The sequence below is a fragment of the Pseudorasbora parva genome, chromosome 5 (genome assembly GCF_024679245.1).
Source record: "Pseudorasbora parva isolate DD20220531a chromosome 5, ASM2467924v1, whole genome shotgun sequence".
NCBI lineage: Eukaryota > Metazoa > Chordata > Actinopteri > Cypriniformes > Gobionidae > Pseudorasbora > Pseudorasbora parva.
The window spans coordinates 12,877,803-13,021,981 of record NC_090176.1 but is presented as its reverse complement, the minus strand read 5'-3'; the positions used below and the strand labels follow the sequence as shown (position 1 = coordinate 13,021,981).

General features: G+C 40.5%; 1 protein-coding gene across 2 annotated transcripts; it reads right to left on the bottom strand.

Annotated features, from left to right (window-relative positions):
• Positions 1 to 28,972: 28,972 nt before the first annotated feature.
• galnt13 (polypeptide N-acetylgalactosaminyltransferase 13) lies at positions 28,973 to 139,114 on the bottom strand. 2 transcript variants are annotated; one of them, XM_067443273.1, is made up of 13 exons: positions 138,672 to 139,114; positions 133,636 to 133,880; positions 116,979 to 117,147; positions 94,822 to 94,988; positions 94,385 to 94,592; positions 89,067 to 89,237; positions 80,647 to 80,764; positions 80,284 to 80,464; positions 71,905 to 72,044; positions 71,577 to 71,675; positions 70,131 to 70,265; positions 63,320 to 63,531; positions 31,153 to 31,282 (listed from the first exon to the last, which is right to left on the bottom strand). In XM_067443273.1, exons 2-12 carry the CDS (start codon positions 133,775 to 133,777, stop codon positions 63,346 to 63,348), a joined length of 1,716 nt encoding a protein of 571 aa, XP_067299374.1. In that variant the 5' UTR covers positions 133,778 to 133,880; positions 138,672 to 139,114; the 3' UTR covers positions 31,153 to 31,282; positions 63,320 to 63,345. The 2 variants fall into 2 exon arrangements, with proteins under 2 accessions (XP_067299375.1, XP_067299374.1); XM_067443274.1 differs by lacking the exon at positions 63,320 to 63,531 and having other exon boundaries at positions 28,973 to 31,282.
• Positions 139,115 to 144,179: the final 5,065 nt, after the last annotated feature.

Genomic DNA, 144,179 nt, shown 5'->3' with positions numbered 1-144,179 from the left:
GGACGTGAGAGATGGCATCTTCAGTTGATCTATTGGGATGATAGGCAAACTGAAGAGGGTCCAAGGTGTCAGGGATGGAGGAGCAGATGTTGTTTTTGATGAGTCTCTCAAAGACCTTCATGACTAAAGACGTGAGAGCCACTGGGCGATAGTCATTTAGGCAAGAGGGTTTACTGTTCTTAGGGACAGGGATGATGGTGGATTTTTTGAATGAGGTTGGGACCACATATGTAGCAAGGGACTCATTGAAGATGGATGTGAGGAGTCAGGCGAGCTGATCAGCACAGGACCGCAGGACATGACCTGAAACGCCATCCGGACCAGCAGCTTTCCTAACATCCACACGCTTGAGTGTCCTACGAACCTCATCCTCCGAGACAGAGATCACGTGATTGTTGCAGCTCTGAGTGATTCTCTCTGACGCGTCACTCGGCGGTGTCGCTCTGCCGCGATTGCCATCAAAGCGAGCGTAGAAAGAGTTTAACTCGTTCACAAGCAACGGATCAGCTCTCACTTCTGCAGAGGATTTCGTTCCAAAAGCACAGATGGTCCATCAGGACCATCACACTTGGTCCTCAACCAAGTAACACTGTTGAACGTGAAGAGAAAGTGATTTATTTCAATGTATTCTGAATCACATTCCATGTTTTGAATCAAATTGAATGTTCAATTACATTTATTTTGAGATACTGAATCTAATATCTTGCTGAAGGGTACATTAACGTGAAATACTTTACTTGAAGTGAAAGAAAGACACATTGCTGTTTTTGATCATTTTCTTTATTTTTACATTTTGTGAAGAATGTGAAACATTGAATTGAATCTGTCAAGTTGTTAAATTCTTGTACCTATAACAAACAACACAAGAGTTGGTTAAGTGGTTAATTTTCAATTTTACAGATATGTATTGCTTATACTTGTGATTTATTTAATTGAAACCAACTAAGAAAGAGATACAATGTTCTATATTAATACAATTTACTGAACCAAAACTGAACTTTGCCGACCATTACTCACCTGCTGTGGGATTTCCTCTCTCCAGTAGTCGTTCCTTTCTTCTGACATGTATTGGCCCATACTGAATATCATTACTAGGTGTAGCGCATCAGTTACTTTGCACGCTACATGCTACAAGCTTGGCGAGCCAGCCAGGAGTGAGGACACAGCAGTAGTCGAGGTGAATAATCGCTAAGTTAAGCTGGGCATACACTGTGCGATTTCTATAGGATTTCAGCAAGGTTACCAACTCACACTGTACGAGTAGATCGCATGCGATGTAAAGCCAGAGCTCACGATTGATGTGCTCTCACTGTGCGGTCCGACCGTCGAGCGCGTCTTGACTGCTCACACTGTACGGGTGAAAAATGTGCAATAAAACACCCGTGGTGACGATACACCATGGTGTATTAAAGAGAGGTAGCCTATCAAATGCATCAGCTATTGATATCAAGAGTATTTAGAATTTATGTATAAAATTATTATTATTATTAGAGTAGGCCTACTTTTATTATTAAATCAATATTACATTAATTTGCCCCCCTCCCCCCAACAATAGTGCATAATCGACACACTGCATAATAAAATAATAGATTACTCCTCACTATTTAAAAACATTTAGCCCGATTAAACAATGAATTATAGGTCTAATTATATGATTATAATGTCAGAACACTGCAATAATAATGTCCGTCTCAATGAAAAGGCAGATTTATCTAAAAACAACTTGTTTAATACAAAATGGGCCTACTTCTCTTCTATTTTTTTTCTCACAATATGGACCAAAATAGAAATATTAAGAAAATAAATAAGAAAGAAAATAAGGCAATAGGCTATGCGTTATCAGTATGTTGAATTACATTTATCTCTCGTTGTCTGAGAATATGCTCCGAAAGCTTGTCAGATTTTACTTTCACTTTCTGTAGTGAATAATTGACTGCGTTTAAACTGCGCATTGCGTGATATCTACTGACTCGCGTTCATGAAGAAAAAGAACACATTGCAACATGACATTGTGTCAAGATGGAGAAGGTTAAATATTAATTAATATTAAAAAATAAAAATAAAATGTGAAAGTAAAACAAGTAGCCTAGCTAAATTTTCGCTGAGTTAGCAATACTTATCCGTACAGCTGAATAAAAGCAAACATCAAAGGAGGAGAGAATGAGAGCATCTTGGTGTAGAACTGCAGCCCACCAATCATATCTGGGATATGTTGAATTAACTTTAAAAAAAATCCTCATGAGTTCCTAGAGATTGAAGCTGAAGTTCCATCGTTGGCCCTGATTGTCCCAGATCTGACTTACACACCCCAAATCCTCATTGGCACCAATACTTTGGATGTCCTGTATGCTGATCATGCACAAGCAACCGTGCCCCGAGTTAAGCCACATTACAATGGGTATTGAGCTGTAATAAGAGTCCTAGAAGGAAGACACAGACAAGCTGGTGCGAGTGTGTTGGGCCAAGTAAAAGTGAAGGGTGGCATGCCTGAAGTTGTAACGGCTGGAAGCAATGTAGTTCTTGAAGGCTACGTCAACATCATTGGGCCGCTAACAGAGACCTGGGTGACAGTAGGACCGTCAACATCATCTTTCCTGCCTGGTGGACTGCTACTGGCCAATAGTCTGCACTTCTTACTTCCGAAATGCAATGTCCAGATACCAGTAGTACTGAAGAATGAGACGCAGACTGATTTAATAATACCTCCAAGAGCAGTAGTGGCTGCTCATACTGTTCATACTGTTCAGCATGTGATTGAAGGAAGACGCCCCATGAGTGCTCCAGAGTCTAAAGCTGTGAATCCTTCACAAGTTAAAGTTGTTCCTGATTTCGGTGACTCTCCCTTGTCATGTGAATGGAAGGAGAGGATAACGGACCTAGTTAGCTCCATGTCAGATTTTTTTGCACTTCATGAGTTAGATTACGGCCACACTGATTAAGTGAAACACCAATCTCAATGACAACACACCCTTCAAGCAGCGTGCTAGGCCTATCCATCCGCAGGACGTGGATGCAGTAAGAAGGCACCTCAAAGAGCTCCTCGATGCTGGTGTTATAAGACAATCAGAATCCCCATTTGCTTCTCCGATCGTAGTTGTGAGGAAGAAGAACAATGATGTACGATTGTGTGTTGACTTGAGAAAGTTGAATTCCCAAACCATAAATTATGCGTACACTCTGCCAATTTTGGAGGAAGCCTTCTCAGTTCTAACTGGCTCCAAGTGGTTCTCTGTACCCTGATTTAAGATCAGGTTTCTATCAAATTGAGATGGAAAATGCCCTTTTGGGCTTTTGGGAATTCAACAGAATGCCGCAAGGAATCACCAATACTCCGAGCACATTTCAAAGACTAATGGAGCAGTGAATGGGCGATCTTAACAGGAGAGAAGTGCTAGTCTTCATTGATGATCTTATTGTCTTCTCTAAGGCCTTAGAAGAACATGAAGCCAGACTTTTGCAAGTCCTGAAGCGGCTGAGAGACTACGGACTAAAAATTTCCCCTGAAAAGTGCAGGTTTTTTCAAACATCCGTCCGATATTTAGGCCATATAGTGTCCGAAAATGGTGTTGAAAGAGATCCATCCAAAATTGAAGCCCTCAAGACCTGGCCAAGACCCAGAAACTTTAAAGAGCTTAACCCTTTAGGCGCCAGAGGTTTTTTCCTAAAACGTTCAATTTTAACATTTTGAAACGAGATATCCAGCACACAAATTAGAGTTCCTTGCGCTCAAGTGGGCAGTTACAGCCAAATTCAGTGACTATTTGTATGGAGGAGATTTCACTGTAATAACGGACAGCATCCCGCTCACTTATATTCTGACATCTGCGAAGCTCGATGCAACCAGCAATAGGTGGCTGTCCAGCCTGTCGACATTTAATTTCAAAATCCAATATCGTACAGGCAAGCGGAACCTAGATGCAGATGCACTCTTGAGGCGTCCTCATGATAGGCCTGTGGATGACTTTGTCTCTCAAAAAGAGTGTGAAAGAATCAAACAATTCACCCTTCACCATTTAGCAGAATCAGACCAACCAACAATTCTGCCAGCCGCGGCGAAAGCTCTTTGTGAAAGACACCAAGTCTATCAGAACTGCGCTGATCCTAACATGTCACAATTTCAACCTACTGTGTTTGAGTCACTGTCCCTTGGCGTTGGTGCAATACCACTTGGGTTCCAGCGAGAGGATGCCCATGGTCTTCCAGTTCTTCCCCAAATGTCTGAGGATGAGCTGAAGAAATAACAAAGAGCTGATCCAGAACTCAAAGAAGTTATTAAATATCTTGGGTCTGGTAAGAAGCCAGTAGGGAAAGTAGAGTCTGTAGAATTAGCACTGTGGCTGAGAGAGTGGAGCAGATTTGATTTCAAGAATGGGATGTTGTTCAGAAGGAAGCAAGATCGAGAAAGTTTGCTGTATCACTTAGCTTCACCTGTGGACCTCCAGGAGATGGTGTTGACAAGCCTGCACAACGACATGGGCCATCTAGGAATTGAGAGGACCCTGGACCTTGCTAGGTCCCGGTTCTACTGGCCAAAGATGACGATAACCGTGGAGGAGAAAATAAAGACCTGCGAGCGCTGTGTAAGGCGAAAGACCCCTCCTGAGCAAGCTGCACCCCTGGTGAACATAGTGACAAGCAGACCCCTCGAGCTAGTCTGCATGGACTTTCTGACGCTTGAACCTGATAAGAGTAACACAAAAGATATTCTAGTAATCACTGACCATTTCACCAGGTATGCTGTAGTGATACCCACCAGAAACCAGAAAGCTGAAACGTGGCTAAATGTCTGTGGGATAACTTTCTAATCCATTATGGATTCCCGGAGAAACTCCATAGGGATCAGGGGCCTGACTTTGAGTCAAAACTGATTAAAGAGCTTTGCGCCATGGCAGGAATTCATTAAGTGAGAACGACACCTTGTCATCCTTGTGGCAACCCCGTGGAACGCTTTGAGCGAGTGGTTGCTTCATTCCTTGAAGTTGGCGACTGTGTTCTGGTGAGGAATGTCAGACTAAAAGGGAAGAATAAGTTAGCAGATAAATGGGAGAAAGAAGTTTACGTCGTGATCAAGAAAGCTGGAGACTTACCAGTCTACACTGTTCAACCTGAAGGTAAGGGCGGACCGCTTCGCACGTTGCACCATGACCTGCTACTACCCTGTGGGTTTCTGCAAAAGAAAAATAAACCTGAGGAACCAGTAGGCCCAAAGAAACCCTGCAAGGCTAGAACTCGAACAAATCCTGTATCAAGAGAGTCTGAAAGTGAAACCCAGAGTTCGGAGTCTGAAAATGACTTTACAAATTCAGAATTCTCTCCAAACACAGACTTGAGGAACGATCAAAGACTGGAGTGACGGCAGAAGCTTCTCCTGAAATGAGAACTGCAACCTCAGTGGAATCACAAGGGATCTTACCTGAGGATGGTGTCGTAGATCTGCTTGATGAACCTGAAAAAGAGAAAATACTGTTGAAAGATCCTGTAGAAACTGATGTTTCAAGTGATTTGCCTGTGCAGATTGGACTGCAAGACCAGAAGTTTGATAAGCCCCCATCTGGAACCCTCAATGGAGAAGATGAAAGGGATAATGGCCCAATACAGGGTGAATTTGTTAACTTGAGTTCTCAAGATGGCCCAACGGAGACTGGCCAGAGTTTAGAAGATGTCCCTCGATGTTCTCAGAGACATTGTGAGCCACCAAAGAGGCTGCAGTACCCTAAGTTGGGTAATCCCCTTTCAATGGTCGTACAGTCATTACTGCAATAGCTTAGTGCCGCTTTCACTGTGTCATTGGAGGAGCCCGATTCTGTTGGATACCCCTCTGGAAGCTTTGTCTAGTTCAACATTGAAAGCATGAAGGCTGTCTTTATAGATGTTATAATGGACTACAAGTTTTGTCTTCCGCGACTTTCGTTCAGATTTTCTGCATTGTCTTTTCATTATTTGAACTGCTGTTGAGTTTCTCCATGGTGCCTTTTGTTTGCCACTCTTTTTCCTGACTTTCAGAGGAGCAATATCATCAATTACACTCTTAATTTTGAGTTAAAGGAGTCAAGGAGAAAATCAACAGAGTCTGCAGATATGCTTGGTTTTAGAGATAAAGCCTTCATAAACAGCACATTAGTGTTCTCATTTAAGCATCTCTTTTTGACAGAGACAGATCTAGCTTCAATGGCAGGAGAGATTGATATGTCAAAGAAAATACAGAATTGATCAGACAGTGCCACATCCTTAATAACAATCGATGAAATGTTTAGACCCTTACTGATAAGTAAATCTAGAGTGTGCCCACGATTGTGTGTGGGTCCACTTACATGCCGTGTCAAATCAAAAGTGTTAAGAACAGTCATGAGCTCTTTTGTTGTACTGGATTCAATATTGTCTATGTGAATGTTAAAATCCCCAGCAATAGCAAAACAGTCAAACTCTGAGGAAATTACTGATAACAGTTCTGCAAATTCCTCAATAAAGGCTGGAGAGTATTTTGGAGGCCTGTAAACAATGATAAGCAGGATGCGTGGAGCACCTTTTAACACAATGCCCAGATATTCTAGAGACAAATATTCACCAAATGACACTTGCTTACATTGAAAGACATCTTTAAAAAGAGCAGCAACACCCCCACCTCTCCTAACTGCTCTGCAAACACTCATAAAAGTAAAGTTAGGAGGGGCTGCTTCATTTAGGACTGTTGCACTACAGTTTTCTTCTAACCACGTTTCATTTAGAAGCAAAAAATCAAGGTGGTTTGTGGTGGTTTTATAAAGTCGCTGACTAGAAATGATTTGTTCTTAAGTGAACAGATGTTTGTTAAATGGCCTGACAAGGCCTTAGACTTTCTTTCACGTAACAGAACAGAGATAGAGAAAGAAGCAGGCACACTGGGTTCCCACTTGTTTTGTAAACATTTGATAAAGTTACTGTTATCATAGCGGGGAGCCCAAAACACATCACTGAGAGCTGGAATCAATTGTTTTTGGTTCACCTACAACAGATGGAGGAGGGTGTGGGCCCTGGCTTTGTGACTGAAGAAATCTCACAGGAGGAGGGGGACCTGGCTTTGGTGGTTGTGAGGCTCGACGCTTTTTGGTTGATATCTGGGGGCTCGCAGCAATCGAGTGTGATAGTCTAGTTACAACAACAATCAGTTCCTCCATTTTCTCTGAGAAGCCCAGATGCGGGGATGCTGGAGAGGAATGACATGTCTGGTGAGAGGGGCTGTTGCTCTGGTGTTATCAGAAGCTGAAATATGTTGTCCTGGCTTTGCTGTCCATTTTCAAGAAAGTCATCTTTGGGTGCTGAATCTTGGAGCAGTTTGGGGGACGATGACCGATCCTGCCTGAAACGACCGATCTCCCCAAGTTTTGAGACGTGTTTTGGGGACACTAAGGACATTTTAGCCTGAAGAACGAAGAACCTAGTCGAGTGGGCTCGTACAACCAAAGGTGAAGACTGACTGACCACCTCATAAGCAAGTGAGATGGCCTCGACCACCCACTTGCTAATTCTCTGCTTGAATGCTGGCTTGAATCCCCCAACCCCCCATCCCCCCTCAAGGGTGGCACACAAACAACTGTTCAGTATCTCCACAGGGCAGTAGATTCTCCCACTGCCAAAAATTATATTAAGGGTAACAGCCTCTCGAGACTGGCCTTTGATGTAATCTGCACAGCAACCACAGTGCCTTGAAACAACCAGGGAACAACTGGCTCGACTGCACTGACAATGTCTGCCTTTGGAGGGGACTACCCTTAGATCTGTCTGAAGCGTGGAACATACTCTGCAAGAACAAATAAATTTGTTCATTTTCTCGAGGGGGCAGGAACAAGAACAAAGTTTGTTATTGCCAGTACATTCCATACTTCACGAGAAAAGCAGGTGCCGATCATCTGCATTTCTCCGAAATTAACCCTGCCCACTTTAAATGTCTGACCAATCACACAATAGTTCTCGGACACTCGCAAGAAAAAAGTTCTGCTCAGGCAATGTGTTGAGAACAAGCTGCGAGAACTCCCAAACAAGGGCTGCGAGAACAAAATGATGTAATTATGTTCTCGCAGCCCTGGGAGCGAGAACTTTTTTCTCTCTTCTTGCGGAGTGTGTTGAAGCCTTAACCCTTTGAAGGCGCAATAACTCTGATCTTTCAAGTATTCATACTCTTGTGTAATCGACGTGCCATCCTAAATGAACCTGTCTCTTGCGTGATACCCAGAAGTTTTGAATATTCTGATCTAATATGATTTCTGACCTGTAGGGTTGCCAGAATAATAACCATACACTGTTTCATAATAGGCCAGAGGAGAACTGGTACCCCGACTGAGTCTGGTTTCTCCCAAGATTTTTTTTTCTCCATCATGCCCTGATGGAGTTTTGGCTTGGCTTGCTCAATCACTAAAATTATGATCCAAGTTATTCAACTAAATATACAAATAAAATTAATTAATTAGGACTTATTTAATTCTATAAACTATAATACTGATCTGCCAACATTATCGCTATATGATCAATTAAAATAAGCTGATAACATCACTGTTTTCTACAGAACGACTGTACAGCCAAATCAAATTGTGTTGCAATATTGTCCTGTTTAACCCTGTGAAGCTGGATTAAAACAATTGTCATTGTAAAAGCGCTATATAAATAAAGTTGATTGATTGATTGATTGATTGAAGGCTGCTTCTGTGGGGGAGTACGGGTGGTGACACTATGCTTTTGTTGTGCTCGACGTGAAGAGCTTGCACTCAGCTTTTGCTGCTCCTGCCCAGCCGCTGCAGGAGCCTAGGGTTGCCTTGGAATGAACTGCTGGAGTGCCGCTGGTAGATTTTTAGCCTACTGGAACTTGTCGATGACAGTGTTGACTGCGTCATCGAATAGGCTGCAAAGAGACAGTGGGGCATCCAGCAAAAAGCTTTTGTCCTTCTCCTTTATATCAGTCAGATTTAACCATAAATGCCTATCTGTGGCCACCAGGGCTGCCATAGAACGGCCGATAGATCTGGCCGTCTCCTTGGTGACACGGAGAGCTACATCTGCTGACGATCGGAGTGCTCTAAATATATCAGCTTCGATCTCTTTATTTCCCCCCAGGTCCTTAAGCAGGTCAGCCTGGCATGCTTGCACAATAGACAATAGACCTGCAGCCAAATATGCTCTGCCGACCAGTGCTGAAGTGGCTCTTAATGGCTTAGTGGTACTAGATCTGGCAGGTGAGGGCAAAGTCTCTAACCCCACTGTCAGATTCGTTTGCGAACCCCACAACTGAAACTTCCGCTCTGCCTTGGCAGCAGCCGAGCCCGAGCCACAGGGAACACAGTCTGAGACGCCCTTCTTGAAGAGCACTCAGCAGGAGCGCTGCATTCTGATTGACAAATGCTTACAGTGCTCACAACCAGTTCCTTCGGGAGCTGCCTGAGCGGGCTGCACTCCCATACAAGCAACATAAATTGGATGTGTATCCCCACCCGTGATGTAGCGTGGACAAGGATGAACACACTTAATGAAATGTTGTTCGCTCACCACATAACTTAAATGTCACTTGTTTTTCTTTTTCTTTTTGTGGTGAAAAACTCCTACCTAGTTTCAACTAAAGATAGACAAAAACACCAAATCTGGCAGACAATGATACACAGAGCACTTGCTGAAGACACAGAAGCTGACTGTGTTTGGTGCAAGTGTGCTTTATAATTTCCTGGGTAACTGTGTCACTCGCCTATGACGTTCCATCACTCTATTGGACTGATTTCATACGTGCTTATGTTCCCGCAACGGTGACACAATGCAAGTTCCATTGAAAGGGAAAACCATATATTGCTGGACTCTGGACCAATGAGAAAATTTGGTGAGTCCAAGACTGGACTTGAGTACTACAGCATTAGTTCTGTAATTCCCTCATTTAGTCTTGTATATATTCTCCCTGTTTTGTTCAGTTCTTTGTCCTATCTCGTCTATTTAATAAATAGACATTACTCAGCCACACATGACGTGCCACCTCTGTGGTTCATATATGAATTTTTGCTTTAAGTGATTTAATTTGATTGGTAATAGCTCTATACAGTGTCTTGTTATTCTAATTGTATATTGATAAAATATTTATCAGGCACTAAATAATGTGGCTCTTTTGAACGAATGTAGCCTAAGGAGTGCTTTTCCTGTCTGCCCTTGCCTTGTTATTGGTCTCATCCCTGGTCTTGACTTAGTTTTAGTTTAGATGGTCTTGACTACAACACTTTCTGGCAATGTGTCACAGCATAACTAATATATATATATATAATAATAATAATAATAATAGATTTTATTTATAATGCACTTTTCATTCCGAAGAATCTCAAAGTGCAACAAAGGGGGGGGGGGGGGGAATAACAACAAAAAAATGAATAACAAGTAAAAATATAGAATACTACAAACAATCAACCAACACAGAAAACAGAACAGAAACAGAGCTGATGGTGAACAGAAACAGAGCTGATGGTGAACAGAAACAGAGCTGATGGTGAACAGAAACAGAGCTGATGGTGGACAGAAAACAGCTGATGGTGGAAGTCTCTGTTAGCTCCGCAGCACACTGTGGTCCACTCCATGTTTCAGATTTCTCCCAGCGGCAGTGTCCCGATGACATCGCCGAGGCACGACAGCTGAAGACCAGATGATGGGTCTTCTTCATGATGATTCAAACGATGGGGATCGCTGCAGCACCATGCAGGAGGCAGAACATTCTTCCGGGCACTTCTGTGGACACACCGGGGCCGGCGCAGATGTCGCTCCACGGTCGCAATGCAGGACGGAACAGCGGCGCAGCCGAGAAGCAGAACATCCCAACATCATGCCGGACGCCGACGACGAGAGCCTGGATGACGCTAGCCCGGTGCAAACTTCAGCCACCATGCAGCCCAAGCCCAAGGGAGACCACCAGTGAGCACCCGCGGCGAGAAACATAAAATGTCCTCCAAACCAGAAACCAACCGCAGCAATTCAAACGTAAACATTAGAGAAGCGGTTGAAAACGGCGAAACGACGAACAACGACTTCTCAGTGGCTGCCAGCAATCAGCAACAGTCCCAATTGTAGCTCTGACTGTTAGACTAGTCACAAACATAAGGAAATAAAATAAAATGTAAATCTAATAGTACATTAACATGATTTGTTGTGGGTGGAGAAGCGGCGAACAGACGACGCCAGCGTCCTCTCCCCCACGTTGCCTAGCAACTCAATTTTATAACTTATATATATATATATATATAAATATATATATACGTACACGCACATACATTCACTCAAGTAAATCAATAGCATCACTTTTCCTGGTAAGACTTCCCACATTATCTCGATCTTTGTAATGCTCAAAAGTCAGTTACAAATGTAATTTGACTGCTGTTATCTCTAAGACTCGCTCTTAAGTGGCGCATAAGGACAGTCTGAACTGGAGATGTCCCCTATGAGCTCAACAGCATATGGCAAGGAGCATCTTGCTATTTATTGCCAGCCTCCCGCAAGAGCTGTGACAGGGGACTCTTCCAGCACAGCTCCAGCAGAACAATTATTTTAATTGTGCAGATTATCTCCCATCAGCGAGGAGCAATTAATGCATTTTAAACTTTCACAGTTAACACATCAGCCAAAAAATCTTCCAGAGATGAGGGGTGCTGTGGGTGTATAATCTTTTTTGCAGTACAGAGAAGCTTTGTAAATGATACTGATTATGTGTGAAATATCTTATGAACTGTTTGTCAGAAAAGATAATGAGCATAAAAAAGACAGACTGATTTAGCTGGACAAGAACACATTTGAAGATGAAATTTGAAGATGAAGACTGAACAATGTTATGGTTTTCCAGTAGTTATCAGATTTTTGTTATGTGGCTTCTAAGGTTTTTTTTTTACGGTATATTTATACTGTAGAGGCAAACTTGAACATGAACATGAGTTGTGATCAACTTTAACATGAGCTAAATCTGCATTGGGAAATCTGCATTTCGCCGGCAACAAGCAACAGTAAATATGAATGCAACTTTAATGGTTTTAGCCCACCTAAAGTCTATGTGATATTCTCACCTCTGTATATGCTTGGATTTCACCTTAAATGCATGTCTAATGGAATTTATGATTTTTCATCCATTGCATCATCCACCAGGAAAAGCAAAAATTCTACCTGTCAAGCTGTAAGATTTAAATGATCATTTATGTCAGTAGCACAAACACCACTAATTAGGTCTCTGCCATTCTCGGGTAGAAAACTCTGATTGGCTACCCCAATTCTATCTATTTCTGACTTCGATTTGCTGCCCCATTTCCGATCTTTGACAAATCCTGTGAGAGCAATGACCCCTTCTACCTCCTCTCTAAAACTGATACACTACTCTCCAGAGACCAGAGAAAGTGATTTGTGTAACCCATTTTATAAAAATAGTCGGGTTAAGGCCTGGTGGGGGATCTTGTTTTTATCTTATTAATATAATCAGCCAGGAAAGGGGACACAAAATGACTGAGTTCAATTCTCTCGCAACACTTCCATGCAGGGTCACTCAGCCAATCACTCCAGACAATCATTCTCTCGTTTCCCACCGTGTGCCTTAATCACTCTCATCAGAGTTATTGCATGAGGTTGTTTGCCTCCATTGTGAGCTCAGAAAAGGTCTATTAGAGTCTTCTTTAGAACCTCTCAGAGACTGGTGGGGTAGTGTAGGATTAGCTATTTCACAGATATTGGAATCCGTTGTTCTGTTGTGAAGGTATTGATTACCAATAAAAGCTTTCTGGGTCACAGTTTCTCATCTTCACAAAGGAAATGATGCACAAAACCTATTTTCAATCTTCTCTGAACTTTTATTGGCTGTTTTGTTGATACTCTATCTATATGTTTTGTAATGTTGCTGTCGTCGATCTGGTTAAATGATCAGACGATTATCTGAGACACCTGCTGGTGAGTAAATGACACTGCGTCCATAGCAAATTAGAAACATTTCAGACCTGGAAACCTATAACCCAACTGCGCTGTTGATAAGTGTGCTGGTAGTAGACATGGGACGGTACATCAACCATCACTGGTTGAAGAGAAAACTCGGATGTCTGGCAAAAAAAAAAAAAATTATTTAACAACAGCTGGATGGAAGAATGTTTTGGGGGAAATTATGTTACTCACACTTAAATCACAATGGCACAATTGCGCCAGAGGAAGCACAGAAGGGCACACCAGCCATTCCGATCTTCATCACTGAGGGATGGAGGCAGAAACCATGTTAGAGGCAGAAATCAAAATGGCAATGTGAATTGTAAATTGATTGCAAATATCCTTTCTCATTTTGTGATGACTTCAACACTAGCGTGGCTGTCACACTTTGTCTGTTTATGTCGTCCTAGTTTAACTTTCATGGACTTTCAGTTAGTATTCATTAGTTCCTGTTTTCCTTTGTTCAGTTCCCTAGCCGCTATTCATTTGTCGTCATGTTATCATTCTGTTCAGCTGTGTTCACCTCATCATCGTCTGTATATAAGTTTCTGTGTTCTGTTCATTGTCCGGTCTCGTTAATGCATGTTTCGATGTAAACCTGTTTATTTCAGTACCCTGACTCCTTAATCATTGTCTTCATCATTCATATTGTCATAGCATATGCCCCTGAAGTAGTTTTATTTTAATAATTTAAATCAATATATAATATATATATATATATATATATTTATTATTAGGGCTGGGACAATGCGTTGATGTCATCGATGACGTCGACGCAAAAAATACGTTGACGCAAAATATGTGCGCCGATTCGTCAGCCCCAAAACAAAGATGGTGGCGCCGGAGAGTAGTAGCAACCATAGATTTACATAATATAGTATATTATGTAATTAATATATATATATATATATATATATATATATATATATATATATATATATATATATATATATATATATATATATATATATATATATATATATATATATATATATATATATATATATATATATATATATATGTATATTATTTATTATGTATATCTATGGTAGCAACACGAGTGGCTCCTCAGACTTTCAGAAGTGCAAGGCTTGCAAAGCAACTTTTTTTTTCAGTTATTTAATTTCAAGTAATTTTTTTGTTTTAATGATTTTAGTTTTATTTTAAAGATAATAAACCTGATAGGCATTCATACATATTTTAATGTATTTGTTCAACTTTATTTTGTTATTACAAAACCTCTATAACATATATAACATAATTATATTTTACTACTATTTAAATATTTTTAACTAACATTCAGTCTGGATTCACTGTAGTATGCAAAACTTTTCGCAAATCAGTTCCTAATTAATCAAATCAAATCCCACAAGGAATCAGATATCAAAATACCTTCTTATAAAAACATTGAATGACGAACTGGCTCGGTAGTCTTAATGAGATTCATAATGGGCTACACTTGGCCAGACAGCTTCACCATAGTCCCTATCCACATGGTCCCAGTTATACTGTTCTTAGAAGTATATGGTTATTACAGTGCTCAGAGAACCACTGAGCACTTTCTGGAATACTATGAACTAATACACACTGTGTGACAGTATTAAGTCAAATCTCAAGAAATGCTTGGGTTAATTTTTAAGAATGAGTCTAATTTCCATATAGGAAAAAGGGCATGTTTTTGCCACACTGAGGATTTAGAGAATGTGTCCAGCTTCACTGTAGCTCAGGATCGACACTTCCCATGAGACTCACACTTGTAACACCCACTAATTAAAACCAGTTTTGTTCTCTGGAGCAACCACACTAAGCGCCCCCACCCCAATTAAGAGCAGCAACATTTCTAAGATCAGCGGGAGAGAGAGAGAGATGAGACACTGACCTGCCTGTTTTTTTGTGGGGTTTTTTCTTCACATTTTTATAATAATCTCAAATTTATGAAACCACAGTACCCAAGGGACATGCACACACAAAACACACACAAACGCATCACAAAATGTCCAGACGCTGTATTTATAATCATGTCTCCTTCTGCCTTTTACTGTCTTTCTCTCTGGAGAAATAATCTTCAGCAGTTATTTAAAGAAACACAAAACAAGCCTAAACGTGAAGCAGAGGGTCTTATTAACCAGCCTGTTTTAGAGAGAATGTCTATCAGTTCATCTGCTGATCTCTTCTTCTTAATATGTTTTAAATGTCATGTCAGGTTACACATGACACCAGAAAGATTAAGATGACATCATGAAATTAAAAGTTAACAAATTAAAAGTGCATTATCATAGGGTGCCTTTTAATAGCTTCAAAAACATACCTATTATACCATATCTAGTCATATCAGGTTAATATACTTCATGGCTTTTATTCATTTTTGGTCTTAAGCTTGAAAAAATAAATAAAAATAATAATAATAATAATAATAATTATAATGCAGGATATCTAAGAAAAAACGGTGGAAACTATAGTCAACTATAGTAATGAAAAAGGTACAAAGTAAGCTTTTTTTTTTTGTTACAAATTGCAACAGTTTTAGCAGATGGGTAAAGGATGGAAGGCTGTGCTGGTAGTTGGGTGCCCAACCTGTGATAAAAATGTGTGTATATAGAGATGAAGAAGGTTAGCTAATTTCACTCAGACACTTACCCTTCAGAAAACCTTAAAATGATCTTGAGGTTGGACTCAAACCAAGGGTGAACAGGAAGATGTGGTGTGTCGAAAGTAGCAGACAGGTCTAGAAGGATGAGGGCAGATGATTTGGAATTAGCGCTGTTCACAGAGTTTCAGTGATGGGCAGCAGAGAAGTCTGAATTGTTCACTATTCCTAACACTTAAAGTTGGCAGAGAAAGGTAAGAAGGATATTAAGGCCATTTTACCATGTAGAAAGGATGTTAAAGGGTTAGTTCATCCACAAATGTAAATTCTGTCATTATTACTCACCCTCATGTTGTTCCAAACCCATAAGACCTTTGTTCATCTTCGGAAGACAAATTAAGATATTTTTGATGAAATCCAAGAGGTTTCTGAACCAGCCATAGGCTGGTTGGTAAAGACATTATTAAAATAGTCCATGTGACTTCAGTGGTTCAACCTTAATGTGATGAAGCGACAATAATACTTTCTCTGTGCAAAAAAAATAAAAAAAAAATACAATAAAAAAAAAAATTATATACAATTTCTTTTCTTCAACATCATTTTCCTACACTGTTCACGTAGTAAACACAGTTCAGCTCTCCTAAAGTGCTGTCTCCTCCCTCTCTAGGTCACCTGTCTCAGGTATTCTGCTTTACTTGACACTTGCCGTGTCTGGCAGGGATTGTGCCTTCCTACGACTGGCTCCACACTCTGGCCTAGGTGGAAGCCAGAAGGGGGGCAAACTTCCGTGATGAGCAGCAAGGGGGACTGCAGGACTGCTTTGCCTATAACAGTTATTGGCAGCAGAGAACTGCTGGGCAAAGTTCGAGAGTTAGGGGAGTCAAGAAAATGTTTTTTGTCTGTCTCCCTCATATCTGCCAGGTTGCGCCAGTTCCTACATCAACTCTGGGTCAGAACTACCCTCATGCAGCTCTTTGAGTGCCTTGGCCTGATAGACTTGCAGGAGGGCCATGGCGTGCATGAAGGCGGCCTGACCAACGTGGTTCTGTAAGCCTTAGATGTAGGCAAGGACAAGAATGTACAGGCCTTGGATGGGAGACATGGATTACCCCGCCTTCCAGTAGCACTTTGTGGACAAAATTGCATTGCAATCGTTCACTCCACCAGGAGGATCTCCGTGTACTCCTTGGCCACCACAGGCCACACTCAGGGCCATTGCTTCAGTTGAAAATCGCCTGTCCAATTCAGCCAGCATAGTGTCTAAAACAGGATGATTCAAATGAAATTTAAATGTCTGAGATTCTGATTCCCGTTGCGTCTCATTTTCATCACGCTGTCCAAGTGTGGTTGGTACTATGTACTGCGAAAGCCCGGGAGTTTGTCGCAAAGTTCTTTTCCATTTTCCTGCAGTTAGGGGGGCACTCTCTGCACAAAGACCAGCGACATCCTCAAAAAATGTTTTCACCTGCGTCCACATTGCCTCCCATGAACTCTCCTCTCTGCAGCGCTAGATATGTGTTCTCAGACTTTTGACTGCTGAGGCCGCATCGGCCATTGTTGTATTTGCACCTTGCAGTCTTTTGTGTGTTACATGTACAACACTGAAAACTTCCTCAAGAACTATTAAGCACGTAATGAAGCAGAGACTTGTCATGTGGTTATACAACCCACTTGCGTCCACAGACCACTTTTCTCCCTCTTCTTCCATCTCTTTCAAACAGCGAGTGATGGAAGCATATTGTTATTTGACAGCATAAACACACCTTTATTTGCAAGCCCATCGTGTTTCACTTTGCTGTACTACCTCCTTTGGTTTAAGAGCCAGTGTCTTTTGCATCATTAGAAATCTGCAATAGTTGCTTGGCTCGGCAAACAAGGAGTATAGTTTGTCAATGACATTTAGACACGTTTTAATGTCTCTGTTCACTGTACATGACTCAACAAGTAGGAGATCCATGCAATGCACATACACAGAAAAGGGAAATTCCTCTCTGATTCGTTGCTGAACTCCACTCAAATGTCCCGACATTACAGAGGCACCGTCATATGCCTGAGCAATTATGGGAATGTCCTTCAGCCACACAACTGCAATCCTTCTTAAATACCAGAAACAATCCCTGCCGCATCACGAGAATTGGAACAGTCAACAAAGCAAATAAATTACTCCTTGATCTGAAGTCCCTCTTTTCATCTAATGAAAACAGAAAGTTGTTCAGTCTTTGAGGACTTCGCTTCATCAACGATAACAGCAAGAAAATGTCTCGGTTAAGTCTGTAACCTTAGCTCCATGAATAGGGAATGAGGCGCTGCGTCACCGCTTTGGGAACGCCTCTGCATGATTGTGTCGTGAAGCACGTATGTCATCAGTCCAAAAGGAAGACAGAACGTCATAGGCGAGTGACGTCACGGACCCGGAAACTATAAAGCACACCGGCAAACACACGCCGTTAGCTTCTGAAAAGGATTAAACAAGGCGCTTGCGGGTAAACTAGGAGTGTGGCAAGGTGACACAGCATCTCATTCCGTATTCAGGGAACTAAGGTTACAGACGTAACTGAAACGTTCCCTATCATGGGAACTCTAGCTGCATCACCGCTTTGGGAACGAGAAAACCCACACCCCATAGGAGCCAGATGCCCATCTGTGAAGTGTCAGGAGGCGAGCACCTGAGCCCCAGGAGTAGAATTAATGTCAAGTTCGTAGAATCTTACGAAGATATACGGCAAAGACCAACCTGCCACATCACAGACATCCTGCAGGGAGGACCCTGACAAAAGTGCCTGCTAAGCAGCCATATTCCTAGTAGATTGGGATCTGATGGCCAAGGAGAAGGCTGTCCGGCCGCCACATAAGCAAGTGAGATAGCCTTGACCACCCACTTGCTCATCCTCTGCTTTGAAACTGCCCCCTCGAGGAAGGCCCATAACAGAAAAATAACTGTACTGTTCTCCTCCACAGGGCAGCTATGTGGACATAAGTGCCTAAGCATGAACAGTGCAAAAGCAGATAAACATGTCCTGGTCAGGCATCACATAAGGTGGAGGACAAAATGCTTGCAGCACAAAAGGTTTCATAGGGTTCGAGGAACCTTAGGTACATTGCCCGGCCTAGGGTACAAGAAGGCCTTGGCCACACTGGACGCAAATTCCAAACACAAGGGTGCCACAGAGAGAGCTTGAAAATCTCCTATTCTCTTAGGGTGAAAATAACGTGAAGAAAGATAGAATAAGTCTTTAGAATAAGAAACTTGGAAACTTCCTCGAGCGGCTCAAAGGGAGCCTCGGAAAGACCCTGAAGGAGCACAGAGATCCCAGGTTGGCACCCTGGTGCGTACTGCAGGTCTCAGCCTCAAAGCGCCTCGAAGGAAACGAGTAACCAGAGGGTGTCGCCCCAAAAAACACAACCTAAAGGAGTGTGTTTAGCACCTGAGGCCGCCACGTACACCTTTAATGTGGAGGGAGCTAGCCCAGCAGAGAATCTTCCCTGCAGGAACTCCAACACCCTGCTTGCAGGGCAGTTAACTGGATCACACAGGCGATCTCTGCACCATAAGGTGAAGAGCCTCCACTTCAGTGTATATAGTTTCCTCATGGAGGGAGCTCTAGAGTGTAGAATGGTCACAACAACCTCGGTTGAGAGACCAGAATTTATGTGCTGGGCCCCCTCAGAGGCCAAGCCCATGGTTTCCACAACTCCGGGCGAGGGTGTATGAAGACACCGCCCACCTGAGAGAGAAGGTCCCTCCTGATCGGAATCTCCAGTGGAGAGCTGTCGAGAGACACCATGTCCGAGAACCATACTCGGCCCAGCCAGAATGGCGTGACCTCAGACCCCCCGATGGTCGATATATGAGACCACCAATGTGCTGTCTGTGGGAACGAGCACATGATGGCCCCTGAGATATGGCAGGAAGTGTTTCAGCGCCTGAAACACTGCCAGCCTTCTAAACAAATTTATGTCACAAAGGATGGTGCTCCTGCCACAGGCCCTGGGCCGAGCGACTGCTCATGGTCACCCCCCAGCCCATAAGCGATGCACCCGTGCTAAGAGATACCCACTGGCACGGTGTCCCCAGTAACGGGCCTTGGGCTAGAAAGCAAGGGTCCTTCCACATGACCAAGGAGCAGAGACACCGCCGCATAACCTTGATCACATGGAAAGATTTCCACCCCTGTAGCGGTCTCATGTACAACAGGCCGCATGGAATGATATTGGATCCTGCTGACATGAGCCCTAACAGCCTCTGAAACGGTTTTACAGTGAGTGACTGGTCTAGTTTCACCCCTCTTAAGGCCGAGCCGATCGACCCTATGTGAAGCTCTGAAAAACGGGCCTGCATAGAGACCGAATCCCAACTCACGCCTAGATACGTTATTTTCTGCACTGGAGAAAGAACACTCTTTTTTTGGAGTTGAGCCTCAGTCCTAACTTCCTCATGTGCGCGAGAACAATATCTCGATGTTGAACCGCGAGACGAGCTGACTGTGCTAGAATCAGACAGTCGTCGATATAATGAGAATGCAAATCCCTTGCATATACAAGGGGGCTAACGCCGTGTCCACACTCTTAGTGAATGTGCGGAGTGAAAGTGTTTGACCAAAGGGAAGCACTTCTCTGATATTGGTAAGCTTCTCCTCTGAAAAGCGAACCTCGGGTATTTCCTGTGCTGTGGAAGGATGAGACATAAAAATATGCATCTTTGAGATCTATCGTGACAAACCAGTCCTCGGACTTGATCTGAGACATGATCTGTTTGAGTAAAAGCACCCTGAACTTAAGCCTTGTAACACACTGGTTCAGAATACAAAGCTCTAAGATCGGGCGCAACCCTCCATTCTTTTTTGGCACGATGAATTACTGGCTGTAAAAGCCTGACTCCCTGCCGGGCGGGAAAACTCTCTCTATAGGCCCTTTCTGCAGCAGAGTGTGTACTTCTTGAGACATAACCAGAGCCTGCTCGGAGCCTACCACAGTCGGCAAAACCCCGTTGAAACTGGGTGGACAACATCGAAACTGAATGGCGTACCCTTTCTAATAAACCGCAGGACCCACTGAGATATATTCGGCAGATATAGCCAGAAAATATACTAAGGGTACTAGCCTCTCGAGGCTGGTCTCTGATGTAATAATAATAATAATGCATTTTATTTATGAAGCACTTTACATTTTAAAGAAAATCTTCAAGTGCTACAGATAGAGGAAAATAAACAAATAAATAAAATAAAATAACAATAATTAATTAATTTAAACATTGAAAGACTTTCTGAACAGGTACGTTTTTAGTCCCGTTTTAAAAAATATCAGTTGTTTGTGGAGCCCTCAAATGTTCAGGGAGGGAATTCCACAGGCGTGGAGCAGCGGCACAGAAGGCTCTGTCCCCAATGGTGCGGGTCTTAATCCAAGGGGGATTGAGTTGATGTGTGTTTGTGGAGCGAAGAGAACATGCTGAGATCTGTGGAGTGATGAATTCTTTAAGGTAAGTGGGAGCATTGCCATGGATGCACTGATGCGTGAGGAGGGAAACTTTATACTAGATCCGAGTGGAAATTGGAAGCCAATGTAGAGACTGAAGAATTGGTGATGTGTTCATATTTACGCACTCTCATCAGGATCCTAGCGGCACTGTTTTGTATGTGCTGGAGTTTCTAGATTCTCTTGCTATGAATCCCAAAGAGAAGAGTGTTACAATAATCCAGTCTCGAGGAGACAAAGGCATGAACAAGTTTCTCAACATCATGAAGGGTGAGTAAAGGATGGAGTCTGGCTATATTGAGGGGACAAAAGGATGTTTTGCAAAGATATGAGTTAATGTGTTAATGTGAGCCTCAAAGTGTGGATCAAACCTAACCCCGTGATTGGTGACTATGGATGATAGAGGAATGTCCTGGCCAGAAAATGTAATACAGGTTATGGTGGATGATCTGATCTGATGAGGGGAACCAATAAGGATTGACTTCTGTCTTAGAGCTGTTCAGCTGGAGAAAGTTGTAGTTCATCCACATCCTTATCTCTTCCAGACAGGCAGAAAGTGTTGATAATGGTGACGAATAATGATGACGACGATGCCGATAATGATGATTAAATGTCAATTTCCAGATATAATTGTGTATCATCAGTGTAGCAATGAAATGAAATTCCCAACTGAATGATGACTTTATAGAGGAAGCAAATAAGAGAGGTCCTAGAACTGAGCCCTGAGGTAATCCGCAACCAACTGTATGTGAAAGGGACCCTGAGCTACCCATGGCCACAAATACAGATCTGTCTGTGAGGTATGACTCAAACCATTGCAAGACAGTGCTATCAAGTCCAATAGAATGAGACAGTTGTTTGAGAAGTATCCCATGGTCAACCGTGTCGAACGCTGCAGAAAGATCCAGGGGGACAAGGAGTGAAGGTGACCCGGCATCAACTGTCATTAGGAGGTCATTTGTAACCCTCACTAAGGCTGTTTCCGTGCTGTGGCCAGAATGGAAGCCAGATTGAAATTTTTAAAAAATGTTGTTGTCATTGAGATGGTCCTCGAGGTGCCTGTCAACTACCTTCTCCAAAACCTTCGAAATAAATGGCAAGTTGGATATGGGCCTATAATTAGCAAGAGTTTGAGGATCGAGGGAGGGTTTCTTGAGTAACGGTCTAATTATAGTCGTTTTTAGGACAGATGGTACCTGACCAGACTGAAGGGATTGGTTTATTATCATGGTGATGAGGGGACTGATGGCAGTAATATTTTCTTTCACCAGAGCTGTAGGGAAGGGGTCAAGAGCGCAGGTGGAGGAACTCATCCGACTGATGGTTGCCTCAACCTCAAGTTGAGTAACTTCTGGGAAGCAGCAGAATAGCCTTGAGATACCAAGCTGCGGATTGGCAGTTGGAACAGACGTTGAGGAGAAAACGGAGAGGGATGAACGAATTTGAATATTTTTTGTTCTGAAGAAGGTCATGAAATTGTTATATTGTTCTTGTTACATGTACTCTGCACTGCGAGTGCAGCGCCCTGAAACGGCTGACCAGCAGGGAACAACTGACTTGACAGCACCACCTCACTTCTCGGAGGGCGCAAGCCATCCTCGGATGACCCCCTCGGAGCCCCACCATCTGCCCCCGGATGGGATAACTCTCACAGACCTGAACGCCGTAGCGCCAGGACTTCTTCGAAGCAGCCTTCCTTGAAATAATAACTGTACTCAGATCAGTTTTACACATGGAAGGCGGTGCCTGAGAGCGCCGACCATCAAGCCAACCTTTCTGCAGGGATGTCAGATAATATTTAATCTTAATTCCTCAGAATTCAATCAGCCATAATCACCAGACGATACTGTTTTAATATTTATTCATACAGAATCGTCATCTACACGCTGCCTCAGCAAACGCGAGATACGATCCGTTTACAACATATTTGGCTTTCATCCATCGAGATAAAAGACCACAGGCTTGAGGCTAAACTACCCGATAAGCGCAAGCTTTTTTTTCTGTACGCATGGAGATATTTCTCAATGAACACCGCCAGCACCCTCAGGAGCTGACTGCATGCCATGCACCCAAAAGTATCACATGTACACCAATGCATGTGTTATTATAGACCGAAGTCTGATGCTGAGCAGAGCGCACGGGAAAAAGCACAGCTGCAGAATTGTGCCAGATATATATATCTGCTGATCTTGCAATATTTAAAGAAAAGTGGCAACAGCAAAAACAAAAAACAGAATCCAGTGAAACGGAGTACTCTATCCATGGGAACTTGGGATAGTAAAATGCAGAGAAGGCATGATTAAAATTTCCAATTAGATGCTTAGGGAAAGAAGAAAGTATGGGCTGTTTTAGGCCCAACAGCTTTCTCCCCGAGGTCGTTGACGTATCCAGATCCAGATGTGGCAGGTTGAGCAGGTAACGTTATCTCCGCTGTCACGGTGGCGGTGCTGCTGATTTCAGGGCCGGCATTGCTCTCTGAAATGGACTCGATTGCTGTGTCAGTACTAGCAGCAGTGGAATTGATAGTTGAAGTGTTGAGTTAGAAAACTCTACACTTTTAGAAGTGGGTTTATTAAAAAATGCCCACTCACATATACCACGATACTTTGAGATTCGCGAGTCGTTTTTTTTTTATACAGTAATTAAAAATTATTTAGCCATATCTTACTCATTCTAGACACAGAAATAATAAGATAAGACAAATAAAACGAGATAATATGCATTCTGTAATTTTTTATTTATTTATTCAAGCACAAGGCAGGCATTAATTGGCTCCGGCTAACGAGACCACCGTGGAGATGACTGAGATGTTTAGTGAGTTGTGGCATATCAATACTGCTGAGAAAGGACTTGTCTTTCTGATTTTAGTCTTTTTACTGATGAGTTAAATTGACTGTAATTTTGTTTTCTTCCACAACACCTGTATTAAATAACTACTATAATGTCCAATCACAGATTTAAGAAAACAATAAAATAATAAAACTGGTGATTCTTGTAGATGTGTATTTTATTAATTAGAAATAGACTTCCATTTTTCACACATTCAATTTTTCTTTGCTATTTTCTTTAAAAAAAAAAGAAAAAAAGTTGTCTCTTGTTCTGTAAAGGTTTTTTTAATGGCAGTGATCTTGATTTTCTGCTGATATTGTTTTCCTTGGATTTGCTTCTCAGTTCCAGATAATTTTAAGGTTTTTTTGGTTCATTCCATATTTTATAATTTCATGCTAATTCAGATTAGCACAGTTGGTTTTAAATGAACGACAAAGCTCTTTTTGTGAATGATCGATCACTCGCTGAAGCACCGTTTCACTCGCACTGGCAGTTCTCCTTCTCTCACGAGACTCAGGTTTACACACTCTTCGTAGACACAGTAAGTACTGCTCGGCTCCGAAGTAGAAAGCATTGTTCCCTTTCGTTCAGTCACTCCGACGTAACGTCAGTGACTGACGAATGGGGGTTTCGCTTAGAAGCCTGTCATCTCCGAGACTAGAAAGCGCCCAATGGCAGTGCCAATGCCATGGGCATGCGAGATTTGCATGCGTAACTCCGCCTACCCACGTGGGTATATAAGGAAGTAGCTGGCATCATCGCATTATGTTTTAATGCTTCGGAGCCAAGGGTTACATACCTTTCACTCCTTTCACAAGCCTTCTGAGTTAAGTCAGTTCTTCGAGACGATCAGGATCTTCCAGTCGGTGTTGGTGTTCGACGCGTTCCAGCGGTCACATACTTCCTGCCTGCTGGTCAGATGATTGGTTTCCAGTTGGTGTGTGGTCCCCTGGGCGCTTCGGCATCGACTGCGAGGTTAATCCTCTCACAAAAAGAGCTCACACGTGGCACGTCCTTTTCAGGATGTCTCGCCCGTGTGCTTCTGGGTGTGGCCGGTCTCTACACTCTTCTGATGGGCACTCGCACTGTCTGGCATGCTTGGGCTTCCAGCATGCTCAGGCGGCGCTTGTGGATGAGTCATGTTCTCACTGCGGGAACATGGCCATCTCCGTGTTGCGGTCGAGACTCAATGATCTCCGTGCGGCCGCCGGAGTGAGAGTCCCCTCCGTCACCCCCCGATCTGACGTGTCCGCGGCCTCGGTCTCATCCGGTCCGCGGGGCGTCTCTTCGGCTGGTGGCCAGGGTGACCTGAGGGTGATGGTGTGGAATACAGCTCCGACGCTTACGCCTCGGCCCACACCCCCCTCTGTTGCACCGGTACCCGCGAGCGTTGTGATGGAGCCCGCGGCCTCGGTCTCGGCCGGTCCGCGGGTTTCGTTCGGCGCTCCAGAGGAGGATGAGATGTCGGTGACCGCATCGCAAGGTGGGCTAGAGTCCTCCGAGGATGAGGATTCGGCTGTGCTGCCGCCTCCCAGTGACTCAGGCCTGCAGACAGACACTCACCCAGTGGTCGAACCTCAGTTTTCTACGGGCAGGAGTGCCCTTAGAACGAGTTTCCCGGCATGTTGTTGTGTCAACAGATGCGTCCACCACGGGTTGGGGTGCCATGTGCAATGGACATGCAGCCGCCGGCTCTTGGTCAGAGAGCCAGAGCCGCCTGCATATCAATTGCCTCGAGTTGCTGGCAGTACGGTTCGCCCTGCACCGCTTCCGAGCGTTGCTGAAGGGTCAACACGTACTAGTCAGATCGGACAACACGGCCGTAGTAGCGTACATCAACCACCAGGGCGGTCTACGCTCCCGCCGCATGTCTCAACTCGCCCGCCATCTCGTTTTATGGAGTCAGAAGCGCCTGAGGTCCCTTCGTGCTGTCCATATCCCGGGGATCCTGAACCGTGCAGCCGACGAGCTCTCACGGGTTCAGCCAATCCCTGGGGAGTGGAGACTCCATCCCCAGTCGGTCCAGCTGATTTGGGATCAGTTCGGGGACGCACAGGTAGATCTGTTTGCCTCCCACGACTCGTCCCACTGCAGCCTGTTCTATTCCCTGACCGAGGGCACGCTCGGCACGGATGCACTGGCGCACAGCTGGCCGCGGGGCCTACGCAAGTATGCGTTTCCCCCAGTGAGCCTTCTTGCACGTCTTCTGTGCAAGGTCAGGGAGGACAAGGAGCAGGTCATCTTGGTCGCCCCGTAATGGCACGGCCGGACCTGGTTCCCAGAACTAGTGCTCCTTGCGACAGCCCCTCCCTGGCCAATCCCTCTGAGACAGGACCTACTCTCTCAGAGACGGGGCACCCTGTGGCACCTGCGTCCCGATCTTTGGAACCTCCACGTGTGGCTCCTGGATGGGATGCGGCAGGTTTGAGTACCCTACCACCTCCGGTGGTGGCTACCATCACTTCCGCTCGGGCCGAGTCCACGAGACAGGCCTATGCGTTGAAGTGGAACCTCTTCGTCAATTGGTGCTCTTCTCGCCAAGAAGACCCCTGGAAATGCCCGATCGGGTCTGTGCTCTCTTTCCTCCAGGAAGGGTTGGATCGAAGGCTGTCTCCATCCACCCTGAAGGTTTATGTGGCCGCTATCGCCGCTTACCATGACCTCCTGGACGGGAAAACGGTAAGTAAGCACGACCTGGTCATCAGGTTCCTGAGGGGTGCGAGGAGACTACATCCTCCTCGTGCTCCTCTCGTACCCTCTTGGGACCTCTCAGTAGTTCTAAGTGCTCTGCAGAGGGCCCCATTTGAGCCTTTGCGGTCAGTAGATGTTAAGTTCTTGTCTATGAAGACAGCGCTCCTGACCGCACTGGCCTCCATCAAGAGGGTAGGGGACCTGCAGGCATTTTCGGTTGACGAAGCGTGCCTGGAATTCGGGCCGGCCGACTCTCACGTGATCCTGAGACCCCGGCCTGGATATGTGCCCAAGGTTCCCACCACTCCGTTTAGAGACCAGGTGGTAAACCTGCAAGCGCTGCCTTTGGAGGAGGCAGACCCAGCCTTGGCATTGCTCTGTCCAGTACGCGCTCTTCGCGCTTACGTAGACAGGACGCAGTATTTCAGGACCTCAGACCAGCTCTTTGTCTGTTATGGTGGGAAGCTGAAGGGAAGGCTCTCTCAAAGCAAAGGTTGTCTCACTGGATAGTGGACACCATTGTTTTGGCTTACCAGCAGCAGGGACGCCCATGTCCCCTTGGGGTCAGGGCCCATTCCACCCGGAGTGTGGCCTCCTCTTGGGCTTTAGCACATGGCGCTCCGCTGACAGACATCTGCAGAGCTGCAGGCTGGGCGACACCAAACACATTCGCCAGATTTTATAACCTCCGAGTGGAGCCTGTATCCGACTATGTACTCTCCTCTACAAGTGGCCGGTAATGGATTGGCTCAGGTGTCTTCGCTTGCTCGCCATTTCCACTCCACGGACTGGATACGTGCGATATTCTTCTCAGGTGAGTTCCCCGAGAGCCCTGAGCTCCTCCAGCACTGACGACGCCGACGCCAGTAAGTCTGCCCTTAGCCCAGACACTCGTGTCCGGCCAGGTGCCCCATGTGCATGGTTCCCCTCCGGCGACCCCCACATGTGTATTTCCACCGTAAGCCTCCCTGAGTGGGTGTATTCCCTTGGCAACCTTGCCACCTCCTGGGGTTAAAAATCCACCTTCGGCTGGTACCCCAGTGATCTTCCGTATGCAGCCCCCCGGGGTCATACGTGTATCCCTAAGTCCTCCCTACGGGTAGGCATCTTGGCGCATATCTCCTCCTGGAATATGCCTCCCAGTGTACCTTGGTATTCCTGCGTTAAGTAGAGGCCTCTGACCGTCTAACTTGCATCAGGGTTCTCACGCTTGCGCAGGGCACTGGAAGACAGCCGAGTGGCGTTATTGTATTGGGACCCCCATTCGTCAGTCACTGACGTTACGTCGGAGTGACTGAACGAAAGGGAACGTCTCGGTTACGTATGTAACCCTCGTTCCCTGAGGAGGGAACGGAGACGTAACGTCCCGTTGCCACATCCGCTGTACCGCTGGAACGGAGTTCAACTTGGCTCCTCAGCAGGTAAAACATAATGCGATGATGCCAGCTACTTCCTTATATACCCACGTGGGTAGGCGGAGTTACGCATGCAAATCTCGCATGCCCATGGCATTGGCACTGCCATTGGGCGCTTTCTAGTCTCGGAGATGACAGGCTTCTAAGCGAAACCCCCATTCGTCAGTCACTGGCGTTACGTCTCCGTTCCCTCCTCAGGGAACGAGGGTTACATACGTAACCGAGACGATCTGCCATTCCACTTCCTATTAATACCCGCACTGCAGGGCAGAGCGTGGAATGCACGGATCACATGCCAATCTCTGATTGGCTCGTTTTTACATACTCGAAGTACATAGGTCTCTGAGATCAGATCCCAATTCGTCGGTCAGTTCCGACGTATGTCGAACGTGACCGACTGAAAGGGAGCATGTGTGTAAACAATAAGTGAATTGTATCATATTATTAATTAAAATGTTAATACATAGTACTAGTACAAAGCAGGACCTGTCATGTAAATAGTGAATCCGCCATGGTGCAAACGCAACTGGCTTTTAAAGGGAATGGGAGATGAGACTCTGATGGGTTTATTGCACGTTACACCTAAAACACACCCATGACTCATTAAGAGAATAAGGACAACCCTTTTAGACCATGCTTCGGGCGCACCAACCATTTCCCCATTGTTAAACTATCAAAAAAGAACAAACTAGCAGTTGCATACCATGTGCATATATCATTAAAATATGGCCCTAAATGTTTCGGTCACAACCAAAAACATCATGATGAACCATGATTTGAACTTTAAATTTTTTTATATTTTAGGTAAAACCAATTCCTTATAGGCTAAACGCAAGTACTGGCCCTAATGCAGTTGTTTTGTCAGTAAGTTTAACTAAATTAGAACTACACAAAGTATAGTTTAGTTTTGGTTATGTATGTATTTCTCTTAATTTCAGATAACTTACAAAACCACAATGGATAACCTGGTCCAGATACTTCCAAAAACAATTAGACAATCTGTATTATTAAAAAAAGAAAGGAAACCCACAGGCATTAGTTTTGCTGTGCTAATCTTATTAAAAAGTTGATGATACATTTAACAACAATGGTTTATCACAGTTATCAGTTGTTATATTTATCTATTAAACATGAGGTCAGTTGAGACAAAAAAAATGAGACAAAGAAAGTACAAACAGTAAACATTAGTCCCACAAAGTAACACATTTCCAAGTTTTATGAAGTTTAAAAAAGACAGAAATGTACAGACTGTACCACACATGCGATAGCTCATATTAATAATTGAGATCTAGTTTTATAATACCCCTCTCAATTGTGAGCATGTTTAATAAATAAGTACACAAATTCTTAAACCCCCGATTCATGAATTAGTATTATTAAAGTTAAGTTTGTGTGTGTTTGTGTGCATTAAACAGACACTGACAATACATGGCGGATGCATTATACGTGTACATATAGTAGCAGTGGAATAAACTTGTACAGTATTTTTCAAACATATTTTATATACACCAAGAAGTATCGCAGCAGTATCAATTTTTCCACTGGAGTTTTTAGATTTCATCTTAAAAAAATATTTATTTTAATATGTACATCAATGCTCAAAAAGGTCTAGTTCATAATTTGTAGTTGTTTGTCATGGAATATCCATCAGTCACACCTGTGGTTATGGAGATGATGAAGATGGGGCTTCAGATTATTTTAGTTTTGCCTGTGAGATGCTGCTGCATTCAGTGCTCCCAGGATTTCTCTATACATAAATTATAGCACATTATCAAATGTGGACACACAATCACTACTTTTCTAGAAATGTTTGGAAAAAAATAGACACTTGATAGGTCTCTGAAAATAGAAATGTCCAGGTCATATTTTACCCTAGAATCACGAGAAAAAAAGGACCTATAATAGACCAGGGGAATCTCACGAAAATGCATATAAATAGTACGAGTGTGCAATGTCATGGAATGTATACGCCAAAACTCATTTTGGCATGTCTATGCCACGCTGTTTTTCACTTGCATATGATACGCACTTTATGGCGTATTATACATACGCCACCCCACCACCCTAAACCTACCCAAGGGCGTGTCATACACGCCATAAAGTGCGTATCATATGAACACGAAAAACAGCGTATCATATGCACGCCAAAATGAGTTTTGGAGTATACATTCAACGACATTGCACACTCGTACTATTTATACGCATTTACATGTGATCGGGTTGAATAGACACTTTCTACTGTATCCATTTGATTTAGTTTTAAAATATAAAGCCACTTTTTTTTCATGAGAACCTGATGAAATGTGATGAAATGTTTCTTTTCAATCAAAGTGTGTGAATTTCTCCCCCACAAATGTTTCAATTTACTATGAAAATGTACAATTTCTAAGATCTTATTATCCAACAAAATTCAGTTTAACTAGATATAACAGATAAATCATACACCTATAAATCACAAACTGAACTATGCATTAATATGAATTGCAACTTCAAAATGAGCTGCTTTAAAAGTTAAAAAAAAAAAAAAGTCTTCCCTTGAATATCTGGGTAACTGTTTTTTTATTTTTTTTATTTTTTTATTTTGGCTGTCTACATGCTTTTTTGATAAAGTTTCCTTAAGGCAGGTCAAGTATATATTGCAGCCTCGCTGAAAGAGATCAAGATAGTTTTGAGAAACAGCAGCATGTAATACAGTCACTGTATAATCCACTGACAAACACACAATCCCTTTAGGTGCTGTAAAGAAAGCAGAGCCGAGGATTCTGCCCAGTGTTAAATGCACTTCAGCAAAGTGGAGGCTGACACAATCACTCCATCTCTGAAGAAACATATGGGCTACTGTCAAAATATATGGCGTATAGGATATTAAGAGGCACCAGAACTCCCACACAGGATGAGCAGCATAGATAGCCAGTGACACAGATCAGAGACAGCATGCATTTAAACCTCGCCAAGCTGGTCAATGGCTGTGATCTGACCCAGTGAATCTGAGAGCTAAAGGATGCAGTCCAGACATGAACAGAGACACGAGCCGTGCCACAAATGGTCAGTAAATGTGCTGTGTGCTTCTTCTGATCAAAGCCTGGCTGGACTTGATTATGAACCAGAAAATGAGAGTTCACAGAGCTGTGAAGAAGGCCATAAACCTGACTTCGTGTTGTGTGGGGAGTGCTGAGATTCAGGTCTGAACTGGTTTTTGCTGGCTCTGTCAGACACTAAGCGTCATGTTCCTCAGGATCCACTGCTGTGAGCGCCTGCCGCTGCAGTCTCTGAGAGTGGGAACCATCTTATCTTCTTCAGAAGGCATGTCCAGACACTGGTTACTGTTCACATGGAGCAGAGTCAGCCGCTGTGGGGGAACACAGATTTAATAGAAAAATGAAAAACAAACTGGTGTAGACTAATCTCACAAAGTCTGTCAACAACATATCAGGCTCATATATAACTATAAATAATATTTTTTGACAATATTTTTCGATAAATATTTAAAGCAGTAGTGCGTAAATTTTGCCTCTTTGTCTGCATTTCTGTTTGAAACATGAAATTGCAGTTATTTGCGGCATAGTTTCTTTAAGTGGGTTGTGCATCGGCATGGCTCCTCAGCATGGATGAATTAATGATTTGATGTGTATATGTGTCAATGCACCAGTGTGGATATTCACTGCAAATTAGAATTACAGATACTACATCTTGGAAGTATATCCAAAATAAGAAGTTTGGCCATATAACAGTAAAAACATGGAAAGCCGAAGAATCCTGTCAATGGCGGGGAAGCGTTTTCTCACAAATGACGGAAGTTTCCATCTAAACCTCTAAAAGGGTGCAGGATCTCCTGATCAAAACAAGAAAATGCCAAACTAAGTCATGTAAGGTTATGTCCAGAGCTGATCCTGAACTCACTGGGGCCCTAAACAAAATTCTGCTAAGGGGCCCTCCTACCTGAACCGTAAGCTATTTAAACCATTTGCCATTGCCATGCAGTTACACCTGACACCTTAGTGCTCCCAATACAATCCTTCCTCCTTTGAACAAAACAGTCAAAGAATGAGGTTCAAACAAACAATATTTATTAAAGAGTATTTTCTATATAATCTTAAGATAGTACTTGCTGAAGAAGACGGCTTTACTGTTGGTGAATCTGGCTGTACTGGGTCTGTGCTAGTACTGGCTGAGGCTGGATGTGGATCATCTGCCCATACAGAAATGTAATGTACATATATGTCCCTATATCCGAGTAGTGATGTTATATATGTTTCATATAAGGCAATACATTATTAGCGCATATATAAATTCTCACGATATATGAAGATATAGGTTTATACCATGTATGAAATACCCATAGAATAATTATTATATATACATATATTAAAAAATTTTATATGATGATTTTTTATATGGTACTGTATGTTAATGCCATATATGTAAACAATATATGTCGAATTTATATATGTAAGTTTATTTAAACATAATATATGCAAACATTCAGTATGCTTGTATGGGATTTTATATGGATTTATATAGTGGTGTTTTAATCCTGGCATTTCATAATTTGGTATTGGTTCAGGCTTCGGACATTAAAAGCTCCATGTGTGTTTTTCTCCCCGTTGTGAGTGTACCGTTTGAGCATTCGCTTGGTCTCGTGTGAGCATCTAGTTTTGCTTGGGCAGTATACACTCTTTTGTCCATGTGTTTAGGGTTGTTTGTTTAGCATGCGGCTTGTGCTCATCATTAGCCATGGCGTGTACTTTCATGTTTTGTTCTGTGTAGCATGTAACGGTTACCCTGGTACATGGGTGACATTTTTCATCCTGTCCTCTAGAGGGCAACAAATGGAGGAAGTGGTTTTAAGGTGAGTAGCACAGAGGAGAGGCATGGCAGTGGAGCATGGGAGAAAATGCCTGGAATCACATTGTGTTTGAGAGTTAAGTGAATTGTACATTCTAATGCTTTACAATCTCGTTCAAATGCACATTTTGATGTACCCATAAAAATGTTAATTCATAGTGTTTGGAAGTTTGCAGAGAAGCTCGCAGAGGACTCTGTTATGGGGCTTGAGTGCACTGATACCTACTTCTGACCTGTGTTGGATTGTGCCAGTGCCTAATCTAGGATTTAGGATTGTATATCTTCATTGCCTGCTGGGACTGGGGCTTCTACAACACTCATATAAGAGACTTGCATTGCAGACTGTATATCCTTTTTCCTCTATGGCATTTTGAATTGTTTGGTACTGTTTTTTGTTTGTGTATCACTAGTATGTTGGGTTTGGAATTGATTTACTGTTTATGTGTTTACTTATAGTTTTGAGCTTTGATATTCACAATGCTGTCTTGGATTTCTGTCCATGTGCTAATTGTTACTGTTATCTCATTCAGTGGTTAAATAGATACAATTGATTTTAACTCCCTCATTGAGAATCTTACAGTTAGTTTGAACCATAGACTGTAAAAAAATATGGACGTAGTGTCCGTGACGTCACCCATAGGATTCCGATAAGCCGTTCTGAAGCCTAAAGTATGGTCGAGCTGGGCGTTGCCATCTTGTGAGCGAGTCAACGCGTGTCACTCCCGGATAACAGAAAATGGGCAAAAAGGCGGGATGTGCGCGGAGCTGAGGTGACGCAATAACTATAGACGGCGGATAAATGGATATCCACTCGTAACCACGCCCTTAATTATGCAGAACCTTAAGGCTTTATATAACGTAAACGAATGAGTTATAAAAAAATTCACCCCCCTCAGAGTTGTCATGAAGATCAAAATTAGCCTTATAAGCCAAAACCACAATTTGTACCAGGCTGTAAACATGTTTTTTTCTGCTTTAAAGTTGAGAATTTTAACATGGGGCTCAATGAGATTCTGCTCCCTTCTGGAGCCTGTCCCTAGTGGCCAGTTGAGGAATTGCAGTTTACATTACTTCCGTATTGGCTTCAAGAGAGATCGCGGGAGGTTGCCGCTTGGTTTGAACACAAACTATTGGCAAAAGTGAATTCACGTTTTTTTTAGGATTTCTTATTGTATAAAAACTAAGGTGAGCCAGTTACAAGCATGAAGGTGTTTGATTGTGTTTTGATTGTTTATTTTTGAAGTCTAATAAAAAGCCCATTAATCTCTGCACCCTTGAGTCCTTCATCTCTTGCCTCACCTGACAATAAGTAACATTATACATATTTTATATTTTAAATGTAATTTGTTTTATACATAGTATAGATTTTAAGACTCTACGGCATCTGACAGTGATAATGATTTATCACATATATAATTTAAACATATATAATATGTGGACTAAAGATATATGTCAATATATGGAATTTCTGATGCTGTGCATATATGTGCATTTATGTTTTTACTCTATATGAGCATATTAGGATATTTCATATATGAGACCTATATGTCAATATATGTATTATACATACATCAACATATATAATATATGGGATACATATATATGTCAATATATGGAATTGTTCCAATTTCTAATATGTTTCATATATGTTTTTACTTTATATATCACATATATTGATATTTCATATATAGACATATATTACATTTCCGTATGGGTGGGTCTGTGCTAGTACTGGCTGAGGCTGGATGTGGATCATCTGGGTCTGTGCTAGTACTGGCTGAGGCTGGATGTGGATCATCTGGGTCTTTGCTTGTACTGGCAGATGATCCAGCATCTCCTCTACGTACAAACTTAAGCATAGCACTTGCAAATTATAGATAAAACAATTTATAAGCAGCATCAGACCCATTCAAACTGGCTCCCCCAGATTTCCTTTTATACATTACTTTTATACATTATAGAGTATTTTGTGTCTAATTTACTTGAGACAAGTAGCTGTGTAATAACCGGGATAATGTATATCCAGCCGGTTGTTATCGCGGAATAAACCCCTTCAGAGTGACGCACGATCATTGATCCTTATAACTCTGTCTGGGTTTATTCTGCGATAACAACCGGCTAGATGTACATTATCCCTTACATAACAAAGTGGAAGTAATTGGGAACAACAGCAACTCAGCCACAAAATTGGTAGGCCACGTAAAATCACAGAGCGGGGTCAGTGCATTCTGAGGCTGTGAGTGTAGAGTTCTGTAGAGTCAATAGCTACAGAGCTCAAAACTTCATCTGTCCTTCAAATTAGCTCAATAAGAGTGTGTATAGAGCTTCATGAAATGGGTTTCCATGGCTGAGCAGCTGCATCCAAGCCTTACATCACCAAGTGCAATGCAAAGCATCGGATGCAGTGGTGTAAAGCATCCTGCCACTTGACTCTATAGCAGTGGAGATGTGTTTCTCTAGAGTGACAAAAATTACACTTCTCTGTCTGGAAATCTGATGTACTGGGTTTCCGAGTCTGAGTTTGCAGTGCCTGACCTCAACAAATGCACTTCTAGAAGAATGGTCAAAAATTATCATAAAACACTCCTAAACCTTGTGAAAAGCTTTCCCAAGAGTTGAAGCTGTTATTGCTGCAAAGGGTTGGCCAACTCCAGAACCCTACAGGTTAATAATGGGATGCCATTCAATTTCATATGTAAAGACAGGAGTGCCGTTTTTTTGGCAATATAGTATATGTTGATTATTATTAGTTAGCAAATGGATTAAAAAATGTCAACAAATGAGACTTTTGTCAAATGTTACCAATAAAATAAGCATATTTTAGGACCAGCAGGGTTATTTGCATTTCACATTATTTTTATTACATTTAATAAGCTGATTTTTACCTCAAATTTTCGATTGTCAAACTAGCGTAATGACATAGGATGCAAGGAACGATCTATTGTTGATCATAATGTAATAAATGATATATGTAATAATATTCTCATTGCACTTATTGCTGCTGCAGAATAAAGTGTGCAATGTCGTGGAATGTATACGGCAAAACTAATTTTGGCGTGTCTATGGCCCGCTGTTTTTCGCGTGCATATGACACACATTTTATGGCGTATTATACATACGAACCCCCCACCACCCTAAACCTACCCAAGAGCGTGTCATATATACGCCCCACTACCCTAAACCTACCCAAGAGCGTGTCATATATACACAAGTGCGTATCATATGCACGCGAAAAACAGCGTATCATATGCACGCCAAAATGAGTTTTGGCGTATACATTCCACGACATTGCACACTCGTACTATTTATACGCATTTATGTGTGATCGGGTTGCTTATCCACAGACAACTTGTTTGGGGTATGGGAAGAAATGTTGGTCAATAAACATATTGTGAAATATGCACAAGTCTATAACCAAGGCAGGAAGGAAAGGATAGTTGAGGACTGCAATGTCGAGATCTCTTATGAATCTTCAGAGAAGACAGACGTGAGAGCTCCAGTGTTTCTCGCCAAAGGAGAAAAGTCTGAGCACAGTGTGTGGTGATGTTGAGATCTCTTCTAAATCTTTAAAGGAGACAAATATGAGAATGTTAGAGTTTTTGTCTCAGGAGACAAGTGTGAGACTTAAGCAAAAGTCTCCATTTAATGTTAATGTATCCTCATTTATGTCTCGCAGAAACATTTGAATTGTTAAAGGTTTTTTCCCCCCTCTGGGTAGCTTATATGTGATTTATCCATGCCATTTCAATCAAGCACAATACATGCAAAGAACAAAACAACCTCTGTTTACATGCATGCAAAATGGGTTGTACAAGATAAACGTTTTAATGTTAAACAAAGAACAAAAAAGTTAAGCAGCAACCATGAAGCACTAGTACACTATAGTATTACATTTGTTATAAAGAAATAATTGATCTAGACTAAACACCATACACTTCTCTGATCACTGTTTGGAATAAGCACTGCATATTCATTTCTCGGCACTGAATATCAATTTTAATGAATAACCCTTGATATTCTGAAACACATAATGCTTTTTGAATGATAGTTTTAGTATTTATAATATTAGTAAAAATGTAAAATGTAAGTTTGTCCTAAAATACATTTTAAGACATTATGGGTTGTTTGAAAAACTTCTTAGACTAGTCTTAAAAGGTAGTCAAGAATTATTTTTCCTCCAAGCCTGGTAATAACTTATTTAAGTCAGTTACATAAAAAGGTAATTTAATTTCACTTGGAAAACTAAGATTGATTACCCTTTGGTTAACTACTACTTAGCATAGTTGCATAGTACCTTAGGAACTTCTTTGACAACGTCATACCTAAATGAGATATATAAGAGATAATAAGTCCTTGGTATCCTGAGCTTAGGGAAAGCTCTGTCAGAGCTATAGCCTTGTGGACAGCACATCAACGAGGCACAGCAGCACATCAGACAGCAGGAGTTCAAGTCTCAGCTAAAGGTATACTTTCCAGCTCCTGTTCACTTCTCAACTCTCCCATTGTTTCCGGTCGCTTATCGTACGGTCCTTTCCCAGGTGAAAAACCCCAATGTCATAAAAAAAGAAAGGAAAAAACCCACAATAATGAGAACGCCCATGTTTCTTATTTCTCATTTTGCAATAATTTTTCTCAGATATTTCTCATGTCTCAGTTGTGTCTACTCTTATTTCGCCTAATGGATTTTAGGAGAAACATGGGAAGACAAAGCTGACACCTAGTTTAGACAATAAAGAGGTTTTCCAAGCTTCTCTCACCAATCTCAGTTTTTAAGCCTAGTTCACACTGCCTGATTTTTGCCCCGATTTTGAGTCACCGACAGGTTTTGTGAAATTGCCGTCAAATGCCCAAGATCACAGGCAAATCGGTGCTCGTGCACGTGAGTGACAATCACGCAGTGTGAATAATCAAAGACGCGTTCAGAGAGAATCGCCGATGAGTCACCGACGCCGGTGAGATATTTGGCATGCTAAATATCTGGACCTGTCGACGATTGAAACTCCTGCTGTGTGAACTGGGCTCTGACTGAAAATTACAGCCAATGAGAGAGTGAGATACAGGGCAGCAGGATGTTCAGGGAGGAGTTATAGAGCAGAATATCAGTATTTTAATAGATATATTTACAATTCTATCAAACAGAAACAAAGGCCAAACATTTTCACATCCAGCCACAGCAGCAGCACATTACAAAATGTTTTATTTACATCAAACTGTCTTGCAGAACACAATCCTGGCTCCCTCTGTCTCTCCAACAATTTCTTCTGCCATAATCTTTTTTCTTTTTCCTCCACAAATCAGCGCACATACAATTTGAAGCAAACTTTGTGCAGTTTATCATTTTTAATAACAATTCCAAGTCTCGCGCGAGAACTCCGGTCTGACGCACGTGTGATCTCGCGTTGTTTACTTGTCACATCGCACGCGTACTTGGGAATGTAGTTTGCGCAGCGGAGAGAGAGAGTTGTCGGCGATTCTTCCTCTTGTTCAATCATGCAGTGTGAACTCCTCTGTCGTCAAACCATTGTGCAGTGTGAACACAGCAGTGACTAAATGATACCTCAGATAGTCATGCAGTGTGAAAAGAGCAATGAACTGACGAGTTTGAAAATCGTGCAGTCTGAACTGGGCTTTAGATATCTCTCATTTGTGTCTATATTTGTTTCTCCTAAGGAATTTTAGGAGAAACATCTGATAAACAGCTGACAGTTAATCAAGAAACATGGGAGAATCATGTTTCTCCTGAGCTTAAAAAAAGCAACCAATGAGCAAATAGTTTTTTTCTTCTGGGCATCCTCAGACAAAGCATAGATTGCAACACCTAACTACTGCTATTTCCACTTTCCCTTTCAGCTTACAGTACTGAAAGGGGGCAACTGAAAAAGTTGAACTCAGTAAACTAAGAAGGCAGTAACTACAGTCGCTTCCACCAACAACTTCCAATGGAAAATGGCAGATTGCTGCTCTGCTTTATTAGCCGTACCCCTTCTCGCCAACTCTACAGTTAAATCAAGCCAACTTTGGTGAGCAAATCTAAACATGGAACCCCATGAAAATGAGGGAGCAATACCCTTCAGCTTTTTCAACTGCCTGCTCAACCCTTAGTCCTCCTAGGAGTAAAAGTAAGAACACTTTAGAGGATCTTCCCTGGAAGGCAAGCCAATAAAGAATGGAACACCATAACAACTTGACATTATTCTGCTCCGCTTTCACTTTCCTTGCAGACCATCAGGAAACCATGTTGACCTATAACATCTACACGCTTGACTTCAAGCTATACCAGCCAGAGGGGGGCAAAAGGGAAAGTTGTGGGCATCAACTTAAAGGTTAATACTGCCGACCCCCAAGGGACCACTTAAGATCTCATCAATTGGCTCCAGCCATGAACAAATAGAAGGTGCCGAGGTGGTTGTCACATTCAGTGTAAGAAGGGCAATCAGCAGGATTATCTAGTCATGCAACTACAGTAACCACCCTACCTCTACACTTGTACTCCAAGATAGCTAGGAGGGACAGAGTTCAGGATGTCTGAGGGCATACAACATCCAACACTGCCCAACATCGACACTGCCCTTGGAGAAGTAAGCCAATATCAATTATAAGCTGCTACCACTAAAAGAAGACTGGATGGGCATCTGAGAATTTGGGCTGCCGACATGTTTGCCCTGATTGGCTAACAGTTGCTATATATAGAGAGTTCTAGCAAGGAGGTATGCTGACACTGCGACCCCAGAAAATCCTGGGAGAGGATGACAGATAGCTGGATTTTATATTTATTTGTCAATTCAGTACTTTGCAAACTCTGAATAAGGGTATAAAGATGGATGCATCTACATTTATAAGCTCACCTCCTGGCAGGCTACTATAGTGGTACCATCCAAGGTCAAACAGAGTGCAACTCCTCAGACTCTACTGCCATCCAGCTCACAGTAAAGCATCACTTTCACCTTGATGAAGGGCACAGCAGAGGAAGCTACAGTTGCATCCGCTGACAAACTTCCATCTAGAAGAGGGCGGGCTACTGTACTGCTACCACCATCATGCTCAGCAATCTGTACACACTAAGCTATGACCATTTCTGACTTTATTGCCATACCTGTTACATGGAAGCATGTAATGCATTCCCTCACCTTAAGCTAAAAGGCTGAAAGAGAAGACAAGAAATGGGATAAACGACTAGCAGAGTCTGTTAGGGAAAGCTGCAGCAAAAGCAGTCGCATACAACTCTCAACTGAAAGAGGTCAGGCTACTGCAACCCCTTGTATGCAGGGGCGTGGAAAGCCACCTCAACTTCAAACACATCTCCTTCCTTTGACTCAGATCAGGCCATTAATATATGCTCAGGCTGACTGTAAGATGCTACAAAGGCGGCCTTCCAGATCCAACCTGAGAACACTCAAGTTAGTAGGTGAAGATCGAGGAAGGGGGATTCCTGTCTGAAAATCCCTCTGCTAGCTTGACTGAGATCCACACAATCTTAATCACCAAGCTGCCTCAGCAGCCATGGGACCTGCACCTGAACCATGGGGCACAGACTCCAGGCTCCCACAATCATTAAAAAGAGACAGGTTGGAGCAGAGCTTCTTAGGCATGAAATACTCGCAATGCAGGCAGCCACCTATCTAAAGACACTCCACTCCCAAACAGAGGACACACAAATAATGTGAGTCATCCTCGTTAAAAAGCATATGCACAGAGGCACACACCTCTTAAATTGCTTGCCTACCATTTTAGAACTCATTGGAATCTAAGGCCCTGTTTTCACCTTGTATTAAGTTGCATTTGGGTTGATCGGATCACTAGTGGATGAGGCCAAATACACATGTAAACGGGGTCTAAAACGTTTTAAGGTTGTCCACTTTAGACTACTTCCAGAGGTAGCTTAAAACGCATTTGACTGGATCGCTTTCATAGGGTAGATTCTCATGTGGTTGCATGTTGTAGCCACAAAAGAGTGCCTGCTCTCAGCCAGACCTAGTGTAAACTGCAGAGGTGTCAAAAGTATTCACATTAATTATTCAGGTACATGTATAGATACTAGTGTTAAAAAAAGCATCAACTCAAGCTTTTTACTCAAGTATAAAACTACTGGTTTCAAAACTAATTAAAGTAATGTAAGGGGGGAAAATGCCATTAAGGACAAAAGCTTTAGCCTCCTCCTCCTCCTCCAAAATTTTTTTTTGAATAAATACAATTTTCTAAAGGCCATAATGAATATAATGTTATATTAAAATGCTAAGATTTTGGGAAGCACTGGGCTACCTGTTTCAACAGCATATTTGCCCATTGAAAATGAACGCATTTTAGTATTATGCAAATATATTAAAGAACCATATATGTGTACTACTGAACATTAATGTGTTTCATGGAGTGAAAGATATGATGACCAATTGCCTATAGATATTGTAATGGTGCAAAAAGTCAAACTTCAGAGGCATGTTATCAATAACCTTTATCGGAATGTAAACATAAATGTACATGTCAAGTCAATTAAATTCAAGTCAACTTTATTTATATATTTCAATGGCGATTATTTCAAAGCAGCTTCACTGTGATAAACAGGTATTTGTGATAAACAAAATTTGATTCGACTCATATCAGCTCGTTTCAATTTATCAGCTCATTTCAATTTATCATATAGTGACAATGTGGGAAGATCAGTGATATAGTTGATATAGTTAATTCAGTAAAGAATTTTATTTCGATATTTAGTTGAAAAATTAAATCAACATTTTAGTGTCTCGAACAAGCCTATTGGTTTATGATTTGATCATTGTTCACAGGTGTCCCTTGTCATTAGCCCTTGTGTATTTAAGCCCTCATGTTGTATGTGTACCCACTGTCGATGAGTCCATTGTATGTCAAGTTTGTTTAAATCAAATCAAATCAAATCAAGTCAAGTTATGCTAAGTCAAGTTATTGTTTTATGGTTATGATTTTTGTTGATAAAGAACTCCACTTGGGTTCTCAACCTCGCCTCTCAGTGGAATATGTTACAATCGCCATCCCAATCAAGGTTGATAAGTACCATTTATCTCCTTAAAACATAATGTTGATGATAAAAAAAATATATAATTCCCAGGAAAATGGATCAAATATGACGACATGTCCAGGTGAAAACTGTCAAAATGATAATCCCCCGTATATCAACCCCGGTAAAAACATGTATATCATTTTCAATTTCAACAGTAAGAATAAGCCAACTTGCAAAAAAAGTGCAAAAAGTGCTTAAATAAGATATTGGAAAAAGCACTGATATTAAAAGGTATTTCACACATGTTGATGCCCATAGCACTTCCAAAATGTGTCATTCATTGATAATAAACAATAATTCGCCAACAAAAAAAGTAACAACAATGCGCTTATAGGTTGACCAGACGTCCCGAAAAATTTGGGACAGTCCCGAAATCTAAACTGTTGTCCCGAATCCCAAATTTGGCCCTAATTGTCCCGAAAATTATACAAAATCTTGAGTAGTTATTGTCTGATAAACATTAAAAACTGTCTGTAGAGGTTGATAAACAGTGGTTGAGGCTGCAACTACCCCCCGCCCGCTGCTCTAATATCTTTAAAAAATACTGTAGGCGGTATGTGCTGACGTCGGGCCTTCAAAACCTAGGTGTGAATTTAAAATTGTATACTATACATGTATCTTATTAATCTATATGCACAAAGACAATAGGACATTTTTGTCCCTATTTTGTTTTAATCCTTGATGAAGACAGCGCAAGTTGCTGCGTGCAGCATGAGGAGGACGGTGATGTGATGCAGGCACTATGTACAAAAAAATACTTTACTACATAATTATTTCTTTATTTTCGTTTAAGCTTATTAGTGTTAGGCTATACAGAAAGGTCGGATTCACACACTGTTACTTATTAGTCATTGTGTTTTTTTGTTTTGTTTTTTTTCACAATAACATTTGAGTTCATGATTTTAATGTAGTGTTTTTGTGGCAGACTAAAGACTAACAGACAGTTGATCTTTAAATAAACATATGTTTGGTTCAGGTTTGAAATTCATTATCTTTTATTATAGGCTAGTAAGTCTCCGCAGTCTAATATCATAGAAGCCCCCCATCCATTTACTCCATACTGCATACAATGGAATGGTATATGATTATACTTCTCATCCAACCACAATCAAATTCACTCTATTTAGATAGCACGATTTATCTGGATAAATCAAATAGGAGTAACGAGGCTATTTTATCAAATGTAAGGAGTAGAAAAAAACATGTTTGGTTTGAAGACGAAAAACGTACCAAACACACTATTCTCTTATCATTCGTAATTTCTAACATCCACTCACAGCTTCGGCATGGTCTTGCAGCTATTAGAGCAGAAGCCAAAGTCGCTGCTCTCTAAATGTTTTTCTGTCGTCTCCTTTAACATTCATATGTAAATTGTGCAAGCTTATTTAGTCCATTTGCCCATTAGATCAAAAGATTTGGTTTGACACATTTCTAGCAGCATAGATGGGGTTTCAATCTGCATGATCTATATATGTAGGGCACAAATGTCCAAGACAGCCCACAGAATTATTTTATAACATGATTTAAATACTGTATAAAAACATTTAAAGGTGTCATGAACTGCCTTTTTTATATTTTTATACTGTAGGTCAGCTAATGACATTTGTGTGGTTTTTACATTCAAAAACATCATAACTAATAGGTAATAGGCTATTTTATACACTGGTTTTGAGGCTCTCTTCTGAACACTGGGTTTTGATGGGCATGCCGCACTGGAGACTTGGAAGTAAACGGCCACAGCTAGGATTGGATAAGATTTGCATATTTAATGAGCTTCAGCTCCTTTCATATCTATGCCCCTGTCAGTTCAGTTCACATGAGGGAGGGGTTGTTTTGAAAGTGGCAACTGGAATGATTCAAGTACGCAAACAAACACAATGATTTATTTCTCATCCACCCGCGATTGATTGGACTATTACTTTTGTATTAAATAGCCCACACGAACGTTCGATATAAGCACGAGGCACGCACACACACACACACGCACCCTTTAAATGTCAATCCAAGAGGGAGAGAATAGCAGAACAAGAAAGGAATATTACGAGATTCATCAGCCTGCACCAGGACGTTGGGTTTTGCGAGCCCTGGCCCATACATGTCTGAGTCCAGCGTGCTAAAGGTATGTTATGTTAGACACGTACACATACGCAAAACGATCTATAACAATGCAATACTATTGCAAATAAAAAACATGTTTTACTCACATAAGTGTGTTGCACCATTCCTCCTGTCGGATCCAATATCGGAGAGACAGTGTTGTGTTTTAATCTCAATATGCAACCCATTCTCACTCCCAAGGCATCAAAAACCGAAGCATGGTCAAGTGCCTTCTGCGTCACAATAAAGACGCTAAAGGTGCCCCAAGACGTCAGGTTTCAACGCGCTGGGTGTTCCATTCATTTCAGTGAGAAACCTTTGGCGTCATACACAGACGCACTGGGTATTAGTAATGTTATCGTCATGGTGAAATTGTATTAGTTTATAATTTTGCCATTATGACATGTTGGAGTGTGTTTTTCAATTTAATCAGCAAGCATAATTTTATTTACATTTATTTTATTTACGCTATTTAGACATGCTTAACATGTAACCCAACCCCATCCCATCCCTAAACCTACCCATTTGTCTGAACATGATATAAAACACAGGATATAACATACGACTGCATCCACGAGTTATTCAAAAAAGTTAAATAATCCAAGTTTTCCGAGGCCAAACGATTGATTTGTATGAAGAAAATCCCCAAAAGCGATCAGCATCTCCATCCGCAGAAGATCATCAACAAACACATCAAATTTCAAATATTGGCGCCCGTTACGTGAGATTTCATAGTGAAATTGCATTGGCTCTCGTATGTCTTGTGACCAATTGCGTCATTACGTCAGCATTGATTGTAAAATGTCATTGGCTCTCGTGTGTCTTGTAACCGATTGCGTCATGCTCAGGAGTCTTTTGAATTATTTGAATGAGATATGAATGAGTTCGTTCACGGGGCAGCGGGATCATCATTTCAGCGATTAAAACATCAAGATCAACTAAGTTCTTCACATGAAGATATCGTATGACTTCAGAAGACTTGGAATGCAACATGAGTTAATACTTTTATACTGCTTTGGTCAGTTTTTGCAATAAATACCTGTGACTGTACATTTATTTGCCTGTTATGTGTTTTATATTGTTTAGATATGGGTAGGTTTAGGGTAGGAGTGGAGTTAGTTGCTCCAAAATATAAAAGTAGCCTTTAAATATTAATAAAATCATGTCTGCTTTTATAAACGCAAATAATTAAATGCGTCTCTTTATGACGCCAAAGGTTTATCATTGTAATGAATGGAGCACCCAGCGCGTCGCAAAATGACGCCCAGGGGCACCTTTAGCGTCTTAATTGTGACGCGGAAGGCACTTGACTATGCTTCGGATTTTGACGCCTTGGGAGTGAGAACGGGGTGCAATATGTCACCTGAGATTTGTTTACAAATTATTCTGCAGTGAAATTAATTGAACATGTACATGTATTCCCTACGTGAGCGGGAACTTATTTAAAAATAAAGTTCAACCACACATTCCTAATATTAGAATCCGAAGGAAGCTTATGCAGCGACTGTTTTCTTCCACAACCGGGAATAGTGCAATATCTTCAGCTATTCTTTGGCATGTTTATTGCTGCTGTCTAGTGCAATCTGAACAGCTCCATGAGTCGTGGGCGGTACTACTGAATTACACATGCTTATTATTCTGTAGAGGCGGTGTTTCGTCAGGCGATGACGTCAAGCTGCGAACAGGATCGTTTTCTGGGACTGGTGTCTATAAAAGCTTTTTTTTAAACTAACAAGGACCTTTTCAGCTCTGATATTCTTATATTACCATGACTTTTGTATAGCAAAGCTCAAGCGAAAGTTGATTTCTCAATTCATCACACCTTTAAAATTAGCAAAGTATTCAAATTTACATTATTGTTAGAGTTCTGATCACACTTTTAAATTCTAGTTTTAAAATGATAAAAAATATATAATATTTCCACATTTTATTTATCTAATATTTGTCAGGGTGGGGTGGGGGGGATTACGTTAATACCAAACTCAATTTTTACACCTTTAGTTATATGAGTCTTCAGAGTGGGCATTCAACACAGTCTTCAATGCATCATGCCATCCAACAGAACTCCAGAGGCGGATAATGAAAGCTGCTGCCCGCTGAGCCCAGACACCCTTCCAAAAAAGGCTGGAGCCTGCGGGTGATTGCTTCTCAACAGCTCTGAATGAAGGTAATCAGTCACTGTCTCACACTGAGAGATAGGTGAGAATATGCACTGTTCTGCCTTCTCAACTGTAGACTGCTCAGACTCTGACACTATTTTACAGTTCATGTAGAAGACAGCAAGACAAATTAGATGACTGCATGCAGTCACATATTTAGAATGAATCCCATCGAGTTCATCATGAACAGCAGATAGTTAATGTCCAAACATGAGAAGCATGTGTTGTGTTTTAGATTTCTCACAGCACACCAATGCTTGCCCTGGTATCCTGTTTAACACAGAACACACTTGGTACAATGAATAGACTGCTAGTATCAGGTCATGTGTAGCAAAAAAAAGCCATACTGAGATGCAATTCAGCATGTTAGTGCAAAGCTGAACAGACAAAATTAATTTGTATCTGTATCCAAACCTGCTGTGTCAAAATGGGAGGACACACAAATAGCATTCTTTTCCATTCCTCACAAATGGATACTGTATGATTGCAGAAGACTTGGAAACACATCAAGAAAGAAAAAATAGGTGTAGAACAATTTTAATAAACAGTTTCAAAGTAATGACAATTAACCCATTGAATCAAACATAACACTCTTTTAATATTTTCCAAAAATTTAATAATTTACATATTTTCTTGTAAAAAGCACTCTAATAGTCTTTTTTCAGTGTATTTTTATGATAATTGTATGATTTTTTTGGAGTTTAACAGTCCATGATTACTGTCTGCTTCAGTTGTATGTTCCACATGCACATTCTGATGAACATGTACGTGTTTGAAAAAGACATTGGGGTGATAAATAATAAAATATTTTCTTTTTTATTTCTGGTAAACTATTAAAAACATATAGCTGCTTACCTTAATCATACCAAAGGGTGTGTGCGTGGATTATTTCTTACATTTAAGAAATGATTTTGCTTAATCACAGATGATGTGAGGGAAATAATTGTAGCTGTTCATGTAAAACTGAGGCTTTAACACCCATATTTCCCTTACAAAAGTCATCATTTATGTCTTTTCGAATGCAGTGGACTTATATAAAAAAATGAAAATCACAGAAGGCTGCATTCAATTTCGAATGCTGACGCACGCATTTTTTGTGAAGAGTGCTCACACATGCAGCTGTGTATTAGCCTGACGTGGTCATACTCAATTATAGTCAGAATATGAGTCTGAAACTGCTCCATTGGGCTGTGATTATGGGGCGTGTTTCAACCGAACCAGAAAAGACATCAATTGGATAGACCTACAACCAATCAGAGCAACGAAGCGACGCATTGTCAAATGTCAACATAGTTCAACTGCACTGTGTTGCCAAGTCCGCAGTTTTTTCCCCGCACGTTGTTTTCAATGTCCGCGGGTTGGAGCGACTATTATGTGATATATAGACCCATGAATGCAAATTTTAGCAGGCAACCATGCCAAAATAACACACATTTTACCCCCCAAATGCCAGTTCCCCCCAGAGAACCCCCCGAGAAGCTATTGTTTAGGGCTAGTAGTTGGCGGGTTTTGTTGCAAAAACTTGGCAACTCTGTCTGCACGCGAGCTGAAATCAGGCTGGAATACACGATCTTTGCCGGTGTTGTAAAAAAAAAAAAGTACTTACCCAACATCATCATCATTTTTGAGAGAAATTGTGAAGGTGAAGGCATATACAAACAAGCTCTCAGTTTAGGATTCGAAAAAATATAATCCAAGCCCCTTTGATGACGTGCATGATTACGTTACTGTTGATCATCTGTCCATCATCGTCTGAAGCCCGCCCTGATGATTTCATTGGTCTGAACAGTTTCTGTTCAGGGATAATTACTCCTCTATGCAGCAAGGCCGGACCAAATTGCTCGACCTAAAAATGTTGTGGGCGGGGCTAAGTTCGGCTGGCATCCAGGCTAGCTGTGTGTGATTAGTGATTTAAAGGGGTCATATTACAAGTCCTTTTACAAGTTCATTGTAGGAAAATGTGTGTTGGCATTGCCTGTACACAACCATCCTATAATGATAAAAATCCATCCATTGTTTTTTGTATTTTTAATCTCCTTATATGTTTTCCCCTGAATCCAATCAAGCCGTCTGACTGTGTGACATCACACGGTCGGACGCCCCTCCCACGACTGTTGATTGACAGCAGCGTTTCAACACAGACCCGCCCTGAGCGAACTGTTATCATAATCCCACCATTGTTAATACGCTGGAGGAGAATGGCATATCCAGAGCCCCTTTCACACTGCACGTCGGAACCGCAATATTCCCGGAACATTGCCGGGTCGCCTTCTATTTGAAAGCAACCACGTCCCGGGATTGATTACCGAATTCGACCCGGGTCGGGGACCTAGTAATATTGCGGTATTCGACCCGGGACGAGCGCTGTGTGAACAAAAGCCGAAACTAATGCCGCAGCGTGTACGTAGTTATCGCGACTGCCAGAGCTTGTTTTTTCAATAATACAACCCTGCAGTGCCAGAAGAGCTAGTCTGTGTTTTAAACGCAGAGAGTGTTCGTATACAAAAGAAACTAAAATTAAACAAGCAGAAATGTGTGCAAACTGGACACAAGTCGAGACCACGGAGCTCCTTACTATCCCCGCTGAAGCTGAGATCGCTCGCCATTATACGTCACATCAGGATGTCACGTGTCAACTCGACCCGGGACCGTTACGGGTTGTGTGTGAATATTACGGTATTACGCTGGCAGTGTGAATGGACCAAATCTAGTGGCCCGGGAACAAATGCGGGGTCGCATTATCCATGTATTTGCCGGAATCGCAGTGTGAAAGGGGCTTAAGTGTGGTGCTCTTTTCTTGGGTGTAATAACGAAAAGCACTCAATTTGATGTTCCTAAATCCGAACCGCTGAAGACGCAGTGGCTGAGTCTTGTTTTCAAAGGGAATATTCCCCCTGATCAACGTAAATGCTTTTATATTTGCGCAAATCATTTCTCACCAGAGTGCTTTATAAATGAGGGTCAGTATAAAGCAGGTTTTGCTAAGAAGCTGCTCCTGAAAAAAGGTTCGGTACCAACTATTTGTGTTCCTGCTGCACCTCCCGAAGAAGTAAGTGTAGTTTGAAATGCCTGCATGCTTTACAAAAAATGTGGCTAAAGTTTTCAGGGTAAGATACATTACGGGATGCTTTCTATGTATGACATTCTCAATATAATTCATAACATTTATAATGAACATGCGTTATGTTTATTGTGTTATTACAAACTGTGTATGCTGGTGATAGTTACCGTGGTAACACTACACTAAGCTAACTTTTGTAGATGGTTTATAACGGTGTCTGTTACGGTAAAAAAAAATCATGTTGTAACAGTCATTACACTGCATAGATAAGGTTGCGCATCACTGAAAAGCCTACATTTACCAATAAAAAGTTTTTATTGGCATTAGCTGTAACATCAATCTGTCAATGAACTAACATATACATCAGTAAACACCTATTCATATCTCACTATGCCAACGTTACCCTGCCAGTACATACAAAGATAGATTAAAGTGACATTACGTTAACCAACCATTCAGAAACATCCTGTTTGTGCCTTCATTGTCACATTTCCTTGGGGATTTCATATTGTTCCAAGTCTGACTCCGATTCAAATTGATTCAGCTGCACAGATGTGTCCTTAGAGACTGATGTTGACCCTCAACTGTTGTCAAGGCAATACTCCAAGTGTGTTGTGTCAAACCGCCCCACAAAACAGAGGGGCATGGTGAGCAAAACTTATTATAATTTAAAGTCGCATGCACTGAAATGGCTTGCTGAAAACAGAGCTGTTTTTGACCAGGTAAAATGAGTGTTTTCTTACAATACTAATGATCATTTTTAATAAAAGTATACTAAAAAGTTTTCATTTAGACACTAAAGAATCATATTAACTTGTACAAAAATGGCATTATGTGACCTCTTTAAAGCTACACTGTGTACCTTTTTTAGTTTAATCTTAGCTAAAAACACTGAGTTCTTTCAAAAATATATGTGCTCATTAATGTATATTTACTTCTTTCAAGTAATAAAGTATTCTCGTAAGTTTATAATATGCCATTGAAAATACATATGGGTGAGGGGTTCGAATGCCGGTCGCCATGTTGCCCCTCCATCTTGAAAGTACATTAGCCAAAGAGGGACATACCCATAAATTCAAGCTTCGCCTTTCGCGTTTTAACACTCGATGGCACCGTGTCGAATGTGAAGAGGGGGATTGCCATGTTAATCTTGGACTAAATCGGCCACCGTAGGAGTTAAAACGAAATCAGAATTGAGAGGAACAGAAATTATTATTCACTGGATGGTCATATACCTTTACACCGCTAGATGGGGGAAAATATCACACAGTGTAGCTTTAATGTACTTTTAAATTCATGTACAGTCTCAAAATGGTTTCATGACATGAAATGAATGTGTAACCAGTCAGTTATGTCTTAAGGGATTAAATGTACACTACAAACCACATCTTATATTTCAAACGAGATTTGTGCGTGAATGCAGCTTATTAAATCTCCCGCTGTCAATGATATCTTAATTTGTAATTATTTAATTAATTAAATATATATATGGTGTAATGGTGTGGGGGATGTTTTTTTCTTGGCACACTTTAGGCCCCTTAGTGCCAATAGGGCATCATTTAAATGCCACGGCCTACCTGAGCATTGTTTCTGACCATGTCCATCCCTTTATGACCACCATGTACCCATCCTCTGATGGCTACTTCCAGCAGAATAATGCACCATGTCACAAAGCTCAAATCATTTCAAATTGGTTTCTTGAACATTACAATGAGTTCACCGTATTAAAATGGACCCCACAGTCACCAGATCTCAACCCAATAGAGCCTCTTTGGGATGTGGTGGAACGGGAGCTTCGTGCCCTTGATGTGCATCCCACAAATCTCCATCAACTGCAAGATGCTATCCTATCAATATGTGCCAACATTTCTAAAGAATGCTTTCAGCACCTTGTTGAATCAATGTCACGTAGAATTAAAGCAGTTCAAATGGTGAAAGGGGGTCAAACACAGTATTAGTGTGGTGCTCCTAATAATCCTTTAGGTGTGTGTGTATATATATATATATATATATATATATATATATATATATATATATATATATATATATATATATATATATATATATATATATATATATATATATATTAGGGGTGTCCCCGACTAAGGATTTACACATTCGAATCAGAATTTTTGAATCTCTCTATGGTCGAATCAGTGTAAACCATAGACCGGAAAAAAATAAACAGTATAAACGGGTTGGGAAGGGCAGGACACTAGTCAGCAGGAGGCTAAGACTATTTTTATTTTACTTTACACACGGCACACAGCCACCACTTTTAATAAAGTGATCAAAACTAGGCTACACTACACATTCATAAATTAACCGCTCTCTCATAACATTTAAAAGCCGCGATCGAAACACAGAACATCACACAAATATATAAAAGAACATTTTGATAAATAAACCTAAAAAAATACCTGCCTAGAGAGGAAAAGAATACTTTGAGTGCGTTTATATGCCGATTGTGCCTAAAGGGGGTCGCCCACCGGACTGAAGCTCAGCGCCGTGTCTCAGGTATCTCACACCAGGCAGACGTGAACATTATATACGCGCAAGCTCAATTTTGAATCGACTTCTGAGCGAAGAGCTGCACGATGAGTGTATCTTGTAGCACAGGGTGAAATCAGTATGTACATTCACGATTTGAGGGAAATATACATTTAATCGCCGCGGACAGGCGTCGAATGCCACCATCAGTGTATATGTGTTCGTATTTTAAAGGCACGTCTTTATAACACTATTGAGCACCCCCATATTGCCAAAATGGTATGATCCTCATTTCATAACACCCGCGAAGATTCGACCTTGAGATTAGTCAATCAATCAATCAATCAACTTTATTTATATAGCGCTTTTACAATCACGATTGTGTCAAAGCAGCTTCACAGTGTCAAACAGGATAATATTGCGACAAAATTAGATTTGGCTGTACAGTCGTACTGGAGAAAGCAGTGATGTTATCAGCTTATTTTAATTTATCATATAGCGACAATGTTGGCAGATCAGTATTATAGTTTATAGAATTAAATAAGACCTAATTCATATATTTTATTTGTATAATAAGTTGAATAACTTTATTAGTGGTCGAATCCGGTCCTGCATATCGATGCATCGAATATATATATATATATATATATATATATATATATATATATATATATATATATATATATATATATATATATATAACTACTTATATAATGTGTAATTAAAAAGATTTATTTTAAGATTCCCACCCCTAATTTTCATACATACATGAATGTATCTTTTAAAAAAGTCATTTAAAACTTTGTTGTGCAGCCCGGTGTCACGACACAGACGAAAGTAGAGGATGAGATGAACTCATAGAACTGATGGACAGTCACTTAGCTTAAGATAAGGGAGGTTGTAATTTGAATTAAATGGAGAACGTGAGAAACTAGAAACAGGAGATGATGACGACTTGGAAGAAGGTGGCGGACCCTCAGGTAGGTAGCGGATAAGGAGTCCAGGTATGTATGACGAGACCAGACAATGATGTGAAGGGAGTGAGTGTTCTTTATAGTGTCCCTGATGATGAAGTGCAGGTGATTGTGAATTACATGCAGGTGAGTGCCAGGGATTATAATGGGAAATGTAGTGAAGAGGTGGTGACTGTGACCTAACAACGGTAACCATGGGAACTAAGGATTGTTGGGAAAAGGAACACAGGAATGTAATCAAAACCCAAACTAAAAGTCCAAACCCCAAAAAGAACCATGACACTCAGAAAGTTATGCGTAAGTAAAATTATTTTGCGTTGTAATTTCTGATAATTATAGTGTAACTATAAAGTACATACATGTTGGTATGAGGGAACTATATGTAAAATATGGGAACTAGGCTACCAGAAAAATTAACTAATGATTTCTACTGTAAATATGTTTGAATTAAGGGTTAATTAATTATGATAGGCAACAATACATAAACAGTACATTTCGCACCTTTTTGTAATAATAGTCTTTAATTATATTAATTACCCTAACTGACATCTGCAGGCTTAGAGCACGCCCTCACCACCTCTACTCCAGGACGCTGTGCTCTTTGCTGCCCCTCTTAAATCAGCTTTCCCTTTGGTGCAACTTGTACGGAGCTTGGGAGCTTGGCAATTCCCAGTCCAGTTGGCTCATTCGGACAGTCAGACTCAGCTATGCAAAAAGACAGCCCTGTTAGTGGAGATTGCCGTTCTCCAGGTGAAGGAGGCAATAGAGCATGTCCCTCCACCTGAGATGAAGTCAGGATTTTACAATCCATACATACTCATACCCAAGAAAGGTGGGAGGTTACGGCCAATCGTCTTGAAGCAATCTGTGTCTTGAATCGGGCCCTTTACAACCTCCCGTTGAATATGCTCACATTGAAATCCTAATTTGCATTCACTCCTAGGATTGGTTTGCAGCAAATGACCTGAAGGATGCATTCTTTCTTGACAGAGATCTTTCATACGCTTTGTGTTCAACGATACAAGATCCTCCCCTTGGGCTGTCCCTGTCTCCCCACGTCTTTACCAAAGTCGCAGAGGCTGCCCTTACCCCAATCAGGGAAGTTATCATTAGAATCCACAACTTTCTCACTGACTGGCTCATTCTAACTCATTCTCAGGATCAGTTTTGTGAACACAGGGACCACAGCCATCTGGGGCTTTGGGTCAACTTGGAAAAAAGTAAGCTTTCCCCCAAGAAGAGTATCTCTTTTCTCTGTGTGGAGATGGACTCTGTCAGAATGACAGTGTCTCACTAACCAGCATGCATAGTCGGTACTGAACTGCCTGAATACGTTCAGGCATAAGACAGCAGTTCCACTGAAATATTTTCAGAGGCTACTGGGACATATGGTATCTACAGCCATGGTAACGCTGCCCCAAGTTGGTTCAAGAATGCACAAGTTGACCTGTTTGCCTCCCAGAAGTCCGCCCACTGCCAGTTGTTTTATCAAATATGCGTTTCACCATTGAGAACCTCCTTACTGGCCCACCCGGACCTGCTTTCCAGAGCTGATGCTTTTCGTGACAGCCCCTCCCTGGCAGATTCCCTTGAGAATAGATCTGCTTTCTCAGGGACGAGACACCATATGGCAACCACGTCCAGTCCTCTAGAATCACCACATGTGGTCTTTGGACGGGACGCGGAGGACTTAAGTGGCACTACTTGACTATCATTAAGGCTAGAGCCCCTTCTACCAGGTGCACTAATGCTTTGAAGTGGAGTCTGCATCCAGCAGCGAAAATAGATTCTATTTACACCAAGTGTTAACAGCAACTTGATTCTATTCACACTGATTGAAAAAAACATTTTCTTAGCGATAGTTTATATTTACACTAATTAGATGTAGATGCTATTTACTAGTGAAATAGCTTACTAAGTGAAAACAGTTATATATTTTATTTACACCATATAAAAGTACCCGTTCTTTCCAATATGTGTAAATAGTAAATACATGCAATTTATACATTATTTTTGATAGATACATACTATGTGTCATCAAAACTAAGAATCTTAAGTATTGCGCTTTACTGACTGCACCACTGGAGACGCTGACGCATGAGCATTTTTTTTTTTTCTTTCTTTTTCTTGGTTATCTCAACCAGCCATTGTTAGGCAGAGCTATTGTGAATAGCACTTTTGCCAGCAAGGCACGCTATTTGTACTTAGTGTGAATAGACACTCCATAAAAAATAATGGTTTGACCTTTCTGGCATCATTTTTAATGAATGAAATGGCATCTTTTTTGACCACATATAACTATACAAGATAGGGCTACATGGTTTCATGGTTACGACCTACAGTATATGCTCGTAAAATCCTAACTTTTTTAAAATAATTATTTGTAATGATAAATATTTTACAGAAAAATACTGTTATTGGCAGAAAGCACAAGAATACTGACTATAAAAAGTGTGGCATGGAGCAATAATATATGCAAGTTAAGTCTATTGTGTACCGAACTTCAACCATGTTATTTTCAATGCAACCAGGCCTGCAATAATGTAGCCATGGAGGGTTAAGCTTTAGGCTTGTAATGATCTCGATTCCATGCACATATTTAGGATTAAGTGAAATAGTTTAATAATAAACTCCTAAAAACACCACTTATTGACCACTACAATCAGACACATCTCCCTATATGATTGTCGCCCAATGGCAATTGAGATTCCAGACCCCAAAAAAGAGCTCAAAGCTCTATCTATCTATCTATCTATCTATCTATCTATCTATCTATCTATCTATCTATCTATCTATCTATCTATCTATCTATCTATCTATCTATCTCTCTCTCTCTCTCTCTCTCTCTCTCTCTCTCTCTCTCTCTCTCTCTCTCTCTCTCTCTCTCTCTCTCTATATATATATATATATTTATATATACACACAAAATTAAAGCTATTATTTTCCCCCATCTAGCGGTGTAAAGGTATATGACAATCCAGTGAATATTAGTTTCTGTTCCTCTCAATTCCGATTTCGTTTTAACTCCTACGGTGGCCGATTTAGTTCAAAATTAACATGGCTTCCAGTTCGACCTCGTTCATGACTGCCATTGAGTGTTAAAATGCGAAAAGTGAAGCTTGAATTTACGGGTATGTTCCTCTTTGGCTAATGTACTTTCAAGATGGAGGGGCAACATGGCCACCGGCATTCGAACCCCTCACCCGTATGTATTTTCAATGGCATATTATAAACTTACGAGAATACTTTATTACTTGAAAGAAGTAAATATACATTAATGAGCACATATTTTTGAACGAGCTAAGTGTTTTTAGCTAAGAATAAACTAAAAAAGTTACACAGTGTAGCTTTAAGAAAGATAATCAATGAAAATGTCATACACAGATTACACTATTTACTGAGAATGAACCATATGGAGATGTAAATCCTCTAACTGTAGTGACAACAGGACAAATGTTTGGAAATGTGTTAATGCTGCATGTTTGAGAGCAACACAGAACCTCCTTGTCACAGAGGGGTGGAGAAATGGACGGAGGTGAGGGAAATAATAAGCAGTATTATGGAGCCATTACATTAGATATGTTTTTTTGTTACAATGGCAGTCAAAGCCTGTGTGCTTCTCTGTGGCAGATATAGTATCAGTGTGTGAGGGGTTACAGAGATCTCTAGGTGAGATGCTTTTATCTATGTGCATCTGAGCATCGACAGACACAGATAGCATCGCTGTCTGACAGCATCAGCTGTGAGCTCAAACTAATGTCCCAATCCTCACTAAAGTCAATAACACTCATTCAAATTGATGCCTAGAACAACAAATATACAGCAAACCTCTATAATACAAGGGTGTTTGAAGAAGTATTCAATTATACCCTTGAGATCAGAGTAGCACCAATGATTACACATTACACACACAACAAATAAGGATGTCCACAAACTTTTAAATTAAAATCCTTTTGCCAAGTTCTTTGAAATGTGTTCTTTATATTCATAGGACTTCAATAAAAAAAAAAAAACACGACACTTTATGCTATTTTCAACAGAAGTGGAAAATGCAACGTGACATTAATCCTTTAAAAAAATCTCAAAATAGCTATTATACATATATTAATATATAAACAATATAAATGAAAATCTAAAATACTATTTCAGAAATTTGACATGTTCATCATAAAATACAAAACAAGTTATTATCTTGTTTAACAAATTGTTTAATACATTTATAGATTCATAGACAAAAAAATGGTGGCACAATATTTTAACATTTATATTTTGATATACAGTATATTGCCAAAAAATTTGGGATACCTGCCTTTGCATGTCCATGCGTTTTAATGACATAAAATAATCTTAATCTGTAAGGTTTATTATAGAGTTGGCCCACCCTTTGCAGCTTTAACAGCTGCAACTCCTCTGGGAAGGCTTTCCACAAGCTTTAGGAGTGTGTTTGTGTGATTTTATGACCATTCTTCTAGAAGCGCATTTGTCAGGTCAGGCACTGATGTTGGGGGAGAAGGCCTGGCTCACAGTCTCCTCTCTAATTCATCTCAAATGTGTTCTATTGGGTTGAGGTCAGGACTTTGTGCAGGTCAGTCAAGTTATTCCACACCAAGCTCAGTCATCCGTGTCTTTATGGACCTTGCTTTGTGCACTGGTGTGCAGTCATGTTAGAACAGGAAGGGGCCATCCCCAAAGTTGGGAGCATGAACTTTTCCAAAATGTCTTGGTGTTCTGAAGCATTAAGAGTTCCTTTCGCTGAAACTAAGGGGACAAGCCCAACCCCTGAAAAACATCCCACACCACAATCCTCTCTCCGCCAAACTTTTACACCTGGCACAATGCAGTCAGACAAGTACCGTTCTCCTGGCAACCGCCAAACCCAGACACGACCATCAGATGCCCAGACAGAGAAGCGTGATTGGTCACTCCAGAGAACACATCTCCACTGCTCTAAAGTCCAGTGGTGGCTGCTTTACACCACTGCATCCCACACTTTGCATTGCACTTGGTGATGTAAGGCTTGGATGCAGCTGATCGGCCATGTAAACCCATTCCATGAAGCTCTCAATGAACTGTTTTGAGCTAATCTGAAGGCCACATGAAGTTTGGAGGTCTATAGCTATTGACTCTGCAGAAAGTTGGGGACTTCTGTGCAGTGCGCGCCTCAGCATGCGCTGACCCCACTCTGTGATTTTACGTGACCTGACACTTAATGGCTGAGTTGTTGTTGTTGTTGTTCCAATTGCTTCCACTTTTTTATAATACCCCTAACATTTGACAGTGGAATATTTAGTAGGAAGTGGAAATTTCATGAATGGATCGGTGACAGTACTATACTTGAATTCACTGAGCTCCTGAGAGCGACCCTTTCTTTTACAAATGTTTGTAGAAGCAGTCTGCATGCCTAGGTGCTTGATTTTATACACTGTGGTTAGGGCTGGGCGATATGGCCAAAATTTCATATCCCGATATAGCTCATTTGATATCCCGATAACGATATACATAACGATATAACAATTTTTCTGTTAATTCAGTTTATGAATAGTCTATACAAAATTGCAATGTGGAAATGCAGTTTGAAATGATATACAAAACAAATAAAGGTAGTATGGACTACTTTTTTATTTTATTTAGAACCTTTTTTCAAGCAAGACTGTTGGTAAAGTTAACACCTGCCTAGGGATGTTAGGTCCCTACCAACGTTAACTGATCAAAGTTGTCGGTTTAAAAAAAAAAAAGTGATCTCTAAATTAGGCTATTATACAGTGGACTAAACGCTACTACAGTTAGCCATCTCATTCCAAAATCTTTTTGTGTTAAGTGAACATATCCCTCGCACTCAATTTTTCATAACTCGCCTGTTTGTACTTAATAAACCAATAAAAACATTTGACGCGAGGTCACAGCTTTTGGGTTTGCGCACTCACAAGGTTAAAACACTGCAAAAAGTAAACAGGCTAAAACACTCAAGGTTAGAACCAGGGCAGACGACAGTATGAAGCGTGTATTTTGCTTAAAATGGGCTTACTTTTGGAAATATATTACATCTACATTTCAGTGGTAATACATAAGGTGTTGATCGTCTTTCTTTATTATTGTTAGCACTAGCAATGTTTCAAATGAGCTTCTTACGCTAGACAAATGCCTTTATTTTCAACGCGATCACCTTGTACCCAAACCATTTCGAAACTAAGGAGCCATTGTCCTCAGATTACAAACAAGCTCCTCGGCGGCGCGTTTGCGGGACTCGCGCAAGTGTTTCGCGCTGTGGGGGATTTAAAAAAAAGTGACGTGAGTGGAAGAGAGGCGGCAGCGCTAGGACAGTGTGTGTGTGTGTGTGTGTGTGTGTGTGTGTGTGTGTGTGTGTGTGTGTGTGTGTGTGTGTGAGAGAGAGAGAGAGAGAGAGAGAGAGAGAGAGAGCGGCTGTTATTTCAAATAGCATTTTAGTTTCCGCCATCCCTACACCTGGCATTAAAATATTTCAATATATGGCTATATGGTGTGCCACGCGTAAAAGCCCGTTACAGCGTCTGTGTCTGATGCTTATGCCACCACTCTGGCATAATTACTCTGAGAATTACCCTGGTCTGAACCGCGTCTACTACCGTCTTCCTCCATGTTTGTTTATGTATTGCAGCGTGCATGGGCACGCCGTGGCGTGAGGTGCATCTTGACGTAAAATTCTGCCGTAAAACGCCTTATCGTGTAAGTGAAAGAGCCTAATATAAAATGATAGACATTTTCTATCATCCAGATGATATATTTCGTCATATCGCCCAGCCCTAACTGTGGTCATGGAAGTAATTGGAACACCTGAATTAAATAATTTGAGGGGTGTTCCAATACTTTTGGCAATATAGTGTATAACTGAATATGGATTTAGAAAAGCTTAACACTGTATATCCTTTGGAAGACTTTTAAAGCCATAAAGTATTCGCAGTGAGTAAAATCATATAGTACTGCTGCCATTCATATGCACCAGTTAGAAGACAAACGAACACAAGCATTGATGAAGTGTTGGTGGCCGAACATATGCTGAAAAAAATGCAGATTAAAAATACTGGAGTGGCCATTCAAATTCAGGGTTTAGACAATAAATAAAATAATAATAAAAAAACCTCATTCTTTTTGTGCTGAGCGCAGCTGCCGTGTGACCGTGAGAGCGTGTTAATGCAAGTCCGGGCCATGAAAGAAACCTTTCACAAAGAGATCACTTCAAAAGAGCTTGTAAACAAAGACAGGCCCATTTCAATCCACTGCGAACAGATAATCAAGCTTAAATAAAACCGCCTTCTCTGATGCTAAATAATAGCTGGAATAGGTGGCCATGCTGGCTGCCAGTAAATTTCCATTTCAACATAAAATATTTATGTAATAAAAACAAATTTCAAATAAAATTTAATTCGGCACAGAGGTGCTCTGAAGGTCCTTGAAATAGCGGTATATATCCAGCAGATCCTGTGATGTCTGTTATTGCATTTGTGTGTCTTTGAGTTGCTGTCCCCTCCCATTTATCTCAAAAGGTCAGCAGTAATTGCTCCTAAACGCATGGAAACCTGCCTTAAATGTAGACTCCCAGCACAGCCTGAGCTCCATAAACCAATTTAGGATAATAAAAAAAGGCCTCACATTCAATAAATGCTCACTAAACCAAACATTTTTTTCACAAATTAAAATTAACAATTGTGATTTGTGTTCTATGCATCTTCCCATGACTTATTATTGATTAACATCATATATATATATATATATATATATATATATATATATATATATATATATATATATATATATATATATATATATATATATATATATATATATATATATATATATACATATAAAGAAAATCTCTCTTTTATTTTGTTTAAATAAAACGTGTATTATATATATATATATATATATATATATATATATATATATATATATATATGTGTGTGTGTGTGTGTGTGTGTGTGTGTGTGTATATATATATATATATATATATATATATATATATATATATATATATATATATATATATATATATATATATATATATATATATATATATATATATATATACACACACACACACACACACACACACACACACACACACACACACATATATATATATATATATATATATATATATATATATATATATATATATATATAATACACGTTTTATTTAAACAAAATAAAAGAGAGATTTTCTTTTTGCATGATGGGACAGATCACCTGCATTAGATTCACCAATAGTAAACCACAAGGATCCAACAATCCAATCAATTCCTGATTGATAAAATTACGTCATGCACATGTAACGTCACTTAGAGCAGTGGTTTTCCAACTTTTTATAAAAAGGGACCCTCTTTTTTGTTTCTTGGATTGTCAAAATCCATATAGGCCTACAACCATACAAACAAGTCAATCTAAGCATAAAAACACTTATGCTGCATTCCAGGCAACCCTTGTTTTCCAACCTTCTACCTGTGAAAGTGCACTGAAATGGCAGTCAAACCAGTGACTTCCCACCAGTGTACTAGATCGATAGTTACGTGCTCTGATGTCACATAGCCTGCAAAACAACAATGGCAGCCCCTACGGATCCAGTGTTTATGAAATAAATTAACACGTACGCGGTGACGTAAAATAGAAGATATAACAGCTTCTCTCGTCTTATACGTTTTTTCTCCTCCCTTTCCTTTCAATAAGCAAGGAGCAAGCACCTTTGGCGATATAAATGATTGTACCGGTAAATTAGCATAAGCCCAGTAAGGTCCGAAATGCTTTGTTTACATCTAGCTACTACAATTCCTTGCGCTCAGGCAGTTTGTTGTGACTTTGCCTGGAACGCTACAAAGTTGTGAGTAAGGTTGGGTATTGTTTGGGTTTTTTACGATTCCGGTGCCAAACCAATACTTTTAAAATGGCACAGTTGCTAAACCAATACTTTTTTAAAAAAGAGCCACAAAACGATGGTGACATTAAAGAATGGCTTTTTATTGATTTAAAAAAAATGTATTCTTTAAATTGAACGATTTATTAAAAGTTTAATGTATACTTAAATATATAAATAGATACAAAACACAATTTACTTAAATTCAGAGTAAAAGCTAAGCCACCTAACCCAACTACAATAAGCCTAATTTAACACTAAATAACAGCACTGATACTAGTGATAATACAGCACTAATAACAGCAAGTAGTCTGTATTCTTGGTCCGCTGCAAACCAGCTTCAGTTCAGCATTATTTTGCATTAATATGACCATATTCTCTAGCTAAATATTTTAGAAGGTGTTGCCTTATTGTTTCCATGGAAACGCTTTGTGCTTCTCATATGACACACAGCAGTTGCAATAGTGCTGTGTGAAAGCTCAGTTGTATCAGTTTATTTATTTATTTTTGTTCTTTTTTATTCAAAATATTCACAAACTTGATCGATAATATGCAATGAGCGCCGTCATGTTAGTTTGCGCCTCAGAGAATCGGATCTGTCGGATTTACATCATGTAAATTCATCCTCGTCTCACGAAAATACATGAAAGTCAGATGGGCGTTATTGCCACTTCCATAGACATCAGTTTTTTGCTGCTACTTATGTGCATTTAAATGTCTGAAACCTAAACATGATGACGCTGAGCACATCTATCTCTGGCTCATTGCCAGCCAAAGCGCAAAAGCGTGTTTGATGGCAACGAAATGAGGAACCAAACCGAAAAATGATGCCATGGGGTACCTTTCGCGTCTTCATTGTGATGCGGAAGGCACTTGACCATGCTTCGGATGTTGATACCTTGGGAGTCAGAATGGGCTGGGATTTCTTATGTCAGTGCTCTTTGTATGGGATAGAACAACTCAAAAAAATTAAGAATTTCCAAGGCACTCGGGTAATGTCGAAATAATTAAAAAGCCTGTGTGACTCACACCCTGATGAAGGCTTGACGCCATAACGCGTAGGTGTATTTTTCACATGTTTCTAAATGAATATTGCCATGATATATTAAAGGATTTTTAATTTATTCTACATTACCCGAATGCCTTAGAAATTCTTCATTTTTTTAATCAGAGTTTCTTATTAGGTAATATCAGTTACTAGAATGTTAATATTGCGTTACTCTTGTGTACTTATTCATTAATGATGAAACAGTAAACTGAATGTCTATTTCAAAGTGTACAATCACAAATGAAGTGTTACCAAAAATGTTTACTGCAAATTTAAATTCTAAACGTAATACTAAAATGTTGTTTACCTATTTTTTTATGTAAATTTATGGCAACCACATCTGCTTGTCTTGCTGCTTGGTGATTGGTTACTGAAATGCTCTAACTGATGTAGAAATCATACAATCTTCAAACCCATGTTTGCTAACCATTCATTAGATTATTGGGAAACATGTCCCATCATTATCATTGTTTGGTGAAACAAAGGTCAGCAGTAACCTTTTCAAATGAAATGATACAGTAACATATCTCAAGAAAGTCTGATGCATAGTCCATATATGGCACCATTACATATCCAAAGCTCAAAAACAACAGAGACCAAATTAAATAACTAAACTAAACCCAAAATCATTCAAATATGCCTGATATGTCTTACAACAACTATGTACATGAGGTCAAACGGATACCATACACCACGGCAGCTCTAAAAACTACGGGATGCCTACCTAAATCCTCACCACCTCAGAGGAACTGTTCTACGGGTAGATTTTGGATTGGGTTGCTGACTCGTTCAGTACTGACCTGCCACCAACAGGAAGTTCTGGTAATTACAGAAAGTAATCAGTTGGACTGTAGTAGAGCCTCTTAAAGACCTCCTGTCGGGTGAAGTTGCGGAGGGTCCAGGCCTGAAGGGGACTATCATCACAGTATTCCACCGTTGGGCCGTACGTTCCATCCTCCAGCCGACTGATGGTTAGACACGACTGGGTGATGATGTGGAAGAAGGTGCGTTTCTGATGGTTCCCATGAAACATGACAATAAACCAGGTATGGGTAGTGATGAGCTCAAAACATGGTCCAGTCTCTTACAATTTAAATCACTGTTAATATTACACATAAAGATGATTGCAACTAATTGCATTCAAAGGGATACTTCAGTGATATAGCATTAAGCTTTGTATTTAAATTGGGTCATTAATGTAGTAGAAATGTGAAATTTTTTTGAATTTGGGCCTTCTAGACTGAGAAAAGACAGAAAATGTATTTTTGTCTCATGGGGATAAAAGACAACCATTCCCAGAATGCTTTGCTTCAATGCCCTAAGAGGCCACTTCCCAAAGCCACCACTACTGGATCACTTTCCCACCGCATTCATATTCATAAAATCAGTTCGGTTAGAAAACAGACACTACCATTAAAAACTGAACGTGTTTGTTCAATATAATGTGAGTGATCCGATTGAGTGTCACGGCACAAACGCAGCGGGGGTCAGATTATATCCATCATGAGAGCTGAGGTAATCGCGTCCGTGACAGTCGTTCAACAGCGCGTGTACACTCTAGCGCGTTTTCAGTTAATGCCTCTGGAAGCTTTACTTTCATAGTAATCAATTCGAAAAGTTGAAACACTCACTTTGCTCTGCAATGCTCGGTTTACATGAATGGCTGCGAGCGCTGTGAGGGCAATCCCAACCCCATGTGTGGGCTGAAAATGCGGAAATAGCTTCTACTGCTGGCTGTAGTCTCTCAAAAATAACAAAACTACATCTTTATTCAGCATTGTCTTCTCTTCCATGTTTTTTTTCAATCCTCAAATAAAGATTCAAACGTTTATGAATCATCGTATTGATTCATGATTTGGATCGCATGTCAAACTGATGAAATCGCGTGACATTGGCAATCCGAATCATGAATCAATCCGCTGATTTATAACCCTTCGAATCTTTATTTGAGGATTGAAAACAAACACGGAAGAGAAGACAATGCTCAATAAAGTTGTAGTTTTTGATATTTTTGGACCAAAATGTATTTTCGATGCTTCAAGAGATTCTAATTAACCCACTGATGTCACATATGGACTACTTTGATGATGTTTTTATTCCCTTTCTGGACATGGACAGTATAGTGTGCATACATTTGCATACGCTCTACGGTTAAATATGAAATATCTTAAACTGTGTTCCAAAGATGAATGGAGGTCTAATGCCGCATTCACACGGGGCGTAAGCGTTAACGCTTCCCATTTACTTTGAATTAGTGACATCATCCGTTGCCGAACTGAATTGTGGGTTCTGTCGCGCTGCTTCACTCATGTTGCAAGCGGCAGAAGTTGAAGATTTCTTTTCAAGCGCCAGCGTAGGCGTCATCCAATCATATTGCCGTATGTAAATATCCTTGAGCAGACATTAGCCAATTGCGTTCATTACTGCTCTGTGAACCATCCAGACGCAGCTCCCGGACCAGTACGTGATATTCACGCTGTCTGCACTTTTTTAGGATTTAATATACCCAACAGCTTCGAGCACCTGTGCAGTGCACTGAAAACAACTACAGGGGCAATCGCATTCGCACATACAACCAAATCGGCGTCCATTTCGTCTCACAGACAACTGTCAAAAAAGGCGTTTTTTGTGTTATGTTGTGGTCCAAGCGGCAAGTAAGTTTTAGTTGAAAGCTTAGATTCTCTACTTTCTGGAGATATGCATCACTTTGGCATTTGTTTTACACAAAGTAATGTATTTACACTAAATTACTCTGGTACCATTTCCGCCTAGATTTGGTCCTCCCTACAGATTTATGAATAAATCTTGCTAGACAATCTTGATTTTTTTCCAATATTTTCTGGAATTTAGTGGAAACAGCCCAAACTGTCTGCAGGGCCCTAGAGCACACAGGGCCTGAGTTACACACTTTCAAAACTGAAACAACATAAAATTGGAGGGGTTATTACAGTTTCGACAACATATACATACGTTTATCACTTTTAGCAGTGTTTAATGTAATTTCCAAGGGGTTTCCTGTAAAATGACACCAAGATTTTTGACTTAGACCACTGCATGTGTGTATGAGAAGCTTTTCAATTTGGGTAGGCCAAATCCAGGAGGAAATCCCAAGAATTGTCCCAGATCTTAAGAGGATATACTCCCGGGTTTTTACTGATATAAAGCCATATCACAGTGCTAAATCACTGAAGTAACCCTTTAATATACATTTAGACTATAATTCATTTTGATTTAATTGTGTGTCCTAAATATAAATAAAAAAGAGACCCGAGACCACAAATAAAAATTCTTATATTTTAATATTTAAAAAAGCATTACTAATTCCAGAATGCATTTCCTTTAATGACAGCAAAACTTCAACTGACATGGACAAAACCTGATGATCCAGATTATGCATGACTTCAGAATGTTTTAAAAAGCAAAATCTGAACTACTGCAGTAAGTTGTAACGTAACTAATTTGCGTATTTGAATGAATTTGAATTTCTGAATTAATTTGTATTTATTTTACAACTATGCAACTTTTTTCAACAACAACAAAACTTTATTTCCAGATTTTCAATGTGGTCTCAGACACTACCGTGTTACACACAGACGTTCTAAACTAGGGCACAAACTAATAGGAGTCATGGGAAAAGGTCAGATGTTAAAATGCAAATGTAGGACTGGAAAGTCAGGAAATAAGTGTGGGTGTGTAGTTTGTATTTGCTGGTGTCTCGTAATGACAGAAATAAGCTGTAATGGGGCAGACATAGCAATGCTGAATTAATGGCTCTTTACCTTCTAAAATAGCTACTTAATTGGAAACAGTGCCAGAAACTGAGCAAATGACATCTCAGTAAACCAAAATCATCAATTTCTACATGCAGTGTGAAAAACCTAGGAGCTATTTTTAAAACAAATGTCTCTCCACTTGCAAAGTATTGAGTAGTCTAAGGATAAATTGGAAACTGAATCACAATTTAATGGTGGCAAATTTTAGGATGTGAAATGATATCAGTATCCTGTGTTGGCAACACTTTGTAATGACTCACGCTATGAATCATTAGTAAATAGTTCATTTATAATTTACGAAGCATTAATAGACATTAGCAAGCAGTATATAAATACAGCTGTAAAAGCTTTGTTCTTGATTTATAAGCATATCTGTAATAATCATCTTTAATCAAATATCTTGAATAATTATATTGTCATACTTTATTAATGATTAATTTAATTATTTCTAAATTATTACATTTAGAATGCATTATAAATTATAATTTATTTTTAAAAATTATAAAACATTTAGTAGTTGTCAGTTAACTATTTTTGTGAGCTCATCTAAAGTGAGGACTATTAATGCCTCAGAAAGGACATTTAAAGGCTCAGTTATACATTTTGTTGCTTTTTTCTTGCTTATTTTATTTTTTTGTTCATTTTGTGGCTTGTTTAGTTCCTTTTTGTAATTGTATGATATTGCAGAGGTGTATTTGTCATGTTATATCAAGTTTACAGTTGTACAGTTAAATTTTTTGCATCTTGAAATAAATATTTCTGTGTTCTGTATCACTTGTGTTTGTTTCCTTTTTCTGTTTTTCCTTTTCAGAAAACTGAGCCTTTAAATCTCCTTTGTAAAAGGTTTATGAGGCATAAATAGTCCTCACTTTAGAGGAGCTCACAAAACTAGTTAAAGGACAACTACTAAATGTTTTATAACTGCCTAAATTAATCATGAATTACAGTAGGAATTTATTCTTATATAGAGCTCTTATAAAGCATTTATTAACACACTGAGTAACTATTACTTTATGTCGGTTAACACTTTAGTATAGGAAACACATTTACTATTAACTACAACATTTGCCTCAATAAACTCCTAATTTACTGCTTATTAATAGTTTTCTAAGGTAGTTTTTGTAGCATTTCAGTTTAGGTATTGGGTAGGATTAAGAGATGTACAATAAGGTCATGCAGAATAAGGCATTAATATGTACTTAAGTACTAATAAATATCCAAGTATTATGCATGCTAATAAGCAACTAGTTTATAGTTAATAACTGAACCTAAAAATAAAGTGTTAACTTTATGTATAGATAATATGTATATTTAAATTGTTTATTAATTCTTTTCTTACACTTTCTAAGTGATCTTATGAACCACTGACAACTCAATGTTGTCACTGGTTTGTAAATAATGTAATACTTAATTTAAAATAATAAATTGATCATTAATAAAGTATTAAAATACATTTATTAAAGACATTATAAATCAAGTACAAAGCATGTACAGATGTATTTATAAACTGCCTAGTAAGTTCTTTATTAATTGTGAATTAACTATTTACTAATGCTTAACAAATGATTTGTGCAGATGATATGGTTATATGACTAAAGTCCAGCAGCACAATTCTCCAGGAGATGGAATAAATACAATGCCCTGCATTAGCGGCAATTTAAAGGTGAAAACTAAAACCCGGATTCATGTCTGTGTGTCCAACATTAAAAGCAAAGCCAAGAGGAGAATGATATCTATTTTTAGATGGCTTCTGATTTCTCGTGCTCCTTTGTGATTCAGCACTAACGTGTGATGTCTTCTTTTTAATCAAATGACTCATTTATTTTGAAATATAAGCAACAGAATCGACCCAGCTGACAAAGAAGGCTAAAATGTTATAGTAACAGAAATATCGATGATACCAAATATCTCTATCTTTTTCTTTATTTAGCTGTGAGTTCTTTGTTATATTTGAGAATGCTGTAATGAATCTTGGCTATTGATTACGTTAGATTCACTGAAAATCAATTCCCGAGGAGGCTATGGTATAGGGCTGTAGTAAACAAATATATTCCTCCATGTGATCACTCTAAACAGGCCTACAAATATGTTCGAATATGAATTTATGCAACGTGTTTCTAAACCATTTACAATGTGACTCAAATACAGTGGGAGTCTAGTTCACAAACATCACAACCGGGATACTGAAACAACACGCAGCGGAGCACAATTCAGATTATCTTACCTTAAAGTCATACTCCCATTTGCCAACATACTAAGATATGTACACAAAGAATAGTTCATCAAATTTCAGGGCCAACAAGTGCACAAGCATCTCAAATACACAGTTCTGCTCCGGGAATTGTGATCAATATTTGGGCAAGGAAAAAATATGACATACTACAAAAATAAAGGAGCACACAAGGTGGATAATAATGTGTTATGCAGCTCCATCTAGTGGTTAAAATTAGTTGAAGGTCTGATGTGATATTTTTGTAGACAGCAGGACAAAAGCAATGCTAAATCTGGAAATATGAGTAAATGTTTTCATTCTATAAATATTTATATATACTTTTTTCTTTCCATAAATATGCGAGCATGACGACTTCTATAAGACATTGCAAGCTTGAATATGCAGAAGTGAAAATGATATTTGAAAGCTATAGCAGAAAGGAAGAAAAGTTATACTTGCTTAAAATTGCATAAAAGATTATAATTTTAATAAGTGATCTGAATGATCTTTGTGGGGATCTAACCAACAACTTTCTGGAATCACGCCAACTTAAAATTTTCACTGCTTGGATGTGTGTATGATTCAGGACGGACGTGACTTTGTATTCAACAACCCATACAAAAAAAGAGGTTCATTACCCCAAGTTCATTTTAAGTAAATGTAAGTAAAAGTTCATTCTGTTTTCCAAGAATTCTATGTAGTAATTCCTATATTCAAATCCGTGTAGATATATGTAAGTGTATACTCCGATACTTCTTAGTTTATAAAAGTATCATTTTTGACCCAGGACCACAAAACCAGTCATAAGTCGCACAGGTATACAGCTCCAAAAAAAAATTAAGAGACCACTTAACACTTAACAAAATGATTGATTTTTCATTTTTCATTAGTATATTAAGTAAATATCATGTTCCATGAAGATATTTAGTAAATTTCACCATAAATATATCAAAATTTATTATTAGTAGTAATATGCATTGCTAAGGACTTCATTTGGACAACTTTAAAGGCAATCTTCTTAATATTTATATACTTTTTGCACCCTCAGAGTCCAGATATTCAAATAGTCGTATATCAGCCAAATATTGTCATATCCAAACAAATCATACATCAATGGATACACTTTGTTACACTGTTTACTAGTTATATATGTCTAACCCACTTTTTACTTTATGAAAGTGCATGCTGAAGTTTACTTTCAGGAAACAACTACGTTTTTTTTACTACTTATAATATTTAAGTAAACTTATACATTTTCTTTAAATTACCATAACATCATTATAGTTTACCATTTATTTACCATATATTTATTTTTCCCTCTGAGTTTTACTACTACTGTAGATAAGTGGACTTTAAGGTAACTCCTACATACAATACCAGTGGATTTATGCCAATGCTATTTGTATTACATAAAGAGCCTGTCTATTTGACTTGATATTTTGGGATGATAATTTATTTGTTTATTTGGTTATAATAGATGCTTGTTACAAAACCTTCACACCGTGGAAAAGCCAAAAATGTATATGTGGGTTAATAACATAGTGTACAAAAATATTTATTATGTCTATGTTCCATTGACTTAGATTCAGTGTGTAAGAGTGATGTGGTGGTGTGTGTAATATGTACCTCAGCATCGTATTCAAACATCTGGTTTCCTTTCATGTGGTGGCACTTCAGCATAACCACAGGTCCATTAAGCCGCGATGCATCCAGACACAGGTCATCAGTACGGATCTCTTTGTCAGCAGTATATGAGAACACCTGCAAAAGGTTGATCAACTGGGATTGAATTATGTTAATAATTATGAAATTCCTTACATTTTAAATTTCTCCTTTATGATTTCACTAGTGATTTCACTAATACTTGTGTTAGCCAATTCTTTAATTCCCTAATTAAGATTAAGCCAAACAATGGGCTTTAAAGTTAAAAAAATTCAAGAATAATACACGCGTTGTGTTTTTGCGAATTATGGGGACTTTCCATAGGCCTAAGGCCGGAGACACACTGCCTTGTACAGGGAAGCACTATACTTCATGTTACATGCAGTTTAAATATATTGCCTATTGATACAGCAACGTCGGCACTATTGACCATACATATCTATGGTATTGACAGCAAAATAGGCTACAGAATATTTTGTTATGTGCTGACAGGTGCAATATTTCAAAATCGACAATTATGTTTTTTTTATTTTTTTTATTACAATTAGGCCTATATCTGCATTTATGTTAACCTAGAGACTTTCAAACATGAAACTCTCATTTATTAATATGTATTTGTGTCAAAATTACATATAAACATCTTTTCCCATACTATTTTGCCTGGAAACGCTTCCAACACAACTGCGTGTTGCGTGAAAAAGAGGCGTCCGTTCCATTTCTAACATGCACGTGTTTTCGGTGCGGCTCGAGACTTGTGTGTCACGCAGGCAGTCTGCAAGCTCTAACCTCTTAATGTAGGAGCCGAAATAAAAACGAGACGATCACGCCACGCTTGCAGTGTGTTGCTGGCCTAATGCCTTTTACATCATCTGTACATTCTATCCCCCTACACTGCCCCTAAACCTACCCATCAACCAGCATTTTTACATTAAAAAAAAAACATAATTTATAAGTTTATGATTCTGTTTACATTGTGGGAATCGCTGGCTGTTCCCCACAATGTAGGTGATCTCAGGTTTATATTACAGTACATTGTGGGTACACACACACACACAATAAATACCCCGACACACACACACAATTTTACCAATTAAAAAACTCGCTCATTGTCACCCTACCTCATTTTTTTTTTTTAAAAAGGTACATTATCAGTTTGTTTGTAATATGCAAATTCAATAGCAAACCCCCAACAATTTAAAAAGAGAGAAGTCATCATCTTGGCCAGCATTTTTACATTGATGCATTTTCAAGATTGCTTACTTGAAAATCCGAGCACTCTGGGCTTTTCCTTCCAGGGGGCTAAGTAGAAACCACTAATTTTGGGTGAACTACTCCTTTTTGTTGATTTTTTTATTTATTTGAAATGATATTTATTTACACAGTAAGCCTTTAATATTACAGCTTTCTTACCTGGTTTCCGCCCATTCCATGACAGTTGAAGAAGCCAACCTTTTCATTCTCTTTACGGCCCATGTTATCCACACACTGATTCGTCTCAACATTTCTGATCTATTAACACAAGGACAATCTCTTAACTAAAAGATTTTATACAATGCAGTATTCTTTTAATTTCATAATTTTTTTATCGCAGAGATTTTCAGCATAACCACACACATAAACCTGCCCTTAGACGTGGGCAAAATGACAAACCGAAAGCTGAAAATTAAACATTTTATTGCATGAAAACATTTATCTGTTCATGACCACATCGAACAAGAAAACAATGAAAATCTTGTACCTCCCCGAGTGAGTAATATCTGCGTGGAATCTGAGAGTCGGGGTAGATGTTCTCCAGGTACCATGAGAAGGGTTTACACTTCAGAGTTTCCCTCAAAGCCTTCCGAGAAGAAACGTCCCCATAATCCACCCGAACCACACCTGAAGAAACACAAACAATTAACACCCATTAAATCCATTGTATTTTGGTCTTTCAAATCAGTAAAATGTGAATGCATGACCCTCATTTATAAGTCACTTGAGGTAAAAATGTCTGCTAAATAAACACATGTAAATGACCCAGTTACAAGCATACAATATATATATATATACAGTATTGTTCAAAATAATAGCAGTACAATGTGACTAACCAGAATAATCAAGGTTTTTCGTATATTTTTTTATTGCTACGTGGCAAACAAGTTACCAGTAGGTTCAGTAGATTCTCAGAAAACAAATGAGACCCAGCATTCATGATATGCACGCTCTTAAGGCTGTGCAATTGGGCAATTAGTTGAATTAGTTGGAAGGGGTGTGTTCAAAAAAATAGCAGTGTGGCATTCAATCACTGAGGTCATCAATTTTGTGAAGAAACAGGTGTGAATCAGGTGGCCCCTATTTAAGGATGAAGCCAACACTTGTTGATCATGCATTTGAAAGCTGAGGAAAATGGGTCGTTCAAGACATTGTTCAGAAGAACAGCGTACTTTGATTAAAAAGTTGATTAGAGATGGGAAAACCTATAAAGAGGTGCAAAAAATGATAGGCTGTTCAGCTAAAATGATCTCCAATGCCTTAAAATGGAGAGCAAAACCAGAGAGACGTGGAAGAAAACGGAAGACAACCATCAAAATGGATAGAAGAATAACCAGAATGGCAAAGGCTCAGCCAATGATCACCTCCAGGATGATCAAAGACAGTCTGGAGTTACCTGTAAGTACTGTGACAGTTAGAAGACGTCTGTGTGAAGCTAATCTATTTTCAAGAATCCCCCGCAAAGTCCCTCTGTTAAAAAAAAGGCATGTGCAGAAGAGGTTACAATTTGCCAAAGAACACATCAACTGGCCTAAAGAGAAATGGAGGAACATTTTTTGGACTGATGAGAGTAAAATTGTTCTTTTTGGGTCCAAGGGCCACAGGCAGTTTGTGAGACGACCCCCAAACTCTGAATTCAAGCCACAGTACACAGTGAAGACAGTGAAGCATGGAGGTGCAAGCATCATGATATGGGCATGTTTCTCCTACTATGGTGTTGGGCCTATTTATCGCATACCAGGGATCATGGATCAGTTTGCATATGTTAAAATACTTGAAGAGGTCATGTTGCCCTATGCTGAAGAGGACATGCCCTTGAAACGGTTGTTTAAACAAGACAATGACCCAAAACACACTAGTAAACGGGCAAAGTCTTGGTTCCAAACCAACAAAATTAATGTTATGGAGTGGCCAGCCCAATCTTCAGACCTTAATCCAATTGAGAACTTGTGGGGTGATATCAAAAATGCTGTTTCTGAAGCAAAACCAAGAAATGTGAATGAATTGTGGAATGTTGTTAAAGAATCATGGAGTGGAATAACAGCTGAGAGGTGCCACAAGTTGGTTGACTCCATGCCACACAGATGTCAAGCAGTTTTAAAAAACTGTGGTCATACAACTAAATATTAGTTTAGTGATTCACAGGATTGCTAAATCCCAGAAAAAAAAATGTTTGTACAAAATAGTTTTGAGTTTGTACAGTCAAAGGTAGACACTGCTATTTTTTTGAACACACCCCTTTCAACTAATTGCCCAATTGCACAGCCTTAAGAGCGTGCATATCATGAATGCTGGGTCTTATTTGTTTTCTGACAATCTACTGAACCTACTGGTAACTTGTTTGCCACGTAGCAATAAAAAATATACTAAAAACCTTGATTATTCTGGTTAGTCACATTGTACTGCTATTATTTTGAACAAGACTGTATATATATAATTTTTTTTTTTTTTTTTTTTCCTTTAATCAAATTAAACGGTGAAATGTTGATGAAGTGGCTTTACAGATGAAGTTCATGTTCACAGCGCTTTAGTTTGTGTAGTAGACGAAACTTTGGCGGCTCATTGACACAGACATGGCAGAATATACAGACTTCTAAAACTAAATCGATTTTTTAATAGCTTTATAATACCTGACTGTCACAGACTGACTGTGACCCCAGACTTTTATAATGAAGGGACTGAACATGGGTATGTGCATACACTGAACTGTTTCCACCATTACACATACACACAAACTAAATGCCGGCTAAATATACAATCTTATGTTGTGTTTGTAAGCTGATGTTGGTGTTGTAATATCCCTTATTCCTCCCAAGTTATCACTTTCCTTGTTTTGTTTGTTTAATGCTGAAATTTGTTGAAATGTTTAATGTTCAGTGATGCATGCTATTATAATATCATTACACACACACAAAAAAGAACAACATACTTTACAACATAAGAGTTTATTTAATTTCATTCAGTATCAGTTTAACTTCAATACATTTCAAACTGCAACACATACCTTCGGGTGCACCTTTCACTTGCCAAATCGGTAAACATGGAAAGTAGCCATTTTATAAAATGGCTACTTTCCATGTGTATCGGTTTGGCAAGTGAAAGGTGCACCCGAAGGTATGTGTTGCAGTTTGAAATGTATTGAAGTAAATATAAAGTAAATATAAAAATTCAGTGGCACAATTGAAAATTATTTGATGTCTTGATTTGAAACAGACACTAGAGGGAGCATAAACATCAATTTCCTCCAGTAAAAACTCAATTTATTTAAAAGGTTGTTTCTGCTCACACTAAAATGTAATCTTTAAATTGAATCTTCTTTATCTTATCTTCTAGATGGGTGGTCTCTTATACAGTATGTGTGGCTTTGCAGGGGGTACAATACACTCAGAGCTGCTGACATCCCAGACTCTTCAGCGATCAGAGCACATTCTGACAGCTGAGCGTCAGGCATTTGTGTCTTTCTGCTGAGTGTTGACTTTCTGCATTTCTTCCATAGCCTAACGTTTTCTCTCTTTATGTCTGCTTTGATATTTTCTGCTGCGTTTTGTGACCCCTTCTCTCTCTGCCTGTCTGTCTCTCTGTCTCTCTCTCTCTCTCTCTGGTGCAGATGATAAATGATCTTGTGTGTTTCAGTAGACGCTGTGGGGCAGAGCTGCTCTCAGATGTGATCACTGGGTCTAAGTTATGTGCTCTTATATCCCCTGTTATAGCTCTCCCCTCTGAGCTCAGGCCACAATTAAAATAGCTTAATATTATTGTTCTGAATCCAAGCAACTTTTGAAAGGACAACACATATATATCTGAATATAACCGAAATTCATTGAAAACCTTTGTGGCTCTTAAATCTCATTAACATTTCCACATATTCGAACTTGTCACATCACATGTGTTTTGAAACCCACATAAGCCATAACGTGCTACCCTGCACATTTGTGGAATTAGATTTATAGCAGAGTAGAAGTTTATTAGTGAATAATGTCTAAATTTCATAAAATGTAATTTTGCAATATGGACCATAAATCATATATGACTCAAATTTTATCATTCTGTTTTGCTCTTTTTGAAGACTGACTGTATGAATAAAAAGATTCTTATCGTATGAAAAAGAGTATTAGCCCCATTTCAACCGAAATTACCCGGAACAAATTGTCCCAGGATCTTTTTTCCCAGGAACTCTTTTTCCCCCGGACCTGCTGCTGTCTGTGTTTCCATCACGGTCTTAAGTACCATGAAGATTGGTCTGGTGATGTAGGACTGCGCGCTACTTTCCAGTTCCCACTGGATTTCATCCTCCACATATAAGCTTAATAAAGCCTGAACCTAGTCGTCAGCTAATTAGTCGTATTTTTAAACTCCATTGATGATTCGAATAGTCAACAACAGCAAGTTACTGCACGCACCGTAACAAACATTTAAGTTGAAATCAATTGCTGCGTGAACTCAACCAATCAGCATGTCCAGCGCCCGAGTTCCAACCTAAAAGTTCCTGAACCTTGAGAAAGGATTACCAAGCAAGCAGGGCCATTTTGAGGGGGGCATTTTTACCCAGAACTTTATTTTGACCCTGAAGGGGGCTAATTACCTAAGCGGCATTCCGACATACCATAAGTTCATTCGTGAAATTTCCTTAGTACTAAGTATTCCACAGTCAACTGGTGCACAGCGCACAGAAGTCGCCAACTTTCTGCTGAGTCAATAGCTACAGACCTCCAAACTTCCTGTGCCCTTCCAACTGCATCCAAGCCTTACATCACCAAGTGCAATGCAAGGCGTTGGATGCAGTGGTGTAAAGCATGCCACCATTGGACTCTAGAGCAATATCATGCACCCAACATTGTGGGAACATTTTGTTGATGGCCTCTTCCTGTTCCTGTTCCATGGGGCGGCAGTGGCTCAGTGGTTCATGTAGGTTGTCTACAAACCAGAAGGTTGGTGGTTCAATCCCCGGTTCCACCTGACCAAGTGTCGAAGTGTCCATGGTGTCCAAGACACCTAACCCCAGCTGCTCCCGACGAGCTGGATGGCGCCTTACATGGTTGACATCGCCGTCGGTGTATGAATGGGTGAATGTGAGGCAAAAATGTAAAGCACTTTGGATAAAAGCGCTATATAAATGCAGTCCATTTACCAATGCAGTCCATCCAACATGACTGCACACCAGTGCACAAAGCAAGGTCCATAAAGACAAGGATGAGCAAGTTTGGTGTGGAGTCTTGACGTCAACCCGATAGAACACATTTGGGATGAATTAGAGAGGAGACTGTGAGCCAGGCCTTCTCGTCCAACATCAGTGCCGACCTCACAAATGCGCTTCTAGACACACTCAGATAAACACACTCCTAAACCTTGTGTTAAGCCTTCCCAGAAGAATTAAAGCTGTTATAGCTGCAAAAGGTGGGACAACTCTATAATAAACCCTACAGAATAAGAATGGGATGTCATTAAGTTTATGGCAGGCATCCCAAAACTTTTTGCAATATAGTGTATTTAGGTGCATATCTGAAGACCATAGTATACTTTGCTTAAGAATGATCCGCCCCATCTCGAAGTCCGCGCACAGGAGGCAGACTAGGGAAAAGTATTTATTTTGTGGCTTAATACGCTTTTCCCACAATTTAGCAACAGTACACTGCATTGTTCAACAATCACATATTTGGCTGATTTATGTTAAATTTGGGCTTTTAGAGAGGAACGAAAGCAGAACGCAGTGAAGGAAAGGAAAGTGCACTAGACGGAATGCGACAGCGGTTTAATAATCGTTTTACCTTAATTATAGTTTTCATAATTGTTGGAAGCTCAAATCTAAATCAATTAATCACACAGCCCTAAAAAGTAAAGTATGACATTAGCAACACTCAGGTTATGGGTTTGATTCCAAAGAAATGCATGAACGTAAGTTGCTTTGGATAAAAGCTTCTGCCTAATGTAAATGTAAGTGATTCAGGTACAGATCTTAGAACTAGAAGACCTCTATTGTAAATATTGCTCTAAACATCTGAATACAGAAATCCATAAGCATTTTGAATAGCATCAGTGTATACTGTAAGTACATGGTCACAGAATCTTCTTTTGGGGGTGAACTATTCCTTTAAATATCTTCCTGTAAAGATTTGACACTTCCTTCTGTTAAGCTCCAAACCTTTTCATTCCAAATCAGACCTCAGTCTCTCTATCTTAAGAACAGCCACTACCCTAGACTCTAGACACACCAGACCACACTATATATTCATCACACACACACACACACACACACACACACGCTCCAGTGGGCACACCACAACACAGCACCTCTGGGACGCCTTTCCAGGAACAATCTAACTCCTGTGTTCCACATTACCACAGAGTTCCTCCTAAATCTTTCCCTCTCAAGTGAACTGACAGAGGGTTCAGTAAAGGCTAATCTCATTATTGTCCTTCTACAGGATACTGAGGCTTTCTAACCCCACTATAGCACTACATTTCCCAGGTCTCCCTGGGGGCAAGATGCAGATAAGAAAAGAAGAACGTTCATGAATATGTGAGCAGCAGAGCAGATCTCGGACACTTAGCACAATGCCAGGCATGAATAAAATATGGAAAATCTCTCATTAGAAAGAAATATCTGTCCGGCTGAACTGCGCTGGCAGAACCGTTTGCGGGCTGTCATGAAAAAGTCCATATCGGCAAATACGAGCAAGACAGATGGGCGTAAAATGTTTTAAGGGGATGTGGCACAGTTAAAGTTGAATGGTGATTAAATATTTATGTTTCATGGTAGGATAAAAAAGGCACTGTATCTTTTGTAGAAAAAACATTAAGTGGTTAGCCTGACAAGCCAGACCCACATCAAGATGTTGAGTCTTTGATCTCACCATTGACAGGGCTCAATCCGAGGGGCGGGATAAACGGTTGTCTTTCAAACTCCCTCTGCAAGCAATAGGATAGCGCTACAACCAACCAGAGCAACGTGAAGCGGAACAAGCTGATATATTCATCTTTAGCCATATCCGGTCAGCAAAACTCTGAACACATCTTCCCTTCTGAAGAATGACTTCATTGCCGTTCTTTATTCTTTTCTCAAAGAAAAGCTTAACTCCAAGTCTTACAGAGTCACAGGCAAAGCCGATTCAAAAGACAGCTTCGTTTACAAGCAGCACACAACTCTGCCGTCATTATGTTAAGCCCGCCCACTGACTTTATACACAGTTTGATTGGCCTGAACAGAGTTTGGTTTTTCCAGCTCAGAAGTTTATTGAGAGTTGCTAGACTATACTCGTGGCAAATTAGATTTGCTGCCGCTTTGTTACCTCTAGATTTCTAGGCTATTCACTGGTAAGTTTGTGAAACAGACTTTATAAATGGTAGCACAATGAGAGTAATCAGGGTGCAACAAAATGTTTGTCCTTATGACAGAGTGATTATTTAATTAATTTAAAACTGCAAAACGAGCCTAAAACATCACCTGTCCAGCACCATGCTTGACAGTTGGTATGGGGTGCTTTTGCTGGGGTGCTTTTGATATGCTATTTTTGGTTTTCACCAAATGTGTCACTGTGCGTTATGCCAATGTCTCCAGGTTGGTCTCATCTGTCCAAAGGACATTATTCCCGAGGTCTTGTGGTTTGTTCAGATGTAATTGTGCAAGCTAAAGCTGTACTGCCATGTTCTTTTTAGAGAGGGTTTCTTTTGACAACCCTTCCAATCAAGACATACTTGTTCAGTCTTTTTCTAATTGTACTGTCATGAACTTCAACATGCTAGCTGAGGCCTGTAGAGTCTGAGATGTAGCTCCTGGATTTTTTGCAGTTCCTCTTAGCATTGCATGGTTTGACTTTGGGGAGAATTTGTTGTGACTCCAGGGAAGATTGGCCACTGTCTTGAACATTTTCCACTTGTGAATAATCTTCCTCACTGTAGAATAATGGACTTCAAATTGTTTGGAAATGGCCTTGTAACTCTTTCTAGATTTATGGGCAGCAACAATTGCATTGCTGATGTCTTTCCCTTTCCACACCAGCAAACTGCCAAAATGTATGCTTTTATAGAGTTGGTCAAACTTGGTGATGATCAGCAGTGGCTTACTGCTACTTACTCTCTTATTTCCTATGGAAGCAGTAAGGGTGTACTTAGTTTGTCACACATGGCAGTACCATTTTGGTCAAGTTTTTGTTAAATAAACGATGGCATGGTGTAATATGTCATGTGTTGTTGTTCACCTGAGGTAATGGGTAAAATTGGCTACTTAAAAATAAAAAAATACAACCTTTTTCATAAAGATATCAGTATCAGTATTGGTGTCAATAGGGCCTACACTTTAACCATATTTCAAGTAATTATGAAATTGCATGTGTAATCCTAATATTTTTTTAAATATGTTAAAGTGTACTTATTTTACACACGGGTTTTTAAGAAGCAAACTTGTGCTAGTGAGTGAGAGGAAGAAAAAGTTACAAGGAAAATGAAAGAAATAAAAGTGTGGTGAAGGAATTGCTTTTAAAGGAATTTAGTGTGCTACAATTCCCTACTGTCTGTGTAAGCTTGAAAAGGCTGTGTTTGTGCCAGGATATAGAAAGCAAATAAAAGACCACAACAATGGTCCAGGAGGCAGAACAATAGAATGAGTCCAATATTTCACAACAACCACGACCACATGTGCAAATCAACACGCTACTTATAGAAACCATCTCTGTAAAGACAGCTATGGTGACACTATGAAGACTTGTGAGAACACTGTTACTGCTTTAACTGTCTTAGTAGAGTAGTAATTTCACTTTGTCTTTTAGTTGTGCTTAAAAGTAGACACAACAACCATTATTAAAGATTACCAAAGATAACATGAGGTCGATATCAGTGAAGCATCATTTCAAGATTTCTCGAAGTGTATTACCTGGTGAGATGATGTAGAAAAAATCTTTGAACTCATCCATCCAGACTTCAGCCAGTCGTCTGTTGTTCTTGTTGATCACCTGGCCAGTTCCACCAGGGAAGCTGTATGGTGTGGCTTTCCGGAATACATGCCCTACATGAGAACATGTAACTATCTCAAGAGATCCTCCACACTGCCAGATCTATTTCCACATACAAAAGAAATAAAATCAGAATGATTTAATAAAAACGGCTTGCATACAATTACAGTAAAAGAGCATTACAAAGTGTATTCACGAATACCGATATGCGATAGTAGAACATTATGATTATGTTAGACATTTATGACCTCTGCTGGTGTTCTTGTTTAATATCGTAAACTTACCCTAAAAGACATCTCAAGATTTTCGCCTCCCCATATGTCCATTCCCGAATCATAAGTGCCGATCTCTTCAAAATAAGTTCGGTCAATTGAGAACAGACCTCCTGCCATTGTGGGAGTTCTGTGGAAAAGATTCAAACAAAAAACTTTGAAAATAAAATGATGGCAGAGTTTATACGTACAGTGACCATCAATAGCTGCTGTGATGTGAACCTTTGTATTCTGTGAACCCCTGCACATCTTAAGCCGGGCATACACTGTGCGATTTTCGTCCGATTTCGAGCCGAATTCTTACTCGTGCGACTCTTTTTTTTGGGTCGGGCCGATTTTCAGGTTTATCGTGCGTCGTTTGTCGCGAGGTGTTCGTGCTGTGTACAGGGGGAAACGAGAGGCGACAAACCTCTCACGATCGGGAATCGGATGGTCGGATGAATTTCTGGCGTGTCAGAAATTCTGCTCGCCCCTCGTGAGGTTATCGCACAGTTGAAGCAAAGCCACGAACTGACTGCCCTATTTCCCCTCACTGCGCCTGCGCGAAAGCAGAAGTTCATCCATTTAATTTTTTAAAGCATTAAGGAAAAAACGAAAAGGGGGAGATCTTTAATTATGTAGGCAGCTATCAAATAGCAGAAATTAAGTAAACTGCTGTGCCTCCAGTTTGTGTTGTATATATCCAGTGCATTTAGCTAGTTGATCATTAATTTAGCTAGGCTACTTGTTTTACTTTCACATTTTATTTTTATTTTTTAATATTAATTAATATTTAACCTTCTCCATCTTGACACAATGTCATGTTGCAATGTGTTCTTTTTCTTCATGAACGCGAGTCAGTGGATATCACGCAATGCGCAAACGCAGTCTCAAACCCAGTCAATTATTCACTGCAGAAAGTGAAAGTAAAATCTGACAAGCTTTCGGCGCATATTCTCAGACAACGAGAGATAAATTTAATTCAACATACTGATAATGCATAGCCTATTGCCTTATTTTCTTTCTTATTTATTTTCTTAATATTTCTATTTTGGTCCATATTGTGAGAAAAAAATAGAAGAGAAGTAGGCCCATTTTGTGTTAAACAAGTTGTTTTTAGATAAATCTGCCTTTTCATTGAGACGGACATTATTATTGCAGTGTTCTGACATTATAATCATATAATTAGACCAATAATTCCTTGTTAAATCGGGCTAAATGTTTTTAAATAGTGAGGAGTAATCTATTATTTTAGTATGCAGTGTGTCGATTATGCATTATTGTTTGGGGGAGGGGGCAAATTAATGTAATATCGATTTAATAATAAAAGTAGGCCTACTCTAATAATAATAATAATTTTATACATACATTCTAAATACTCTTGATATCAATAGCTGATGCATTTGATAGGCTACCTCTCTTTAATACACCATGGTCTATCGTCGCCACGGGGGTTTTATTGCACATTTTTCACCTGTACAGTGTGCGCAGTCAAGACGCGCTCGACGGTCGGACCGCACAGTGAGAGCACATCAATCGTGAGCTCTGGCTTTACATCGCATGCGATCTACTCGTACAGTGTGAGTAGGTAACCTTGCTGAAATCCCATAGAAATCGCACAGTGTATGCCCAGCTTTAGAGTGCACAAGACTGAAAATATCTTGACTGTTGTTATTGTTTATCCCATTGAGCAAGCCAATGATGAAATATCATCAGACGACTGTGCAAAATGAAGCTGGTTGTGTTTAATAGACACATAATATCAATATATTTATCGCAGTCCTCTGAATCTAATCCTATCACGGCATGGTTAGATGAATTGGCAAGTGCTGTATAATTGCCAGATTGTATCGTCATGAAACGTCTGATTTACACCTGCAATTTTTACACTGACAACTTGTTTGTTTTTGCAGATTTGAAAGACAAATTAAAGGGATACTTCACTGCTTTTTCATATTAAACTGTTATTCCCTTAACTAAGATGAGTTGATACATACCTCTCTTCTCAGTGCCTGCACTTAATCGGTCTGACACACGGTGATGATCTGATAGCATTTAGCTTAGCCCACTAAGCCCAGTTCATTCACTATGGTACCTGTGGCAAGGGGGGCGTGGTTCAGCGAGGTCTGCAGCGGGAGAGAGGGCCGCGGGACAAGCGGTAAGTGAGTGGGTTGGACGCAGATCAATAACACCTGTCTCTTGTTCCAGTAATGAGCGCGGAGACGGGATAAAACACCAGCGGAACCGGAGACCAGGGAGAGAGAGAGTCGGACTGTTGGTGCGAGAACACAGAGACTGAGTTTACCCGGAAGCCGGAAGTGCCGCGAACCGGAAGTTATTGTTGCTTATGAGTTTGACTGAGAACACACGAAGAAGTGTGTTATTGACATTGAGAAAGAGAAAATAAAGATACGCATCAACAGTCCAGCCGACCCCTGTGTCCTCTTCCTTCCTTACTATATCGAACTTGTTACACTGGTGCCGAAACCCGGGAAGGAAGCAGGATAGAGCCATGACAACGCCCTCCGCCTCGCCATTTGCGGAGATCATCAACTCCCTCGCGGTCCTCCACCAGGAACACCATAAGGCATTGCTGGACCTTCGGACCGAACAGGAGCGCCGCTTCGAGGCCATCGTCCAAGGCCAGCAAGAGGACCGCGAGCGGTTCCGGAGCTGGATGGACCGGGAGGTTCGCGCCGAGGCCGCTGGGCGGGCCAGCGCACCGGTGCACGTGCCCCTCCAGAAGATGGGGCCGGAAGACGACCCCGAGGCCTTCGTAGATCTGTTCCAAAAAGCCGCGGAGGCCTGCGGGTGGCCCCGGGCACAGTGGCCGGTGCGCCTCATCCCCCTTCTATCCGGCGAAGCCCAGGCGGCCGCGCAACATCTACCGGTCGCGAACCTCCTGGACTACGACGACCTGAAGCGGGCCATACTTCAGCGGGTCGGCCGGACCCCAGAACAACACCGCCAGCGTTTCCGCTCCCTGGAGTGGGGTGAGGCCGGTCGACCCTTCGCATTGGCCCAACAGCTCCGGGACGAGTGCCGCAGATGGCTGCTGGCCGGCGGCAGCGACGGGGACCATGTTGTCGATCTGGTGGTGCTGGAGCAGTTCATCACTCGGCTTCCCCGGAAGACCGCCGAGTGGGTCCAGTGCCACCGGCCCACGTCGCTGGAGACGGCCATCCACCTGGCGGAGGACCACCTGGTGGCGTGCCCGGGGGTCGGCGAACCCCCACTAACTTCTCTCTCTCTCTCTCCCCCCTCTCTCTTTCTCTCTCGACCTGTCCCTCTCCCCAGGTCCCGCCCTCCAGGCCCTCCTCGCGTCCCCCCCAGAGGCCGGGGTGGGATGGGCCTTGGACCGTCTGGGAGTTCGTGGGTCCCGCCCAGGGGGGCGGGGCCACTGGGGGCTGGTGGTGACAATGGCTCTGGTTCCGCCCCCTTTCCGCGCTCATCCTCCAACCCACTCCCCGCCGCAGGGGTGGCGGGTAAGCCTGGGCTGGCCTGCTGGCGGTGCGGTGATCCGGATCATTTTGTGGACCGATGTCCGAGGATGGACATCGGGACAATGATCCGGATCCCGGACGTCCAGCGGACCACCCCCGATCAAGCAGGAGAGTACCAAATTCCTGTAAGTATCAAGGGGGGTACATATCAGGCCTTGGTGGATTCAGGATGTAACCAAACCTCGATCCATCAAAGCCTGATGCAGCCTGGGGCATTGGATACAAGCCGCATGGTTAAGGTGCGGTGTGTGCACGGGGATGTGGTGGAATATCCGGTTGTCCCAGTCACGATACAGTTTAGGGGGAAAAAGCATAGTGTTGAGGTGGCGGTTAGTCCCCACCTCCGGCATCCGCTAATTCTGGGGACGAATTGGCCCGCCTTTTCGGCGTTATTGGGGTCGTTATGCGCGGATGCCGCTTGGGGAAAAAAGGCTAGGAACGGGGCGGTGCGAGTGCAGGTTGGCGAGACTGATACGGGACCCTTGGGAACAGCTTCAGGGGAACCGAGCGGGGTTGAGAGACTGATTCTCTCGGACCGCGATGACTTCCCTCTGGAGCAGTCCCAAGATGAGACTCTAAAACATGCTTTCCAACAGGTCCGCACTATCGACGGTCAGTCCCTCCAACCCGCATTGCCCGTCACGTATCCTTATTTTGCCATAATTAAGGATCGGTTGTATCGAGTGACCCAAGACACTCAGACAAAGCTAGATACAACCCAGTTGTTAGTACCAAAGAGCCGCCGGGAAATGCTTTTCCAGGCGGCTCACTCTAACCCGATGGCGGGCCACCTGGGACAGGCGGCCACGCTGAATCATTTAATGACCCGATTTTTTTGGCCAGGCATTCATGACAATGTGCGCAGGTGGTGCGCGTCTTGTCCTGAATGTCAGTTGGTGAACCCACTGGCCGCCCCAAAAGCGCCATTGCGCCCCCTACCATTAATGCAGGTCCCCTTCGAGAGAATTGCGATGGACCTCATCGGGCCATTAGAGCGATCCGCACGCGGACATCGTTTTGCGCTAGTTATCGTGGACTACGCAACACGATATCCGGAAGCAGTGGCTCTCCGCAACATCTCGGCGAAGAGTGTTGCGGACGCACTGTTTCGTTTAATCTCCCGGGTGGGGATTCCGAAAGAAATCCTCACTGATCAAGGCACGGCGTTTATGTCACGCACGTTAAGCGAATTGTACGGATTATTGGGCATTAAATCCATTCGAACCAGCGTCTATCACCCACAAACAGACGGCTTGGTCGAACGATTTAATCGCACTCTTAAATCCATGATCCGTAAATTCGTACAGGAAGACGCCAAAAATTGGGATCGGTGGTTAGAACCCCTCTTATTTGCTGTGCGCGAGGTCCCGCAAGCCTCCACGGGGTTTTCCCCCTTCGAGCTTCTCTACGGTCGACAGCCACGGGGGGTGCTGGACGTCCTACGAGAAACTTGGGAGGAGGGGCCTTCGTTGGCCAAAAACGAAATTCAGTACGTCATGGACTTGCGAACAAAACTCCACACATTGGGGCGGCTATCTAGGGAGAATTTGTTGCAAGCCCAGGACCGCCAGAGCCGGTCATATAACAGGGGTACTAAACTACGCAAATTCACACCGGGAGAGAAAGTGCTCGTTCTACTCCCAACGTCGAGCTCAAAATTAATGTCAAAGTGGCAGGGGCCGTTTGAGGTCGCACGGCAGATAGGAGAGCTCGATTATGAAGTGATACGATCCGATAGGAACGGGGCACGTCAAATATACCACCTCAATCTGCTAAAAAAATGGAATGAGGTGGAATCGGTGTTGTTGGCAACGGTGATCGGGGGAGAGGATGATCTCGGGCCAGAGGCGAGCATTAAAGCACAATCAGTCGCGTTGGTTCCCTGGGGGAGATCACCTCTCACCGTTACAACTCGCTGACTTATCGAAATTGCAGGCGGAATTCGCTGACGTGTTCTCGCCCCTACCGGGACGTACCGACTTGATTCAGCACCATATCGAGACCGAGCCGGGCGTGGTAGTTCGCAGCCGGCCGTATCGCTTGCCTGAGCACAAGAAAAAAGTAGTTCAGGACGAATTAGGCGCAATGCTCGACATGGGAGTAATCGAGGAGTCCAACAGTGACTGGGCGAGCCCGATAGTTTTGGTCCCCAAAACAGACGGCTCGGTCAGGTTCTGTGTGGACTACCGCAAGGTGAACGCTGTGTCGAAGTTCGACGCGTATCCAATGCCGCGGGTTGACGAGTTGCTTGATCGGTTAGGTACGGCTCGATTTTATTCGACACTGGACTTAACAAAGGGCTATTGGCAGATCCCCTTGTCTCCATTGTCCAAAGAAAAAACAGCTTTCACCACGCCGTTTGGATTACACCAATTTGTCACGCTTCCTTTCGGCTTGTTCGGGGCGCCCGCAACCTTCCAGCGACTCATGGATAGGATTTTGCGTCCCCATGCTGCATATGCTGCTGCGTACCTGGATGACATAGTGATTTATAGTCACGATTGGCAGCGGCATATGCAGCATGTGAGGGCGGTCCTGAGGTCGCTGAGGAGAGCGGGGCTCACGGCCAATCCGAAGAAGTGTGCGATTGGGCGGGTGGAAGTAAGGTATCTGGGCTTCCACTTGGGTCATGGGCAGGTGCGTCCCCAAATTGATAAGACTGCCGCAATTGCAACCTGTCCGAGGCCCAAGACCAAAAAGGAGGTAAGACAGTTCTTGGGGCTGGCGGGATATTATAGACGGTTTATACCAAATTATTCGGACCTCACCAGCCCTTTGACTGATCTTACTAGAAAGGGGCTACCAGATACGGTCCAGTGGACGGAGCCGTGTCAACAGGCTTTTACCCAAGTAAAGGCTGCTCTATGTGGCGGGCCGCTCTTACACTCCCCTGACTTTTCTCTCCCTTTCTTGTTGCAGACTGACGCTTCGGACAGGGGGCTGGGCGCAGTCCTGGCCCAGGAGGTGGAGGGGGGAGAGCGGCCGGTGCTGTACATTAGCCGTAAGCTCTCCAAGAGGGAAGCTAAGTACAGCACCATAGAAAAGGAGTGTTTGGCCATCAGATGGGCCGTTCTCACTCTCCGCTATTACCTCCTGGGGCGGGAGTTCACTCTCTGTTCGGACCACGCTCCTCTCCAATGGCTCCACCGCATGAAGGATACCAACGCGCGGATCACCCGTTGGTATCTGGCTCTTCAGCCGTTTAAGTTCAAGGTGGTCCACAGGCCGGGTGCTCAGATGGCTGTGGCCGATTTCCTCTCCAGAAATGGGGGGGGGGGGGGGGGGGGCTGCAGGCCGGACGGCTCCCCGGCCTGAGTCGGGCGGTGGGGGTATGTGGCAAGGGGGGCGTGGTTCAGCGAGGTCTGCAGCGGGAGAGAGGGCCGCGGGACGAGCGGTAAGTGAGTGGGTTGGACGCAGATCAATAACACCTGTCTCTTGTTCCAGTAATGAGCGCGGAGACGGGATAAAACACCAGCGGAACCGGAGACCAGGGAGAGAGAGAGTCGGACTGTTGGTGCGAGAACACAGAGACTGAGTTTACCCGGAAGCCGGAAGTGCCGCGAACCGGAAGTTATTGTTGCTTATGAGTTTGACTGAGAACACACGAAGAAGTGTGTTATTGACATTGAGAAAGAGAAAATAAAGATACGCATCAACAGTCCAGCCGACCCCTGTGTCCTCTTCCTTCCTTACTATATCGAACTTGTTACAGTACCAAACAGAGATCAAGTTAGAAGCGACCAAACACCTCCACGTCTTCCCTATTTAAATACAGTTACACTAATAGCTGAACGACCGACCTAGTATGGTGACAAAAAATTAAACGTGGAACTTTTCTAAGCGGATTAAAAAGGGTAACTATAATGTATGGCAGAATAGCACTTTTGAGAGTACTTCGACTCGGCGCAGTAAAAAGTCACGCCTGAAAAATCCGTGACTTTTTACTGGGCCGAGTATAAGTACTCTCAATAGTGCTATTCCGCCATACATTATAGTTATCCTTTTTAATCCGCTTAGAAAATCGCCACGTTAATTTTTTTGTCACTATACTAGGTCGTTCAGCTATTTGTGTAATGTATCAACTCATCTTAGTTAAGGGAATAACAGTTTAATATGAAAAAGCAGTGAAGTATCCCTTTAAATTTAAAAGTAACTCAGTTTAAAACTTTCCTTAAATAAATTATCAAGTTAATAGATAAAATACATCATTTAGTCATTAAACTCTACCGAGCAGCTGATTGGTTTTCTTAAAGCTCACTTCTTTGACCAATAGATCTGTCACGTACACATATGATCTTTTTCTGTTGTGTTTGTGCTATGGTCACATGTTCTTTTGTCTCAGTTTCCAGGCACTTGTCTGTTTCCATAGTCACCTGCAATGGTCTAGTTTATTTCAGCTGTGTCTTGTTAATTATCTGGGTTCTGTTTGCTATTTAAGTTCCTCTTGTTCAGTCACTCCTTGTCCGGTCTTGAGTTGTTATGTATAGAGGTGCTTGCTGTTCTGTTTCACATTCATTCAAATAAAAGCCTGTCTGTTTAGAAGTCCTGGACCTCATCATCTCTGCTGCACCTGTGACATGATCTGTTTGTTCTGTCTACTTAGTCTATTTTTTTCCAAACAAACTGGCTCAACTTTGTTTTGAACTGGTATAAAGAGTTGACAAAAAATTTGCTAAAACTAATTAAACCATTGTGGCACCAACATAACATGCTGTCTGCTCAAAGTATCATCTATAATGTGAGGGTTTTGAAGTATGTGGAATGAAGGCTGGGTGTCTTTATGAAGCTGTTGTAATTAATTGTGTTTTTTTGAAGGAAACAATATAGCACAGATCATTTCATTCTCAGTGCCATTGGTGTATAATAACAGGATACTGAACTTGCATCATTTTTATAAATGTATTGTATAATTCAAAAGGACATTTTAAAATAAAATACAAATTTTATTACCTAACGGGAAGGGTCCGGTCCCCCTTGCGTCGGTCCATCTCTCTCTGAGGAACTGGATACCATCTGAAGTTGAGTTTCCAGTTGAATCCCCCAAAGGTCATATCTGAGCCGGCCATATACTCAAATGTCTCATCACTGATGACATCAATGATAGGGCAGACCACAGCCCTTCTAGAATGTCAAACAAAAATAACCCATTCACCTTCAACTGGGTGTTGCAGTGAAAAAAAAAATATTTTGACAAGAATTGTTTCTATTTTTTAACATATCAAATTTCATTTCAGTCATATATCAATCTCTGATGATGATAAAACAGACACGAGCAAGCTAAAAAGCATAAGCCAAAACAACCCTAATCGTGGACGTATTTTTAACAGATAATTTCCACTTAGTTCTAAAAAAATTTAAATAAATAAATATTTATTTATTTATTTATTTTTACCTTGATTTAACCAGGATAATCTCTCTGAGATTAAAAATCTATTTCACAGGAGTGTCCTGGACAGTCGTCTGCTGTTTATGGCCAGTCGCTTATTATGTCTGCCAAAATTTTTAATTATCCCATCATTTACTCACCCTTAAGTGAATTTCGGTGTATATGACATTCTTCCAAGCTTTATAAGAGCAATGAATGGCAGCCCAAAATTTGAATCTCAAAAAGTACACTGGTCCGCCGGAAGCTAGATAACTTACTTTATAACGTGTTAAATATGGATATCTTCCTTACAAAAACCCATCGATTCTAGCCTAGAAATCTAGATGTACCCCAGCGGCAGCAAATGTAATTTGTTGTAGTGCTGTTTATTGAGCCCTGCCAATGGTGTGTTCCCAGACCCAACATCTTGATGTATGTCTAGCTTATCAGGCTACATTGATTCGCTTCAAAAGACCTTCATTAACCTCCCAGAGCCAGTTTACTTTTACTATAATGATGGATGCACTTTTTTGGGCTTCAAATTTTGGGCTCCTATTAACTGCCATTATAATGCTTTAAAAAGAGACAGGACATTTATTAATATAACTCTGATTGTATTCGTCTGAAAGAAGAATGCCATATACACCTAGGATGGGTTGAGGGTGAGTTAATCATGGGCTCCTTTTCATTTTTGGGTGAACTATCCTTTTAACATTTTAGGTAATAGAATATGCTCTTTAATAGTATGACCTTTGCAGCATGGGAAAACCTATTTTTTCAGTGGAACAAATGTATTTGAAAAAAATCATGTTAAATTACACAAATAAAATAAAAAAATAAAATAAAACAAACATTGCATTAACAGTACTTGTACTTTAATGCATTGTATTTCCAGGGCTTTAATCAACAAACATGCACCTAATAAAACACGATCATAGATTCTAGATTCAAGTTAATTTCAGGTTTATCAACCTGATCTGATTTCAGGTCCTGATCAACCTGTCTAGTTTTATTTAACAAATAATGCCCAGCTAACTGCACATTATCTGTTGTGTAGCAGAATCATCCTAAATACATTTCCAAAAAGAAACAGTCCACATTATAGCGCATGCTTCCATGTTAATTGGATAGACACCTCCAGCTTCAGCAACACTAGACTGATTCTGATCAATGCAAACTCAATGCCATGGGCGTCACTAGGCCCTTTTTAGCAGGGCTTCAGCCCCCCCTAATCTTCTGCCCAGCCCTCCTAAAAATATGTGATTAACTCCTTTAAAACATATGAAACTGGCGGGAGGTGTTGGCTTCGTCCTGTCTTTTAGTCTGCATTAATCAGCATGTCAAAATATTTGAGAAAACAAATTAAATCAGAATAGGCAGACTTTTTTGTTCACAGAAGCTGCTGAGGCTGGGCGCGAATTTCAGCAGCACGACTCGACGTCAAGTGAGAGATATGTACGTTTCTAAACTAAACATGTCATATTTGACAGCTGATGCTTTAAGTCAGAAATGTTAAACAAATTACAATAATATATTGAGAATTTAGAGATTTTGACATTAAATTATTCTAATATGATCCATAATGTAATTAATGAACAAGAAATATTAACAAAACCGTTATCATCAGATTAGGCATAAGATTAATAATGAATGTGTACATATTGTACATTAATATAATTCCATTTGTAGCCTTCATTAAATTAAATTTTACAAAAAACTCTAAGATTAGTAATGAATGTGTACATAATGTGAATTAATTTAATAAACCTAGCTTTCCTGGTAGCCTTTGATTCCTGAAAATGATTCATAAAACATATAAATAACAGTTAACCATATGTTTTGGCCTTCAGAACATCTCACATATGTGGATCTAAGCCAATATCACAATAATATGCATGCTAATAAGCTACTAGTTAATAGTGAGATTGTTACCATTTGATTCATACCCAAACTAAGGGGTTGTAGGCCGCCTAAAAAGAAAATCCTAGAATTGCCCCTGCTCAATGGACAAACTGCAAATGACCAACTCGACCCTTAACGCTCAGTGATTCAGCCAGACAGAGTAAAAATCTTTAAAGCATGCAGCACACAGCACATGCTTGGATAGAGATGTTTCCTGTATCAAAGCCCAGGTGCACACTGTCCACCAGAGCATGAGGCTGAGTCACACAGCTTCCAAAAATGTGTGTCTGAGTGTGTGTTCTTGTAAGAGTAACAGGATATTCACAGTAATTTAATTCTGAATCTATGTTCTATACCTGAATCTGTGTGAACGTAATAAAGATCATTTTACAAATGGAGGACATATCACACTTAGTGATGGGTAAAAGGATTACACTTTGACATACCACGAATAACGCAGATGGAAAGGTAAGCATTCAAAGCAAGCAAAATAAGAGTATTATTTTTTACTCAAAATGATTACAGGTTACATTTTACTTTAATATGAATGCTACTGTGGGTTTTCACCTATAACTTCAAAACATATAGACACTCTTCCTAAACTTTAAACAGTTGCAAGTGTTCTAGTATATGCACCTAGTGGTGCAGTGGTTTTCTTAATCAGGACCCCCAGAACACTTTCAAGATGGCATCGTTTTAATATTGTTCCCCTAATAAACTGCAATTTTTATTTAAGAACAGTCAGTTCAGGAATTATGGAACTTCAGGAATTATGGAATTTAATTGCTTTGTACTCTATATTTAGTCAGTGTAAGTGAAGTATACTTAAAGGGTTAGTTCACCCCACAATGAAAATTCTGTTATTCTTTACTTACCCTAATGTCGTTCGACACCCGTAAGACCTCTGTTCATCTTCGGAACACAAGTGAAGATATTTTTGTTGAAATCCGATGGCTCAGCCTTCATTGACACCACTGTCATTTCCTCTCTCAAGACCCATAAAAGGCACTAAAGACGTCGTTACAAAGCCCACCTCACTACGGTGGCTCTACAATAATTTTATGAATCGTCAAGAATAGTTTTTGTGGGCAAAAAAAAACAACAAAAAAACTTATTTAGTAGTGGGCCAATTACAAAACACTGCTTCCTGAAGCTTCAAAGCATTATGAATCAGTGTATTGAATCAGCAATTCGGATCGCCAAAGTCACATGATTTCAGCAGTTTGGCAGTTTGACACACAATCCGAATCATGAATCGATAAACTGATTCATAACGGTTATAAGTTTTGTTTTGAAATCAATATCACTATAGGCTAAGTTGTTATTTAAGTTTTTTTGCGCACAAAAACTATTCTCGTCGATGGACTTTGTAAAGACGTCTTTAGTGTCTTTTATGGGTCTTGAGAGAGAAAATGACATTGGTATCAATGAAGGCCTTTCTGAGCCATCGGATTTCAAAAATAATGGGCCCTATCTTGCACCCAGCGCAATTGACTTTGTACACCGACGCATGTGTCATTCCTATTTTGCACCCGCGCAAAGCGCGCTTTACCCTCCACAGAAGCACGTCGCTAAACTAGTGAATGAACTTGCGCTCCCTGGGCGGTTCAGCGCAAAAAAGGGAGGCGTGTTCCGGCGCAAACAATCCTTGGTGCTATTTTGCTGTTCCATTAAACAATTGCGCCACTGACCGGAAAAAACCTAGTCTAAAGTCAGTGGCGTGTTGTGCGTTGTTCATTATGCTATTTTAAGGGCGCATGCTTGACCATAATGTATAGCGTGCACAACGCGCATACACTTTGCTCATGTAATCTACACAGATGCAACAGTTATATTTGCAAATCATAAATTATTACACTAAAAAAATATTAACACATGAGATGACGGAAATCATTGTGGTGTGCCACGAAGATGTGAAAAAATAGGCATAAATGTAGCTTACAAATTATTCAGGCTAATTGTAGTAATTAAGGAGCAGATCTGTTTGCCCAATAGTGGCAAGACATATATGTGTATAAGGACATCTGTCTTTCACTGCTCTTACAAGAACATCAGTCTCCTCGGCTGTGAACCGCTCTTGGCGTGCGCCTGGTAAATATGCCATAATAATAGCAATCCATAATGGAACTTGTGCACCTGCTTTTAAAGGGAATGTTGGATGATTCTGATAAGTACAAACACTATATTTCACAAGTACATAAAAGGTATATATATATATAGATATTTAGAAGAAGTATATTAATAGCACACTTGAATAAACATATTTTTTGTAAGGGTGACAATAAAGTAAAAAAGGCTGCGAAGCTCTGCTCTTCAGTATATTGTCCGCTGTCTGTTTATTGTTAACATCTGTTGCTAAGTGCTGTTTATATTCAGTTATATTTAGTTTTTGTTATGACAAAAAGACATGAGAAAAGGAAAAGCAAAAATAACTCAGTTCTGGTTCTGAGTCTTGTCAACACTGCACTTTATTTTGCAATGCTATTTTCTGTGCGAGAGTTACAATTAATTAGTCCGTATAACAAAGTGCAGTACACAGTAAAACTATATGCACTTCAAACCAGTGTTTATAATAATTTTCAAAAAATATAACAGTTTGCAAATAATGCAGCATAACAGACAAAATAGACATAAGAGTTTTGTACAGATAAAAATAACATTTTAGTTCACTTAAAACATTCTGCTAAGTAAATTCGTAACTACATGTCAACAACGAGTCATTAGAGAATTAGTAGTCTGCTTAATATCATTTTACAATTTATTTTAATGCGCCCCAACAGGCAGCCAACTGTATATAAATAATTCTAACTTATTCTACTTGCCAGAACCCAATCAAGCAGCATTCTACTCTACTCTGATATGTAGTTGCAAATTAATGAACGTTTGCTGACAAGTAGTTGCAAAATGAATTATAGTAGGTAGAATGCCTAAAGTGGACAATCGAAATAAAGTGTAACTATAAATAGAATATAGTGTGTACAGATCGAGTCAAGACACTCACCTGTCCTCTTTAATTCGGGCCAGCAATGGCTCTAGCCACCCTATAGTGCACTCACAGTGGGCGTCCAGGAAGGTGATGACCTGCCCTCGTGTGGCAGCTGCCCCCCTCAGCCGTGCTCGGATCAAACCGGATCGCTGTTCCATCCTCAAAATTCGGACTGGAACCTCGAGAGTTGCAACATAGTCCTCCAATTTATTCCTTAAAAAATCTTAAAAAAACAAACAAACAGATGTCATCTACATAGATGAGATAATGGTGGACAGCACATCTTAATGTTGCCCTACTGAGGTCTCTAAGAAGCTGAATGACATACGGACTAAATGGACTGCATATAAATTAGAATTGCACAAAGTTATTCTGCAATGCTATTCTGTAATACCAAAGGACCAACTCAGCATGATTAATATGATTAGTTAATCAAATGATGTGATTTGGACCTCTCTCGCTGGCATCATCCACCAGTAGTATCTCGAGCAGCAGGTGTCTGGGCGAGCGGTTTATGGCGCTGTGTACGGTTCTTAGGAGTGTACTCCATGCCTCATTATGAAAGACAATCACGATGCTGGTGTTTGGAAGGTCATCAGGGTATGTCTTTGTCTTACAGCTGAAGAACAGACAAGAACAGAACAATTTTTAGACAGAGTCAAGTCAGTCAATTATTTGACATTTCTAAATTCACAAAGTATCTTTACAGACAATCATGATGTTTATGAAATGTTAATATCTTCATGCCTTGCATTTAGCACATTAGAGCTGATTAGATTACATTTTGTATCGATAATCAAGCAGTCAATATTTCTATATACTATATAATGTTTAAGACTGCCTTGTCTTGTCAAGACTGCCCTGATGGAGTTTAGATTTTTTGCCACTGTCGCCTTTGGCTTGGTTTGCTCAGTTGGGGACACTACAATTATGATTATGAAGTTATTCAACTTAATATAAAAATAAAATAAATTAATTAGGTCTAATTTAATTCTATAAACTATAATACTGATCTGCCAAATTTGTCGCTATATGATAAATTAAAATAAGCTGATAACATCACTGTTTTCTCCAGAGCGACTATACAGCCGAATCCAATTCTGTTGCAAAATTGTTGTTTAACACTGTGAAGCTGCTTTGAAACAATCATCATTGTAAAAGTGTTATATATATATGAATAAAGTTGATTGATTGATTGATTGATTGATTGATTGATTGATTGATTGATTGATTGATTGATTGATTGATTGTTGGATGTTTCATGGGTGTACTTAATGTTTGCAGGTAAAGCTTATAATCTAACTTTAAACATAAGGGTGGGACAAAAATATTATTTACATTTTTTTGACGATAGAAACAAGCAGGTCAGATTTGCTATATGGCTTATTTAGAGTGTTATCAACCCTTAAATGCATACCTCGGGTCTTTAGCGACCCGAGACGTCATTCACTACCCTGCTCCTCATAATATTTTTAAAGTTAGACATCAACCTTCATAGTATTCCTCAATCAATCCATTTTAAACAATATAACAAGAAAAAAATAATAGAATTATAATTTAATGACTGTTTTTTCACTAGTTTTTTGTCAAAATTGTTTAGGGTCGCTAACGACCCGAGGTGTGTAGGATTGTACGTATATTTTTTTTGCACAATGATAAATTAATCTATAATGACGCAATGATGAAGTGACGTTTCACTCATAGTTATCTGACAGAAAACGAAACAATAATAATTATAATCTGCAAAACTTGAAATGGCTTAGTGATTTACTGCAGGGAGGAAGTACTAAACACAATCATATATTAGTGTCACTGTCTCTGATGATGGATGTGCTCAAGAAACTGTCAGTAATCAAAATATTGATTTTGAAGACGTTGAAAATGAGTTTGGAGAATATGCTCTAGATCGCGAATATGAGGCAGATGCTGAATATACTGGTAAACGAACTCTGACGAGGACAGATGATGATGGTATTAAACATCTGCTCAAACTGAATCCTTCCAAGCTCCAAAAGGTAACGAAATAGATTTTATTTTATTCTTCTGTAAATTTTACTCTAACATCAGGAGTTTTATATGTTATCACGACAGGTAGAGGTCTATTCATGTTAAATATAGACCCGGGTCGCTAACGACCCAAATATGTAAGAATGTTTGGCGAAACAGTCATGCATTTAAGGGTTAAATTAGTTATGTGGTGACAGGACAAGACTGTTTCCTTAAGACCACAAGGTTAAAATTGCAAAAAATATTAAATAAAAACCTTGTTATGGACTTAGTAGAGTCTTCAAAGCTGGCGACTTCTGCAAACTTTCAGGCCTACAACTTCGTGGCTGATTTGCTGTTGTTCCAAATTGCTTCCACTTTGTTATAATATTACTAACAGTTGACCATATAATATTTAATACTGAGGAAATTTCATGAATTGACTTATTGGACAGGTGGCAACTTATCACGGTACCACACTCTCAGGAATTCACTGAACTCCTGAGAGTGACCCATTCTTTCAAAAATACATTTTGTAGAGGCAGTCTACATGCCTATGTGCTTGATTTTATACACCGTTGGCCATGGAAGTGATTGGAACACAATGAATTCAATGATTTGGAGGGATGTCCTAATACTTATGACAATATACTAGATTATAACCCAGGTTGCATTAATACAACATTGAATCATTTTTGATCTCTGATACTGAAAACTGATTTTTATACAAACATAAAACTAACTCTTCTGCAATAATAATCTTCTTGAGTTCAATTTGCAGCAGAAGGGGAAATGTTATTTATAGGTTGTTTGTAAAGTAATTATAGTATCTAACTAATTAGCAAGTAATTGACCCCCTGTGTCACATAGGCCTACCGACAGTGGAAAATAACATGAAATTGTTTCCTTTATACAGTGCATCACAAATCAGCCAATATCACTCTTCTATAAAGTGAATAAAAATAACCGTATCAAGCATTTCAAACAGGACTGACAAGTGTATTCTGCTGCTGTCTTAATTTCTTAATTTAGCCACAGTAGCTAATGGTCTAGAGATCCTAAATAAAGCATGAAACTGCACTGGAGATGGAGTGAGCAAAGGGAACGAAAAGAGATAAATGGATGAGCAGCAGAGGGAGGAGGTTTATAGTTCTGGTTCTCTTTGTGTGCACAGATAGGATAGGGGCAAACGGGCACAAACTGGAGGCAGATTACAGATGATGGCATGCAGCATCTATCTATGAATATCATCCAACAGCGACCCACAGGAGATTTCTGCTGTAGGCAGTGAGTGGATTGAACAAACAATAGTGCTGCAGAGTTATTTTACTGCAATATTATACCAATGTTGTTGCTCTGGAAGACAAGTGGATTTAATCTCACCCCAAGGCTTTCTTACATGTTTTTCTAAAGTATTCATTAGTAGTGCTTGCTATGGCAAGCCACAATATTTCTATTGAGCGTAGATGTAATTTGAACAAATAAGCAAAAATATTAAACTTAAGAATGTAACTCATTCCATATTGTGCTATGGTCATAAATGATTCCTCAAATCAAGCAGCTTGTTGGCTATTAGTCTCAGACTGATGTCAATAAGTCTGGACTCTATCACAGCTTTCTTTGGCAAATGACCACCCAAGATGATGTTTGACTCACATGTAACGCAACCAATCACAGTTTGTTTTGTTCTGTGTCATGTTTAGGGGCGTGAACATGTAAAGTCGATGTCCGAGCAATAACAGACTGGCATGCATCTATAAATTATTAATTAATGTATTCAATAATTCATCCATTGTGCAAATGGAGCCACAAACTTCACATACTGTGGAAAATCCAGCATTTCATTGTAAACACGGTGTTCTTCCTCCACGTTTCCAGGCGGACCGTTAAAAAATGCAACACACACGTCTCGCGGACATCCTGTACAATTCAAACAAATCCTGAAGTGCTTTCAGATAAGTGTGCCATATTCATCAGACATTCAGCCAACGGTCCGTGGGCATGACATATAAAGCTGAGACTAGTTGGGCACGTCATGCACATAGTAACCATTAGTTTTGTAAGAGATCTGATATTTTTTTAACAATTTTGTCCAGCTGACCATTTTCACCTGGTAGATGATAAAACAGCAAAATATTCATCAGACTTATATTTTAGAAGTAAACAAGGAGCAATATATCTATAGAGAATTTCTAGAAGGTCAACTCTTTAAACTTGGACTGGTAAGCAACTTGGGCACATACTAACAATCTTTAACACCCAGGTTTAACACACATAGTAACAAGCTTAAAGAATACCTTAGCAAACTAATAGCGACATTGCGGTTTAACCTAATACCATGCTAGTGAGTTTTGTATGGGCAAGCAACACTGACATTTTCTTCAGGAAGTGTCAAAATCTAGTTTTCCTCCCTCTTTATTTCTCTGTGCAATGAAAAAAGGTCTTTGTTTACAGAATCCAAAGAGCCATTTGAGTTACGTAATGAAATCTCAGAGAGCTGTTAGAGCAAAACATGCCACATTCATCTGGTGCATTTGAGTTATGCCACAGTTCAGCATACTGAAGGATGTCACCCCTCCCTGCACTCATTGATGTATGATTCTCTTAGAAGAAGCATTTGCTCGGCTGTTTACCAACTATCTGTCATTTTCGTTCCAAGTTTCTTCTAATTTGTTTGACATTAATGCTTCATTTTAAAACCTTAAGGGAATGAGTAGTGACAGTTAAATGCTTCAGGAAACTCTTCAATAAAAACACTGGAGCTTTTGCAATTATACTACTAGATTTAAATTTCTAAAACAGACGGACAGATGCTTTCAGTAAAGATTACTGTATGTATTGACCTTAAAAAAATCAAAACCTCCATGTTTTGCTGTATTTTTTTCTCATCTCATTATAAAAGTTATGTTGACATTTTTCTACAATATTTCAGGTCCACTTGTACAACTAACTAGTCAATTTATAATCTTACACTATTCTCCTAGAGAAATTGCAAGATTTAGAACGTATGTGCACAAAACCACAAAACGTTTCCCACTGCGATGACAAATACCCTACTGCATCCAGAGAACACCTACCTATTATGTAATCATCGCCAATAGAAGGCATTTGACAGCCAGCACAAGTTGTCTAGAAAGTTTGCTTTGGTAAGCAAGTAAGTAAAGCTTTATTTATATAGCACTATTTAAATCAGTAAAAGTGCTTTACAGAAGAAAAATAAATAGAAAAAAAACATACATACAAATAGAAATAAGATAAAGATAAGAACAAGAAAATGACTACGTTCAGTTAAGTTTTGGATACCCCTATCTGAATGGAAGAGTAAAAGAGCCTCGGTTTATGATTTACTATTGGAGTGGAGCATCCAAACACACATGCAGTCATACAGGTATACAATTACACCATCCTGCGTCCTCTGTCCTGGAGTGAGTTTTCCGTACAATGATGTAACTCACTGCCCAACTACCATAGTACGATGATTTGTTGAAGAAATCAACTAGCACGACTGTTTCCATAACTGTATTGTCGCAAATCTGTCGTTCAGCCACGTTTGGTTAATAATGTCAAGCAGGTGGTGGATTAATAACTGATTTTAATGAATTATTTTGAGATCGAATTCAGGCTAGAATTTTTTTGCTATAGATTATGGACACTGCACCTGAGGACTAATTCTTATTTTTCTCAGTTATTTCACTTTATTTCCAGATTCAAATAAGCTCATTCTTACGCACTAGATTTAAAGGTGCTTTAAATCTCTTGACAAACTAAAAGACATAAATGACATTTGTATGTATTCGAAATAAAATATATAGATTGTACTAAATGTCAGCTTGCTTATTTTGCTCAAGATAAGGATTTATTAAGTCCACACATCATGCAAATTAGAAACTCTGCTTCTAATCACAGGTCAAGATCTGTCGTTGCAACCACACAAGCTTGCGATGCTGTGTGTGAATGCTTGTTGGAAGATGGTTTCGGGAAACACAGACTGGTTGAACTATGTTGATAACAACGGAACTTGCGACCATAGTTGGACTTAGGATGCGTTTAGGAAACGTACCCCTCATGTATTAAACTCATGTCTGAGTGTGCATCCAAAACTCCCAATTCTCTTAAAATCCTAAACCTAACCAAATATAAAATCACTCAGAATATAGAAATAACATAATATAATGATACTAAGATAAGATAATATAATGAAATACAACAAAGTAATGAGTTCAGGTAACTCTGTGCTAAGTTTGGAGTACCTCTATCTGAATGGAAGAGTCAGAGAGCCTTGGTTTGTGATTTAAACTAGCAGCAACCCCAGACTTTCTAGTGTCTACTTTCTCCACCTCTTCTGGAGTAGAGCTTCCGAACACACCTGTAGTCATACTGATGTACAATATCACCAGTCTGTGTCTTTGGTTCTGCTTCTTACACTCACATCTAAATGCACACACAACATATCACTCCCCAATTATTTAAGCGCTTCTATCCTGACAGCCCTAACCAAAATCGTAGGTTGTTAGGAAGAGAGTTCCACATCTTGGGTCTAAAATGACTAAGGGCTGACTCACTAATTTTTTGCCGTGTTTTGGCACAACCAACAAATTACTATTTGATGTTCAAAACGATCTTGTTTGAGTATATTTATCCAATACATTAGAAAGGTATACTTGGGCAGTTTCATGAAGACATTTAAATACTAATAAGAGGGAGTTGAATTCAATTCTGAATGATTCAGACAGCCAGTTAAAGGATCCAAGTGTTGGAATAAATTCTATTTGTGAAGCTGCTTTCTCACTTATTCTTTGTAAATGTTTAATAGAGCTCTTTAGTTATTGTGCAAAAACATTATTGCAGTAGTCAAGTTTAGACTTAACACATTCATGAACAAGTTTTTGTTCAGAAGGGGAAAGAATGTCACATACTTTGGAGATGTTCCTAAGGTGTTAATACACTGTTTTAGTAACAATGCTAAAAATAAATTAGACGCACACAGATATAAAGAATCAGCATATGAATCTCAACAATGGTGACGTACTTAATGCTGCAATGCATGCTGGGAGCCATGAGTTTTATACTGTAGTGGCTTAGTAGGGTTGGAGCTAAACTCTGCAGGACATCAGCTCAGTAGGACCAAACTTGCCTACCCCTGACAAAAAAGTACCCTTAATGATACCACCCGAATGACACCACTTATACCCAAAAAATCCAGCAAACTCATCGCACTTTGCACTTTGAAAAGTTCTGATGAAATTTGAGCTGAGGGGTTAAGTAGCCTATCGAGAGTGTAGAGGAAGAATATAGAATTTTCTTTTTTGTGGTCAATTAAACTTAAAAAAATAAGGGTTTCTTGCAGGCCTCATTGCATTATTTGGCATTTTGAGATGAGTCTTATACTGTAATCACTATGGTAAACTGTAAGCTTTGTGCGTTTCTATTGCTTTTTTGCTTTCCTGGAGTTCAAGAGCAACAAAGTTAACGCATTCAGAGCCTGAACTTAAAGTGTCAACATAATCATTTATAGAGGGGGAAGTAAGAGGAGACAGAGATGACATGAGCTCCATGAAGGTCGTGGCAGAATCATAAGCGCTTATTAACAGTTTTCTGTCAATTGGTAAATACTGCAATTTTAAAAAAGACACAGTATTAGTCAGATAGGGCAGCATCTACAGTCTGTGAGTGGCCACATAAGATAACCAGGGCTGCGTTTCCCAAAAGCATCGTAAGCCTACGTTGATCGTAAAAACGATCGTACGAGTGATCTTAATATTAAGGTCTGTTTCCCAAAAGCATCGTAACTTAAGTAGCACTTGAAAATGATCGTAGATCTACGAGTGCTCTGGAGTAATCGTAAAGCTCTAAGTGTATTAACTTTATTCAAGAGCATTGTGATAATACAATATTTTTTTTGTTGTTGTTGTTTTTTATGAGGGCAGGTAACAAACAAAAAAATACAAATACACATCTGAATTAAATGACAGAAAAAAAGAAAAAAAAGAATAAAATAAGTAATGTAGAAAATATACTTCAAAAACTGGGAAAAATAGAGATAAACTTATATGACTTGCTGACGTGCACGAAAACCAGCCATGTATTGGACATTCCTCTGCAGTGCCCTCTTCTTTTTTGTCAGGCTTGCAAAATCCTGCCATTTCTTGCAGACCTCTTTACCCGATCTTTTAACTAATAATTGAACTTTTAACTTTTAATTTGGTAGCAATGTCCTCCCAGATGTTTTGTTTCTCTTTGTTTGTACAATGCCCTTTAAATCTGTTGAAAATAATATCTTTTCCCGCTCCACCTCCTCAAGAAGGATATTGATTTTGTCTTTTGAAAGGTATCTTTTCTTTTTTTTCTTTTTTTTTCAGCCATTTTGTCATTGCCTCAGCCTGTAGGTAGTTGCTTATTTGCTTATAATATATATAAAAGTTGCTTATAATTATTAGGTGAACCGTTCAGAGGAATCGATTCCATATAAGGTTATATTTCAGCACTTCACAAATGGACAGCGACTCTTAAGTAGCACTTAGAGCGCATTCTCGCGCGTTGATGTAAAGTACATTTTTGGGAAACGCACATGGAATTGCTGTGAGTGAGCGTAACTTCGCTCGTAGAACGCGCTCTTTATAGCTAAGATACACCGTTATTGGGAAACCCGGCCCAGATCGAATGTGTGCCCGTGTCTGCGTGTCAGCTGTTTGAGACCACTGAAGCAAACACCTTAAAAACTTTATTGTGCTCAGATATTGTTCGAAATAACATCCCACCTGGACCTTTATTTTATCACATTTTGCTAAATTAAACTCCAAACTCCAGATCCTGGTCCACAATGAAGCAGCTAGAATTTTTACTCGAACCAAGAAGTATGACCATATTAGTCCGGTTCTGTCAACACTGCATTGGTTCCCTATGAAACATAATAGTTTACATTTTTTAAATCTTGCTAAATACTTACAAAGAACTAAATACAAAGAACTCGCCAGTACCCAAGCTAGCTCTTAACACATTATACTCCATCACATATATTGCAATCTCAAAACTCTGGCCAGTTGATAATACATAGAATATCACAATCAACAGGTGGTCGATCCTTTTCCTATTTAGCACCTAAACTCTTTTTTGCTTTGCTTCAGAAGGCCTTTATTTTGCTTCAGAAGCTGTGTGGATCAGTTATATGATGGATAGATGCACTTTTATGGACTTCATAAACGACATAACCATTCACTGCTATTATAAAGTTTTGAACATCCAGGACATTTTTAATATATTTGTCTGAAAGAAGAAAGCAATATAAACCTAGGATGAGAGTAAATCATGGTCTAATTTTCATTTTTGGGTGAACTAACCCTTTAAAACACTAGAACCTAGGAATGTGATTTCACTGTAATGTTTTTCCATGGGCACAGTCCCCCAAGCTCTACCCAAGCTCTACAGAGCAGTGAAGGCTAAAGTTGAGGCAAGTTTGATAACAGCAGAGTGGGTAGCATTAACTTGTGATGCATGGACATCACGGGCAGTGGATTCATACATGACGATCACATCATTATCTCACAGAAAATTTCTCCAAACGTGAGAAGTACATGATAGGCAGACCTCCTGCAAAATGCATCACAAGAATGGGGGATTGCTGACAAAAACCTGGTGGTTGTCACCAACAAGGCTTCAAATATGATCATTGCCATTCAGTTCACAGGATACCTCCATGTTAAGTGTTATGCTCACATGCTGAATATGTTGTCGCAGCAGGTGTTACATCTGCCAGCAGTGGCCAGGCTCATGGGGAGAGTGTGGTGTATAACTGGCTTTTTTAACAGAAGCATGGTGGCAAACCACGTTCTAGAGGAGAAACGTCTCGGTTACGTATGTAACCCTCGTTCCCTGAGGGAGGGAACGGAGACGCCACGTCGGAGTACCGACGAATAGGAATCTCGCTAGCGAGAGCCAATCTACTTCGAGTGTAACTAAACGAGCCAATGCACATTGGCATGCAATGATTGCACCAGCTGCCCATGCCACGCAGAGCGGGTATAAATGAGGCACAGGTGCTTGCATTAAATTAGTCTTTTGCTGAGGAGCCGAGTAGGAGAAATGGCACCCCAGCAGGGTACAGAGGACATGGCGACGGGACGTGGCGTCTCCGTTCCCTCCCTCAGGGAACGAGGGTTACATACGTAACCGAGACGTTCCCATTCAGTCGGTCACTCTCGACGCCACGTCGGAGTACCGACGAATAGGAATCCCTACCAAAGCGCCATGGCCTGTGCCCCCTTCCAGTGCCCTGTGTGAGCCTCCTGAGCTCTCTTACCTGACGAGACGGGGCTCACACAGAGAAGTCCATCACTGCTGTTCTGCATGACCCGCTCAGTGACTATTGGATAACACTGGGAAGCATGCCCTAATGGGGGGCCGCTGCGGAACCACATCATACCAAGGAGAGTTATGTGGACACAGAGCTGAGCCGTAGCCCGCCGCCGTGAGGGGGCCCCATCCCTAAAAGGAGGGCTCTTCCAAGGGAAAGACACGGGCTTCCGAGAGGAGCAACCATGGAAAAATATGTGGGATCCCAGCAGGGTCACTCACATGGCCCAAGCCAATACCGGTTCTCAAGGATTCAGCGGTAGGAGGCCTGATGCCGGACGCTCCGCCACGCCCGGCACCGAGGGCGGTGGAGGACTCACAGAGTTTGCTTCTGGAGAAAGTAAGCGCCAAGGCGCAGCAAGCCGACAGGAGCCGGGCCTCTCAGTGCTTCTACCTGTTTGAGGTGAGAACACAGGAGGAACCCGGCTCCACACGTAAGCTATAGAACCTAACGAACGTGTTGGGTGTCGCCCAGCCCGCAGCTCTACAGATGTCTGGCAGTGAGGCGCCACGTGTCAGCGCCCAGGGGGATGCACCACATCTAGTAGAGTGTGCTCGTACCCTGAGTGGACAGGGCACACCTTGTGCTTGGTAAGCCAAGGTGATGGCATCCACTAACCAGTGGGCCATCCTCTGCTTGGAGACAGCCTTTCCCTTCTGCTGGCCTCCGTGACAGACCAAGAGCTGAACTGAGGTCCTGAAGCTTGAGTTCTGTCCATGTACCTAAGTGGATGGGACAGAGCAAAGCTAGGGCTGGGTCTGCCTCCTCCAGGGGCAGCGCTTGCAGGTTCACCACCTAGTCCCTGAAGGGAGTGGTGGGAACCTTGGGCACATAGCCAGGCCGGGGTCTCAGTACCACGTGGGCGTCACCCGGCCCGAACTCCAGGCACGAATCGTCGACCGAAAATGCCTGCAGGTCCCCTACCCTCTAGATGGAGGCCAATGCAGCCAACAGTTAAGTCTTCATGGACAGAATCTTAAGCTCTGCTGACTGCAAGGGCTCACATGGGGCATTCTGAAGTGCTCGGAGCACCAGAGCAAGATCCCAAGAGGGTATGGAGGGAGGTCGAGGAGGATTTAACCGTCTCGCCCCCTAAGGAACCTGACGACCAGGTCGTGCTTCCCCACCGACTTACCTCTACATGGCAGAAATAGCAGCAACGCAAACTGATGGTGGAGGGCGACAGCCTCCGCTCCAACCCCTGCTGCAGGAAGGAAAGCACTGACGCGATCGAACATCTTCGGGGGTCCTCCCGGCGGAGAGAACACCAATCGACGAACAGGTTCCACTTCAAGGCATAGGCCCGTCTCGTAGACGGTGCTCTAGCTGAAGTGATGGTGTTAACTACCTCTTGAGGTAAGTCACCTAGAACCTCCGCGTCCCGTCCAGGGACCAGACATGAAGTTTCCAGAGGTCTGGACGCGGGTGCCAGAGGGTGCCCCGTCTCTGAGTTAGAAGATCCTTCCTCAGAGGAATCGGCCAAGGAGGGGCTGTCGCGAGGAGCATGAGTTCTGGGAACCAAGTCCGGTGGGGCCAATACGGGGCCACCAACAGGACCTGCTCCTTGTCCTCCCTGACCTTGCACAGTGTCTGTGCAAGTAGGCTCACTGGGGGAAACGCATATTTGCGTAGACCCTGGGGCCAGCTGTGCGCAAGTGCATCCGTGCCGAGTGTGCCCTCGGTCAGCGAATAAAACCACTGGCAGTGGGACGTTTCAGGGGAGGCAAACAGGTCGACCTGTGCCACCCCGAACTGAACCCAGATCAGCCGGACCACCTGGGGGTGGAGCCGCCATTCTCCCGGAAGCGCAGCTCGTGACAGCTCGTCGGCCGCCCGGTTGCGCACCCCAGGGACATGAATGGCCCGAAGCGACCTCAGACACTTCTGACTCCAGAGGAGGAGATGGCGGGCGAGTTGCGACATGCGACGTGAGCGTAGACCACCTTGACGGTTGATGTACGCAGCGGTCGCCGTGTTGTCCGTATGGACCAGTACATCTTTGCCCCGTAACCGGCCCTTGAGGCGGCTCAGTGCACGATGTACTGCTAGCAACTCGAGGCAATTGATATGCCACTGCAGGTGCGGGCCCGTCCAAACCCCTGACACTGCATGCCCGTTGTACGTGGCACCCCAGCCCATGGACGAGGCATCCGTGAAGACCACAGCATGCCTGGATACCTGTTCCAACGGCACTCCGGCCCGAAGGAACCCGGGATCTGACCAGGGGGCTGAAGGTTTTGCGGCAGGACGGAGTGATGCTCACCCGATACGTGCCGCGTGTCCACGCCCATCTCGGGACTCGGCCGTGAAGCCAATGCTGAAGCGGTCTCATATGAAGCAGGCCGAGCGGTGTAACTGCCGCCGCAGCCGCCATATGCCCCAGGAGCCTCTGAAAATGTTTCAGTGGAACCGCCATCCTGCCCTGAAACGTGTTCAGGCAGTTCAGCATCGACTGGACGCGCTCCTTCGTGAGACGCGCAGTCCGCTTGACCGAATCCAACTCCATACCGAGAAAAGAGATCCTCTGCACGGGGGCGAGTTACTCTTTTCCCAGTTGACCTGAAGACCCAACTGGCTGAGGTGTCTGAGCACCAAGTCCCTGTGTTCGCACAACTGCTCCCGGGACTGTGCAAGGATGAGCCAGTCGTCGAGATAGTTTAGGATGCGAACGCCCTGTTCTTTCATGGGCACAAGGGCCCCCTCCGTGACCTTCGTAAAGACACGGGGGGACAGGGCCAGCCTGAAGGGTAGGACTTTGTACTGATATGCTCGCCCCTCGAACGCAAAGCGCAGGAACGGCCTGTGTCGGGGGAGAAACGAGACATGAAAGTACGCGTCCTTCAGGTCGATCGCTGCAAACCAATCTTGGGGACGGATGCACTCGAAAATGCGTTTCTGCGTGAGCATCTTGAACGGTAGCTTGTGAAGGCTCCGATTCAGTACTCGCAGGTCCAAGATTGGCCGTAACCCACCGGTTTTCTTGGGTACAATGAAGTACGGGCCGTAGAAGCCTGTCCTCATATCGGCTGGAGGGACCGGCTCTATCGCATCCTTCGCCAGTAGGACTGCGATTTCCGCACGCAGGACACGGACGTCTGCAGCTTTCACCGAAGTGAAGCGGACGTCCGTGAACCTGGGAGGGGGAACGCCGGGCGAACTGAATCGCATAGCCGAGCCTGATGGCCTGAATGAGCCAGCGAGACGGACTGGGGAGCTCTAACCAGGCTCGCAGAGACCGAACAAGCGGGAACATCAGGACCACCGGCGTACCCACCATGGGGCAGCGAGGTGGAATACAGGCACCGGCCTGGGGCGGCTGTCTCGTGGAGGTGGCCCGCAGTGAGGTGTGAATGTGCTGTGCAACACATACCTGATTCCACGGAGGGCAGAGGGTCCGCGAGGAGGCTGTGGTGCATCCCTGCGTCATCCGCTGCTGCCTGCTGGCGAAACAGGAGGAGGATGAGTGTGGTCCGGCGTTTGACCAGCCACAACTCTCCAAGCCCCCTGAGGACCCAGAGATAGAGGAACTGCTTTTTTTTTTTTTTTTTTTTTGAGAGTTTGGGTACCACTGGTTGTGACCAGCGGCAGAACAGAATTTAGACTCAAAACATTCCCCGGCCCTCTTCCGGGGAAAAGCAGCCCCGCCCATCTCCAGGTCACCCGTCTCAGAGGTGATGTTTCACCGACCGCTTAAACAGCAGTAGAGACGGGTGGCGTCGTCCTCCTGCCGTGAACACAGTAGAGCAGACTGTGTCGAGGGTCCCTTTTTTTTTTTTTTTTTTTTTGCAGGGGCGACGTCTTTGGCGACAAGCAGACTGAGGGGCGGCCCATAAGGCGCTCTGAAGCTTGATTTCCTCAGCCCGCTACCGACTGCAAAGAACTGCTGGGCTCAGTTCTCAACAGTGTCGCCGAAATGGCCACCTTGTGAGATGGAAGCATCGTGAAGCGTACTTTGACGACCACTCGCATCTCAGCAAGGCAAACCAGGGGGCGTTTCTGGACCACAGAGGTGGACATCGTCTGGCCGAGGGCCTGCGCCATGACCTGATCACGGTTAGTCAACGTGCGCAGCTCAACCCCGACTCAGAACTACCCTCGTGCATTAAGAGTGCAGGGCTGAGGTGGTCTGCGTACAGCCACCCCACCAAGGAGGGTAGTGAGGGAGGAAAAACTTATGCAGTGCTGGCCCCTCTGGAGTTCCATACTGCCAAGTTTTACATGCACATCTGGGATAGATCCCAGGAAAGCATGGCTATTGACTCTGAATCTGATTCAGCAAAGCACACACCATTACAGTGGGCTCAGCATCATCTTCATTCCCAGAGCACAACAGCCCTCTCTCCGATGTAGCGATTGACATCTGATCCTCAGCTGGAGCCCTGAATGAAATGCTAGGTTCCCCCCTAAGAAGGACCAGCAACTCCATCCAAAAGCTGCACAGCTTGCAGTGCGCTAGAGGGGGAGGGGCCCCAGGGGGTTGGATCCCCGAAGAAGCCCCACCCACCTCAGGTCACCCCAGCCATTACACCAAAGTAGACCTCTCCTGTGGCCACCAGGGAGGGCGCTACAACGGGAAATCGGCCCGGGGACAGCGCACATAGAGCGGCGAGCGAGCGCTGGGTTGCCGTGACAACGCGCGCTGCAGCTTAGCCGCTCGACGGCACACGACACGCAGAGAAGCGAGAGGTCCGCCCGGTTTTCCCCCGGCGGCAGCTCTCGCTGATCTCCACGGTCTCCCAGAGTGTCGAGCAGACCCGCGGCTGTGCTTTTACACACGAGCCGCGGCTGGCCAACAACAAAGGGGACTCAAGCTTCCCGGAGAAAGAAGAGTCGCGACCGGCGTGCCGACGTGGTCATGTTCCCATTTGAAAACATGAACCACCCACGAACGCAGTCTCAGCATGCAGCCCAGACATGTGAAACAGTGCTCGTGGCCGTCAGTGAGGACAGGGAACAACCGCAACCAGAAACACACAGGTAAATTGTCATCTTTAAAAAGACGCAAGCTCTACCTGTGTAGCTCTTTTAGGGAAAATGCTCTCTGGGGTGCTGAAGCACACAGGGGATAGTCGCGGCGACACAGACAGGGAATTCGTGCAGCCTGTCATGCGCGCTCTCTTTCTCATAGAAGGCGATCTCTTACCAGCCGTGAAAACGGCCTTTCAGCGCTCTAAAACAGCGCACCAAACCAGCTGTGAGAACAGCCTTTGTTTTTGCTCAATAAAACAATCGAAAGTGAAAGAGAGAAATTCGACCCCGCTGCAATGCCGTCACTCCAACACCAAACGAGGAGAGATTCACCCGAAGAGCTTGACTCGTTATAATGTTAACACACGCTTGTAGAGAGTGATTTCAGGACGATCCATTCACCACTCGGCTCCGAAGCAAAAGGCTAATTTAATGCAAGCACCTGTGCCTCATTTATACCCGCTCTGCGTGGCATGGGCAGCTGGTGCAATCATTGCATGCCAATGTGCATTGGCTCGTTTAGTTACACTCGAAGTAGATTGGCTCTCGCTAGCGAGATTCCTATTCGTCGGTACTCCGACGTGGCGTCGAGAGTGACCGACTGAATGGGAACTGAAAATGTCACAGCTCCCGACCCATAAACTCAAGACGAGATGGAGCAGTGCTTACCATTACGGGCAGAAGTCACATCTGCGGTGACTAGCAAGGGTTTATGATGTCACCAACCCGGGAAGAACCTCGCTGTAGTCCAAATCGGCCGTTTTTGTAGGCAATAAACTGCCATAACTTTAAAAAGTCAACATCTCCATTTGAATTGAACTTTCAGAGTTGTAACTTTGCTGATACTGTTTATGCTCAAGCAGAAACATTACACACTAACTAAAGTTTAAAAAGTGAAATTGCATGCATCCACCCCTTTAACACCACAAACAAGGCTCAAAATAGCCTCACTAACACGGTAGCATAATGAGGGTCCCTACGCGATTACGGACAGGCGCCATCTTGGAAAAAGTCTTGACTAGTCGAGCCACGGACACTGTGCTAAGTGATGAACTGTGACTTGGAATCTCATATGATCTGTTGTTTCCAGAAGAAAGCACTGAACGCAACAGAGAAAATAAATAAATACAAATAAAAATGTCCATGTAATTAGACTTCACAAACTTAATTCCTATCAACCAGCTCACTTTAATGTCATAATGGGGACTGTATTCTTTCCGGTGAAAATCACAAAACAAAATGCACACAAACGTGTCCTTGCTCTTAATATACAATCATTGAACATCTTTGAACTTCTTCTAATGAAGAAAAAAAAACTATATGAGGGCGGATTAGAACCTGTAACCTTCGACACGGTTTACAAAATTTCTACCCCCACACCACTAAGGAATTTGAATGTCAATAGCGGATCTATGTATTTGTTCACTAACAAGAAGAATCTCAAAGTTAACAATATGTGACCCGTCACGGACACCAGTGACAAAAGTCGGCCGCACTACTTTCGAGCAAAATTAGGTTATTTTTTTCAAAATAGATGATTTTTGCTTTTTTGCAGAATCTTTTAGTTGAAATCACAAAGAAGCCTCTCCGTGTTTGAGATAGCAGTATTGGTTAAATAAAACATACATTTTGAGGTTGAAATAAGCTTGTTTTTCGGAGATTCTAGTTCACACTATAGGGCGTCATTGTCTGTGTGTATTTGCGTACTGGATAAGCCGGCTTGTTATTGTCCCGCCCTCCAAGGGAAGCGTGGCTACTTACTTATGCGTTGATGAAAGCGGCATAATAAGACTGAATAATATACCTAATCTACAACTAAGCAAAGATGAAAAAGAGGAAGAATGTATTGGACTGACGTCAGACGAGTTGGACCGTAAGATATCAGAGGCTATATCGATAGTAACATTTGATGGGGATAAAGACTTGGGGAGAAAAGGGAACTCTCTGCATGTGAGACAGTCCTGCAGCCAGAAACTTTCTCCAAACATTGTGTACAACATACGGCTGGATTCTTTAGCTGCGGAAAAAGAGTGGCAGTACATGCGAATTATTGGACATTATTGGCCTGAATCCAGTTGAATTAGTTTGGACTGATCTCTCAGTAGCCGCATTTCCATTACAGAGTTGCACAAAACTTTAGGCTGCTAAATGCTGATAAAAAACTATTGTGAAATGGCGCCGTTACCATTAACCGCTGTTATGCATCTAAAACTGTATTTTTTTATGTTTTATTTTTTTTTAATATGCAACGTATGTTGGTAAGTTTGTGTATATTCCAGCACCACAATAGCCATTATTTTTAATGGAAGGAAAGGTGTGTTATCCATGCATGAATTAAAATTAAAAGAACTAAATGCTTCAATTTGCATGGTGGTAGTTTTTTAAATGAAGACGGTGTTTGAAATGAGTGCATTCAAAATAATCTGTTCTCTGAATCAACGACTTTTGTGAGTGTTCACAAATAAAAGTAAATAGTTTATAGTTTATAATTATGTCTTGTACATATCTGTATGGCTAAAAATGTCTACTGTATTGTGAGTTATATCCGCTGCCATAAAGGACAATGTCCATCAGAATGCGGCAACGACTTTGGCGGCCATGAGTTAAAGAAAACGTATAGCCTATTTAATTGGGCTTTGTTTAAAAATTAGCCTATAATACTTTTTTTTTTCATTTGTTGATTATTTAAAAAAGCAGCCTAAGTAAGATAGATTATACATAATATGCACATATGTCTGGAGACATGGAGTGGGGTCAGGCATTGAGTATTGTTTTAAATAAAAGTCTTAATTTAAAGTGACTTTTGTTCCGTTTTTCAGAGCGCAGATTTCTAGTGTAGCCTATTTACTTGAACTTCTTAGGTTGTCTAATATCTATGGTTTCAAAGACAGCCAAAATCAGAATTTGAATGGCCCGAATAAAGTTTTCTCTAAAGGGCTGGTGTGTGATGCCGCGCTGAGTGACATAGGCCTATCACTGTCTCACGCAAAGAAAAATATTGCAAGTTAGCCTACTACACTAAAATTAAGAACAAGTAGATAATACAGAAGACAAACAGAATGTGGGATCAGACAGCCAAAGGAGAAGGCTGTCTGGACGCCACATACGACAAACAAAAAGTGTGCCCGAATGACTTATTTCATTGGAGGAAACGAGATCTGCAAGAATATTTTTCTGTTTCTTATGGGGTGAGTTTCCAAAAACATCAAAATTTGTCGTTTTGTGTTAATTCTAAGAACATGTAGCCTACATGTTATCTCATGTTTAGACCTTCCCATACCTACCTATTATTATTAACTTGTTTATTTGTAATCGTTAGCATCATATCACTTTCTAAAAAAAAAACATTACTATAATGGGCTTTTAGATGGTAATGTTAGCATCTGCAACCGTTTATTATTAACAGTATGCGGTCCGATTTTTTCCTTTGCGTCTGTCGTTACTAGCAAACATGCAGCTCTATAGGGGGGAGATACACAGGGGGTATGGCTTATCTAAATAAGATGTAAATGAGCCCTATTGTCACTCCCAGTAGGTGAGAACAGGTGGGAACTGCGCAAAATTCAGAGGCAGTTTTCTCCTGTTTAAACTTTTTTAAATGCCTACATTCAAATGGCCACAACTTCTCCAAATATTATCATATTTCCATGTGTTACAAATTGTTGGAAATAAATGTTCAGTGAATAAAATGCCCCAGAACCAACTTGTGTCCCAACTTTCCGTGATTGGTCACATATATGTGATGCAAATTAATGCAAATATGATTTGCAAATAGTCCAAAAATGCTTATTTCCCAACTAGAATTAAACCTAGAATTTCGTTTACTGTTCATTTTCCACAAAAAATGTGCATATTTTACATAATTATTGATACATATACATATTTATTCTCTCATGTGTGTCTATATTCTACAGGAAGAAAGCAAGCTGCAGACTTTCTGTGAGCCAAAAATCAGGAGCATCAGGAGGATCATGACTACACTGAAGAGGATCCTAGACCTACTGTAATTCCATCTTGGATGAGGAAGTCATGTGGCCTGACAGACTTGTTTGGACAGACTTATGGTAATGTTGGAACCCCAACAAAATCATTATCTGCCAGAGCTGAGGAGAAGGTGAAAAAATACCTGAAGGTCACACCACTGGCACTCACAGAAGATCCACTAAGCTTGTCACGAGTCTATCCTTTCCTGGCCAAGATGACAAAAAGATACCTATGTATCTTAGCTACTAGCGTCTCAGTCCAGAGAGTTTTCTTGACAGCTGGAGACACTGTCACAGCACAAAGGAGCACTCTGACCTCAGACCATGTTGATCAGCTCCTCTGTTTGAGCATGAATGCTGACATTCCTTCATTGTCCAAATGTTTTTTAACTGTTTTGTCCCAAGATTAGCAGCAAACAGTATTATGTTTTGTTAACTTTAAGAGTACATGTTGTTTTTCATTTAAATGTAACTTTTTTTAAATTATTTTAATGTAAGACTACATTAAAAAATTTATTTAATTTTAATTAAATAAAATCTAATTTAATTTAATTTAATTTACCAGTAATTTACTTTAAATTGCACCAATTACTGAAGGGCATTGTTTAAAATACCTTTTGTCTCACAGCAGTGCATACCTGTTTGCATTTAATTAAGATGGAATAGACTGTAATACAAATTGTTGAGTTTGTCAGGTGCATACATAATTTATGATCGGTTTTCATGAAAGTGTTGGTCAGTTTGTCAGTTTGAAAATTCCATTTTGCTGCAATACAATTGAAGTGAGATAAAAAAAACAGAGAAATGTATTTTTTTAGATAAAACAGATGTTTACAAAGTTTTCCTTTAGGGATATAATTGTTGGAAGCTGGAAAAGGGTAATAAATTGCAATATCAGGGCTCCAGACTAACATTTAAGAGCAGTGGCACCAGCGCCACTAAGTTCTACAGTTGGTGGTGCCAGCAACTGATACATTCATAATAAAGATAATTTAATTATAAAAATTACTATTGTTTTGTTAATAGTAAATTTTGCCTTAATAAACTCCTAATTTACTGCTTATTAATAGTAAGTAAGGTAGTTTTTCTAGCATTTAAGTTTAGATATTGGGTAGGATTAAGGGATGTAGAATAAGGTCATGCAGAATAAGGCATTAATATGTAATTTATATCTAATTAACAGCCAATATCCTATAGTAATATGCATGCTAATAAGCAAGTAGTTAATAGTTAATAACTGAACCTTAAAATAAAGTGTTAGTAATTTAAATTAAATCCATGATGGATATATATAATTTATGGACTGAAATCCTTGAATGTTTCAAAATGCTTCTCCTGGTCTCCATGTCATCTCTGTTTGATCTGATATCTGTGGTTATAACACAATATTCTGCACCAAACTGTTCCCACTAGATCTCACAGCAGTGCTCTTATTTATACGGTGGTGAATTCAAGCACTTTCTCACTGGATCCCCTAGCGGTGTTTAGTAACGTGTCACGTGATCGAGATTGGCCCATGTATGTATTGCTCCCTTTATTTATGGTCCCTTATTGCTCCGCGTAGCACAGCTTAAACGAGTAGCGCGGTTCCGTTCCGCTTTCGTTCCGTTTGCCGTTCGATGTTTCTCATATGTAACGGAAACATCTCGGTTACATATGTAACCCTCGTTCCCTGAAGAAGGGAATAGAGACGTACGTCGGAACTGACCAACGATTTGGGATCTGACTTTAGAGACCAATCCTACTTCGAGTCTTCAATCCACGCATTCCACGCTCCGCCCCACAGCGCGGGTATAAATAGGAAGTGGAATGGTAGATCAGCGCTTTTTCTGCTGAGGAGCCGACTAGTAACTCAGCCTCCTAGCTCCTAACTCTAGCTCCTCTTCTCCCTGGGCTGCCCGTCTCAAGGCCGCTTCCCTTTGCGCTTGCCGGCCTAGCTTAGCGGGACCCTGGACGGGTTGGGCGGCCCCCTTGTGTCCGGCACCCTGCTTCACGGGTGGAGGCTGCTGCTTTGGCTTGGCTGGGGTGGAGGCGGACGCTGGGGGATGCCCTCGGCGACGAGCAGACTGGGGTGCTGCCACCGGCGGCTGGGTGGAGGCAGCAGCGGGTCGCCGGGGCAGGATGTTCCTGATGGCCTCCATCTGCTTCTTTGCCACCGAGAACTGCTGGGCAAAGTCCTCGATGGCATCGCCAAAGAGGCCGGCCTGACAGACAGGGGCGTTTAGAAACCAAACCTTGTCCGAATCACGCATGTCTGTCAGGTTCAGCCACAGGTGGCGTTCCTGGACCACCAAGATGGACATCGCCCGACCCAGGGAGCGTGCAGTGACTTTCGTCGCCCGGAGGGCGAGGTCCATCGCCGCACGCAGTTCCTGCATAACGCCGTGTTCGGAACTCCCCTCGTGCAGTTCCTTGAGCGCTTTGGCCTGGTGGGCCTGCAGGAGCGCCATGGCATGCAAAGCTGATGCGGTTTCTCCGCAGGCTGTGTAAGCCTTGCCCGTCAGACCGGACGAGAACTTACATGCCTGGGAGGGGAACGGTTTAAATGACATTGTGAAAAAGATGCAGGGTCAAACCGTGTTACTCTTTTGTGAATTGGAAACTGCTCTTTTAGTGTGCTGAAGCACTCAGGGAGTTGACCGCAGCTGCACACAGTCCGTATAGTGCAAGCCTGTGTGAGCAAAACAATGTGTTTTTGTAACAAACGCCCAGCGAACCAACAAGCTCTTTTAGTTTCACTTTTCAGTGAAGCGATCACTCGCTGATGCGCCGTATCACCCACACTGGCAGTTTCTCTCACGAGACTCGATTCTGCACACTCTTCGTAGACACAGCAAAACACTGTTCGGCTCCGAAGTAGAAAGCGCTGATATACCATTCCAGTTCCTATTTATATCCATGCTGCAGGGCGGAGCGTGGAATGTGTGGATCGCATGCCAAATTTCATTGGCTCGTTTTTACACACTCGAAGTAGGATTAGTCTCTAAAGTCAGATCAGTTAAGAAGTACGTTGAACGTGACCGACTGAAAGGGAACGGCAGCTCTTATTAGTTGGGCATCACGGTGGTTGCACCAGTGAGGGCCTCTAACCAAATTCAGTCGCACCAGCAGAAAAAAAGGCCCCTAAGTATATTGCAGAATATCGCAATATATTCAAAATGGCAATGATATTGTATCGTGAAGTATCATGATAATATTGTATAGTGGTGAGGCCTTCCCCCCCTTAACCCCATGCAGTTGCAACCACGCCTCCTATTATTGGGTGCTTATGTTATGTTCATGTGATCATGGAGCATTTGTCTGTATGAACACATATGCTCACCCATCCAGCCTAACATCTGGCAGACTCCTGTTGAGAGCGATCTTGTCACTAGCCATCAAGTTGAATTGATTGATTTTAAAGAGCTCTTTCATCTTTTCTTGCTCTTCTTTGGGAATAATAACAGCCTTCCCCATTTCACCTGGAGCCTCATAGGTGCGCGACATCACCGCTGGAACAGAGAAAGCAAGGTAACAGTCAGTGTGGATTATTTATTAAAATGCCATGATTCTATGTGTAAACCTTGTGCCCATACATTTATTGCGCATGTCTCTGGTTAGTTTGTTACAAAATTGTCAGCAATGACATCTAAGAAGGTTCTTTAATATGATTAACGGTAATTATTATCTAGGGTTTTCCCAATCAATTCCCACTGGAAAAAAAATAAAGTCCTGCCCTTCATTACGTGTTGTTGAGCATTCTTTTTCACATAGAGGTTAATATTTGCAATTTACTTCACATATGGAAAATAAAATGGCTTGTAAATACTCAGTCTCAGAATATCACAACCACACATTGCACATGACTTGTGATATATGCACACAAAGAAGATTTTTAGAGCCTTCACTGCAGCTAAAACCCATCTAAACTGGCAACAGTGTTCTGAACCATTGATCCATGTTATAGGATCTGTCAACACAGACACCTTCTGTCCTTGAAGTTTGACTTAACACTGTTAACAAACAGCGATTGCAAAGGCAGCAGGCAAATCAACATGAAAACCTAAAAACAATATATATATATATATATATATATATATATATATATATATATATATATATATATATATATATATATATATATATATATATATATATATATATATATATATATATATATATGTGCACAAATATACAGCTCAAGTCAAGTCAACTTTATTTACATAGCGCTTTTACAATGACGATTGTTTCAAAGCAGCTTCACAGTGTTAAAATAAAGGAAAATATTGCAACAAAATTTGATTTGGCTGTACAGTCATTCCGGAGAAAACAGCTGTCATCATGTTATGTTATCAGCTCATTTCAATTTATCATATAGCGATAATATGGGAAAATCAGTAATATAGTTGATTTAGTAATTAATTTTATTTGGATATTTAGTTGAAAACTTTAGCTGAAATTTGAGTGTCCCCAACTGAGCAAGCCAAGCCAAAGGAGCCTATCTAATTACATGACAGGTGCTGGTCATATAATTAGAATATAATCAAAAAGTTTATTTATTTTACTAATTCCGTTCAAAAAGTTAAATTTCTATATTATATAATTATTCATTAGACACAGACTGATATATTTCAAATGTTTATTTCTTTTAAATTGGATGATTATAATTGATAACTAAGGAAAATCCCAAATTAGAAAATTAGAATATTACTTAAGACAAAGAAAGTATTTTTTTAGAAATCTTGGCCAGTTATTCTTGGCGAAAAGTATGAACATGTACAGCACTCAATACTTGGTTGGGGCTACTTTGGCCTGAATTATTGCATTAATGCGGAGTCTTTCAATCTGTGGCACTGCTCAGGTGTTATGAGAGCCCAGGTTGCTCTGATAGTGGCCTTCAGCTCATCTGATACCATGGTCCTTTAAGGTGCCCTAGAATGAAAAATTGAATTAACCTTGCCATAGTGAAATAATAAGAGTTCAGTACATGGACATCACATACTGTGAGTCTCAAACACCATTGCCTCCTACTTCTTATGTAAATAACGGAAAAATAAGTGCTTCTCAACATAAACCCAACAGTGACACAAGCGTTGGGGATCATTTATATGCACGCCCCCAACATTTGCATGGATACACCTCATGTTCCAGGGTGTTTAGGAGACGTGAGACCTTTTTCTACCCTTCCCACAGATAAAAAATGTCATCAGTCATGGTTGATGTAAATAATCCGATACAACAACAATTTAATTCAAGATAGTTTGTTTGTTCGGCCCATTTCAAGCAAGCTTCGCTCAGAGTCTTAAACTGAAGAAAGTGGCAATTAAAACGGTATTCCTGCAAGCAGTAAGTAGCGATTTTATCCACTTATTGACTATTTAAACAATTTCTGATTAAATTAAAAGTTTCTTAGAGAGACAGCATTGTCTAGATAACGCAAGATGCTTACAGTAACAATAGGAAACACCAAGTACCATACAAAACTAAATAGTGTGTCTAATGACAAAGGGTACTATTATTTTGTATTACAAAATACAACCGTAGATACTTTGCTTACAGATCGTTCACTCGATCCTTCTAGCAAACGTCACCTTTTCCACCATATATAAGTTAAAACGATAGTCATTTGACAAGGCTATTCATTTTATAAAAATATATTTTTGTTATATATTTATATTTTTGAGAACTGAATTATGGTGTTTCCTATGATATTTTTGCTTATTTGCAGGGTTGCCAACTCTCAAGCATTTGGCGTGACACGCTTTCAGGCTCGGTGTCACGCTCACACACTGCCCAACTTAATCTCACGCCAAATTGCCAAACTTTTTATATTAAACAAAGCTAGGCCTATAGCTTTTTTATTATTATTATTACGTTTTAATGCGAACTTCAAACAATAAATAGCGTTTTGGCGCTAATGTTAAAGCCAGAGGCGTTGAAAATCAGAGTAGCAACATGCTCTCGTCTCCCGGCGGCGCGTGCAGTTATGTGGTACATGGAGCGCTCAATACTTCTAGCGCGGTGTCAATGCATTTGAATGGCTTAAGCAGATACACTACAGTTTCACTATACAGATGTTTGCAGCGAGTTTTGGTAAACAGTACAGCTTGTGCATTGATTATTAAGTCAGCCATGTTCACAGGATTGTTTTATTATGGAGAGTGATAGAGATGCAACATTGTAACATTAATGTTATAATTGTTCTAATTGTTCAAACTCATACTCATTGATGATCAAATGTGACCATACACCATTACTATTTTTCAATTAAATAAGTGTTCTATTTTACCCAGTAGGTTTCTTATGGCTCTTTAATAAATATACCGGTACATGTATCTAATCTAGTTGCTCAAAAAATGACCACAAAAAATCGGTCTTGTGAGTGGGTCAGCGGAAATATACTGAATGCCAATGGAGGCCTTTTTGAAGCCTTTCTCAGCCATCAGCTTTCAACAAAAATATCTTAATTTGTGTTCCGAAGATGTACAAAGGTGTTACGGGTGTCCAATGACATGAGGCTGAGTAATTAATGAAATAATTTTCATTTTTGGGTGAACTAACCCTTTGAGCCCATATTTGCCCTGTGGTAACTGAAGATGCTCCTTAAAAATCATTAAAGTAGCACATGTCTACTAGTGAATTATTTATAGGATTGTCACCCTCCTACAGACTGCCCTACATCTAAATAATAGGAAATTTAGGCAAAAATAGCATTTATACAAGTAAACACAAAAGCAAATGAATCGTTTAAAAAGCCAGCAGATAAGAAAACGCTTTCGGATTTTCTTAAGAAAATGTGTAGTTTTGCCTTGCAAAACATACCACCACAATGCTAGGAGGCATTCCAAATGCTTAGGGTATTATGATGTGGCTGCTAAGATAGATGTTCTGTTGTTGTTGCTAAGGATTTATGAGTAGTTTGACCATCACTGTGATTTTTCTTCTGCAATATTATTTTAGGATGTTTGTCACTGCATTAAACCTACAGTTTGCACTCTCCCAGAGCAATAGATACATCTGCAACAGACCAGGTTAAGAGGGTTCAATCCAAACCTCTCACAGCCAACCACAGTCCTCGGGATTACTGCGCAGAGCATATGCATGAAATGATGGCTTTATGAATACTGACAGAGAACCGCATATGATGCAGCATGCAGCAAAACACAGCAATCTAAGAAGGAGTGCTGTGACTGCAGTATGACGAAGAGCAACTTATCAAGGTCTCTGACAATAACAGCAAGAATGAAACTCTGCAGCAACGCTTCTTAACGTCTGTCTTCAACCTTCACAGTATTTCAAAGCAGAACACCAGGGGATTTGATATACCCTTATACACTGCTGTCTTACTTAGCTGCCTAATCCAAAAATAGCATCCATTTAGGCACAAGGACAGCTCATAATATCATGTCATTGAAATAAATCTGGAAGCACTGTCCCATACTATCGCTCTGTTCCAAAACCTAGTGAGTTGCCTTCGTAAGCAATATTTTAAGCTTTTTGAAAAGGAAAGACACCACATTGTCAAATTGCAAAGCAGCAATACTTGTAGACTTTTTGCAGGAGACAATGTACTGTGTCAATTGTACAACTTTTAAAATAATACAAAATAATAAATAAGATATCAGATGAAGCAAAAGAAAGTCCAAGTTAAAAAAGTTCCAAGTTAATAAGGTATGAGGTTTTGGAACAGAGCTGGTCTGACCATTTTAAAGAGATTCTCATACAGATGCACAAAAGATGTTAAATAATTGATGCACACTAAGTATCTCTTTTGTTTTATTAGAATGTAAATCTCTGTTGCATCACCAGTCTGGGAAGAGGCTATACTTAATGGTGTAGCAATTAAGATGTGGAAGCAACAATACCCTGCTGCATTACTACATTGATCCCAGTACACTATTTACTTAGCAATAAGATCCAGATCCATGAAGCAACCTCTGTACTCTCTTTAAGGTGGCTGTTTTAGTGATAAATCTACTGCAGCAAGAGCAACTGAACAATTGGCTGCATAGTAAAGCTACAAAATAAACCAAAGGCAAACTTCTTTTGTCTTTTAAACCAATGTTCCCTGGATAGGATATTTAAAAGTCTATCTCCAGTAGATATTTTAACAGAGACAGAGACAAACTGCAAAGACTGGACAATGATCACATTAGTTAGTGGCGTTTCCATTGCTATTACTACTACTACAATTAATTGGCTAATTTAGCATTGTAATAAATACACATGGAATGTGAAACAACCCAAATACTTAAATACTTTTTTTCTTCAAACCACCCATTTAAAAAAAAAAAAAAAAATTAGGGTTTTTATTTCGGCCATCGGAACTTGGTCCACTATTGACTTCACCGGTCAACACCATCTGCTCCTGGATCCATCTCATGGCAGACAACACTGGCATCCAGGGTGGCGGAGGATCCACCACTGATGATGGTGTATACATACAGTCGGCATCTAGTCATAGTTGGGGCCGTGGTCGGCGTGGGAAAAAGCACAGCAAGCATTGTGTGTATTTGAATGACAAAAAGGTTGCATTGCAAGTCATTGACACCTGTCGACTGGCAACGGTACATTGTAATTTTACCTGCAATAGGTTATGATTGCCCCTATTTCATTAAAATCTGGGGCAATGACCCAACCAAATGGCCGGAGGTGTTGTTTACAGACATATTTTGTTATCTGGTTGAATCTCCAGGTAAGACATTGCGGTAGCTGTAGCAGTAACATTATATTAACTTAATCATATATTATATTAGCTCAATTAACTAAATCAACTTTCGTATATGTTGCATACTATAACTCAATAAAACCTTGTCACTTACAAATTGTATGTATGTTTTACTCCAAACTATTAACCCTTTTGTGATCAGTAGTATGAAGTTGCCGAGGGACTGTGGTTCACGGCTCACATCCGTAGCAAGCGAGCCTTCAGCTGATAACGCTAATGGTAAATGGACTGCATTTATATATCATTAATAGTGAATCAGTATCTCTTATGAAAAACAACTATATGAATCTTGTAGTATTTTGGGACAAAATATTATAGTAATCCTATAGGAATACTAAAGTAGTTTGGGACATACTATAGAAGTACCATAGAGGTATTACAGAACATCACAGAAGTATTCACTATCGAAATCTTATAGGATTGTGTGATTATTTGGAAGGATGTAGAACTTCAATTCATAATTTGTTTGTTTATTGGCGGTACAGAAAACGACACAGCAACTCTTCGGTACGATTGCCCCTTGTTGTTCAATGAGCGCCAGGGCAATGTTTTCCCTCACGGGCTAAATTCGCATCACGTGATGGGGTGTTGCCCGGGGGCGTTCCCAGACCAACCGTCTGTATCTATGGGGCCGGCATCACAAAGGAGGGGGTCACACTTCCCCAAGGCAGTGGTGTCTGCCACGGCCATGGAGGCCACCTCTCTTTTCCCCTTGACTTCACTTAGTCATGGCCACGGAGGTCAACTCTGAACTCTTGTGCTCCTGTTCATGGCCAGGGAGGCCATTTCAGAACTTCCTTTGCTCCCTGTTGGCTCTATTATGGCCAAGAAGGCCGTCTCTGAACTCTCTGTGCCCTCTGTCATGGCCATTCAGGCCGTTTATGAACTCTCAGTCCCCTTGTCAGCTCTGTTGCCACTACAGAGGCTGTCTCTGTGCTCTCTATCATGTTCACGGAGACCATCCTTGAACTCTCTGGGCTCCCCATCTCTGTTCTACCATGGCCTCCTGGCTTTCTGCGGTTTTACAGTGCCAACAATTTTCATTTAAAGCTGCAGTCTGTAATTTTTTGCATTCTAGCAGTCAAATAAACAGAACTGCACGCTTCTTGTGAAAGAACACTGCAGCCGGAGCTACTTTTCTCTGTTTATGTCTATGGCGAGTCACACAGGGACTGTGCTCCTCCACTGCGGTTCTTACCAGACTGAGTTGACATAGTCCGAGTATAAACACTTATTATAAGCGTACCATAATGATTCAGGATAAGGCAAAAACACTGTTTGGGAAATAGATTCTAGTTGTACATTCTCATTATATAATTTTTGTATATCTTGAACACAAAAAAAGTTATGGACAGCAATCATTTAATTATTGTAGAACGAGGTTAAATCATTTTGCCATATTTAAATATAGATTTTAAAACAAAAATGTTGTCATATATATGTTGCCGCTAATTGTCAGCCTCTCTCTCTCGATTGCAGAATTCAAGCAAAAATATGTTTTATAAAGAAATAAAACAAGTTTGGTAGAAGCACTATTTATTCAGCTCAAGAGGAGACATGTGTATATACGGTATAAACAGCTGCATCACCTAGTCACAGTTTTCTGCATCCCTTTGCCACCCCGACTCCCGACTCCTGACTCTCAGGCCCAGCCGAGGATATGGTGCAATACTCTGTGTTTGGGCTCAATTCGAAGCTCGGAGCCCTCGATCCCCTCGGACAGAACAGCTTATTTTCTATCCAATCATTTGTAAGTGTGAACTTGTGTAATAACTGCCACAGCTAAGCAGACTTTTTTTTTTTCTTTATTAAATAAGTACAAATGATTCAGTATTTTTGGGCATTTTTTATAATTTACAAATATATCAAATATAAACAAAGCTCAAATATGTGCTTGAACAGCTGCAAAAGCAGCACATTGCAAAATTATGTATTTACATCAAATCTGTTCTGCAATACAATAACTGTCTATGTAACGTCTGTAAACATGTGATAAGCGCTGAGTTATTAAAACGAGAGAGAACACCGCACACTTCGACTTCACAAGCCGAAATATCCGGTTTTACTATCTATACGGCAACGCTGCAACCAGAGTTTCTAGAAATCCTTACCCTTGCTAAAGTTTTCAAAAAAGTCTGGTTTCAGTAACTGTATACAGCGTTTGCGTGTGGAGGAACAGCCAAACCGCATAGAAAGAGCTACAGTTTTAAAAATACCTGTGTTCGTGCGGAAAAGGCCTAATTCTCCACATTTATAAGACTAGGCAATATAAAGATTTATGATGAACTAACTAATCAAGAGAATCAGTAGAATTAAGCTAAAATATAAAAGTAATAATTAACAGGCAATTATGGACCTAAAATCATTATAGTGCATTGATACATGCACTGTACAGTTATAAGTGCCTTGCTGAATTGTATTAGCCTAGAAATCTAGACGCACCCTAGCGGCAGCAAATCTAATCTGCCTGCGAGTGTCGTCTAGCAACTCTCAATACCCTTCTGAGCTGTAATCGCCAAACTCTTGCCGGGCCAATCACATCGTGTATAGAGTCAATGGGCGGGGCAATAATGACGATGGCCAAGTTGCGTTTGCATGCTTCTAGTAAAAACAGAAACTGACGAACGGTGGTCTTTCGAATCAGCTTTGACCGTGACTCTGGAAGACTTGGAGTTGAGCTTTTCTCTGAGAAAAGAACAAAGAACAGCACTGAAGTCATACTTAAAAAGGGAAGATGTGTTTGGAGTTTAGCCGACCGGATACGGCGAATGTTTAATCTATCAACAAGCTCTGTTTCACCTTCGTTACTCTGGTTGGTTGTAGCGCTATCCTATCGTGTGCAGAGGAAGTTTGAAAGACAACCGTTTATCCCGCCCCTCGGATTGAGCCCTGTCAATGGTGAGTTTCCAGACCAAACACCTTGATGTGGGTCTGGCTTGTCAGGCTAGAATTGTATAAAATTCCCTGCTTGAAACTGAACTTTCAAGTTTTGTGTTAATTCCTTAACCTTTAAATAACCACCTCTTGCCATCAGGGCTAGCTAATCACTGGTGATGACCTCAATAAGAGAAGATCTTTAAACTGCCTTGACCTTATAAAAAAGCAATCTATCACAAATAGCCGACAGACTGCAGTGCTTCTAAGCCCTGCTCTTTCAGCATTGTGGCTGCTTAGACCTCATCTGACTGTTTAATACCCTAATTGCTTTCCTGCCATTAAATACTGAATGCATGGATACAGATTGTATTTCAGACAGACCCAGGCTTCCTGTTTGTCCACTTAATTAGAAGCAACAAGCAGACCACAGAATCTGAATACATAAGACATTTGATGTACATGTGCTCCAGAGGCTCAGAAAAAGACTGTGATTATGGTTGAAAGGAACCTGAAAGCAGCTTAGAGTATGAGCTAAACCTGTTTACCAGGCAGGGCGTTGAAGTGAAGTCAAAGATCTGATCAGTTTCAACACATTTTCCATTCCATTTTCATACTTTTCCAGACTCAAATTTCCAAGCATTATTTATCATAGTGTGCTCTTTATTTGGTATACCGTGCATACAGAAAGAATTCACAGTGCTTGACTGACACATTTTATGTTGCAGCCTTATTCCAAAATGTATTAAATTCTTTATTTGTTTCCTCAATTCTACAAACAACACCCCATAAGAACAATGTGAACGAAGTTCTTTGCAAATAATAATAAAAAAATATTACATGTACATAATAGGAGTGTAACGATTCATCTACTACATAGATGTATCAATTTATATTCCTATAATCCAACTACATCGCTCGACAAGCCTTCCGGACGACATATATCATTCTAATATCGTTTTAAAAGGTAATCAATCGATTGTATCAATAAAAGGAAATAACGCATTTGAGTTAAGCTCATATAAAGTCGTCAGGCTTTATATGGATGTTTTTTCTTAGCAGTTTTAATGATAAAGGCGTTAAATGTTACTCAGTCTGCCTATATGTGACATCAGCCACGCGCCAGCAGCAGCGAGTGCAAAGAAAACAAAACATAGCACAGACAGGATTTGTCATGCCAGCGGATGACAGAGCAGAACCCAACGAGCGAGAATTATCCAAGGGGGTAATCTAGCACTTGGAAAGCATTCCACCCATAGGGGCGGAATTTGCTACCCATTGCTAACCAAGCCATCACCTGCTGTTTAGCATCCCAATGACTCTCATTCATTTTTGAGTCACTTTAACAGTGAATAACTTTACATCTGAGGCGTTTAAAGACTCCATTTGTCCATTGTTTATTTTATTTTTTAAAAACACGACAATGTATAAATGGCTCCATTACCTTGTATCTTACACTATCGCCCTGTAGAAGCTGTTTTTTGTCAAAATAGGCTAATGATTGCGTCATAACCAATGCGACTCTGTCGCACAGTTGAGAAATTACCGTATAGACCTGAGGAGACGCTCAGAAGCAATCTTTGACAGTCGGGGGACGTGGAGACATAAAGTCTGATGAAGTCAAGGGAGAAGAATGGTGGAGAAGCCGAAAGTGAGCCAAAAGCAACGGGACAAAACATTTAAACAACATGATTCAGATTTCACTTTCCACAACTACTAGAAGACTTACAACTGTCAGACAGGTTGCTCACGTCACATCTACATCATCAAGCTCAGTCTGAGCCTGTGCAGTATGCTCAGCCATCAGGAAGTGAGTGCTTCTAATTGACCTCATTTCCGCCGCTGAAGTCTATTGGAATGCTGTGTCCATTTCTTTTACTATCTATGGAATTATCAAGCAACCATTGCGGTCCAGTGTGTGGAAACACTTTGGCTTTAGTAAAGACGGAGATGTTCTAAATAAGTTGCTCGCTGTTTGTAGTAGTAGCAGGTTCAGCCACTGCTCATTCAACATGAAGAGATGTTGGTTGCACTTTATTTGTGATATTAATATTATATTTGCATTATTTTTATGTTGAAAAACAACAGCAAAAGTAGCAGGTAAACCTACTGTTAATTAAACCTGAAGAGATGTTAGTTTCACTTTAGTTTTGATATTAATATTGTAATATTTTTATTTTGAAAAACAAGCCGAAGTAGCAGTAGAAGAATTATGTTGGTTGCACTTTCTGTACTTTTTGAAAATCGAAACAGAAAAGGTTAACTTCCTGTTAATTCAACCTAAACTGTTGGTTGCACTTTATTCAAATAAAATGTGAACACACTGATTCCCTTAAAAGAAACAACAGGGATCTAGGAAACTTCACCTGCATGTATTTATTTCAGTCACACTGATTTAAATTTCTGGCTAAAAAGTTACTGAATCGATTTCAAGTCACTGAATCGTTTCGGATCGTATCGTTCTATGAACCAATATCGTCCTTGAATCATATCGACAACCTCAAATCGTGATACGAATCAAAACATTGTTAAAATGAATCGTTATACCCCTAGTACATAAGTATTCATAGCCGTTGCCATGACACTCACAATTTAGCTGAAGTGCATCCTGTTTCTTTCTGTATGCATGGTATACCAAATCTTTGAGATGTTTCTAAAACTTGATTGGAGTCCACCTGTGGTAAATTCCGTTGATTGGACATGATTTGGAAAGGCACACACCTATACAAAGCCCCACGGTTAACAGTGCATGTCAGAGCACAAACGAAGCCACGAAGTCCAAGGAATTGCCTGTAGACCTCCAAGACAGGACTGTATAGAGGCACAGATCTATGGACAGGTACAGGGACATTTCTGCTGCATTGAAGGTCCCAGTGAGCACAATGTCTTTTATCATCCATAAATGGAAGAAGTTTGGAACCACCAGTACTCTTCCTAGAGCTGGCTGCCTGGACAAATTGAGCGATCGAAGGACAAGGTCCTTAGTTAGGGAGGTGACCAAGAACCAGGTGGTCACTCTGACAGAGCTCCAGCGTTTCTCTGTGGAGAAAGGAGAACCTTCCAGAAGAACAACCATCTGCAGCACAACACCAATAACGCCTGTATGGTAGAGTCCCCCGACTAAAGCCATTCCTCAGTAAAAGGCAGCCAGAAGTGATCCAAAAGGTTTCTGAAGGACTCTCAGACTACGAGAAACAAAATTCTCTGGTCTGATGAAACTCTATGCCCTGATTGGCAAGTGAAATTTCTGGAAGATACCAGGCACCGTGCATGACCTTGCCAATAACATCCCTACAGTGACGCATGGTGGTGGCAGCATCATGCTGTGGGGATGTTTTTCAGCGGCAGAAACTGGGAGACTAGTCAGGATCGAAGGAAAGATTAATGCACCAATGTACAGAGACATCCTTGATGAAAACCTGCTCCAGAGCAATCTGATTAAGCTTGAGAGGTCCTGCAAAGAAGAATGGGAGACACAGCCCAAAAATAGGTGTGCCAAGCATGTAGCATCACACTCAAAAAGACTTGAGGCTGTAATTGGTGCCAGAGGTGCTTCAACGAAGTATTGCGCAAAGGCTGTGAATACTTATGTACCTGTGAATTATTTCTTTATATATATATATATATATATATATATATATATATATATATATATATATATATATATATATATATATATATATATATATATATATATATATATATATAAACAGCTGATATATATATATATATATATATATATATATATATATATATATATATATATATATATATATATAAACAGCTGATATATATATATATATACATATATATTTTTTTATTTTTATTATTATTATTCTTTTACGTTATCTTTTTATTTTTTTTATCTTTTATTCTTTTACATTATCTTTATGGGGTATTGTTTGTAGAATTGAAGGAAAAAAAATACATTTGATCCATTTTGGAAAAAAGCTGTAACATAAAATGTGGAAAAAGTAAAGCTCTGTAAATACTTTCCATATGCACTGTATAGTACAGTCATCTGTGAATATGTTTATTTTCCCAGGGTTTTTTTTTAATTGATTTTCTCGAAGTGACAACATACAGAGCCCCTAAAATAATAATAAAAAATATACAGAGTTTTGCATGCACACAAGAATCTTTATTGTGCCCTCAAGAAACTATTCACATGCGCACTGGATTTTTAAGCTGCCTTGCTAATTTCTAGTTTTATAGCATCACTGTCATCCTACTATTAAGAAAACGAGAGCATGGATGCACATAAATTAATAAATGTATTTGCTCTAAATGTGGCTTCTTAATTTAATGCATCCTCTGTGGCAGCAGAGAATTCATGACATGAAACAGCTGATGGCACAAACAAGGCTGTGTGCATTGTCCTATTTGCCAAGTTTTGGGTGGCAGTGGCTTAAGACTGCAACATACTCCGCAAGAACAGAGAAAAAAAGTTATCGCTCCCGATGAGCTGAATGGCGCCTTACATGGCTGACATTGCCGTCGGTGTATGAATGAGAGAGTGAATGGGTGAATGTGAGGCAATATGTAAAGTGCTTTGGATGGCCATAGGGTCTTTAGAAAGCGCTATATAAATGCAGTCCGTTTACCATTTACCAAGTTCAAGGGTCCATATAAAAAGACTGGTAAAAAAGTGTTCAAAATGTGGCATTTGTTAGGACAGTACTGATGGTGTTGGGATTAAAAAGTAAGAAATGAGCAGCTAGCTGGGGAGCACACTTCAAGAGTTTCAGGCTAGGCTAAGCTCGCTTTACTTTGGCTCTGCTTCAAAGTGTGTGGGATTATAGACTGATTGTTATAGTTATGGCACCTCTAGTGGCATGACATCATCATAAACATTAAGTGATACTGCTGTGGCTGACTATTTGAGGGTGTTCCCTACCGAGACTGAACCTTCCCAGTCCACTTCTTCTGAGGCTTGTATGCTAGTTGTCCTTCTCAGCAATTAAACGCTGGAAAGAGACGGTCTAGTAAATGTACATAGCTACGTCACGCATGTTCCCGTCCCCATGGTCAGGACGCGAAACGAAGGCTGCCTTCCAAGGATCTTTCAAATTGCAATGGCCTTCAGCAACTTATGATGACGTGGCAGCCAGTTTTCTCAAAATTAGTTTGTTTTTATCTTCTGCACTGAGCCAGAAATCTCCAATACACCAAACTTTACAGTTTTATTCCTATTTATACTCTGAAGGTTTTTACACAATAGTTTGTTCATATATAAATCATCTAATTTAGGGATGTGCCGGTCCAAAACTCAATATCAGTATATATATATAATATTGACTCTGGTACATCATTATTTGTCGGATCGGTATCGTCAGACAGGATCGATCCAAAGCTGATACTGTGCGTTTAATATTCTGTGTTATTGTTAAGCCTCAGTGCCCCACAAAAGGCACAAAAACATTATAAAGCATCATCAATGCTTTGTGCACTATGTTAAGTGTTTTGAAGCCATTCCATAGTTTATTGATGTACAGATGAATATTTAAGTCATTAAATATAAGTTCTCATAAATGCTTCCATGATCTGCTCGATCTATTATTCACTCTCTATTCAGCTTTCAAACTGTGCGTTACGTTCGGTTATGACAGTCAGCATTGATGGAACTCTCTCCAAGATGATTCAATGTTCCTGTTATTATGCTTGATCTGAAGATAACGGTTTATGGTTTTGCAGAAAATTACTTTATCTTGCTGGAGTTTATTGCTGTACACCGTGTTAATTTTTACCGGGTATCTGTTAGAATCTAACTTTATTTTCATGGCGACCCATTTTTTAAGGCTCGCGACCCAGGGTTTGAAAACCACTGTGTTAGATCACAACACTGGACTAGAGAGTGTATTGTTCTTCACACATGTAACGTGTGAAGTTGAAATTTTATGAAATGAAATTTTAAACTGTTAAAAGAAAAGGCTCAATAAAACATTGCATAGATAGAGACAATACGCATTGTTATATCTTCCCTTTGTGTTTTGAAATTTTGAGTTGGTTCAATGCTGCACGCTGTGACTTCATGTTGCTTCAAAGGCATCATCCTGTGCACGGGATGTGCATAAACGCTTTGTGCCGCTCTGTATTGGAGCCTTTTGTATTATAATACTTTTGCACTATGAAAGATTATTAATAGCCTTTCTTGTTCTGCCCTATCTATAATATGTTGCTGCCTCATTAAAAAGCTGTGCTATACATTTAAAATACATTTTAATTTGTCAGTATATAGGCCCTACTTCTATAAATATATTAACTTCTTTTTCATGAATGTGTTTTAGAACGTGTAACATTTTATCAGAGTATTATTTAGTGCTACACGTATTCACTTTTATTTGTTCCCCACTAAATGTTTTTTCCATTAAATATTTAGATTGTATACAGTTATTCTGCACTCATGATTTTTCGACAGTAACTTTTGCTGCTGAATTATCCACTAATTTAGTTTATCCACCATCTAGTTTATAGTAGTATATTTGTCAGATTTTTTTGTAATTAGTTTTTTTCTTTATAATGAAGTTGTCTGTATTTAGTATTTTTGTGTTTAACACACAAAAGAGTGATTTTCAGTTCAACACGCTGAGGTATAGATAATTCTACACTGAATTTTTAAACAAAACTGCACTGGTATCGGTCAGTGTTGGATAGGTTCTGAAAAAATGGTATTGGTGCATCCCATTCATTTTATACTTTTTTTTCTTCTTCTAAAAACAGTTATTTTTGTTTTGTTTTTGTTGACAGTATTTTTTCATTTATAGAGTGAGAAAAAAAGAGATATCAAATCCCCTCTGTAAAAACATATAACTTTAATATATCAAAAAGATTAAATAATAATTTTTAACATGAGTATATTTATGTTTTGGAATCATTTATGAAAATGACTAGCCTAGAAATCTAGACGCACCCTAGCGGCAGCAAATTTAATCTGCCCGCAAGTGTCGTCTAGGAACTCTCAATACCCATCTGAGCTGTATTCCTCACAATCTGGACAGGCCAATCACGTTGTGTATAGAGTCGGCGGGCGGGGCCATAATGACGACGGCCGAGTTGTGTTTGTGTGCTCCTAGTAAAGACAGAAACTGGCAAATGGCGGCGGTCTTTCGAATCAGCTTTGACCGCGACTCTGGAAGACATGGAGTTAAGCTTTTCTCTGAGAAAAGAACAAAGATACCGGATACGGTGAATGTTTAATCTATCAACAAGCTCTGTTTCACCTTCGTTGCTCTAGTTGGTGTAGCGCTATCCTATCGCGTGCAGAGGGAGTTTGAAAGACAACCGTTTATCCCGCCCCTCAGATTGAGCCCTGTCTATGGTGAGTTTCCAGACCAAACATCTTGATGTGGGTCTGGCTTGTCAGGCTAGAAAATGACTGCATGTTCAAGCAGATATTGCACCATTTGCATTTTTAAACATTACTGGTGATGTATGGCTATATCTATTAGTTAAAATCGTTTACCGTTCTCCTGTAGTGTATTGCCTTCATTATTTACTGAAAATGTTCTCTGCACATCTTGTCGTAACTCTCAAATATTATTTGTGCTTTTATAATGGACATAGGCCAGTAAGGGCTAGCGACTGACATTAGAGTCTGCGATCTTTTGAGTCCTTGTTAGCATGCCTGCTTCAAATGCCAGAGACCCTGGTTCGAATTCCGCTCGGTGCGGGTCAGGTAGGACTGGTTACATTTGGTGCTGTGAACCGGATAGGGTTGAGGCCAGTAACCGATGTTGGCCAATAAGAGCTGTGCTCCTACACCTCACTTCCATGGCCTCAAGAGGCATGCTTAGTGTGCCAGCCTCCCATTCCGGAAACCTGGTTCGCTCTGTGCGGGTTGAGTATGACTGCTTACATTTGGTGCTGTGACCCGGATGGGATTGAGCTTTAGGAGGGTGAGTATAACGGATGAAGGCCAGTAAGAGCTGTGCTTGTAAACCTAACTCCCCTGGCCTCAAGAGGCGTGCACTTTTTGTTAGTGCGCCCCCCTCCCAAGCCGAAGACCCCGGATCGAATTCTGCTTGATGCGGGTCAAGTATATGGCTGGTTTGCAAGAATTCAAACTTGGTGATGGGTTGCAAGGTCTGCATTTGCCCTCAAAGGTATTGGTTGTATAACAGAGCAACTAGCAAGCTGAACAGAAACATGACATTTTGTTTTTCACAGTAGAAAGTCACACTGGAAGGGCACTAAATGGTGACAATTTTCATTATGGGTTGAATAGAGACTGTATGCTTATCACAATATTTACAAAGTAAGTGTACAAGTAAGCACACAAACACATCTGCACGGGTGCACAACAGGCCATCTTAAGAGGCAGTAAATATGAACAGTGGACACCTGGACCCCTGGAAGTAAAAAATAAAACCAGACCATTCTGTTAAAAGGTCTGACTCACCTCTGAGTGCAGGGAGGAGTGAGTGGTCCTTCTTGTTGTCGCATTTGTTGCATTCACTGAAGTACAGCAACAGGAAGACGTCCACTAGCACCCATACCAGAGAGGTGGTCAGCACCACCTTACAGTACACAAAGCGTCTCATGAGCCCGTGTTGGCGTCAGGACCCCACAGATGGGCAGAGGAGACGGACACAGGAGATGGGGCAGGGGGATATGTGACAGGACACGTGCTGAGACGTCATCCCACTGGAGGAAGACAAGAAATGCATAAATATTAGGATTAACATCCTTCTTTACAAAACTCAGGTATCAGAGCAGAAATCCATTTAGCATTTAGCAAGACATTAAAGGGTTAGTTCACCCAAAAATGAAAATTCTGTCATCATTTACTCACCCTCATGTTGTTCCAAACCCATATGAGTTTTTTTTGTTCTGCTAACACAAAAGAAGATATGTGGAAGAATGTTTGTAACCAAGCAGATAGAACAACCATTCACAGGGGAAAAAAATACTATGGTAGTGAACGGTTGTTCTATCTGCTTGGTTACAAACATTCTTCCAAATATCTTATTTTGTGTTCAGCAGAAGAAAGAAACTCATACAGGATTGGAACAACATGACGGTGAGTAAATGGTGACAGAATTTTCATTTTTGGGTGAACTATCCCTTTAAATACAGACATAATAATGCTGAGTATATCAAGATCTGGAAAAAACTCATTTATACTGATTGTGAAAGTAGAGTGTTTTACTCTCAGACTAGTAATTTTCAAGTATATTACTGCAAATGCTTGTAGCAATGCAAGTTTGATTTCATAGATTGTTGTGCTCAAAAGTACACTATATTATCAAAGGTTTTGGCACGTCTGTTTTTAGATGCTCATGAACTTTAACGACATTCCAGTTTTTATCCGTAGGGTTTAATATGGAGTTGGCCTAACCTTTGCAGCTATAACAGCTTCAACTCTTATGGGAAGGCTTTACACAAGGTTTAGGCCATTCTTCTAGAAGCGCATTTGTGAGGTCAGGCACTGATGTTGGACGAGAAGGCCTGGCTCTCTAATTCATCCCAAAGGTGTTATATGAAGTCAGGACTTGAAGTCAGGACTTGACTGTGCAGGCCAGTCAAGTTCTCCACACCAAACTCACTTATCCTAGTCTTTATGGACCTTGCTTTGTGCACTTTTGTGCAGTCATTTTGTAACAAGAAGAGGCCATTCTCAAACTGTTCTCACAAAGTTGAATGTCAATCATGAAATTGTCCAAAATGTCTTGGTATGCTAAAGCATTAAAGGGTTAGTTCCCCCAAAAATAAAAATTCTGTCATAAATTACTTACACTCATGTTGTTCAACAACCGTAAGACATTTGTTCATCTTTGAAACACAAATGAAGATAATTTTATTGAAATTCGATGGCTCAGAAAGGCCTTCATTGACACTGATGTCATTTCCTCTATCAAGACCCATAAAATGCACTAAAGACGTCGTTACAAGTCCATCTCACTACAGTGGTTCTACAATCATTTTACGAAGTGACAAGAATCATTTTTGTGCACAAAAAAATCTAAATAATGACTTATATAGTGATGGGCCGATTTTAAAACGCCACTTTGTAAATCCTTGGAGCTTAATGAATCAGTGTATCCGAAACATTAATCGATACGTTGATTCAAAATTCTTCGAGGCTTGACGAAGCGGTGTTTTGAAATCGGCCCATCACTATAAGTCGTTATTTAGGGTTTTTTTGCACACAAAAACTATTCTCATCGCTTCATAAAATGATTGTGATGGAATTTTGGTTCCTTGCCACCATCACCTCTTTTGTCTTTGGTTTTTGGCTTGCTCAGACACCGACATTTCATCTATATTACGATCTGCCAGCACTGACATAATATGAAAACTTAACTGAGCTGGTTGACATCACTGTTTTCTTCAGAGCGGCTGTACAGCTAAATCTATGTTGCGTTATTTTCCTGTTAACACTTTAAAGCTGCTTTGAAACGATCTGCATTGTAAAAAACGCTATATAAATGAAGGAGACTTAACTTGACCAGGGAAGTATGCAATTTCAGATGCAGCCCAAGTCTACATCTATATCATGTCATGCCGCAACAGCTTGTGGCTTTCTTCTTCTTTCTTCTCTATAAATAAATATATATATATATATATATATATATATATATATATATATATATATATATATATATATATATATATATATATATATATATATATATATATATATATATATATGGAGCTGTATCTAAATGCCTTTACTTTCACTTTTACTTTTTTGCAGCTTTCATATTGTCAGCTTGTGCTTTTGAGTACATATATATAGGTCACATTTTGGTTTTTTATATATATATACCAAAATGTGACCTATATATATGTACTCAAAAGCACAAGCTGACAATCAGAAAACCAAGGCATTTAGATAGAGGCTCCAAAACATGTTTATGAATATGATTAAAGTAATGTTTCACGTTCAAAATTTGAGCAGAATCAGTGATGTGCTGTCCATTACCACTAAAATTATTTTATTTTGTCAAAAAAAAAACAACAAAAAAACAATCATATCTCCAATAATGCCCTTAGGTTGAACTCTTTTGGAAAAGACATTATGGATGGCTTAAAAAAACTGACCGTAGAACTGAACATTTACTATAAATAATGAGTTCTGTTTCCTTTTGGTGCAATGAGAATCCCTCATCTGGCGTAGACCTGGTTAAAGGCTAATCACCTTTTCTTTGGAAGGTGTTAAAATTAATAAAAAAAAATAAAGATGAAATTGAATTCTGTATATTCCAGACTCCTTTCCTTGTTTGATTTCTTACAGTGTTTCAATTAACCAGCCGACTGGTGTAAAGTCTAAAAACTCAGCCCTTCGGACTGTGGTGTATAGTTACCTCAAAGCTATTATCATTAGTCTCCTGAAACTCAAAACCCAAAGAAAGCAATGATTGGGTCTTAATTAAGAGGCTTTCACTTCACATTTGGGCCTTTGCAAAGTCTGATATTAACAGCGGTGTAGCTAATGAGATGTAATTATTTGACACATTTGCTAAGAGTTTCCTAGTAACAAAGTCACTATTTTAGCAGAATTTCTACTGATTGTCTCACCCCTGGTTTCACAGACAAAGCCTAGTCCCAGACTAAAATGCATGTTTGAGCAGTTTTAATTGAAAGCGACTTGCACTGACATTTATTAAAACATGTTAGTGTCATTGTTTTGTCTCATCGACACAACAGCCAGTGGTACTGATCCTTAGCAAGCCGTCTCCAGTGTGATAACCTTTATATTCAATCAGATGGAACAGGACAAATATTCAGATTATTGCAATCCAATCTGAATCCTGACCTAAAATGTCACCTGAATCATAATCATACACTGTTTGGTCTTTGGCCAGAGGAGATGGAGCCTTGTTTCTCCCCATTTATTTGTTTTATTTTTTTCTGTCACATTATAGAGGTTTGTTTCCTTGCCACTGTCATCTCTGTCGCCTTTGACTTTTGGCTTGCTCAGTTGGGGACACTAAATATTCAACTATATTACTGATCTGCCTGAATTGACACAATTGTATGAGAATTGACTTGAGCTGGACAATGATATCACTGTTCTATCCATCGCGGCTGTACAGCCGAAACAATCTTTGTTGTATTATTTTCTTGTTATCACTATAAAGCTGCCTTGTAATGATCTGTATTGTAAAAATCACTATATAAATAAAGATGATTGACTTGAGTCATGATGCACAATTCCAGTAATGTTTTTGTTTTGTTTTTTCTATGGCATGTTAATAAAAACTACTTAAATTACCTAATTAAACTAAGGCCTAATCCTGGCTTAATCTAAGATCTGTCTGTGAAACCAGGCTTAAATGTATTAAAATAACAATATCACTACATAAAGGTAATTAAGCAAAGAACTGCAAGTACATTGACATAACAGAGCACAGTGAGATAATTTGCCCACATTTTGCATAATATTGCCATCATGTTTCCAAAGACAACTGAAATCGAATTTTGGAACTGCCCCAAGATAAGAGAAACAAGCAGACATAGGCCTAGCCTAATTCTCTACATACTGTAGGTCACCAAAGTAGCATGTCTTAGAGATTAGTTAACTCACTAATACTCTTATCCTTAAGATCCGTAAGCTTTTATTTCCTTTTACAAAACACCCAGTTACACTAAAATCACTTCAGGCAGTTTCAGTGGGAGAAAATGTTCTCGAGTTCCTGAGTCAGCAGCTTTCACTTCAAATTAAAGACGAACACAATTTTTCCTTAAGGCGTTTTTTTCATGCTGGGATGGTGGCCTGCATATACACATGCATCTGTGCATTAGATGATACACACACTACACACACCTGTTTAGATTCACAGCATTAAGTGATGCCAGATGCCCAAGGCAACATTTAAAAATATATTTTTAAATGAATACATGACAGCTGGGGAAGTTATCATACTTATGATATCCGGTATATATATATATATATATATATATATATATATATATATATATATATATATATATATATATATATATATATATATATATATATATCAAAGCCCTTTAAATTTGATTAACAATACTTTCTAGTGAACATTATTTTTTGGTTGCTTACAAAATATCACATACACTTAAATGTGCACGCAATAAATGAAAATTACTGACCGAGGATGTTATAATTGTCTTGGGTTTTATAGGTTCAGCAGCCTCTTTTTCACACGTGAAATTTTCACTGAGAATGTCATCTTTTGTCAGTTCTGAAATAATTATATTTAGCATGTCCACAGCTCATACCTCTGAGGCTCTGCCAGTTATGTAAAACAATATCAAAACAGTTGACCACACTCAAATTGACATGCTGTACGAAGCCTTGTCAACGTTTGACTGCACCCAAAAGCGGAAGTTTAGAATGTTAACCCCCAAAGAATTTGTATTTTATTTGTATGTACCCTGACTTTGGTTCGTTAATCCGCTTGATATTTAAGGCAGTGATTTACAAGTCAATGACACTTCTGTACTTACTGAATTAAGACTGAATGACACCTTGAGCTCCCGATGACCAGCCAACAACGTGTTGCCTCTGTTTCCTATTATTTATAATTCCAACACGATTTCATGTGCATCTCTTCGTACGCGTATAAACGCCGTGTAACGCCATATTCCCACTAAAAATAATTAGTAAAGTAAAACGAATAACAGGCCGGATTTATTTGGCCAAATAAATCTCGAGCTGTCCCTTACAGCACTGTCTCTGTGACAAATGATGCTGAAAGCATTCAGCCCACTGCATCACTGGCCAGATGTCATTCCTGGATTCAGATGCGGATGCTGGAGATGTCCTGCGCCATGTCTCAGGCTATGTCTTTATATGAATAAACATTTGCATGCCTTTAGAAATGCTTTCATGTGATGTCGAAATCGTTCCGGTTGGGGTATTAGATTTAGGATGACTGGAGACAAGAGGCGTGTCCATCTTAAGACACCAACGCGCAAGTGCGCCGAGGACATCTGGTACATGTAGGCTATTTCTAATGGCAGCTTTCTCATCGAGGAAAAAAAAGGCAACGATTCTACTTCTGATATAGGACGTCGTTATTACAAATCATTCAGAATAATAGAAATTCAGTGGTTAATATTGTCTATATTTTACAGCATTTATCTTTAACACACGATTACACGTTACAAAAATATGTGGGCGCGTTTCTTAATCCATAAAACAAATTCACATGTATTATTTCCAAAATAAGAATAAGAATAATGTTATTAATTGATTACATCACCTGTTTTCGCATCCTTTTTACTTGATGGAGTGATCAAATGTTTTAACAACACATTTGTATCCAGTATCGTATGTTTCATAGTCTACTAATTATTACAATAATTTTAAATACTTTTTTACATAGTGCATTGATTTTCCATTCATTCGTTCGCCATACAGTGTATGGTTCAAATTTGCTGCCCACAATAAAAGTTGGAGGCACAGCAGCGACACCTGCTGCATGCAGTAGAAACTAGACGCATTGGATATTTAAAAATGTCCAACTTACACTACACTAGGCTACTATGATAAATAAATGATTTGCCCATGTCATGTCACACTAGTCACTATAAATTTAAAATAATGAAACACGGTTGATATTCAAAGTGGCTTTATGTGGTCAGACACTTATGTGTCATAATATTATTAACATTCCACAAAATTCAAGCTCAAATGGTGTTTTTGACCAGTGAATGTTGGCCTACGTGTTTGGCCTGCCGTTAAAATGACCGCACCGCATTATGTTTTCATCATCTTACAGGTTATAAAGTTAATTGTAGCTATGCAGGCACTCAGTTTCTCTGTAATTTTATATGTATGACAATAACGTTGTAACTGTCATGTTCTGTTTGTTTTGGTTTTCAGTCATCACATGTTCCTTTGTAACAGTTTCCAGCATCCTGTCTGTTTCCTTGGTTGCCCTCATTAGTTAATGTCCCAGCTGTGTCTAATTACTCGTCTTGTTTCCGTTTGCTATTTCTTCCAGTTTCACTCTTTGTCTTTGTCCAGTCACCGTTATGTTAGATGTGTTGTCCATTTGTCTGTCTGCCTGCTTTGCGTTTGTTATTAAACTATGCGTTGAACTTGATTAATCTGTATTTATCTTCATTCCTGCACACATCTGCAACAAACGATACTTATTCATGTTCTTATTCGAGTTCAGCCTATATTTTGTCCTTATTTCTTCTGATGGAATAAATTTGTAGCAAATGACCTGTGTTTTTTTGCACATTTAATCTGTATCCTGATAAAGTGCCAGATTTATCTAGTGTTTAAATAAGATTTGTAAATTATATTACTGGGTCTCTCAAGTATATCATAATATTGTCTGTGAATAATGCAATTTTATGATCATCTTCCCCCATCTTTATCCCAGTAATATAATGGTTTTGCCGTATCCATTGACTAAGGGGTTCAATATAAGGAGCAAAAAGGAGAGGGGGAAAGAGGATACCCCTTCTTCAGATAGATAAACTCCCGTTTACTTTAATTCTTGTTTGTGGTCTCGAATATATTAACTGTATGGCTTTAATAATGTTTTCATGATAACCTAATTTTTCTAGTACTCTATATAGGTATGACCACCTGATCGAATCAAAGGCTTTTTCGGCATCCAGACTCAATATCATTGCTGGCATGTTAATCTCTTGAATGTGTTTCATTATATATAGTGTGCTTCTAACATTGTCCTGTGTTTGTCTTTGTTGAATGAACCCTGTCTGGTCATTATGAATCAGCTCTGGAAGTAAGTGTTCTATTCTCTTAGTCAATATTGCTGTATATAACTTATAATCAACATTTCAAAACGAGATAGGCCTATAAGAAGCGCAATCTAGTTTATCTTTTCCTTCCTTAGGAATAGGAGAAATGATTCCCTTCCGTGAAATTACAGGCTGAAAGAAGGATAGGGCGAGCTGTTCCTTAAATTTCTTATACCATTTAGCCATAAACCCATCTGTACCTGGTGGTTTGTTTCATTTTAATTTAGTGATATTTGTCAGCAATTCTTTGGAAGTTATATCCTTTATCAAACTTTCATTTTGTCCTCTGTTAATTTGGGTAGTTTTAAAGGACTTAGAAATGCCTTAATATTTATTTCTGGGATCAGTGTATTTTCTGTGTATTTTCATCAGTGTATTTTCTATAGAGTTCTCTTCATAGGATTGTGCACTCGATTTATATTGTATGTTACTAATTTAAACATACTCAAAGCCACTTATGTACTATGTAGTTATTAACACTTCAATACACAAACACATAACAATACTTCCATTTCCAAATGACACAACAACACAGCCTAGGACAATATAAAAGGAAAAACATGAACAAGAATATTTAGAGAATTTGTATCACTTAAAGTGACTTCCACAAACAAGATCACTAGTCTCTGGATCTTAATCGTGCCTGAATGGAGATTTGGCTCTGAGGGAAAAACCTCAAACCTGCAAACTGGAGTGGGGGCCCTCACTGGCACATTGCCATGATTGACAAATTGTGATTCAGTTCTGAGATCTCCCAACACTAAACTATGATTAACCAGAACTTTCTTTCCGTTTAGTACTACTTAGGTTTAATTCTTCAAATTTTAAAAGAAAAGCATAATCTGACCTGTGATATACAGTCCTGTAATTATCCTGTCATTTACATCAGGTCAACCGATCAGTTTATGAGCTCATTATTTTCTGCTGAAAGTTTTAAGTCGCTCCACATAGTCCGGTATTGTTTTAGTTTCCACTTGACTGCCTCACCCCCTCTTCGTGGATCAAGCTCGGTGCTAAAGGCGTTCGAGAGGCATCTGTTGTGGTCGGACGATATCCACCTGAAGGCCCCTGTCCTTCATGTCTATTGTCGCCACTTCAGCAGAATTATATAGCATTGTCTTGCATTCGTAGAACACCCGGAGTTTCGCTGGAATCTGATCCTTTTTTTCCTTCAACACTGCTTTTGCCTGAGCAAATTCCTTTCATTTCTTTAGGACATTTGGGGGGTAATCGTTTCTTTAGAACATTTGGGGGGCAATTCTTGCATTGTTCCATTTCAATCCTCCTTTTTTCCCACACCAGTCCCAAGATCTTTTCTTTTGTTTTGAAGCTCAGGAATTTAGTAATGAGCATAGTCTCGCACTGTCTGTTGATTTTAGCGCTAAAGCTCTATGAGCCCTCTCAATACGGAGGTCCATCGTTGGGTCAAACCCAGTCCATTTTTCAGCAATTCTTCAATGAACTTGATAGTCAATGAGCCATTTTTGCTGCCCTCTGGGATTCTGTATATTCGGATGTTATCCCACCTCGACCTGCGTTCTTGATCTGTTAACTTTGCTTCCAACTGAGCCTGAAGTTTCAGCAGTTCGGAAAGCACATCTCCAGTCTGTCGACTTTGTTCCTCGGCTTGCACGATACGATCCTCAGCTTCTTCAGTTCTCTTGTTTGTAGTGTTTACAGGTTCATTCAATCGTTTTGTGCTTACCCATACTTCAGATACTTTTTTCTAGACTCTTAACACAGACTTACACCTATAAAACACAATTGGCAAAATAGATAATTTTCTTCTCAAAAACACTTTTTGTTGAATATATACTAACTCTTCATTTCAAAATAGAACACACCTTTCTCTGCACACACTAACTTTTCCAAAACACTGGAAATCTGACTCAAAATGAAATTATTCTGTCAAAAAATAACACTAGTTTTCACTTCACAAGATACATGCAGTCAATCAAAGTACACCAGGTTTCAAAAGTACGGCTATTGTTGACTTTACAAAAAATGCATATACTTTTATGTTGCAGTTTTAAAGGTATTTTCATGCAAAACATGTTTTTGCAATAGATTTCTTGGTGGGGAACTGTATGTTCCACAAGTACAGTAATGTTCACACTCAAAAGCATTCCAGTAAAAAGCTAATCAGTTTTTTCCCCTTTACTGTTTAAATAGGAGGTACAGTAGAAACACTGTGTGATTGAACAGAAACACACAAGAGCATTCTGAACAAAAAACAACTGCAAAAAGCCTAAACAAAAAAATTACTGTTTTTTTAATCTCTGCGATCTTCAAGGTTAGGCAACATGTTTTCATCAACATCACATCTGATATTATCCAAGGCCATGCACCAGGGATAAAACCGCTTGGTATGTTGGATTCACCCTTGGCAATCATGAACTGTGATGTCCCTGCATCCAGTATCCATGGCTTCAAGGAGGGACATCTAGTCATGTGGCTGATGGTCATAAACCTTCCACCTCCATGCAGAAAAGAACTCCTCTATGGGGTTGAGGATAGGTGAATAGGGTGAAAGGAAAAGACTTACCAGTTTTGGGTGGACTTCAAACCATGTTGTTATTGCTTGTGAATGATGGAAAGCCACATTGTCCCAGGTAATTACAAAGGTCCTCATGTTTTCTCCCTCCTGACCCTGCTCTGGAACCAGGCACTGGTGGAGATAATTGAGAAAAGCAAGTAGGATCTCTCTATTATAGTGTCCAACTTGACATCTTTGAAGGAATAATCCTGCATTTTCAATTGCTGCATGCATGGTAATGTTTGCCCCTCTCTGTCCTGGCACATCAACTGTGGTCCTTTTTCCAATTACATTTTGTCCACGTCGACGCCTTTTAGCCAGATTTGGCCAAATAACCTTTCCATTGCACAAAAGGTTCTTTGTAGTTCAAAAAGTTTCTTTAGACTATAAAATGGTTAGAAAAAAATGGTTCTTTAAAGAAGCTTTGAAAAAAAGGTTAATAACAAAAATGGTTATTCTATGGCATCACTGTGAAACCCCATTTTTGGTTCTTCCTGGCACCTTTATTTTTAAGGGTGTAGCTCCTTGACTCTCTTACTGTTCCTCTCAAAGGTAACATGGTAGAGCTGCTTCATCCGCATTCTGTGTTTGGACAATGTTCACTTAATGGTTGTGAGGCTGATGCGATATTGTCAAATATTGCGATATTGGCAGCTTTTTTGCATTATTCGTAACAACCATTTCTACAAAGGCAA

Excerpts from the sequence above, each read along its gene's own strand:
- galnt13 (XM_067443273.1), bottom strand. The coding sequence starts at position 133,777 with ATGAGACGCTTTGTGTACTGTAAGGTGGTGCTGACCACCTCTCTGGTA. Across the intron at positions 94,593-94,821 it reads GGATGATGCCAGCGAGAGAG|ATTTTTTAAGGAATAAATTG; the intron begins GTCCAAATCACA and ends TGTTTTTTTAAG. Across the intron at positions 89,238-94,384 it reads GCCCGAATTAAAGAGGACAG|AAGGGCTGTGGTCTGCCCTA; the intron begins GTGAGTGTCTTG and ends TTGACATTCTAG.